The sequence below is a fragment of the Molothrus ater genome, chromosome 21 (genome assembly GCF_012460135.2).
Source record: "Molothrus ater isolate BHLD 08-10-18 breed brown headed cowbird chromosome 21, BPBGC_Mater_1.1, whole genome shotgun sequence".
Lineage (NCBI taxonomy): Eukaryota > Metazoa > Chordata > Aves > Passeriformes > Icteridae > Molothrus > Molothrus ater.
In genome coordinates, this window is record NC_050498.2 from 6,247,978 (window position 1) to 6,350,322 (window position 102,345).

General features: G+C 48.1%; 2 protein-coding genes, 1 long non-coding RNA gene and 2 other non-coding genes across 9 annotated transcripts; 1 reads left to right on the top strand and 4 right to left on the bottom strand.

Annotated features, from left to right (window-relative positions):
* Positions 1 to 11,500: 11,500 nt before the first annotated feature.
* On the top strand, positions 11,501 to 69,109 carry LRRC75A (leucine rich repeat containing 75A). The gene is made up of 4 exons (XM_036395276.2): positions 11,501 to 12,220; positions 35,642 to 35,770; positions 49,658 to 49,770; positions 67,027 to 69,109. Exons 1-4 carry the CDS (start codon positions 11,957 to 11,959, stop codon positions 67,610 to 67,612), a joined length of 1,092 nt encoding a protein of 363 aa, XP_036251169.1. The 5' UTR covers positions 11,501 to 11,956; the 3' UTR covers positions 67,613 to 69,109.
* LOC118694161 (uncharacterized) lies at positions 62,506 to 80,186 on the bottom strand. 5 transcript variants are annotated; one of them, XR_008508755.1, is made up of 9 exons: positions 79,807 to 80,077; positions 79,247 to 79,270; positions 78,762 to 78,831; positions 78,503 to 78,619; positions 78,054 to 78,155; positions 75,577 to 75,675; positions 73,744 to 73,867; positions 73,055 to 73,157; positions 62,506 to 62,718 (listed from the first exon to the last, which is right to left on the bottom strand). It is a non-coding gene; the product is annotated as an uncharacterized LOC118694161 (long non-coding RNA). The 5 variants fall into 5 exon arrangements; XR_008508754.1 differs by lacking the exon at positions 73,744 to 73,867 and having other exon boundaries at positions 62,507 to 62,718; positions 79,807 to 80,073; XR_008508756.1 differs by lacking the exons at positions 73,055 to 73,157; positions 73,744 to 73,867 and having other exon boundaries at positions 62,507 to 62,718; positions 79,807 to 80,069.
* On the bottom strand, positions 78,227 to 78,300 carry LOC118694389 (small nucleolar RNA SNORD65). The gene has a single exon (XR_004981416.1). It is a non-coding gene; the product is annotated as a small nucleolar RNA SNORD65 (small nucleolar RNA).
* LOC118694385 (small nucleolar RNA SNORD49) lies at positions 78,940 to 79,013 on the bottom strand. Its single transcript, XR_004981412.1, has one exon. It is a non-coding gene; the product is annotated as a small nucleolar RNA SNORD49 (small nucleolar RNA).
* A 332-nt stretch (positions 80,187 to 80,518) lies between the features above and the next one.
* Positions 80,519 to 97,804, bottom strand: NCBP3 (nuclear cap binding subunit 3). The gene is made up of 13 exons (XM_036395316.2): positions 97,652 to 97,804; positions 96,038 to 96,103; positions 95,218 to 95,323; positions 94,206 to 94,331; positions 92,147 to 92,275; positions 89,871 to 89,944; positions 88,893 to 89,001; positions 88,006 to 88,105; positions 87,602 to 87,708; positions 86,308 to 86,593; positions 85,420 to 85,577; positions 84,093 to 84,257; positions 80,519 to 83,587 (listed from the first exon to the last, which is right to left on the bottom strand). Exons 1-13 carry the CDS (start codon positions 97,802 to 97,804, stop codon positions 83,352 to 83,354), a joined length of 1,815 nt encoding a protein of 604 aa, XP_036251209.1. The 3' UTR covers positions 80,519 to 83,351.
* Positions 97,805 to 102,345: the final 4,541 nt, after the last annotated feature.

The window sequence follows — 102,345 nt, forward strand, 5'->3', positions numbered from 1 at the left end:
GATCCCCCCTCGGAAGCCCAGCCTGGTGAGTACAAAGGTCAAAGCAATCGGACAAAACTTTTCCTGCCATCGATTAAAGCAGGAATTCCAGAGCATTTGCTTTCCTCTGTCCGTGAAGCTCAGCCCCCAGGTCTAGCGCTGGTTCTGGCTGCCAGGCACAGGGTCTGCCTTAATTCAGAATTAATATCAGCAGCAATACTCAGGGTAGGAAAGTGCTGGTTCCACGGTGGCGGCTCAGATCCCTGCCGGCAGCAAGAATTCACCGTTTCCTGACCAGAACCCAGCCCCGATGCCCAACTTTGCCCTGAAGGCAACGGGAATTAATCGTTCTTTGGGAGATTTGAGCTTCCCCACCCCTCGTCCTTTATTTACAGCCACAATCCCCGCGATTCCCGGGCTCCTCTCCTTCCTCCCTTCGCTTTGGGGGAAGCTGCTGCTGTGAGGGAGCTCCTGTAATTATTATGGCGCTCCATCGTGGAGCGTGGATGAAATGGTTTGTAGGAATCCTTGCTGTAGGAATGGTTTTTCAGGAATCCTTGCCGGATGGGGGGAGAGCTCCCAGCAGGGAATGCCGCTGCCAGGGATGCTGTGCCACCAGCAGGCTGCCACCATTCCGTGTGCTGAGGGGATGGAGGTGGGCACAGAGGAAAATCCCTCCCTCAGGCATTGCCGGCAGCGATCTGAGGAGCAAACTGCGGGATGAGGGGAGCCGGCGTCTCCTGCCAGGCCAGGGACCCTGGGGACAATGACAGCGGCCGGGAGGGGCCGCGCTGGGCCTGAGGGGCAGCAGGAAGGAGCCCCCGCAGCCAGGGATTGCTGGGGCTCAGGACAGGCTTTGTGTGCCTGGGGTCGCTGAACCCTGGGATGGCTGCCCTGACACAGGCAGGATCCTTTGGGAAGCAATTCCCCAATGGCTGAGAGCCAGGATCCGGGCAGGATCCTTTGGGAAGCAATTCCCCAGTGGCTGAGGGTGCAGGATCCTTTGGGAAGCAATTCCCCAATGGCTGAGGGTGCAGGATCCTTTGGGAAGCAATTCCCCAATGGCTGACAGCCGGGATTAGGCAGATCTGTGGAGCACCCGAGGGCTGAGGGTGCATCAGGCACAGCCTGGGGTGGATGCTCTGCTGCTGCTGCTGCTGCAGCCTGGAGCCGTTTGTGGCACTGCAGCTGCAGATTGAGCGAAATTGGAGCTCAGCTTTAGGGCTGCCCCAAAAGGAAGCCCAGGCTCGCGTTCCTGGTGGCAGCGCTGTCCCCAGGGGCTGCTCCCTACCCTGCCACCTCCCTGAGCTCTGCCCAGTCCTGCTGGAGCTGTGCAGATCTGGGAATATTTCAATCACCGGATCCGAGCTCCCAGGCGTGGGGAGCTCTGTCCTTTGGGGCTGGCAGGGATGGGCACAGGCTGGGTGAGGCCCTGCTGAGGGGGTGAGCTGCTGCCTTTGAACAGGATCAGGGTTTCAGATCAAAAACTCACCGAAACCAACATTTCTGGCCAGGTTGAATCACTCTCTTTGAGCAGTAGGTGTGTGATGCTCTGAGTGCTCTCCACAGTGTGACCTCAGTGGGGTCAGAAGTTTGTGGCTCTTGAGGACAGCACATCTCTGCTATTTTTGGCTGGATTTTCCTGAGAGCAGCTTGCAGATGTTGCTGTTGGGAGCACAGGGCTTCCAGAGCTGGCTGGGACAGCCCAGGAGAGGCAGCGAGTTCCTGCTGGAGAGATTTCTCTGCTGGGGCTGCTTCCTCTGGGGCTTTGAGAAATGCTGCCCACTCCCACTCCTTCCTCCTCCTCCTCCTTCCTCCTTCTCCTTTTCTCCTTTCTCTCCTCCTCCTCCTGTTCTCCTCTTCCTCTCCCTCCTCCTCCCAGCCTTGCTGGCAATTTTGCCATCGATTGCAAATCCAGATGTGACCTTGCTGCCAAGAGATTTTTGGGAATCCTCCCTCCCTGCTGCTCTCCCTGCATGGGGAGGGTGCTCTGAGCCTCCTTCTGCTCATTTCCCCAAAACCAGCCACTTCCAGCCTCCAGCCTGGGGCGTTTCAGCTGCTTCAGAGAGCTGCCAGGAAAGCTGCAACCTTCGGCATTCCTGGAAATGGGAAACCCTCCTGTGTCCAGCCAGCTCCTCATCCAAAACTCTCTGTGCTCTTAGGAGGGGTTGCTTTTCCTCCTGGCACGTGGAAGGGTTGGGATTTGTGTGGTTGAACCTCCTGGGAGATGCCAAGAACGTGTTAGAAGGGTTCAATTTAATTTTTTGGGCTTCCAGAGGTGCTGGAAGCAGAGGGTGACTCATTAATCCAACCCATCTGGGAATGCTGGGATCTGCATCGTGCCAGGGTGGAGGCCTAGAAGTGGCAGGGGGCATTTTTGAGGCTGTAAAGTGATTTATTTGCAAAGACCAAAAACTCCAAAACTATTTGTAAAAAAGAAAAAAAAAAGTTTATTTGATTTACTTGTATAGAGATGTAAAGGGAAGGCAAAGTGATTTATTTGCTTCCAAAGCCACAACAGAGAAGAACCCTCTCAGCAGAGCCAAAAAAGATCATTTAAACCAGGAATCTTCTGTCTCTGGATGGATTTGGGGTCTGTTTTGGGTGTTTGGCCTTGCTTATCCAGGGATCTGGTACCAGTGGGGTCATGTCCTGTGGATGGATGGATGGGTGGATGGATGGATGGATGGGTGGGTGGATGGATGGATGGGTGGGTGGGTGGATGGATGGATGGATGGATGGATGGATGGATGGATGGATGGATGGATGGATGGATGGATGGATGGATGGATGGATGGGTGGGTGGGTGGGTGGGTGGGTGGATGGGTGGGTGGGTGGGTGGGTGGGTGGGTGGATGGATGGATGGATGGATGGATGGATGGATGGATGGATGGATGGATGGATGGATGGATGGATGGATGGGTGGGTGCCTGGAAATGTGAACACACCTTGGCAAAATTATTTTGGGTGTTCACAAGCAATTGAAATGACTTTGAGGAGCGTTGGCTCTTCTTTTCCAAGGGGCCATGGGTTACCCCAGGTGAAAAGGAGGCAGAAATTGGGAATATCCAGGGCAATAAATGAACCAGTTGGGTCTTGAGAAGTCTCATCCCTGTCTCAAAATAGCAACATTCCCCCTGCTCTGCACGTTTTAACACCCTCATCTTCTTACTGAGCAAAATAAGCTCTTAGCTGGAGAAGAGAGGGCTTTTATCTAGATTAAGGCTAAGGCCAAGCAGGGAAGAGGCCTCTGGGTTGCTCAGGACTGTCACCATCTGCTGCTTGATGAGCTTTCTCTTCTCTTTGCTGAACCTTTTTGAGGCTTTGGGTTAATTTGTGCTGGGAAAAAAAAAATAATCCCAGAGAGTCTGGTTGTGCCAGGGAGGGGTTCTCAGCTGGCAGAAGAGGCTCAGGGCTGTGGGAAAGCTGTGAAATCATCATTGTGGCGATGAGAGGGACCCTAAAAATGCTGCTCTGAAAAGGGTTTGGAGCCTCTGCATAGCCAAAGATCTGAGCCATGGCTGGGTGGCCACTGAGCTTTTAATGCCAATTTTGCTGAGTGCTGGTGGTTGGTGCTTTTAATTCCTGAAAACTGAAGTGCAGGGACTGCCTTGCAGAATGTGGTGCTTCCAGTTCTGGGATATTTTCGTGTCCTGAGTACCCCTGGGATGCTGAGCAATGCCACAAAGGGGAAAGGGGAGGTAGATCCACATTTCTCAGCACTGCTTTTGTATTTTCCTTACATTTTAGGTCTAAATTTTGGGTTGTGGCTCACCTGCATAATTCACCTTTTCTTTCTGAGTTTTGAATGCTTCAAAGTCCATTTGGATTCCCCCCACCTGCATCCTTTCCCTCCTAATCCCATTATTCTTCTTCCTTAAGATGCTTTTTTTTTTTTTTTCCAAATCCACCCCAAACACTTCTCCAACCTCATCTTTTCCCAAATCCAGGTGCTCTCCCCTTCTCTCCCCGAAGATTTTCCAATGCAAAATATTCCCAGCCAAACTCAAGCCCTTAACCCTGAGCAAAACCAAAACTCCCTGGGGCTGCAGGAAGTGATCCATCCTCCCTCTGGGGACAGCTCCAGCTCTTTTCCCACTCCAAGCCTGGATCCCATGTTTATAAAACCCAAAGTCTGTTTACACACTGGCCAAAAGTTGTTTAGCACGAGCTTAAAGCTGCCAGGAATTTTTCTGGAGTCATCTGGAAACGCCACCCTTTGCTTCCCTTCCGGCAGGATTGGGAATTCCTTGGGGGATTTTCTTTGGGGTGCAGGGAGCAGCATTGCCCAGAGAGGCTTTGGCAGGGAAATAGGGCAGGGAGCTTTGGGGAGCTGTGCAGAGAGGATTTGGGATGGGGAACTGTGCATTTGGGAGCTGGCACTTTGGGAAGCGTGTCCTTGGACTTTTCCTGGAGTTTTGTGCATCCCCTGCCAGGCCCCAGCCCCAGATCCAGGCTGGGACGTGAGCAGGGGATCCCTGGGAGAGGGCACCCCCCAGGACCAGCCCTGCTCCCGGGCACTGCTTGGGCAGGATTCCTCTGGCAAGATCCCTTTCCAAGATCCCTTCTCCATGATCCTTCTGCCAGGATCCCTTTCCAGGATCAGTTTTTCAGGATCCCTTTCTGAAGATTACTTTGCCAGAATCCCTTTTTCAGGATTTCTTTTCTAGGATCTCTTTTCTAGGGTCACTTTGCCAGGATCCCTTTCCCAGGATCCCTTTCCCACGTTCCCTTTTCCCTGATCCCTTTTCCATGATCCCTTTCCCACGTTCCCTTTCCCATGATCCCTTTCCAGGATCCCTTTTCTCTGATCCCTTTTTCTAAGATCCCTTTTCTGTGATCCCTTTTCCACGTTCCCTTTCCAGGATCCTTTTTCCATGATCCTTTTCCAGGATCCCTTTTCCATGATCCTTTTCCAGGATCCCTTTTGATGATCCTTTTCCAGGATCCCTTTTCCATGATCCCTTTTCCACATTCCCTTTCCCATGATCCCTTTCCAGGATCCCTTTCCCATGATCTTTTTCCATGATCCCTTTTTCCAAGATCCATTTTCCCATGATCCCTTTTCCAAGATCCCTTTTCCCTGATCCCTTTTCCCTGATCCCTTTTCCACATTCCCTTTCCCATGATCCCTTTCCAGGATCCCTTTCCCATTATCTTTTTCCATGATCCCTTTTTCCAAGATCCCTTTTCCAAGATCCCTTTCCCATGATCCTTTTTCCACGTTCCCTGTCCCATGATCCCTTTAGGATCCCTTTTCCAGGACCCCTCCACAGCCCATCCCTTTGGAGTGAGGGAACACTTCTGGAATCTAACAAACATTTTTCTGCTCTTCTGATTGGATTAAACGAATAAACACCCATTAGTGGCAAACAAACCTCCAAACAAATGAACAACCACCACTCCAAAACCTAAACCAAGAAATTCCCCCATTAATTCTCTGAGAAATCAGTAAAACCTTTGCTGGAATTTCAATTTTTTAGAGTTAAAAACTTCATGAAGGAGCATTGGAGGGACCCTGCCTGCTGAGGGCAGTGGAGGAGGAGCAGGAGCTGCTGTTGGGGTTGGGGGAACATTTTAGGAATTAAATTGGTTTGGCCATGAAAAATCCCAATTTCCATCTGTGGCAGCCGAATTGCTCGGAAGGGGACTTGGGTTTGTTTTGAATAGGAATTATTTTCTTCTAAAAATGCTTGTACAGGTCCAGTGGTTTCAGTGCCATGAAAGGGATGAGGTGCAGCAAATTAATAATTAAGAAGGAAATTTTCCTCGTGGTGCTTTGGGGATTTTGGCAGCTCTGTCCCCTCTGTGGTCACTTTTGCTCCCACATGAGGAGCCGTTTATTTTCCTCCTCCCTGGCCCCTCTGTGACCCTGGGCCGTGCTGAAATCAGATGCCAGAGCTCAGGGCAGATTTCAGGACTCTACTGCAGCAATTTTTCTCTGCCTGCTCAGGTTCCCCCTTGCTTTGGGGATATTTTTTCAATTCTTCTCCCTTTTGCAGCCGAGGCCAAAGGCAGGGAATTGATTCAAAGGTGAACACAGGAAGATTTCATCCACTGCCAGGAGGAAACATGAATGCCTCTACCTGAGATTCCTTCATTTCTCCTCCAAAACACCTCTCACGTGATGGTTCTCATCATTTTATTGGCCCCTTTCATCTGGAGTTTTGTTCATCTGCAATTTATCTCACAGCATTTCCACCCTGTCTGCTGTCAGAGCCCAATTGAATCAAGCTTGGGATGAGGATGGCTTTCTGTCCTTTTAAAATCACATTTTTCAATTTGGCCTCCTTCCCCAGGGATTGCTGAGACTCACTGCTCTCCTCTTGCTGCATATGCTGGGCTCTTACAGTAAGGTTGATTTTTTAAAATTTCTTTTTGGAGGAAGAGATAAAAATCACATTAACTCTGGGATTCCTTTAAATGCCATACTGACAGTAATATTTCCCTTAGTCTTTGTCACACAGCGAGCAGCAGCAGCAGCCTGGCTCTGATACTGACATTTAAAATTAATCCCAATTATTCCATCCCAATCAACAAAAATTGGGAATTCCTGGGCTGCCCTTCAGAGGAGGGTGGTTTGGTGAGAAGCAGAGCTTGGTCCCAGCTCAATCTCTGGTTTGAATGAGCTGCCAGAAACTTCCCCCAAAACCTGTCAGGTGAGGAAGGACCCCTGAATTCCAAGGGGTTTTGTGTTTGGGTGTCTCAGGTGGTCTGTGAGAGCTCCCAAACCCAGCAGTGATTGTGGGAACTCATAAAATTCCCACTCAGAGAGGGCTCCAAGGGCAGATCCTCTTTGGAATGTCCCATGTTGGATCATACTCATCTAACGTGGAACTTCCAGCTCAGGATGGGAGCACTGGGCAACGCCTGGGATCAGGAAGGGGTTTTCCATCTTAGGAAAAGGAGATTCATTCTCCTGTGAGAATCTGGGTGAGCTGCAGGATTTGGCAGCCCAGGTAGGCTGGCAAGAGACTGGGACCTTCCAGCAAAACCAGTCAGTCCTTCCTGGAAGTGGGAATGAGTTTGATCTGCAAAAAATCTGTAATATTTATAACAGGTGTGCCAAGAGGTTTGGTGGGTACCCCCACCTGGGACTGAGGACAAACCTCTCTGATTTCAGGGATCTGCTGTCAGAATTCCATCAGGTTATTAGGGATGCTCTCTGGCTCAATGCACTGAAAACTTCAATTTCTTTTTGATGTGGAAGTGAGGACTTTGATTCTTAAATCTGAATTTTGCAGCAGAGGAGGAGCTGTTGGGTTTTGTGATCTCACGAGCTGAAGTTGTTTCCCTTCAAGGACTTTTCTAACTCAATATCAGATATCATAAAAAGGAGTGAATAAAAAAGAAGAAACCCCCTTAGACAAACAGCCCTTGATGTGCAGTTTGCCCTGGGCTGTGGCTCTGGGGATGAGTTTAGCAGAATCATTTCAGTGCCAGAGCTGCTGGCACAGCCCTGGCTGCCAGCACAGCAGCATTTCCCAGCATGGCACAGCTTGGTTTGGTTTGGATGTGCTGAGCACACCTGGAAATCCTGAGTGTGCAGGGGGGGTTTGGGTCTGTGCCTCGGGAGACCCTTGGAAGGTGCAGGAGGGAATGAGGCTCTGGGATGGAGCTCCTGAGGAATCTGCACATCTTCCACCAGCCTGGGGCTCGTCCCCTGCTGCCCTGGCTGCTCCTGGTGCCTTTGCATCCCTCAGGGACAGAAATCCAGCTCCTCCTGGGGCTGTTTGCTCTGCACTGCTAACAGGCTCAAACCCCACACCCCTGCCTCTTTTTTTTCTTTTTTTTTTCTTTTTTTTTTTTTTTCATTTTTCCCCCCTGGCTTTGTCCTGTGTGCCACAAACAACCAGGAGCAGGGGCTGAACTCCCTGCCCTGCTGGCAGGAGTGTCAGGAGGGCAAAGGTTGGGCTTTGTTTGTTGACTCAGGGCTGTGGTTGCTGTGCAGAACCCCCTCCTTGGCCAGCCCTGCCCCTCCTTTGTGCCTCCAGGTGCCCCATTCCACTGGGATCCCGAGGGAATGGGGATGGGGGTGCCCCACAATGGCTGGATGGGCCTGGAGAGGTTCCTGGTGCCTTCCTGCAGCCTGTGCTGACAAAGCTGCTGCGTGAACAGCCAGTTTGGAACTGGTTGAAAATGCACAAAATGCCTTTTTTGAAGTGGTGGAAAGTCAGGGATGGGCTGGACTTGGTTCTCCATGTGCCTCAGGACCTTTAGGGCAGTGCTCCCTCCATCCTGCGTGGGCTGCTCTGTTTTTGTGGCCGTGTCACTCTGGGGGAGAGTGACACTTTGTTGGGAGAGGTGAGCTGACCTTGCTGGCTTCTTGCTGTACCTCAGACTTAGAGATGAGAGGAAAGAACAGGCTCTGGGATCAGCCTTGGGCCAGGCAGAGGGGTTTGGGCTGGGAGGGAGGCTGTGTGTACCAGCAGGACTGAGGCTGTGGCTGCACACGGATTTTGGGGGGGCTCCAGGTGTGAAATGAAGCTCCATTGTCACAGACATCTCTTAATGAAAAATCCTTTCCTTAGGATTTTTCCTCCTGAGAAGCTGAGAGGCCTCAGGAACAACATGTAACCATTGATTATCTGCTGCTGTGGAATGCAGCAGGTGCATCTGGGATTGGTCTCATGTGGTTGTTTCTAATTAATGGCCAATCACAGCCCAGCTGGCTCAGACTCTCTGTCCAAGACACAAACCTTTGTTATCATTCTTCCCTTTCTATTCTTAGCTTAGCCAGCCTTCTGATGAAATCCTTTTTTCTATTCTTTTAGTATAGTTTTAATATAATATATATCATAAAATAATCAATCAAGCCTTCTGAAACATGGAGTCAGATCCTCATCTCTACCCTCATCCTGACAGCCCTGTGAACACCACCACACTCCATCAGTGGGGTTTTTGGGCACAGAGCCTTGCAGGGTCCCTTTTTTTGCCATCCTGGCTCAGATCCCTGCTGCCAGCAGAGAGGAGAGCTCCTTCCCAAGGGAGGGGCTGCTGGAGGTGATGCTGGAGGTGCCACCACCCCTTCCACTGCCTCCTGTTGACTTTGGCTGCCTCTGCTGCCTCCCCGGGGACATTCAGTGCCAGGGGAGGCTCTGCTGAGCACACACTGTGGTTTCTGCAAACCTGTGATGCCTCGAGAAGGCTGGGCTAGAGCAGAGGATGGACAGAGCTAAAGAAATAAAGCAGGGATTTATTAAAATCCATCTCCCCCATGGATCCACCTTGGGCAGCACAAGAGCCCAGCCAGGGCTGCACCCAAGATGAACCAAAATGGGCACAAAATGCACAATCAGTCATGAGGCCTCTCACTGTTATAAATTCTGCTCCATTTGCATGTTGGAGTTAATTGTCCAATTACAGCTTTAGGTTATGCAGTCCCATCCTTCTTGTTTTTCTCTCTTCAATTCACTGTTTGTTGGAATGCATGAAATAAAAGCCTGAGTCCCTCAGAGAGAGAAAAGAATGCAGGGTTTGAATTAGAACCTCTAGAGAAGCTGAAATACATTATGCAGCCACACAGACATGAAGTAGAAGTGTAAGTTTTAGTTTTAAATAAATAGAAATAGATCTTAAGGGCCTTAGGAGACTGTGTTAGCCAGTAAAAGGCCCTAAAGCCTGGTTGAACTTAGCTCCAGACATAACAAAAACATAGCGGGACATTGCCTGGGTTTCCAGATGGAATAGATAGAACTATTTGTGTAAATAGATAAAATTATATATGCAGATTTTAGGTAAGACCACAGATTGTACCATTTACATAAATACATAAAATTACATACGTAAGGTTTTGTGTAAGAACTGACATTACTTTTGTACGTTAGAATTAAGTTCAGATTGGTGTAAAAAGAATGTTTTAGAATCGTGTTTTTAGCTGATTGGATGATGTATGCATAAAAAGCCCCTCTAATAGGGTGCAGATGATGATGATGAAGAGCAAGAGATAGTGTCTGCTGCTTTTGCTGCTTCTGCTCAAAACATCAGGGCTCTATGCCAGAAAGCTTTTAGCACGGACTTTAATAATTACTCTGAACTCCTTGCATTCATGCAAAAAACAACTTTACTGCAACCAACAACTGCTCTTCTCTCTTTGAGGACCCAAGGCCCGCAATGACAACTGTTGTTTGTAGTTTTTGGGCCTGCAGCTTGTCCTTGGTCAAGCTGGAGAAGATTGTTTTGTCTGCCTACCCTGTGAAGGGAACTTGCTAACACCTAATATGAAGCTCAGAGCTACACCTAGAGCAGCACAGAATCTGAAAAATATAGAAGTTAAAACCTGAGGCATCACCTGTTTTCTTCATCTGACTTGACTCACTATGGCTGAAGTATGAAATGGAGTTTTTGGCCCCCGAGCTGTGTTTTTGGGGGAAGACACTCAGCTTTTGGCTCGTGCGCAGCACAGCCCTGCAGAGCAGAGCCAAACCCTGCTGAAGTCACTGGGGCTGTGTTGTTCTCGTGGTCTGTGGATCAGAATGAGTCAAGTTTGAGAAACAATTGCAGGGGCCTCCAGCCCTTTGGTGGTGGGGGAGAGCTGCCTTTTATCCACCACAGTAACGTGGAATTTGGGAATTTGTGTGTTCAGGGATGTGCCATTGTACGGGATGCAGAGAGGCAAAAACTTCTCATGTGGGATTCTTTTTTAAAACACTTGCAGAGCGTTTCTGTGTTGGAAAACATCCCCTCATTGCTTTGGGATTCTTTTTAAAACAGTTGCAAAGCGTTTCTGTGTCGGAAACCATCCCCCCACATCAGGAGAGGGTCTGAGGCCACAGCTGGGGCCTCATCACCCCAAAGCTGATCCCTCCCAGGCCCTTCTGGAGCAACCTGTGTCCTGCAGCAGGTGAGCAGAGCCCGGCTGGAGGAGCTGCTCACCGTGAGCTTTATCAGGGAGCCTCATTCCATGTCCTGAGCCCGGCCAGGGGAGTGCCCGAGATATAAGGAGTGATGGGATATCATGAGTGATGGACACCAGGAGTGATGGGATATCAGGAGTGATGGACACCAGGAGTGATGGGATATGGGCTGGGGAGCGGCTGGAAGGAGCAGCACCCGCAAGGGAGGGGTGGAAGCGCTGGATGGGGATGGAGATGGGGCACAGGTGGTGATGCCCAGCTGGGCAGCAGGGCTGAGGGTGAGGGAGGGCAGCAGCTGCAGGATCAGCCAGGACAGAGTGCCAGCATCACCCGCAGGGGACAGGCGGGGGGACATCCCCGAGGGACCGAACGCCACCAAATCCCCCGGGTGCCGAGGCTCCGGCGGGAATCCCTCCCCGGGGATGCCCGCGGCCGCCTCGGGGGTGCCGCCCAGCCCGGCCCGGCCCCATCCGCGCTGCCCCCGCCCGGAGCATCCCCCGCGGGGCGAGCGGAGCCCCCGGCCCGCGGGGAAGGAAGGACGATCCAGCCCCGTCCGGCTGCGGCTTCCTCCGCAAGCCCTGCCTCGGTGCACGGTGCCCGCCCCCGGCCCTCCCCCGGCTCTCCCCGCTCCGAGCGCCCCGAGCCGGCCGGGCCGAGCCGCGCCGCCGCCGGGGGAGCCCCCTGAGCGCAACAGTTCCCCCCAAGCTGCAGCCGCCGCCCCCCGCGCCCGGGGGAGCCCCGGGGGACCCCTCGGCACCGGGAGGAGGCTGCGCGGAGGAGCCGCCGCCGCTGGGCTGAGGCAGCGCCCGGAGCTGCCCGGAGCTGCCCGGATCCGGCGGTTCTGCCTCTGCCGGCGATGGAGCGGAGCGGAGGGGCCGAGCCGCGGCTCCTCCCGGCCGGGCGCAGCCGCCCCATCCTCCGCCTGCGGGAGCGGAGCCGCCCCGCCGCCGGGCAGCGACCCCTCCGCTGAGCCCCCCCCCGCCCCGGGCATCCTCGGAACCTCCCGACCCTTTGTGCAGCCCCCAGACCCCTTTGTGCAGCCCCCAGCCCGTTGTGCTGTGCCCCCACCCCAGGCTCGCCGCCCCCGTGCATGCGGCCCCGGGCTGCGGGAGCCGCTGGCCATGGGCACCAAGCAGACCAAGGGCTGCCAGCCCGGCAGCGCCGGGGAGAGCCCCCCGGGCCACCACCGCAAGAAGGCGGCCCCCAGGGAAAGGGGCGATTTCCTGGCTTCCCTCGTGGCCAAGTCGGGCGAGAAGTTCGGCAAGGGCGCCGGCCCCAGCTTGCCCCCGTACCACCGGAGGATCTGCATGATCCAGGACATGCTGCTGCTGGTCAAGCAGGGCAGGCAGGAGGAGGCCACCGAGCTGCTGAAGAACCTGCGGCAGGTGAGTGAGGACGGGCGGCTTTCTGCGGGGGAAGGGGCTGAGCTGGGGAAAAGAGAGCCGGAGAATAACTCGTGCTTTGCTTTCGGTGGCAAACAGCGGCCACGCTCCGCTCCTGCGGCTCCGACCCGCGTGGAGTAATTTTGGGGAAGTGGCCGGGGAGCTGCAGGGTGCTCAGGGTGTCACAGAGGGGGAAATACCCCCAGAGAGGGGCTCGGCGGTGTCTGCAGCCAGCGAACGCTGCCGGGTGTGTTTTACCCCCTTCCCTTCCTTGTGGCTCTGGGGTTTGCAGCCTACTCCGAGTGGTTCCCACTCAACTTTCCAAAAGTTTGGTGTTTCAAGCAGCTCCGGAAAAGCGCCGAGGCAATTGGAGCTGGCAGCTTTTGAGAATCAGCTCTTTTCTTGCTGGCTCAGAAATACCCAGAGCTGGCAGCGTTGCTTTTTTATCTTTTTGGCGCACAATCGCCTGGTGGAGTTTTGCTGGTGTTGACTGGAGCTGGGAGAAACGAGAAGCTCTGGGGGAGTGGAGAATTAATTGTAGCGAGCCCGAGACCTTTTGCCTTGAAAAATCTGTTTGAGCTGGGCATTAGCTGGGAAGCAACAGGACGGAAAGTTGCTGTGAGCAAACAGAAAAGCAAATTAGCATTTAATCTTTTCCTGCTGATAGGTGCTGATAAAAACACCCGAGTGCTCTGGGCGTTTTCAAGGCTCTGGGGTGCGCAGGGCTTTGAGGAGCAGCGAGTTTTCCATGCAAACCTAAAGCAGATCCATCTCCCTGCTCGGGTTTTCTCCCTCGGCTGCTCGGTGTAACCAGTTCTGCCAGCCGGGGAAAAGTTGTTCAGATCTCAGCTGGGCACGGGGAGCTGCTTTCTTGCCCCATAGTCTGTCCATGGGACTGCTCCACTCTGGTTTTCTTTGGGGATTTTGTGTTTGGGGTTTGCTGCTAGTGTTTTTTTGCTGATAGCATTTCCTCCTCCCCATTTTCTGGTCCAGGTAACTTTTCAGTGAGTGGATGTGTTGTTTGGGGCATGTCCCCATTTAATCCATTTCCACTTCTCCCTCTGGCCTGCAGGTTTAGGATTATCTTCAGAGCAGCCCAGCTGAGAAATCCGAACTGTGTCATATGATTTTTCTTTTGGTATGGAAAACTCTCCCCACTTTCAATTTTGGGATAAAATACTTTTCCTGAGAGGAGTGTGCTGCCTCTCTGGGATTTGGGGGTGGAATTCCTTGGGACAGTGACCTCTCCATCTGGGATCTATGGGAGCGTGGGGGTTGAGTTGGGCAGCAGATCAGAGCCCAAATGTTGCACCCTCTCAGCCACGCCAAATCTTTATCGTTGTCGCAGCCCATTGGAGCTGGCAGAAGGGCAGGTGCTAATTTTAGAGGGTGTTTATCTCAAACACCTCCCCAAAAAATAAATCTTGGGGCCTGCAAAGTGCCAGGAATCATTCTCACGTTCTCCCTGGCTCCAGACTGGTTTTTCTCAGCGATGCTCAGGTCTGTCCTCACTCTCTGTGCAGAGTGAGGGAGCTGGCATGTGTCACCATGGATGCCCTAATGACAAACCTGACCACAGGAGAACCCTCTCATCTCGCTGGAGATTGGGAAGAAAAAGCTAAAAATTAATCTTAAACTGCTGGGGGAAGCAAGGAACCTGTTACAGTCAGGTGCATCTCTGGCAGTGAGTGTCTCTGAAGAGCTTGCTCTGATAAAATATATCTTAGAATGTCAAAACAGAGAACTCTCTGTCCTAGATACCATAATAGACTCCAAGCAGGTTTTTAATGAGGTGATATTAATCCCTGCCTGCAGGGAGGGAATGTGGGATGCCCCACTGAACAAATCCTGGCTGCTCTGGAGTTTCCCAGCAGCTGGATTTTGGGAGGGGATGTTTTAGGAGGGCATTGCTGGCTCCAAGGCACCACTGGGGTTGTTCCAGTTCCAGCAGGAGCCTTCCAGAGCTGAGCCCTTGGAGTGTCCCAGCCTGAAAGTGAGGATTTGGGGAGAAGGATGAGCTTCCTCCTGTGGAAAGGGCTGGATGGATGAGCCTGCTGGGGCAGAGACTTTTCCCTGAGCCATTTTTAGGGTGTCTGTGCTCCATGTAGGTGCTGCTGTAAAACTGGGCGTTTTCCAGCAAAACTGGGGTGTTCCCAGCAAACCCAGTGACCTGGTGCCCAGCTCTCAGCAGAGATTTTTTTAAATCCCAGGCATTTAGGTCGCTGGGAGCCTTTCCACTGACTTCAGCCCAGGGTGCTGCTGAGGCGTGGGTGACAGCATTCCTGCCTTTGGAGAGGCTCCACAGTTGTTTTTGGAGCAGGATGAGCACATGGCCAGAGCTGAAAATCTTTGGTTTTCAGGTCTCTGTGCCATAACACCCTGCCCTCCCCACCCACTGCAAGACAAGGGCTGGGGGGCTTTTTTTGCTCCCACAAAAGGTGTGTTTGATAATCAGGGCAGGGCTGCAATGCTGTATTTTAAACCTGCTGGAGCAGGTCCTGCCCTTCCAGTCCCACCACTGGCACCAATGTCCACTATGGCCTTTGCATTCCACCCATTTATTTAGAATTTATTTAGAGTTTATCCATCCTTCTCCCTCCCCTGAGGTGGCAGCTATGCTGTTTTCCTTACAGGCTCCTGTAAGGATTAATTTGTGTTTCTGGGAATGCCTGGAGGTTGCAAACAACTATAAAATACTGAGATACAAAGTGATTTTTCTGTTTTGGTTTTTTTGGGGTTTTTTTTTGTTGTTGTTGTTGTTTAAAAATATAGAAAGCATGAAGAGCAGACAGACTTGCTTCCTCAGAGAGGTCAGTAGTGGTCTCTGCTGTGGAGGCAATTTGATCCCACTGCCTGCCCCCAAAATAACACTCCTGTTATTCCTGCTGCCAGCAGCCATTCCAAAGGGTTTGTGCTCCTCTGGCACAGCCAGGCTCATTTAACATCCAGCTCCTGAGACACAGAATACTCATTTCTTTTTCCTTCTTTCTGCTCTGGAGCCCAAACACAACACTGCAAAATTCAAACTCCCCAAATCCCAACAAGTGCCTGCTGCTCTCCTTGGCCCAGGTGTTTTTCCCTCAGGTGCTGCAGGGAGGATGCCTCTGGCATAAATGCAGTGGGAAGACACTGAAATAATTAACATTTGATTTAGGCTGGTGTTGGGAGTTGCCAGAGGTTTGCTGGTCACCTGGAGGGAGCTGCTGGAAGTAATTCCTGCACGGAATAACTTGGAATTTATCCGCCATGAAGTGACTTCCCAGGTTCACCTGGCAGCATCTTCTCCGCTTTCCAACAAGGAGATGCTGCAGGGAGAGGCCAAAAAATGAATTTATTCAGGGTGTCCAGCACCTGGGACATGGGAAGCCACTCTCAGACCCCTCACTCCATCCAGGTGGGAGAATTCCAGCTCCACTATTCCCAGTGCCACCAGCTGCAGAGCAGGATAGGTTTGAACATCACAGAGCGTGGCACTTTTTATTTTTACTCTTTTTATTTTCTCGCCCGTACTGTTGAGTGTCAGTGGTTAAGGCAGCCAAACGCTGTCAGTATATTAAATTCTGGGAGTGTCTCTCCTGCTGGGGAGAGGATTTGTAAAACAAAGCATGTTTTCCTCCTCCCTGCTGCCAGAGGATCGCTTTTCCCAGGCGAGATGGGGAAGCGCTTCCCAGCACATTACGTTGCACTCAAGGAATTTGCCATTGGTTACGTGGAGCTTTTGCTGCTCTTCTGGGGCTGGGGGAGAGGGGAGGAGGAAGAGGAGGAGGAGGAGGAGGAGGAATCCAGCAGACCTGAGCATCATCTGCACAGGGCAGGTGAGCAGCAGTTCCAGGAATTCAGTGGGGAAAGGGGGGAAAAGCAAAGCGTGGCAGTAAATGCCAGGGTGTGGCCAAAGCCAAATGCCAGGGTCCAAGGTGTGGCACGGCTGGCAAGGTGGATTCTGTGCCCTGCCAGCCTGGGGTGGGCAGTGCTGGGGTGGGGAGGGCCCCAAATGGGTAAAAACACCACCAAAAATCCCATTTGCAGGGAAGGGCTGGGAACAAACGTGCTCTGTGCCCAGCAAACATTGCAGCCCCTCCTGGCTGGGGCCCTGCCTGGGATCCCTGGGGTTTATCCCACAAAACCTTGAGCTTTATCCCACAAACAGCCCCTGCTGTGGGTGCAGCTGGGCCCCTGCCCCATCCCAGGGGCATTTTCCAGAGCCAGAGGTTGTGGGGAACAAGACATGACCTGAGCAGCCTGGGAACTGTGTGGCACAGGGATGCTTAATTAATGAATTAATGATGAATATCTTCATTGTAAGAGGGGCTTGACGGGTGGGATAGTAAAACACCAAAAAAAAATTTAAAATACTGCTGGAGACAGCTCACTTTGGGCTCCTGTGACTTCCTCCTTGAGACACAAGAGCAGAGAAGAAATTAAAATATTTGTGGCTGGGCTCAGTGCTTGCCCCTGGCCCTGTGCACCCCAGCCATGGGGCAGCATTCCCATGGAAGCCATCCCAGGAACGCTGGAGGAGCTCAGCACTGCTGAGTTTCCCCAAAAATGAGCACCTGGTCCCTCCTCCTGCGTGCTCAGAGCACCAGAGGTGACCCAGCCTGGGGTCCCTGGGCTGCTCCCAGCCTGTGGCTGCCAGCAGAGGACAGGGATGAGGAATTTTGCAGGATTTGGGGCTGTTTTTCCTCAGCTGGGAGCTGCTGGGGCTGAGGGAGGGCCCTGCCCTGGCTGCAGCAGGGCCCCACAGGGTGGAAGTTGGGTAACCCTGCTCTGAGAGGGGTGGCTTTGGGATGAACCCTCATTTCCTCTGCCTCAAGCTGCCTATGAAACCCCACCAGGGCTCCCCACGGTGCTTTTTAACCCTCAGGCTGCTGGAGGCACTGACAACAAATATCTGTGGTATTTGGGGTGTTCCCTGCCCCAAAAAGAGTCTGGTGCAAGATGTTCCCTCAGTTTGCCTCTTCCCATCCTTCTGCTCCTTTTCCATGCCCTGTGGGATTTGCAGGTGGCTGTGCAGGCACAGGGTTGGGTTTAATGATTTCATGAACCCCCTGGAAGGTGGGTGCTGCTGCTGCTCCTGGGGGAAATGTGGTTTTGGAGGGGGAGAGGAAGGCTGGGAGAGCTGGGATGTGATATAAAGTGAGGGCTGGCCTGGGTTAGGCTGGCCTGGGCTAGGCTGGCCTGGGTTAGGCTGGCCTGGCCTGTGTGTAGCTGGAACAGAGCATCAGGTCCTGCCTGTGCCCTCACTGCAGAGATCTCCAAGCTGGCAGAAGTTGATGGTTGTTGTTCCACCCCAGCTCCTGTTCAGCACTTTCTCTGCTTATATAATAGCAGGAATGTGTCTTTTTTTCTCCCCCCCAGGCTCTGCTTTTTTCACACCTGATGTGAAATGCAGCAGCTGGGGGCTGCAGACAGCCTGGCACACAGCTTTTTTCCCCCCTCTATTTTCCTTTTTATCTTGTTTCAGACTGTGAAAGCCCCGAGTGTGAGGCTGGCTGCTCTCCCTGGCAGCGTGGGTGTGTGGGCACAGCCTCCTGCACATCCCTGGGCTGTGCTGGGGGGCAGGAATGGGGCTGGTGCACCTGAAATTCAGTGTATTGGAGCTTCAGTGCTTGGTGTGTTGGGGGATTTGTGGCTGTGGCCTTCTCTTAGCTAAGGGAGGTGGTTATATATTAATATTCATTTCATTCTCCTACAAGCAGTGTGGAATTTTTTAGTATTCAACATCTTCAGGTCCTGGCCAAATGCCTGATATGATTTAATGCCTGATTCCATTTCTCTTTCTCTGTGTGTGTGTGTGTCTCAGCCTCCTTCTCCTTCAAATTTTGGAGAAAAGATCACTGCATGGTAAATTTAATCTTGCCTGTAAAAGGAAAAGCAAATTGTCCATTCCATTCCTCTCCAGGCCGAAGGTTTTAGCTCCAATTACTCCTGGCTCTGACCTTGCTGCTTGGAGAGCAGGAGCTGCTTGGAGCTTTCCAGCATTCTCAGATCTTTTCAAGACTCTTTATCTTTCAGGCTTGGTGTCTTTCAAAGTCAGAGGCTCTTCCTTTGTGCGAGGCTTTGAGCTCTGGAGAGAGCCTGGACAGGCAGCAGAGCCCAGGGGAGGGAGCTGCCTTTCCCTCATGCCTTGGGGTATCCCAGTGGATATTTCACTCCTCAGGGCCTCCTTATATCCCAGTAATCTCCCCAGAGCCCTGCCTGTCCTGCTTTGCAGAGCAGGACTCGGGTTTGATGTTGGTGGGGGAATTTCTTTACAGGATGTTTCTGCCTTTTCCAGTGGTCCCAAAGTCCTTGTTGGAAAACCATGGAGGTTTTCCTTGAGGTCTGCTCCTGCCCAGCCCTGGGTCCTGCTGCTGGCTGTTGATTTCAGTCCCTGGATGTCCCCTTTGTCCCCAATCCCCTTTGTGGGATTGCTTTCTGAGCAGCTTCCCAGTCCAGCTCCTGCTCCCACTGCTGCTGCCCATTCCCAGAGGTGCTCAGGGGTTGCATTTGGGGGAGATTTCAGCAAGGCAGCAATGTTAGTTCCAGTTCTAGCAGCAGTTGTGTGGAAATGAAGGTTGGTTCATTAAAGGAGAGGCTGAGCGGCCAGCCTGGAGCAGGAGCAGGGATTTTTTTGGAGGATGGGGATTTGTGTGCTGGGTTTTTCAGCTCCTTGCTTTCTGTTTAGGCACAGAAAGTGAGGAAATGGGTGTTAGGGACAGGACCTGCAGCTCTGTGGGAGCTGCAGCTCTGATTTCTACCCTCAGCATGCAGAACACACCGAGGTGAGCGAGCTCTGTCTGTCCCTGCCTCCCACTCCAAGGACGAGCTTGGAAAGCACGAGACTAAAACCTCCTTGAGCAGCTCCTGTGCCTTCACCTCTCCTTGTGCAGAGATCCCCTGGCTGTCAGAGCACAGGGCTTTGTGCCAGGAGCCCCAGTTTCCATGGCTGGGAAATTCCCAGAGCTGCCTCCTTTCCTGTCCCAGGGATGAGCCCGCTCTGGGGCTGGGAGCAGATAATTCCTGCCCAAGGCCAGGATCTTGGCACAGCACTGAAACCCCAGAAGGGGAAAGCAAAGGCAGCTGAGGAAGGAGAGCAGACTGGGGTGGGAAATGGTTGTTTTGGCCGGGGATGTGCTGAGGGTTTTTCCTGGGACACCCCTGTCCCTGTTCCCACCCTGCTGCAGAGCTGCTGGTGGAGCACAGGGCTCCTGCTGGGGCTGCTTTGGGATTTGGGGCATCCCCAGCCCCTGTGGGAAGTGGGATACAGGGGTTGGGGGGTTTGGACCTCAATAAAAAAATCCCAATTCCCTGCACAAGGATGAACTGAAGCTGCTGCAGCCTCTGCCCCAGGTTTGGTTGGTGTTGAACAAACCCCAGCTCCAGGTTCAGCCTGAGCTCCCCAAAATCAGGGCAGAGAAGCCCAAATCTCTGCAAAAATAGCACTCAAACCTCACCAAACAGTCCCAAAGCCTTGGTTCATCCCAGAACCCCTCCGTTTATTTCCATTTGGATACAGCTCTCCCCTCTCCAGAAAGGATTTGGGGGAAATCTTGCTCCCAAATATCTCAGTGAGATTCCTGGCCTTGCAGAGAAACAATTTGGGAGGAGAGTGTGAATGATCTACACTCATGATTTACATCCAGCCAAAATCATGCAGGATTGGATTAAATCTTGATTTAAGGAACCCTTTTTTTTGTGTGTGTGTGTGTGGTTAGGATTTTTTTGGGGGTTATTCTATTAGAAAGAGGATGTTTTCCTGTTTGCTTGTAAAAAGCTGCTCCTGCTTGGTGTAATTGGATACTTCCTTTTTCTGAGGAGGGAGCCTGGTGTATCTGGGGACATTTATTTAGGCAGCTGTGTGGCTGGGTGAGGAATTTGGTGTGGTTTTATTCTGGTGGGAAATGGTGAATTTGGGGTTTGCAGGGTTGATTGATCCTTTTGTATTTCTGACTCGAGTTACAGGGAAGTGAAAGCAAGTTTAAAGAGCAGAAAAGTGGTTTTTAATGTTTTTTGATCAGTTAATACACTCAAAATATGCTGGATAGGAAAGCAGACAAAGTAAATGTCTCAAAACAGATTTTGCATTTAAAACTGGTTGATTCATTAAGTGGAGTATTCATTGTGCATCATGAATTACACTTCTGGTCACCATAATTACAGATCTTGGTCTCTCAGGTTGAAGTTTTACTTGCAGATTGGAAAACGTGCATTTCTCCTTTGTACTTCTGATTTTTTCATTGACTTGCTGAAATTCAGCATTAAACTGGACTAAGTGAATGAACATCCTTGAAATTGGAACAGAACCTTAGGATTGTGGAGTGAAACATTTGAATTAACTGAAATTAAGATGTTTTCTTTGTCCTTGTGAGAGAACCACACTCTCCCCAAAGCTGTGTTTGCACTTTTTTCTGCTTGTTTTTATCACTGACTTCCCTGAAATCATTGGCAGCCATGTCCTGCCTACCTGAGCTAAAAGAGTTGTTTAAAATGAAATAATTTTTTACATTTTAAAAATTAAAGCCTGACCAGAGGTCGGCATCAAATTGCTGGTTTGAAATCTGGGTGGTTTAAAGTATTCAATGTTTAAAGCTACTTTATACAGCAGCATTAATTGAATTTTAATATCACTGAATTGAATTCTTGGGCAGCTCAGTCATTAATTCTTCCTTAGCAAGTTTGGGCATTTCCTGGTGACTTTGATGAGCTCAAATCCTTTATTTTTGGGTTTCTCTGGAGAGACTGAGCCAGCTGGGAGGAGCCCACCTGCAGTTTGGAGGCACATGCCAAGGTGGATCCTCAAAGGAGCATCCAAATTCCCTGGTGCCAGACAGGGAGGCAAGGTGCTGTGAAAGCCTTCAAGAAAGATTTTACCTTCCAACCTTCTTCAAATATCAAATAGCAAATCCCAGCCCTGCTCTACCTGATGCTTCAAAATCTGATGCTGCAAAGAAAACCACGCAAGCATGGCAGAAAACATGGGGAAAGCTTCATTTCTTCCCTTCATCCCCCAAACTGACTTTGATACAAGTCAGGGCTGAGGTTCCCAGCTCCCTGTGGTGTGGGCACAGCCCTGACTGAGTCTCAGGATGGGAAATGGGAGACTTTTGAGCGAAAAAATGAGGGTAATTTGCCCGTGCTGATGGTCTCATCCATTCCCTTGCCCATTTTTCTGTGGCTGTTTGGAGAGGAAAGCCTCCTCTCAGCAGCTCCAAAATCGATGTTTTATTGTGTGTGTGCCATTGCCAGGCTGTTTAATGGGGTCACAGAGTGCCTGGCCAGCACAGCTGGGCTGGGTGTGCTGGATTTGGGGGGGAATTCAGAGCATCCAGCAGGTGTGGAGCTGTTCCTGCTGGGTTTGGGACTCAGCCTTTCATCCCCTCTCTGGATTAGAGCTGGAACTCCTCACCAGGTACCCCAAAACCACAGAGTGTCACCAGTGTGGGGGGTCAGAGGGGCTGCCAGGGCTCCAGGCTGGCAGAGGGGAGGTGTGGATGGGATGTTGGGCAGGAATTGTTCCCTGGGAGGGTGGGCAGGCCCTGGCACAGGTGCCCAGAGCAGCTCTGCCTGTTCCATCCCTGGAGGTGCCCAAGGCCAGGCTGGAGCTCCCTGCTCTGTGGAAGGTGCCCCTGCCCATGGCAGAGGAGTGGGAATGAGATTAACTTTGAGGTCCCTTCCAACCCAAACCAGTCTTTGCACAGATTTGTGGATTTGGGAAGGGGAAATGTGTCTCAGCAGGGCGTGCACAACATCTGCTCTCCAACATCTCCTTTCTCAGCATAAAAATCCAGTCCTTTCCATGGCATTCTTCTCTCTTGCCTTGCTGCTTTAGAACAAAGGTGGCAGCAGCCCCAGGAGCTGCCAGGACTCCAGGTTTTCCTGGATTTTAGGATGTGTGCATCCCTGTAAAGGCCCTGGGGGCCTGGTAAACAACAGGGGTGTGGGTGTGCAGCATCCAGCACAGCTCTGCTCCCACGTGGGGAGCAGCTGCTGGAGCTGTACCACTTCCAGGCAGGAATTCCTGGCATTTCTTGGCAGGAGAAAACGTCCCAAAGCTGACTTTCCAGTCCATGGCACTGGCCATTCAGTGGAAAGGCTGAACTGTAGAACAGGAGCAGCTTTGGTGCTGCTCCTGAGCTCTCCACGCACAGCTTGGTTTTCCCTCTGGTTTCCTTCCCACCTCATTGGTGTTCAGAGGAGGAGGATGGAGACTCTGGCATGGTGCAAGTGACAGGGAAAGTTTTGGCTGTGATAAACTTCTCCATCCATTTTTAGATGTAAAGCAGTTCTCAGATGGGATGAATTCCTGAAATGTGGTGAGGAATCTTTGCTTGGGGTGCTTTCATCTCTTGCCCATCAGCTGCTGTTCTCCCCAGCACAAAGAAAATAAATCAGCCAAACTCCTCTCCTGAAAGAAAATAAATCAGCCAAACTCTTCTCCTGAAACATTTTTTTTTTTAAAAAAGACCTTTTAGTTTTGCCTCATCACATAAATCAACTTTATTTTCCACGAGGACTCGTGTTTGCTTGTGTGCCCTCCCTTTGGAAGAGAGCAAAAATACAGGAGCCTGGAAGATTCCCAAAGGCAGGGATAGAGTGCCATTCCCACAGGCTGAGATCATCCCATTGATGCCAGGAGGGTGGGAATGACATTGTGCAAAATCCTGCAGGGACCCAGCACTGCCCGAGCTCCCCTGGGATGTTCCAGCTCTGCCTGACCCATCCCAGAGCCAGCAGGGAAATGCTGGAATCCCCATCCCTGGAGGGGTTCATGGCATGTGGGGACATGGTTTAGGGGTGGGTCAGTGGTCAGACTTGAGCTTTCCCACCCTAAATAATTCCAGGGTTCTTTATCAGGGAAAAGCTTCTCTACTCCTCATTTTTTCAGAGGGAATGGAGGAGCAGAGGGGCTGAGCATCCCTCTGGCAAAGGGAATTCCCAAGAACAGGAGTGAAGTGCACAGAAGTGGCAGGGACCACGAGTAGGGCTGGGAGCAGCTGCTCCTTATCTCTTCCAGAGCAGGCACATCAGAGAAGATAAAGTAAAAAGGGAAAAGATAACACAGATTGAGTCAGCCTGGCTCTCAGAGGGAGCTTTTTCCAACCTGTTTACTTGTCACTGATGATTTTAGCCCAGCCTCTGGGTCTTCAGAGAAAACCAAGGGTTTTTTTCCTCCTGTTTCATGCCTTGCAAAAGGGAATCTTTCTTCCAGCCGTGAATTTGTGGCATTTCTTGGCACGGGGAGAAGGCCCCAAGGCAGGTTTAGTGTCACTGGGTGCTAAATGCCACCCCACATCTCGTGTGTGTGAGGCTGGAGGTGTCTGGTTCACCACCCACCAGTGGCTCCTCTACTCTAAAAGCAGCTCAGGGTCTGTGTTAGTCATGTTTTAATGATATTGGAGTCAGCTGCTCGTGGCTGTTTGAGGAATTCCAGCCCAGGGCTGTGGATGTCCCAGGGAAGGGAGCAGGGAAGGGGAGGCTCAGCACAATGAGCTCATCCTGCCTTTCCTCTTGCTCAGCTCATCATCCTGCATCAGGTTTCAGGGATTATTCAGTGGTTGTAGCTGGGAAACGAGATTAAGGATTTGGTGCTGTGTCCTGAAAGTTTCTGGGGCTCTTCTTCCTCTGCTGTGAACTTCAGGAGGAGCTGCTGGTGTAAAAAATATCAGCTCTGGCTGCTTTGGAGTTGGAAAATCAATGTTCTGCGCTTGCAATGGCAGAACTGGGAGCAGGAGCTGCAAGGCACAGGCTTTGTTGTGGCACTGTGGGAATATCCTGTGGCCACAGGGTTCCATGGGACCCAGCTGAGTGCTCCAGGAGGGCTCAGGGAAGCAGGAGGGATTAGCAGGGTGCTCTGTTACCCTTGGCATCCCAGGCTTCTCCCTGGGGACACTTCCTGGGCTGGTGACACATTGTAGGGAATGAAGGGAATATCCCAGGGCATGGAGACAGGGATGCTTTGCTGACATTGCTGCTCTGGAGCTGCTCCCTGCCTTGTTCCTGGGGGTGTTTTGGTGCTCACCCCCACAGCCAGGGCTGGGGAGAAGCCCCAGATGGGAGGAAACTCCTGATCCTGAGCTCTGCACAGCAGCTGTGACTCAGCAGTGGGAGCAGCAGCTTTGCCATGGATCCTCTCCTGCAAAAGGAGCTCCAGGCGTGGATTTCATCAAACAGGTCTGGCTCCTTCTCCTCCTGGGGCCACAGATCCCTCACAGGCTCCATTTCCAGGGCCACAGATCCCTCACAGGCTCCATTTCCAGGGCCACAGATCCCTCAGAGTTTCCATTTCCAGGCCCACAGATCCCTCACAGTTTCCATTTCCAGGGCCACAGATCCCTCAGAGTTTCCATTTCCAGAGCCACAGATCCCTCACAGGCTCCATTTCCAGGGCCACAGATCCCTCACAGTTTCCATTTCCAGGGCCACAGATCTCTCACAGGCTCCATTTCCAGGGCCATAGATCCCTCACAGGCTCCATTTCCAGGGCCACAGATCCCTCACAGTTTCCATTTCCAGAGCCATAGATCCTCACAGGCTCCATTTCCAGGGCCACAGATCCCTCACAGGCTCCATTTCCAGGGCCCACAGATCCCTCACAGTTTCCATTTCCAGGCCCCACAGATCCCTCACAGGCTCCATTTCCAGAGCCACAGATCCCTCACAGGCTCCATTTCCAGGGCCACAGATCCCTCACAGTTTCCATTTCCAGGGCCACAGATCCCTCACAGGCTCCATTTCCAGGGCCATAGATCCCTCACAGGCTCCATTTCCAGGGCCACAGATCCCTCACAGTTTCCATTTCCAGGGCCACAGATCCCTCACAGGCTCCATTTCCAGGGCCACAGATCCTCACAGGCTCCATTTCCAGAGCCCAAGATCCCTCCCAGCCTCCATTTCCAGGGCCACAGATCCCTCACAGTTTCCATTTCCAGGGCCCATAGATCCCTCACAGGCTCCATTTCCAGGCCCACAGATCCCTCACAGGCTCCATTTCCCTGGCAGAAGCTCCCTGGTCCAAGGTGTGTTTTGTGTCTGATCCTCACGAGCTGCTCTGACATCTCCACTGGGAAATGGAATATCAACAACGGCAATTTAATGGCCCTGGCTGTCAAACAAAGCAGAAATATTTGGATTTTAGAGGGCTGTTGGCACCTTTTATTGCTGGAAACAGGATGTGGTAGTGCCTGTCCCATGTTCCTGCTTCTCCTTGCCTGCCCTGTGGGTTTGGGGTGCAGAGAGCAGCCCTTTCCCCTGTAGGGGACCCAGACCCCACAAACAGCAAAGCAGAAAAGCAGAAAAGCTGTTTATTACCTGTGTCTGTGCAGCAGCCCCAGTGAAACCTGGGGTGGATTTCCCTTCTCAGCCAAGCACAGAGGCTCTCAGGCCATTTTGGGGTTAATCTGTCACAACTCTGGGGCTCAGGACCAGCAGCCACCACCCTCTGGCCTTTCTGGAGCCTGGTGTGTGGTGAAATAAAGAGAATTTTAATGGCATTTACTGAAAATGTTTGCTGGCTCTGGAGGGCAGAGCACTCTCCATCAGCCCAGCCTGTGTCCCCTGGGATCTCATTCCCTGATTTTGTGCAAAATGCTTCTTCCACTGCTCACTTGAGCTCATCTCACTCTGGGGTCTCCCACTCCTTCCCTGGGAAGGGAACTGGGTGGAGGAAAGAAGTTTTGCTTAACAAAAGCCTTCATGAAGCACTCTGCTAATCCAACCCCCTTGGCTCCAGAGGGATTTAAACATGTGCTTGTAGTTAATCAGGTATTTAAGTGGTTTTCTGACTTGGCAAGCCCTGAGAGGAGCTATCCCAGAGGAGGAGGAGGAGAGCAGAGCTGTGGCCTCCCAGCTGGAAGGGTTTGGAAATGGGGGTGTTGAGGGCAGCAGTGCCACTTTGGGGGCCTGGCTTTGGCTTTCTGTGACTCAGTTTCTCCTTTTGTTCAAAGGCACCCCAAAAGGCAGTGGTTTGGTGAAACAGGAGCTGGGGACAGTGTTTGTCAGTAAATTCATCTGAGCTGGCAGTGGGGGCACAGGAAAGGTCCTGCCAGGGGCTGCTGAATTCAGAACTGGCACATCCCGGACAGGAGACACCCAGGGTGAGGAAGGATTTTAAGGGAAATCATCCCCCCCTCACTCTTGGAAAAGCTGCTTGGAAAGCTACTCCAGAGTGTGGGGCAGCTCAGGAGAGGCTTCATGGAGTGTGAGGGAGATTTTTTCCCTTGGCTCATGGATTTCACCCCTGTGGGGCAGCTCAGGAGAGGTTCCATGGAGTGTGAGGGAGATTTTTTCCCTTGGCTCATGGATTTCACCCCTGAGCAGGGAGGTTTTCCCAGCTCAGTTTCTGATTTTCTTGCTGGGTATTTCTGCTGGGATTGCTCTGGAATTTGTCTCCACTTAACCACCCAGCATCACAGCACTGATGTTATTATGCAAAGTGTAGATTATTTAACCACACAAGGTTTTTTTTTTTTAATTTATTGATTTGACGTTGCTTTGAATCCCATTACAGGAATCTGCTTTATTAATGGACTTTGTCCATGCTTGAGATTAACTGAGGATGCTGGATTTGCAAATGAAAGAATTGGAATTCATGTTGTCCATATTAATTACTTGGGTGATGCTGGCTTCCTTGGGGAAACCTTTATTTTTATTCCACTCCTGTTGCTTTGTCTTAATTCAGAAAATGAGTTTGGTGCTGTGGGATTGGGTTGGTTTTTCTCCTTTGCTGGAATTCCCTTTTAACACTTAGGAAGATACTAAATGATTTCATGGAATAGGCTGCTCCTGAGGATAAATTTTAATACAAAAAAGGGACAGGGAGCTTTTACTTCAATGTTTTGTTCAACCCCACTTCCTCCTCTTTTGCTTTCAGCTAAAATCTCTCTGTATCTTGCTCCTGCTAAATCTTTAGCTTGCAAAATCTCCTAATTCCTGCAGTGACACTCAGCCAGATTCTTGTGCTGAGTAATTCCACTCTCTTTGCTGGTTAAAATCCAGGGATATGCCTGGATTTTGGTATGTCCAGGTATTGCTATTGATCCAAACCCATTTTTTCCTTGTGCTCCTCCCACCCAGGCTCCTGCAATGGTGTAAATGGCCCAAAAAAAAGGAAAAAAAGAAAAGAAAAGAAAAAAAAAGTTTGGCATGATTTTATGGGCGTCAGCTGCAATTTGTTCACTTAAATTGTCTTTTTGTCATGCTTGCATTATTCCACAGCAGCCAGTTTGGAGAGTTAATTGAATATTTGTGTCTCTCAAAGATGCCTTCAATTACTTCCATTGAATAACTCTGGGAGAGAGCTGTGATGAGGAATCACTGATGCTTATTTTCTGTATCAGAAATATCTGAGCCTTTATTCCAGCACCTATTAAAGGATGCCAAAACATTCCTGGAGTCTCCCACCCCGAAATTCCATCCTTTTGAAGCAGAGTTTAGCATCCATTGAGCATTAACAATGCATCCCTCCATGGCTAATGCAATAATAATCAGCTCAGGGCTTGGAGGTGGGAGCAGCTTTCAGAGAGCAGTTCTTGGGTTGCAGCCTCTCATTGTGTGTGCAGGAGTGGATTGATTTCTGCTGGGTCCAGGAGGCTTCCAGGTGAGGCAGGAACATCATTATTGATGCTGCAGGTTCTGGGGGAGGGTGTGGGAGTGTTTCCCAGGGCTGGGCATCAAAACAAAACCCCTGGATAGCCGTGGGCAATCCCCCACCTCAGGATTTTTGGCTGCATTGATCAATCCCCCAATATTTTCAACTTTTTTTTTTTTCCCCATTGTTGGCCTTGCAACAGCTCTGCTGGCTGAGGAGGGCAAGGGGAGCCATCAAAAGCAACATTTTTGGAGTGGATAAAAAAGCAAATGTGTTGTTTCAAGTGAGATTTGCAATTCCTTCTGTCTGTGCCTGCTCCTGGAACAGCAGGTCAGGATGGGCTCAGAGAGGGCTTTTAACCTGCTGTACATCAGGAGACCCACGCTGGCCTCCTCCTGAAGCCTCTCCTGGTGACAGCTGCTGGGCCAGGACCATAAATCCTGATTCCTGCCTAAGCAGAGCCTGGCTTAGAATTAATGGCAGAGCCTGGCAGCTCGTGCAGGGTTGTGTTAATTGTGAAGGGAGGGCAATTTGGAGAAGGTGCCTGGATTAGAGGAGTGGGAGGGGAGGACTCCCAGTGTCTCATTTGCTCTGTTAGACCAGGGCTGAGCTTTCCTGCATCCTCCATCCCATCAGCCAAAGCTCAGCTCCAGCAGGATCCAGGGTCCTGTCCCAGGCACAATCCCTGACAGCAGCTGGGGACCATCTGGCCCAGCTGCAGAGCATCTGTTCTGCCATGCTGGGCTCTCCACAGCCCAGTCCTGCTCCTTCCCTTGCTGGGATCTGGTCCTTCTTCCCTCCCAATTCCCCTGAACTCAGAGGACCTTCATCACCTGTGAGACCCCTGCCCCTTCCCCATTTTATAAGCTACAAGAATCTAAAATTTGGTGGATGATTGGTTGACAATTTATGATCCTGATTTATATTTTTGTTTGGTTTTTTTGGGGGGGTTAGTTCTGGGGTTAGTTTCATGTTTGTTTTGGGGTGATTATGGAATGATGATGACAGTTGGTTATTGTTTTTGATACTAGGAAATATAGAGGAAGGTTAAGTGGAAGTGTATTGGTGATAAGTGATTCGGATAATGTAGGGATATAGGTTTAACAGGAGTGGTGACACCAGAGTCACGTGGGGAGGGACAGGGGGTGGCAGGATGGACAGGCAGCACCAGCCTTGGTGCCTGTTTGAGTCATCCCTGAGGCTGGGCCATCCGGGTGAGGCTTTTTGGACTCTTTTCCCAGCAGAGATGTTTGCAGGGCTGTGCAGAGCTGGGGTGTCTGGCTCACAGAATGCTGGACATGGGGGTGAGGAGCAGACTGCACCAAGGGCTCAGTGTTGATCCAACAGCTCCCATCAGCTGGAGGGGGTGTGGGGAGCCTGGTGTGTGGTTCCCAGCAGGGAATTGTGTGATTGGAATGCTGCTCTTGTGCCAGGAGCTGTTCACTTGCTGCAAGCCCAGACACCGGGGCGGTCTCACACGGGCAGTGGAAACCATGAGGGCGAGTGATTGCTCCCCATCTGACAGTGCCATCCTCTACTTGTGAACCTCTTCCCCTTTCCTGCAAGGATCCCAGTTCTGCTTTTCTCTTTTGTTCCTGTAAATACTTATTTTAGGGTTGTTAGTGGATTTACTGCTTGTGAGGGCGGGGCAGGAGAGCTGCACACACACATAAAAATCTTCAGTGGCCGTCAGGCATCTCCTGTCACCTCCCAAGGACAAGAGTTGTCTGAGCCTTGGGTTACCTCTAAAAAAAACCATGGGGTGCTGAAGCAAGTCATAAAAATCTAACTAATATGGATGGGTGATCAGCTGCAGAACAGATGGGGCTGGTTTGGGCTGGGAGAGGGGGCAGGAAAACCAGGCAGAGCTCGGTGCTCACTGTGCTGGGAAACAAAGGTGAGAGCAACACGAGGGGGATTTTCCTGCTCCAGCTGCCTCAACATTGAATGTCTAGGATCAGCTAATTAGAGGGGCTTTTCTTGGCAGGTAAATGAGAGAGACAAGCTCATCCAGGGACTGAGTCAGCCCAGCTGTCTCCGAGCAGGATGAATCACCGTCCTCATATGAATTGACAGCACACTGAGCTTAGGTGGCAGCTCTGGCTCCTTCCCTGACAGGAGATAATAGGCAGCCTCTCCTCCAAGTCCATTTTCCAGCAGGGATCTAGAAGGCTTTTGCAAGTGGAAATAAGTAGTTTTTTTGCAGCTGGGATCTGGCAGCACAGTGTGGTTGAGGCTGGGGCTGATCCTGGGAATCAGCCCTATGCTGGGGCAGGAGTTCCTCTGCAGCCCTGAGAGCTGCTGGTCACAGGGCCAAAGGGATGAGAAATTGAAAAATTGATGAAGATGATGAGAATTGATGAATTCTGCTCCTGACCTGTGGTTTGGATACTCCAGGCAGCACCTGGGATGCTCCAGGAAGCTCTTTGGGCAGACACACGAGGATGGAAATGGCAGATTTGATTAAATTGGTTCTATTTTCATTTAATGCTTCACTGCAGAGCTGTGAAGGGGGGTCCCAGCAGCCAGACTGGAGTTAACAGGGTGGATGTGGTGCAGGGTTGATGCATGAACCTTTTCCTTTGGGTTTTAGCCAGGAATCTGTGGGGCTCTGGGTGGAGCTGAGGGGTGGGAGAGTGACCCCTCAGCTGTGCTCTGCTCAAATCCTCCTTGACCTGCAGCTTTTTCTGCCTCTTCCCTTTGCAGGAGGAGAACTTTGTGTCATCACAGTCCTTGGGAGGGTCCTAAAGAGTCCCTTGTGCCTCTGGCAGGCTGGGCTGTCACCCATCCATCTGGGAGCAGCAGGAATAAGTGACAAGTGCCACCAGGAGCCATCTGGTGCAGCCTCTGCGTGGCCAGCAGGGTCCTGGCTTGGGGCTGCAGCCCCAGCTGGAGCCCCAGCCCCAGGCTTGGATGGAAAAGCAGGATTTGGGCAGCTCCTGCTGCTTTAGGAGGGATGAGTGGATGAGATTTGGTGAGCTCAAGGCAGAGTTGATTAAAGGCAGTGGTGGATGGGAATTGTTGGGGTTGTTCAAAGCAAATCCTGGAGTCACCTTACCCAAAAAGAACTTCCAGGCTTTTCCTGGGATCCCAGTGGCTCTGTAAACCAGCAGAGCTGAGGCCATCCTCATTAAACATCCTCAGGCACTGTCCTGAAGAAATGTTAACTGTGATCTGGCCAAATTCCAGTTGGAGTCATTGCCTTTGCCTGGCAGTATGAAATAAAAGAGCATTTTTCTGCAAGTCTCCTATTCTCAGTTGTTTATTATCTGGCTGGCAGCATCACATCTCTGCCCATTAATCCATCTCTCCAAGTTCCTCCAATTCCAGCCTCCTGGAGGGGGTTCAAGCTGCCACCATTTATTATTTGAGTCAGTCTGCCAGGGAAATATTTGCTGCTTCCCTGAAGCATTGACTCCCTTCTCTCTCTGCACCCTCAGTGCTTGAATGAGCCATTTGTGGCTCCCAAACTGATATTAACTCTGTGAAACAGAAAATACCCCGCATATTTAATGCTGATTTTACTCCAGGCTGCTGAGTTTGACATGAAATCTGCAGAAGCAGTTGCTGGTTTGTGTGGAGGTTCCCAGGGTGGCTTTTGGGATGCCCCATCCAGGTGTGCTGAGCTCCCAAATGCTGCCTGCCCTCCTCAAAAGTGCAAATTTGATCATCCCTGTGTGCCTGAGGGCTGGCTTTTGGTCCCAAAATGTGTTGTGACATCATTACTTTGGGGTGCTTTACTCTTCTCTCAACCAGAAATCAATTCCTGCCTTAAAAATCTTTTTGGGGAAAGGTGGGAGGAAGTGGTTGGATGTTCCTCACAGGACACAGGTTGTGTCCAAAATCCAGAAAAACACAGGGCTGAGTCCCATCCCAGCCCTCCCTCTGAGCTGACCTCCCTCCCCACACTAATCCCACCTGCTGGAATCATTTTTCCCAGATAACTTGGAGCAGATGATGGATGGAAAACTGAATTAATCCTTCCTTCCTTCAGTGCCTGACTCTTGTTTACAGCACCAACCTCCCTGCTTGGAAATTCAGGATGCTGCCCTGAATTTCGTGGAGATAAAGGAGTTTTGGAAGAGGTGCTGGCCAAACCAGCAGCTCTTGGGATATTTGTGAGCATCTGTGATGAGGCTTTTTTTGCACAGCAACCTCATTTGGGCAGCAATAACTCGGTGTTAGTGAAAACAACAACAGCAGAAGCTGCTTTCTCAATGACTCCTCACAGGGACCTGCTGCATTTCCCCCTAATTACAATTCAATTTGCAGTGATAAATAGTTTAATAAGCAAAAAATGGGCTTGGCTGTGGTTGGTTATGGCTCTGTGTGGCTTGGGGGATGCTGGAACTCGGGGAAACACAATTTGGAGCTTCCAAAGGCTCCAAAAAAAAAAAAAAAAAAAAGCTGCAGTTTGGACAGCAGAAAGGAATAAGAAGTTGTTTTACATGAGGGAAAGAAAAGTTGGGGCTGCAGCTCCCAGATGTTTTCCTTGGGTGATGTTGGCCTGCAGAGTGATGGGTGAGCTCTGAGTTTTGGGGGAAAAGAGCTGTTTCTGTGGGTTTTGCTGCAAATAACAGGTTGGGCACAGCATCCCTGTGCCTCTCACTGGGCTTGGGGTTTTCTTTTCAAAAATAATTGGGGTTTTTTTATACCTTTCATGGCTGTGACTGGGGAATTTCTATTGCTGGCTGCTGGAGGAACATGTTACATTTATTTTCTGCTGGATTTTTGGATATAAATTTCAAATTCACCCCTCAAAGTGGGGTAGGTGGTGGGGTGTTTTGTTTTGTTTTGGGTTTTTTGTGGTAGTTGTTTTGTTTTGGGGTTTTTTTTTGGGGGGGGGGGTTTGGTTTTTTTGTGGGGTTTTGTTTTTTGGGGGTTTTTGGTGGTTTTTTGTTTTGTTTTTTTTTTTTTTGTTTTGTTTTGGTTTGGTTTTTTGGGGCTTTTTTTTTTAATATATTTTTTTGGTTTTTTTGTTTGTTGGTTTGGATTTTTGGTTTTTTGCCCCTTTTTTTTTTTTTAACTGATAGCTTTACACTGCTGGATTTCCAGAAGTCTCCCATGGAGGCTCAGCTGGTTGGTGGCAGGAAGTTTTCCTTCCAGTGGATAAGGATGGATCAATGGTTTGGCTCTCAGCTTCCTAAAGCTGGAAACAAATGGGATAAACTGCAGAGAAGTCACGGGTGATTTGTGTTTGAAAATTCCCCTTTTTCCTGCAGAGATGTTCCCATTTTCCTGCCACACCTGGACAAAGCACCCCAGCAGAGTTCAGGGGTTTGGATCCACTCCTGAACACCCCTCAAATCTGCCCTGAGGAAGCCATGCCTGGCTCATAAACCCCAACACTTTAAAACCTTATTTATTTAAAATCTGCACTTGCCATCCAGGTAAAATCCCCTGGGAAGAAGGAATGTGCTGAAAAAAAGTGACTGGAGCCAGATGCTGGGCGTTTTCTGCAAAGGCAGTGATGGGTGATTTGCTGCTGACAGCGTGAACTGGTGTTAAGTTATTAAATTGCAGATGAGCTCATCACTTGTCCTCGAACAAGTTTCAGCCTTCAGAGGCTTTAAAATATTGTGTGTGGTGGAAAAGAGATAATGCTGGTGTGGCAGAGAGGTTTGGGGAGCAGCTGAGAAAGACATCTGTGCCTAAAATACCAGGAGGGAGCAGGGAACGCTCCACGTGGAAAATGTAAAGTTCTCCCAGGAGAGAGGAGGAGAAATTCTCTGATTTATGAGCTGGACGTTCTCATTTTAGCTGAGGAGAAAATGGTGAAGGGTTTTGAGATGCTTGAAAGGGCAAGATGCTGAGCCTGGTTTGATTCTGAAGGTCCCAGTGAGTTGTCCCGAGTCCCCAGATTGGCCCTCTGGTAGTGCCTGGTGTTTGCCACAGATCAGGGACCAAATCCAGCTCTTATCTGATGTTTGCTTGATCCTAATGCTGAGCTTTACCATACTGGGAAGGTGACATCCACGCTAGAAAAGTGGGAGTTTCCTTTGAACACCTCCCTCCACAATTTCTATTTCTTCTTCTTCTTGCAAAGGAGCCCAAGCTCTCTCCACAATGAGATTTTTTTTGAAGTACAAAAATAATAATTTGTATAAATTTGTAAATACTAATTATTATAATATATATAATTTGTATACTATAATATAATTTGTAAATAGTAATTTGGCAGAAGCCGTGGGACAGACTAGAAATCAGTTTGGCCACTTGATTTCCCAGCTGGGCAGCCTCACACGTGTGTGGTTTTTAACTGCCTCGGCTCTTTCTTTACTAAATAACCTCTTTGCAGTCAAGGAGTTGGTGTTAACTCAGGCAGTGCTGCGGGGCTGATCCTAAAAATACCAAGGAAACCAGTGGGATAAACACTTGTCACCTCGTTTGTGGCCTGAGCTGTAATTGCTGGAATGTGAGATCCCTCGGGCTGTTGTGTCTGAAGGCTCAATGGATTTTTTTTTAAAGTGTAGATGTTTATTTTCAACCTGTCTGAAATCACAGAGCATCCACACCTACAAGCAATGTGCCTTTCTCACGGGCTTTTTGGGGCTGGAGCATCTCTGAGCTCAGGACAAGCTTTAATTTATTGCACGGTGCCAAAGTGTTACCGGCTTGTGTTTGTCAAAAGGAAATTCTTTGTGCCAGGTGCCACCAGCTCCATGAGAAGTCAAAGAAGTTCAAAAAGGAATAAAAAGAGTATTTGGGTATTATACACAGGAATATATTTGAGGTGAAAGGAGCACACTGTGTATAACGCTTCCCCTTCCCATCCCTGTGCACTGATGTGTTCCATACGGGGAGATCTCTGCTAAAACTCCTCAAATTATTCAGCCTAAGAATCACAAACCATAGAAATCAGCCTTGGAGGGGACCTCAGGAGGTCTGGCCCATGCCTGGGGCAGGATCAGCTCCACCTGAGCTGCTCCTGACACCACCTTGCCCAGTCTCCACTGGCACAGCTTCCACTCCCTCCCAGTCAGCCTAAGCCAGCACTTGGCTCTTCCCTGTCTCAAATCCATCCTCCAGTTTGCAGTGCTGCAGTTTTGGGCTCCTTCCTCCCTCCCTGTGCACGGCAGCCCCAGAGCTCCTCCAGTGTGGGGGTGTTCACAGGGGTCCCAGGACGAGGGAAGAGATGAGAACCTTGACTCCATGTTTCAGAAGGCTGATTTATTACTTTATGATATATATTAAAAGAAAATTATGTATTAAAACTATTCTAAAAGAATAGAAGAAAGGATTTCATCAGATGGCTAGCTAAGAATAGAAAAAGAATGGAATGATAATAGAATCTTGTGACTGACCAGAGAGTCTGAGACAGCTGGGCTGTGATTGGCCATTAATTAGAAACAACCACATGAGCCCAATCCCAGATGCACCTGTTGCATTCCACAGCAGCAGATAACCATTGGTTACATTTTGTTTCTGAGGCCTCTCAGCTTCTTAGAAGAAAAAATCCTAACGAAAGGAATTTTCATAAAATGTATCTGTGACACTCCAGTGCTGCATTTATTCTCCAGTTGCAGCTCTGTGTGATGATCTCCAGGGTCATCTTGGATTTTATCCTGATTTTATCCAAGGGTGTCATTGACTCAGTGGGTTTATGAGGCTGATTCTGCAGCCCTAAAGCCTCTTTGCAGAGCAGGTGAAGGCCAGGAGTGCAGCTTCCCTCAAGGTGGCACAAAGTGTCCCATCCTTCTCTTTGTCACCAAAACTGCAGGGAAAACAAAAACCCTCCAACAACATTTTCAGTGGGAGCTGCTGGGGATCGTTTCCTCCTCCAGTCAGGGCTGACTTCAAGAACCTCTGGCTTTTCTGTCCCACCTAACCTTGCTCCTTTGCCCTGTTTCCTGCAGGATTTAGGGATGGAGTCCACCTCTCTGGATGATGTCCTCTATCGTTACGCCAGCTTCCGAAACCTGGTGGATCCCATCACCCACGACCTCATCATCAGCCTGGCAAGATACATCCACTGCCCCAAACCAGTAAGTGCCATGGTCTCCTCTCATTTCGTGCCTTGGCAAACTGGGAATGTGGAAAATCCTCCCAGTTCTGGGTGGGTCTGGGCCAAGAGGTTCAGGTTTTCCAGCTGAACGAGTGATATTTGGCTAATGTTGGTACTCCTTTTGGCTTGTGTGTGGCAAGGCATCACCCATGGGTGGATGGATCTGCAGGCATCACTCTGCTGTATTTCCTGCTAATAACAGGTCTTTCATTTCCTGTGAGAGCGTCTGAAGGGATGGAGTCATTCTCTGCTGCTTCTTGTGGATGTTTTGCTCAGTTATAGCCTCCACCAGTGTTTGAAAAGGAGGGAAATTGCTTTTTTTTTTTTTTTTTTAGGAATTTACAGATTTCTTTCATGTTGTGAGGCAAAGCCACAAAGGTGCTGTTTGGGCTGTGGTGTGAGTCTGACTCTGAAGGGCTTCATAAAACTCTCTGCACTCAGTAAAAGGCGCTGGGAAGGGTGGAGGGGACACCAGGGACCCAAATCTCCACCTCCAGAGACAAGGATGGCTCTCCATGTCCTACAGCATGAGATCGAGATGGAGCCACACCCCTGTGCTGTGCAGGGACACCCATGGATCCCTTTTCCTGTGGAGAATAAATCCTTTCCTTCCTCCTCCCCCATGAGCTGGGAAAGTGGAGAAAGCTGCTCTCGTGCCGGGCACGCTTCCAGGCGGAGAGGCCCCGTTCCCCTGCTGAGCTTGGCCTTTTCCAGAGCCCTGTGCCTGAGCTGGTTTCTCCTCCTGAGGGTGAGCCATGGGAGGAGAGCTCTGGATTCCCCATCAAAACACCCTGAGGCCACTCCTGGGCCTGGAGCTGCTCCAGTGCAGAGCTCCTGCTCTCCCCTGTCCCCCTGCAGGTTTCTTTTGGCACCAAAGGCAGTGCCAGGGTCAGTGGGGAGATGCAGAGTCCTCATTCCTCTGCTCAGCCCTGAGAGGCACATCTGGACAGCTGTGTCCAGTTCTGGGCTCCTCAGGGCAAGAAGAGCTCCTGGAATGGGGCCAGAGCAGGGGGACAATGAGGAGAAGGGACTGGAGCATCTCTGACAAGGAAAGGCTGAGGGAGCTGGGGCTGCTCAGCCTGGAGAGGAGATGCTGAGAGGGGTCCTCATCCCTGGCTGTCCCTGTGTGCAGGGACCCAGCAGTGGGACAGGAGGAATGGGCAGGAACTGATGCCCAGGAAGCTCCACCTGAGAATGAGGAAGAATTTCTTCCCAATGCAGGTGAGAGCTGGAGCAGATTGTCCAGGGGGGGATGTGGAGTGTGGAGCCTCCCTTCACTGAAGAGATCCCAGAGCTGTCTGGACACAATCCTGGGCCATGTGCTGGGAAATTTGGGCCTTCCAGCCTGATAATTCTGGGATTCTGTGCTGGCAAAACCCCAAATGATCAGCCTGTGCAGCACTGAGGCTCTTACTCTGCAGGAGATGCTTTTTGGATGCCCTTGGTGCTCTCCACATCCTTTGCACAGCTCAAAGCACCACACCAGGCATGGATGGTGGATGGATGGATGGATGGATGGATGGATGGATGGATGGATGGATGGATGGATGGATGGATGGATGGATGGATGGGTGGATGGATGGATGGATGGATGGATGGATGGATGGATGGATGGATGGGTGGATGATGGGTGGGTGGGTGGATGGATGGGTGGATGGATGGATGGATGGATGGATGGATGGATGGATGGTGGATGGATGGTGGATGGATGGATGGATGGATGGATGGATGGATGGATGGATGGATGGATGGATGGATGGATGGATGGATGGATGGATGGATGGGTGGATGATGGGTGGATGATGGATGGATGGGTGGGTGGGTGGATGGTGGATGGGTGGATGGATGGGTGGATGGATGGATGGATGGATGGATGGGTGTTGCCTTGGAGAGGGAAGCAGGGGTTGTGCAGGTGGCAGAGAGCAACTCCAGCAGCAGCAGGGCTGTGCTGCAGCTCCTCATTGGTGGCTTTGCCTTGCTCAGCTTTGGGTGCCACTGGCTGTGCTTTAAACCTTTTTTTTTTTTTTTGGCAGCTGAGTGAAAAGTAACTTCATCCCAGTCTTTCTTGGTGGTTTCCTGAGATACTGATGTTCTCTAAGTCCCCAGAAAGTTGCCTGCTTTAGTCACCAGGGTTATTTTCCAGCTCCCAGCCCTCTCTTCCCCCAGACTTTCTTCACTTTGACAGAGCCTTGGCACGATGTGTGAGAGCAGGAGAGCACTCAGGGCCAGGAGTGCTGCACAAGTTTTGGCTTTTGCTCTGAGTCCTGTGGCACAAATATACATAAATATATATGTTCAGGCAGCTGGGAGCTTGTCCTTATCCATGCAGAGGTGGATGGACCCTGGGCTCTGTTAACCTTCTCTTTTAAATATGTCCCTGCTCAGGGTTATGGGGTCCTGCTTCCCTCCTCCCTCCTGGAGAGGCTCTCCTGACTCTGTACATTGCTTTTTTCACTCAGCTTCTATTTATACCACCCTTAGCTTAAAGGTGACCCCTTGGTCTCTCCTCTGAGCTAAAATAAAAGTTGAATCATTTTTCCAAGCCCTGGGTAAACACAGCCTGAGTCTGTATGGCCAGGAAAAATTGGCCTGGGCTCCCCAGCGTGGCTCTGGAGCTCAGGGGATGCTGATTCCAGCCAGCAAACCCAAACCAAAAGCTGTAACTTGTGCTGGAGGAGGCTGGAGTGCTGTGAAGGAGCAATTTGAGAGGTGGAAATGTTTGGGTGAGTTTTGTGTGGGTGTCCAGGCAGTGGTGCAGGGCTGGATTGCTGCTCCCAGGCTCTGCTGAGGTCCCAGCCTGGCCTGTGGGTTGGGGTGTGAAAGGAGCCAAGGAAAATCTCCTTCCCAGACCCTTTGGAAGTCAGGGCTTGGATTTGGTCCCATTCCAGATGTGTTTAATGCTGTTCAAGGAAACCCAGGTCCTGGAGTGCAGCTCTTGTCACCTTTGGGGTTCCTGAGGCCTCAGAAGGGGCAGACTTGCTGTTCAGGAAACTCAGATTGTGCAGGAAGTTTTCCAGCAAGGAAAGGGGGATCAAAGACATCTGAGCAAGTGTTTTCTCTCCCATGGCCAGTCTTTTGTCTCCCTGCCTCTCTCCTCGTGGAAAAGGTTCCTTGGAGAGCAGCTCAGCTCCAAAGCCACTTCCCAAATCCCAGTGCCAGGAATCAGTGGGTGCTGCCCTCAGGGTGATGTCTGTCTGTCTGTCTGTCCCCATGGCCAGGAAAAGGGGACAAAACACCCCAGCAAAGCCATGTGCTGTGGGATTGCAGCAAACCTCCTGCAGCTGCTCTGGTTTGCAGAGAGAAGGAGCTGAAAACACAAACTTTGAGTGAGGAGTGAAAGGGCCCCCATGAAAAATTCACAGCTCTCTCTGCCAGCAGGGATATCTGGCCCTGGACTATTGGAAAATTAAAGCAATTCCTTTTTTTCCACACACCAAAGCCACGTGTGTGGATGACTGATGGCTCTGATAGGAGTGAGTCAGGCTTCCCTCCAGCTTGAGGACTTGTTGGATTTGGGATAAGCACTGGAGAAAGGCAAAGTGGAGCCTCGGGCAAGGCTGGTTTGGGGCTTGTGCCCTTGTACTGCAACCCCTGGGATGTACCTGGGAGCTCCTCCAAGACCTGAAGGTTGCCCAGAGTGAGATTTTGGCTTTGCTGATTCCCATCCTGCTGCTTTCTGGCAGGGCAAGGCTGGCAGAGCAGCTCAGCAGAGCCCCATCCCAAAATCCAGCTTTGCCTGCCATTCTCCTGCAGCTCCTGGGCAGCAGCTTTTTTTTTGTTCAAAAATGAAACAAACCATCCCAAAATTCAGCCTTTGCCTGGCCATTCTCCTGCAGCTCCTGGGCAGCAGCTTTTTTTTTTGTTCAAAAATGAAACAAACCATCCCAAAATCCAGCTTTACTTGGCCATTCTCCTGCCCCTCCTGGGCAGCAGCTCCTCCAGGTCTCTGGTGGAAGATGTGACCCTGTTCAAACACAGGGGAGCGGATTTGGGCAAGTATCTCAATTTGGGATTGAGATAATTCCCTGTTGTGTGCAACAGGGAACATCATCCTCATCTTCCCCACTGAAATTCAAGATAAATGGGGACAGGGGGAGTTTTTAAAGCTCTTCTAAGCAGCTGGAGAGTGGAAGCAAAGTGGATTTTGCCCTGGGTGGATGGAAGCTCTGTTTTCCTGTCATTTGAACAATTTCTGTGTGGCTCCTTCCAGAGGGGAGGCACCCTCTATTAGGGAAAAGAAAATAAAGAAATAAAAGCAAAGCGTTTTTGTAAATAGGGAAGGTGCCGGGAGGCTTCCAGTGATGGCTCTTCCTCGATGGCAGGGACTGGGATTCCTGGCCGAAGTCCAGCGAGTGATTATCTCCCGGTTTGGGCTATTTGGGGATTTCTAAGAGCTTTATCCCACCCTTCCCATCTTCAAAGAGCTGTTGGGTAATTTGCTAAATCCTCCTGATTTCTCTGTCACTTTCCTTTTCCCCCTTGCCATCCATCCTGCCAGGACAGCCCCAGCACAGCTCCTGGGTCTGTATCCGTGTTTTCACATCTGCTTGGAGCACTTGGAAGTGAAATTTCCCTGCTGGTGCTGGGAGAGCTTGGATACCCTCGACTGCTCCTTCCTCACCTCTTTTTCCCTTAAAAAAACCCGCTAAATCCCCAGTTGTGCTGTGCCCTGCAGAGCAGAGGTGGGGAATGAGCTGGAGCTGAGCCTTGTGCCCTTTCCCTGGGATTCACATTTGCAGGGAACAGCAGGGACTGGATGGGAGGGGGTCCCGCCACCCCTCCCAGGGCTGAGAACCCCCAGGGAATGACAGAAATGTCCCAGAAATATCCCAGGACACTCCTGCAGCCATGGGGGGCTGGCCTGGGCTCTGCTTCCCGTGGGATCCCAGCTGATCCAGGCTGGGAAAGGCTCGCTGGGATGTGCTGAATTTGGGACATAAATAACTCGAAAATTCACATCTGCTTTCATCCTGGGAGCAGAGAAGGGACAGAGGAGGGTGAGGGGTGCCTGCTAGGATGAGACCTGCGGTTCCAAGGGGGATTTTCCCTGAGAAATGCCAATTTTCCTCTGAATTTCATCTTCCCTGTGCGTGCTGAGGGGGAAGGCAGTGCCATCTTTCAGGAAAGGGAATGAAATCTTGAAATCAGAGGACAGAGTGGAATAAACACTCTGGAAAGGAGATATGATCAAATAGAAATGAAATTGAAAAAAACCACAGAAAATTTGAAATGGAGTGACTACAACCAAGTACACTGAGGGGAAATGAGGTGCAGTGAAAAGGACCAAAAATTATTCCCATTGAATTCCCTAAAATCAGGGTATAAAAGTAAACAAAGAGACAAAAGAGAAACAGAAGAAATGAAATTTCAAAAATAAAACAAACCTGATACACAGTGAAACAAGAAAAGCAAATGGGATGACATGAAGTGCATAGCAATGCCCAATTGATCCTCATTTAAATCAAGATTTCATTCCCTTTCCTGAGAGTGCCATCATCCCCTGAGCACTCTGATTCCAGTGGGTGTTTTTCTCTTTTTCTGTTGTGCACCAGCTGCAAGGATTAACCTGTTGTTTGCTGAGATGTTTCCAGAGTAATGAGTAAATCCAGAGTAATCTCTCCTGGATTTTTAGCTGCTCCCTTTGTTTCATGGCAGCTCTATCAGTAGCATACAGATGGATTCAGCATTAAAATTTTGCTGCTCCAGTGACCTTTCCAGTGGCACCTAAGTGATCTTCCCATCCCAGCACTCAAGTGGGTCCAATTTAGAAATGAGGATGCTCCAAGGCCTCCTCCCCACACCTCAGGCAGTTTTTAGGGCCAGGAAATGCAGCACACGCCTCCCTGCCATTCCCCACCCTGCTCCCATTCCTCCTTTGCTGTGGAAGCTGAGCTGGGTACCCTCCAGCAGCTCTCAGGGAAGATTTTGATTTTTTTTTTTTTTTTTTTTTGCAATTTTATCTTCCATGTCCCCCTCAGGGCCATCTATCACCTCGGATTTTATTGCCTTCTCTAATTGCTTCTCTGAAGTCCAAGTGCAATATTACTGCAGATCCTGTGGAACAACTTCCTGAGCTGCTGCAATCCCCTCCATCTCCTGCTCCTGCCTCTCTTGATAAGCCCTACTGTACATTGCTTTTCATTTTGGTGTGTCAACACCGAGGCTGAGGCTCTGCACTTCGGCCTTTCAGCAAAGCAGATTGGGGGAAAATGTGCAAAATTGGGTTCCACTCCTTCCCTTTGTTTCTACAGATTTTGCCTTTCAGTCTTTCTGCCACTGCTGCAGCTCCATCACCTCCTAATTTGGGCTAATTCAGGGTTTAATTGCTGGGTCCTTGGTGCTCTGTGGTTGTCCTAAGTGAGCACTCGATGCTGCTGGGATGCCCAGGGGTTTGTGGTGGCAGAACTGGAATTTTAGGAGCTGCAAAGGAGCAAATCCTCTCCTGAGAGCTCAAGAATGAACCTGGCTGGTGCTGGGGGGCGGTGACCACCCCGCCCCATCTCTGCGGCCAGGACGTGACGGGGAGCTGTGACAATCCCAATCACTTTGGGGTTTCCAGATTTGCTAGATTTGCCTGGAATCAGAGGATTTGGGGCTTTGCTCAATCACGAAATTAAAACAGTTGCCATGCTCAGTGTTGGGTTAATTTGATGAAATCCAAGGGTTAATTGGACCTTCTGGAGATGGGCCAGGCAGGTCCCCTCAGGTGACAGCCTGGCTGTCCCTGCAGGCCCCTCCTGCCCACAAGTGCAGCTCGATCCCATTTTGCACCAGTTGCTGCCTTTCCCCCTCATTGAGTTTTATGCTGCTGTCAAGCAGGACTCCACAAAATGTTAATTTTGCCCTGGCACGGAGCCCCTGCCATCTGCTCCAGGACACCTTCAGCTGCCAGAGTGTCAGGCTGCTCCACAAAGGTGGTGAAGGGCCAGAAGTGCTGCTCAGGGTCTGTATTCTTCTGTATTCTCACCCTGCTCTGCAGCTAATTACAGCCACAACCTTTAATTATTCCTACCTTTTTCAGTTTGTTGTGGAGTCCTTACCTGCAGAACCAGCCGGGGTTTGGAATTTCACTGGATGGTTTTGTAGATGGCTTTGGGTGATGGATGGGGTGAGTTTTCTGATCAGCATCTCCAAAATTCTCCTTCCTGTGAAGGTTGCTGCTGGATGGGAAATTTAGTGATAAAACCTTCTAATAAGGTTTTATGAAAGTCTAATTTTTGCTTGATACAAGATTGGTTCTTCTCCTCTTTAAAAAAAAAGCCCTTTTTCTTTGGCTTTTATTTATGCTGCTTCAGATTTTACCTCTTTTTCCTCTTTTACCTTCTTCTTTCATTTTTTACCTTCCCAAGAGGGAAATTTTGGTTAGATTTTACCTCTTTTTCCTCTTTTACCTTCTTTAAGAGGGAACTTTTGGTGGTAAAACCTCTATCCAAGCAAACCAGAAGGAAGGGAGTGAGGTTTCTGCTGTGAACAGCATTCCCTATCCAAACAGCATCTGGAGCTGTTTGCTGGGTTTGCATTGTTTCTGTGCAGCTTTTATGTCTTTTATTTCTGTTTCTGTGCATCTTTTAACATTCTCTCAGTAGAATTTCCCACAAACTACCAGGATTTCCTGATATTTGGGGTAGTTTGAGACAAAAACTCCCCTGAAATAGGTGATGTAGGATCTGATTTGATGCTGGGCTCTGACTGTGTCTAAGTCCTGTGGCTCCACAGTGATCATTTCAAAATATGACCAAAAAAACACCCTCATTCTTATTAAAATGGCCTTTATTAAATTGCTTAAGTTCCTCCTCTAATTTGAATTAAACCAGACATGATTTATTTTCAAAAGCTTTCCTGCTCTGAGCTACGGGGTGGTCAAATTGATCAGCCCTAAAGCCACGTTGTCACTTTATTTGGAATTTACTTTTGGGATCTATCACTCCACTGTGCCAGCATCTGCTTCCCTTTGGGCATCAGCCACATCATCCCTCATCCTCCACACACCAAATCCTCTTCCCAGAGGAGCCTGAAATGGGGGAAAGGGAATTGCAACACTCTCGTGGTGATATTTTAAGGACACCTGGAGAGCTCTTCCAGGGGGATTTTTCATGCCCTGCCCAAGGAACTCAGCCATGAAAAGAGGAGAGATTTGGGATTTGGGATTTGGGATTTTGGGTGGATCCTCCCCTGCACACCTGGATGGGGTTGTAGGTAGGAACAGTCACCAATCCCTGCGTTCCCCTCCTGGTTTTTGGGATGTTTTGGGGAAATGGTGGATTTAAATCTTTTCCCACCTCCTGATCTCACAGGATTTGCTGGAGAAAACCCCATTAGGACTTGCAAAGGGAAATGTGGGACTGGCTGCAGCACAGATGTCTGCAAGCAACAATAGGCTGAGCTCTGAAAGCAGAGGGGGGAGGGACAAAAAGAAGAAGAAAGGGAAGGGAAAAAGGCAAAGCAGAAAATCATGAGATGACTTCAGCCCCTTGTGACAACATCAAAAGGGAAGAGTCGTAAATTCGGATCCCATTAAAGCCGAGGGGAGCGGGAAAAGCCATTTTGGGGCTGCAGCTGCAGGTTTGGGGTGGGCAGAGCTCTGTCCTGGGGTTCATCCTCTGTGCCCTGGAGGTGCTGGACACGGCTTTCCCTCCCTCATTCCCTGAGACCACGGGGTCCCTGCAGGGTTTGGGGTCTCCATTCCCACTTTGGGCATCTCACAGGGTGTGAATCCCTCACACGTGGGGCCATTTCCACGTTTCCTCTGTGTTTTGCTCTCAGCCTTTCCAAACCCCAACTCCAGTCCCTGGGGATTTGCTCTCTTTGCCTTCTGCTAATTTGGGATAACTGATTGGATACACATTAAAGCCATTGAGGATTTTTTCCCCTGGGGCTTCCCAGGGCATGTCTCACTGTTTTATGCCTTTGTTTAACTGGATAATAATTCCATTTATCATTGTGAACACTTTCTTTTGTCTTTCAACCACTCGAAAAAAAAGAGGTTTTTGCTTAATAATCCAAACTATTATTCTATTGTCCTAGCTGATCATCCAAGACAAAACAAAACCCTAAGGAAGAGGATTTGGAAGGAAATCTCTCATTCTCTTTATTTTTAAGGTGTGAAATAGGTCATGTTTTAAGGTTCATTGTCTGCTGAACTGCATGAAAAGCAAAAATCTTGGCTGAGGGATCCCCACACCAAATATTTCCTGGGCAGGGAAGGGGGTTCCCAGGATAAGTGTGGTTTGTGCCTCAGTTTTGCTCGTGCCTCACAACTGCAAATCCTGCAGCATCCAGAAAGGGATGTTGCAAGTATGAAAATTCTTTTAAAGGATCCACAAAAGGAGAGGGGGGGAAAAACCCCCAATTTTTAAAGGATTCAGGAAGGCCAGGGAGTTTTCATTTTTAAGATATGCAGGACAGCACGTTTTTATTTAAGATTGATTGTGAGTGACAGAAATGTGGGAACTGTGTAATAACGCTGGGAAAAAAATATCATAAAATCCTGTTGCTTCCTCGCAGCCCCCAGACAATGGCTAATTGTTCTAATTTGGGTCACTCCCCTGCTGTGCTGCAGCAGGAATCCTTCACCAGGGCTCTTTAATCATTAACGTTGGCCTCTTTTCCACAGTGCTTGGCCCCGGTGCAGCCCCCAGGGCTCTGCCCATCCCCAGGGATTCTGCTCCTGGAGGAGGAACAGGGATTAATTTTTTAATGAAAACAAATTGATTTGCTGTAACATCTTTATCACCTCCTTTGCGTCCTCCTCTGAGCTCTCTCCCCTTTTGGAGCAGCCCTGAAATCCAGTCTGGGGACCCAAATCTTGCCCATGAGGTGATGCAGGGAGGGCAGGCAGTGACTCCAGGGTTATTTGCCCACAGTGGAACCACAGCCCTGCTCATTTCAGCGTTGTTTTTCCCTGGTGAAATCCCTCTGCCCTGCAGGAAAGCCAGGAAGGTGCTCAGGGGTGGTGAAAGGTGCTGTGCAGGTGCTGGGTGATGCCTCAGCCATGGGGTCAGGGCTCCCTGCAGCTTTGGCAGGACACAAATGCCAATCCACAAATGCAGATGTGTGGCTGATGGATCTGTAGGAGCTCAGCTGGGGGCTCCTCACAGCATTTATCAGCTGGTTGGAGCTCAGTGCTCGGGAAAAGGGCACATCCCAGCTTTTTTCCTGCCAGCAGCATCAGCTGGGAAGGCTGGACTCTGTGTGTGTGTGGTCTGTCCCATCTCCCCAGCCCTACCATGCAGTTTTCCTCCCAGAGTTTCAAAACCAGATAAAAAAATGCACATTCCCACCCCCTGTGTGATGTTAGAGGGGCCACATCTTGTGTGATGCTTTTCCTGTGTATTATTTCAGGAGAGTTTGCTGCTGGGATTGGGCTCTGGTGGTGAGAAAATGCAATTTTTGTGTTGGTTGTTGTCCTTTCCATGGAAAGGGCACTCGGGGTTTCCCAAAACCCAGCCCTGTGGGATTCAGGCTCTGCAGGTTGAGGTTTCCCTGCCCTCTGCCCACAAAAAATCAGCTTTGTATTGACCTTCCATGAGTGATGTGATGCAGACTGATGGAGATGTGGCAGAAGGAGCTTTTGGCCTCGATTTTGATGTTGTGGGAAGTGTTTCACCCCTGGAAGCAGCAGCATCTGCCCAGAGGGGTTTGTGGCTTTTTTTCCATCATTCCTGAGGGTGCTGATGGTGCAGGGCAGAGATGTTATCCCAAGGCAGAGGGAGCATCCCACAGGAATTCTTGGCATCATCACTCCCCTCATCCCAGGGGTCTCCCCATTCCCCAAGAGGTTCAAACCTTGCCAGCACGAGCTGGGCTGGTTTTTAAGTTGATTTTAAAGCTGATTTTTACGCTGATTCCCTTTCCAAACAAGCTCTTGGGCTTAGTCCCACCAGGGTGTGTGTGTCAACTCCAATTATTTCCTGATAGACTTGGATCAGGAACAGGGAAAAGCTTTTGTTTGGAGCCCTTGGCACGGCACCAGCAAAGTCCCTTCTCCTGCACACAAGTTTTGGGGCTGCAGAGGTTTGGGTAAAAAACCTAAAAAATGGAGGTTTCTGAAGCACAGAGTTTGTGGGAATGAGATGTGCAGAAGGAAGGAGCCCAGCCTGTGCCTTAGTAGGGCTCTGAAATGGGAATTTTATTTATTATTATATTTATTTTTTTTATCTACAGAGTTGATGTGTGCAGGAATCATGTGCTCTAAATCATTTCTTAAATCCCCCAAAACAGAAATATCCCAGGATCTACAGGGCATGGGAGTTGAGCTGGTGAAGAAAAAGGGCTGAAAGGGTTGGGGTGGCCACAGAAGGATGAGCTGGATGTGGAGAAAGGGTTAAAATATTCCTTGTCCTGCTCCTGTACCAGCATGGACGGGCTGGGTTTGCTTTGCTTTTGCAATTATTCAGGAATTGGTTTGATGGGAAGTTCAGGCCTGAGCTTCCCTTGGCCATCTGGAGGTCTTGAGGGGAAAAAAAAACCTCATCAAAAACCTCAAAAAGCCTCATTGGAGAGGCAAGATGGCCATGACACACCTGAACCAGCAAAAATTTGTGGGTTTTTTTCTTTTTATTCTTTCTCAGCTTCTCCACGTTCCTCTTGTGAATCATTTCACTTCCCCAACACTTCAGCTGGGATAAGGCTGGAGACAGCTTGAATTGTCTCTTGCAGGGTTATTTTGGAGGAAATTTGCAGCACAAAATGCCAGCAATGTCCTTCCCCCTCAGGATTTTAGCACTTTGTTTCCTTTTCAACACCAGTTCTTCCAGAGAGGCCTCGGAGCTGGAAACCCCCACTCCTCCCTCAGGGTGGATCTGCTATTTCAGGGGCTGCTGCAATGCTTCAAAATAAAAATAATAATTAAAAAAAAAAAAAAAAGAAAAAAGGCAGATTAAATGAAAGCAGCTGGCACCTGGCAGGTAAAAAAAAATAACTATATAGGGAGGTGTCAAAATCTGTGGTGTTTTCTTCTCATGTTGGGGCGGGCGCTTCCACAGCCAGGAAGGTGTTGCTGGCAGTGTTGCCTTCCCAAAATGTTTTGAGGCTCTAAGTAAAGAATTGCCTGCTTTTCCAGGCTTTCCTGTGGGAAACATGAGGTAAAATGTTGCATTTCTTAATTTTCTCGTTGTTCATTCCACTGGTTGAGCCTCTCAGGGTTCATCCAGGCCCAGGGCTGGTTTTTGCCGCAGGGCCTGCAGTGGGAGAGGAGCTGTGGGAACGCCTGAGGGATGAAATTTGTGGGATGAAAACCCAGATTTTGGGTTCAGCATGGTGGTGAACAAGGTGTTGAAAAGCAGGGGTTTAAATGTGCTCCTGTAAACCCAATTTCCTGCGAATCAGAGGCTCAGCTCACTGGTTCCCAGGGTTTTCCATGGCCTGTGTCCTGCTGGGATCCCTGGATCTGCAATTTCCACCTGAAATCCCCTGGCACTGCTGCCCTCAGTGCAGTGGAGCTGGGCAAGCACCACCCTGGAATTATCAGGGAAAAATCAGCTGGAAAATCAGCTTGTGGTTCATGGGAAGCACCATGATATATCTGGGAAGAAACCCTCCCCAATTTCTATTAAGTCTTCATTCTTAGAGTGGAGTCAAACCCTACAAATCCTGGCTGATATTTCTGCTCCAGCCACCTGCAGAGATGTCCTGGGTTTGTGGTTGTTGTGGTTTTGTTTGGTTTTTTTTTTACCCTGAGAAAACGTGCTGTAATTGTTTCCCCTTACACCCCCAAGTGATTTGTCAAAATCCCAATTGCTCCCAGGTAATTCAATATTTATGATGTCTTTATAAGGCCAGTCCCGCTCCACTGATGCAGAGGTGAGGGGGGGAATAAATTACATAAATTTCATAAATTAGGGTGCAAAAGCTGAGCTCTCAGGGAGGATGTGAAGGCAGCAATAATTGGCTGTCCAGGCAGAGGAGATACAGCACCTTCCTCAGGATCTTCCCAGAAAATCCTGAGCCATCCCTGTGGCCGAGCAGCCCAGGCTGACTGTTTATTGTAGGGTTTCCTCTTTAATTCCTGTGTCTTCCCTAACGATGTAACATTTTGATAAAACCAGGCAGACAGCACAAATTGTCTCATTTTGGATCTTTTTTTATCATTATTGATCTTTCAGTCAGGCTCATCTCTGCCTGTGACCTTTCAGAGAGCAAGAGAGGCACTGCAGGATGGGTGGTTGGAATTACTGGAATGCAGATCATCTGTATGAAAATCCTGGGCTTTATTTTATAAAAATGAATGTATTTTATTTTATTTTTAGGACCCAACATTTCTAGACCCAAATCCTTAGAAACTTTCAGAGTTCAAGTTTTCCAAGCCCAGTATTCCTTGGGATGAAAAGTTGATCCAAAATCAAGAAGAGGCCACGTTTCTTCATGGTTTTATTTTTCCTAACAGTTCCATGTTGTGAGATTTTCTCTTCCCAAGATTCCGTCAGCTCACAAATCCTCTGGGAAGCAATTTTTGGTGGTAATGAATGGGTGATTTAACCAAGTTTAATCAATCTCTGCCAAATTTTAGCGCTGGAAGCTGTTGTGTGGCATCAGATGGTAACGGTGGGATAAAAACATTATTATTATTATTATTATTATTATTATTATTATTATTATTATTATTATTATTATTATTATTATTATTATTATTATTATTATTATTATTATTATTATTGCTGCTGCTGCTGCTGCTGCTGCTGCTGCTGCTGCTGCTGCTGCAGAATCTTAGCAATCAGAGAAGTTCTTTCCCCCTTTCTAGACAGTTTTAAGGGTGATCCCTTAAGGCTTCCCAGCTCCCAGCTGGAGCCACTCTGGGCTCGGGGCAGCCCCTGGGTGTGATGGCAATGCTGCAGAGCCCTGAGCCCGTGTCCTTTCCATGTTTTTGCAGGAAGGGGACTCCCTGGGAGCCATGGAGAAGCTCTGCAGGCAGCTCACCTACCACCTGAGCCCCCACTCGCAGTGGAGACGCCAGGGCATCATGAAGAGGAAGCCGCAGTCCTGGTGAGTCCCTGCTGGGTCCCTGTCCCCAGGCTGGCCTTGCCAGCCCTCAGGGGCTGGGGACACTGGGGACGAGGGTTTTCCACGATGGTTTTGCCAAATGTGGGAGCTGCCTGTTGCTCCCTGCAGCCACAGGAGGAGCAAATCCACCCTGCTCGGAGCTGGGGTGTCCCAACCTCCAGAATCCACCTTCCTCTCCAATCTCACCAGAATTTCCCCCATTTATGGCTCCTTCATGCTCCCCCCAGAGGTGTTTCCCTCTATTTCCATCTTCCTTTCCCTGTTGCAAAGGAGAGCAGCACTTCAGTGCCTGGGGAGGAGGAATGGTCTGGAAAACCTGAGCCATCCATCCTCCAAACATCCCTTGTCTCCCAGACTGCTCCAAGAGCTCCTAATTAGCTGGTAATTAATGTACAGGCACGTGTCACCATGCACACCGTGGCTTGCAGTTTACACAGAAGGAATTTTGTTGTTAAAAATGGGGAAAAAACAACCCAAATCCCCTCCTCATCCAGCTCCTTAGCAAAGCATTCCCATCTGGTGTCATCCTGGATCCACAGAGCTGAGAAACCTGTGGATGAGGCTGATGAGAATAGAAAGGGCTGCTTGTTTTCCTTATGTTGGGCATTATATATTTATTATTTTTGCTTAAGGAAGCGAGAAATAGAAACAAAGCTGCAATCTGGGAGAGTCAGGATTTGTATCCAGGTGCTGGCTCGTGGTCCCAGGAGAGTTTTGGTTGTAATGGAGCTGTAGTGGGAATTAATCCAATGAAAAAAAAACTGGGATAGGTAAAGAGAGGGGAGGAACATGGTCACAGGAGGAAAAAAAGACACAAGGAAATAAAGGATTGAGTGGCCAAATAGGATTAGGAGCACATCTCTTAGGGATCTGGCTTGTCATCCTCACAAAGTGCTGTCCTGAGAGACCAAAACGTGGAGAAATGCATTTCACTAGCAGCGTTACCCACGTTTTTGGTGGGTTTTAAGGTGCATTGATGGCTAAAATCTGCAGTTTCCAATAAAGCAGCAGAAACTGGGGGGGTTTGGAGCTCCCAGGCTGTGTCCCGCGGGCACACGGAGCTCTAATGACCCAGCAGCTCATTGCCCTCCGGGGTTTCCTCTTAATTAGAGTAGGAAATGCTCACCCCTTATCCCCCTGTCAGGGCATTGTTCAGGTCACGCTGCTGCTGCATCGCCGAGCTCTTTACAGCCCCCAAACCGCCCGAAATCCTTGGAAATGACAAAACCTCGAGCCCTGCTTTGTGCCCCTCTGTCTTTAATTACCAATCCCTGTCCTTAATCCCCAGCCCGGGATCAGCACGGTGTGAGCACAGCCTCGTGCCCGAGATTTGCAAGGCTTTATCTGCAGCTTTTCCTTGCAGCAGCCGGGAAATAGCTGAGGTTTCCCGGGGCTTTAGGGGCAGGCATGAGGTTTTGGGATGAGGTTTTGGGATGAGGTTTTGGCTGCCAGAGAGCCCTGAAGTGACCCAGTGCCAGCGTGGGCTGCTGGTTCTGCCCCAGCCACGCTTTGGAGGGTGGGATTTTCCTGCATTTCTGGCTTAGATGCTCTTTTAGGAGGTGGCTGTGAGTTGAACCCTTTGCTGGAAGGTGAAGTCAGTCTTGTGTTAAGGTCTAAATGCCATAAAACAGGGATTTTATAGAGAGCATCCTGCTCTGGGCTGGGGTTTCCAAGTGCCCAGTGCTGCTCCCAAGGGAATCGTGAGCTCCCATTCCCAGGTGTTGGCATTGCCCTGACTCAGCCCTGCTGCCAGGTGTTGCAGGAAACCCCAGTGTCACAGATCCACCCTTTTTCACGTGTGTGTTGCAGGGAAAATAGCTGTCCTTCATCCACACCCACATATCCATTGCAGGTGGGAATGGGAAGCAGAGCAGCAGCAGCAGGAGGAGGAGGATGGGCACAGAGGATGGAGCTGATTTTTTTGGCCAGGCAGAAGGGGAGGCTCTGCTTCCTAATCCCAGCTCCTCCCAGGCTGGGTGTGCTCCCTAAATCCAGGCAGACATTCCCAGCCCTGGCACAGCAGCACCCAAACCTCTGCCAAATGACCTTATTTTGTTGGCACGTTGTAAATCTGTCTGGCTCTCCCTCGCTGTCTCCACGCCTCCCTCGGAATACATTAAACACCCAGGGCTGAAACTCGGGGAAAGCCAGCAGCAGCAGGATGGAGGCAGCCTGCTGAAATCATTTCCCTGTGCCTGGCTCTGCCTGGGGACACCATTCCAGCCCTGGAATCTCCCTGCTCCTGGGATCTCCCTGCTCCTGCTGCTGCCAAGTGCTCAAACCGGGAATCAAAGCTCCCTAGGGCTGGGAGCAGGAGGTGTTTCCCAGGGGAAACCATCCCTGGGGATATCCCGGTCCTTTGTGGTAGGAACGAGCCAGGAATGCAGCAGAGAGGATGGAGCAGTGGGCACCAGCTGAAGGAATATCAGATATTCACGTTGTAACTCCAAATTTACATCAGAGAAACCCTTTATTTTTTACTTTTACACACAGTTCTTGTTAATGCCCCTGCACGAAGCAGGGGAAGAATTTAGGGTGAAGCAGCTCAGTTTAAATGGAATTCAGTGGGGTCAACCTGGCACTAAATGTGTGGATTTTTTTGACCCTGCTGCTGCTCAGAGAAACCCCCAAATGCCCACACCAGGCTGAGCCAACATGGCATTTTCTGCACTTTCTAACCCCATTTTTTGTTTCACAGCTCCCAGCCCTCACTTGTGCAAATCCCCCAGTGCTGGCACCTGGAAAGAGCCAGGAGCTGATTCTTTTCTCACTTCCCCTGGCTTTTCCAGGTGGTTTTCCTGAGCTCCAGCCCATTCTTTGCTTTGCCACTTGTCCTTTCTAGTGACACCGGGGACCCAGCCTGAACTCCTTTCACCCTCTGATGTGAAATCACCTTGAAAATAGCAGGAAAAATTATTTGGGACAGCTTTTGGGAATGTGGAGGCTCTGTGAGGCTGTGGCAGATTTAACCCCTGGTTACCTGAGGCTTGGATGTTCTCCATGGCATCTGGGATCCAGGAGCTGTTAGAACAGAAGGTGTTTGGATTTAGTGATGAATTCACAGAGGTTGAGCAGCCTCATTTTGGTGGCAGGAAAGAACTTTTACCATCCCACTCCTGATTTCAGCAGGGGCACAAAAAACGTTTCTGTCCTGCAGGAATGCTGGGTGCTGGGTTTTCATGTTGGCACTGCCTGCTTGCATTGCTTTACAAAGGAAGAAAATCATTTAAAATTCGTTTTCATGGTGGGAGAAGCCCTTTGGAGAGCAGAAAGGGAATGTTTGTGGTGGAAATCCTCCTCTGCTGTGGCAGCTGGTGGGCGAGCCAGAGAAGCTGGAGCTCCCTCAACAAAAGGTCCCTTCAGAGCACCCAGCACAAACCCAGGTGTGGGAGGAGGCTGGAGCAGGGGCTCCTGGTCATTAAAATCCCATTTCTGTGTGTGTGTGTGTGTGCTGGAGCTGCTGCAGAGAGCAGGGAATGTGGGAGCTGGAGCCTCTGGGGTGTGTGTGTGGGTGATCCCTTCTCCCTGTGCCCATGGGATGCCATTCCATGGACATTCCAGGGCTGTCCCAGGGAGCTGAGGGGACAGAGGATGCTCCAGATGCTCAGAACTCAGTGGTTTGGGGTGGTGGTGAAGTTTTCCACCTTTTGCAGTGGAAAACAGGCGATTCCCAAACCTCTCTGCTCTGTGCAGCGTGGCCTGAGGCTCTGGGGATGGAGAAAAGCAAAGTTCTGGTTCCTGGTGGCTTTTCAGGTTGGGATGCTCAGCCCAGGCTCAGAGGCACTCTCTAATAAATGTCTGAATGTGATGGGGAGGCCTGGAGTGACACAGAAATGAGCTAAGATTTTTGGGACAGAGACTGGAAACCCTTTGGGAGACACCTTTGGTTTGGTGGAGTTCACACAGGGCTCAGCCAGCTTCATAAATTTGGAATATTTTCTGTGCTTTGGCAGAAATGTTTGGGAATTTGTGGTGCTGAAGAGCAGGAGGGGGCTGGTCCCAGCAGGGCTGTGGGATTTGGCAAATGAGGAGCTTTGATGGGGTTCAGGGCACACAAAGAGGTAAAAAAAGGAACTTTTTGAGGTACCAATAAGGAGTTGGGAGAAAAAGTTGGGTGTAATTTTATCCCAGGAATGCCCTTTTCATCACCCCTGTCCTCCTCACCTCGCTCTCCTCCATGGCCATGGGGCATTTCCTCCATCTGCCCACTTTGGATTTTTATAGCCACTCAAGATGTGACTTTTCTCTTTCTCTTATGTGCCCTGTCAGTTCTGTCCCCTCCTCACCAGGCTGCTCTGGGCTGCTGCCCCTTGAGTTTATTCCCTTTGGCACATGCCTGGCTGCAGGCACAGTCCCTGCTGTGGCTGTGCTCTCCCATGGGCTGGGAATGTCCAAGCTGCTCCTTTGCTTTGTGGAAAATCCATTTCCCAAGATACCTGAATGGGAGCAGCATTTGGGGCTGCTCCTTTGGATGTGCCCAGCTGGCATTTGGGATTTTTTGTGGATTTGAGTGGGGTGGGCAGGTTAAACCTGGGGTTAAATGTGCCCAAGCTGCTTCCCAGAAATAAAGGAAAAAATCCCAACCCACTGAAGCTGGGATGCAGCTCCCTGGAGCTCCTTGTTATGTAGAAATTCCAGTTAATCTTCTCCAAAAATGCTGCTTACTGTGCAGACAGCTCCTCTGGCAACCCCAGGGTTGTGTGACCATGCACAAACCCTGGTGAAATGTTTTGTCCTGGTTGGAATGGGGTGTGATGTTGGAGGGGAGAGGAGGAACAGGCCAACACAGGCTGAGTAGGAAGAAGGGAAGGATTCCATCCAGCTGGAGATGGATTTCTTGAATGAGAGAGGAATCAAGAAAAAGAAAAAAAAAGAAAGCTGTGTCATTTAAAAGTCGATATTGTACAGCACTAAGAGGCTTTGGTGTTAAAGAATTCTCTTTTCAGGCTAGTGGGGTATAAATTCAGAGTGTCCCTGGTTTGCACTTTATCCCTGGACTGGGGAGGGGGTGTCAGGCAGGGAGGGATGGGCCTGACAGTGCACAGGGATGTCCTGAGCCAATGCTACAGCAAAATAGAGGCTGCAAACCACCCAAGGAATTCCTTTTCCACCCAGTTCTCCCTGCTGGATGATGCTGAAGGGCCCAAAAGCACAGAGGATTCAGGACAGGCCATTAAACCCCACAGCTCAGGCTCCAGAGGCTTGGAAGGAAAATGCTGTGATGCTTCTGGTTGAGTTTTAGGAGTCAGAGACTTTTTGGCAGGATGAAAGCAGGGCTAAGCTGTGAACAGATGAAATGCCTGGTGTGGGGGAAAGGTGGAATGCTGCACATCTGGGGGAGTAAAGATCTGTGAGGGCTGTGGTTGAGAAATAATTCTGCAACATGTGGCTTGTGGCAGTTAAAGGAGCTGCCACCATTGTGGGATCATCAAGGCTGGAAAAACCTTCTGAGATCAAGTCCACCACTACGCCAAGAACACATCTCCACATCTTTTAAATGCCTCCTTTAAAAGTCATTTAAATCTTTTAAATGACTTTAAAGGATAAAGGGAATTATTGTTGATGATGTTCTGGGAAAATCTGATTTTTCCTGCACCTTTTGCAGTGGGAGCTGTAAGATCTATCTCCTGCTTCCTGGAAAAACTGAGCAAACCACACCAAGCAGGTGCTGCAATCACTCCTTGCCACTATTTGGCCACCAGACCAGCAGGTTTGGGGTGGAATTGGGTTCTTTTCCCAGCTGAGTTTGGCTGGGGGAGAGGCTGCAGCTCCTGGCACACCTTGCCCAGCCAGGAGCCGGCATTGACCAAGACCTGCATTTGAAGCTGAGCTGTGAATAATTCATGGCCACTGAAATGCCACCCGGGTTGGTGGCACAGGGCTGGCACATCCAAGGGATTTCAGGTTTCCCACTGGCTCAGTGTGTAAAATGAGCCCTTCCCCTGCTCCTTGTCTGGGTTGCCCCAGAATTGAAAACAATTGACCCAAACTGCAAACGCCATTCCCCCCACTCTGATGAACACTGACCCTGACAAAGGTTTAGGATTGATTTTGCTGCTCCTGTCAGCCAGAAATGCTGGAAAATAAAGCAGAAACAACCAGAGGCTGGGCTGGGGTGATTGAGAGCAGCAGGACACCCTTCCCCACTGGCTTTTCCCTCACACTTTTGCTGCAGCCTTATAAACTTTCAGGTTTTTAAAACCTCGATTTCTAGGCACCCTCATCCTCCTCTTTCCTCTCTCCTCCTGCAGCTGAATCAAGGAATAATGGTGGCTTTCCTCCCCTCCCACCTCCTTGCACTTGGGTTCTTGTGCCTCCTTAAATGTGTTTCTTAGTCTGGTGCTTAATTAGAAAAGGCCTTTGATGGTGAAAAGTGTGGGGTTTTAATTTTTTTTTTTTTGGTAATAATTACTCCTCTGCTTCTGGGCAGAGTGGAAATGAGATTTTCCATGGACACATGGAGGGGATTATTTAAATCCATCCCCACCACTTGGACTGGTAGAAATTGTTATTAAATGAGGGAATCAGCTGGGGAAATAACTCATCCCCCCTGCTTGGAAGTGGTCCAGACACTCTGTGATGATTTGTTTTGTCTCAAAACAGACACTGACTCCTTTTTTTGGGTGCTGAGGGGCAGTTCGGGGCCTGGATGCTGCTCCATGGGGGAAAGGCATCACTCCCAGCAGCCGAGCCCCTTTAATCCCCAGCCAGGCCAGCCTGGCTGTCACCCCGGGCTATGTTTCCCAATTAAGACCATCGAGCTCGAGGATGAAGCTTTGATAGGCGCTTTTTACATTTATTTTATTTCCCCAGCCCTTTCAGGCTGTGAATGAAGGTGTTTAGTGAGCTCATCCATCACTTTAACTCGGTGAATTCCCACCTCCCACTGCTGCCGCTGCTCTCTTTGAATGGAAATAATTTAAAATAACGCTGCTGCAAATGGGGACGGGGGGGGCTGTGTCATCTCCAGGGGGTTCTGTCTGTCCCCTGAGGGTCCCCACGGCTGACACAAACTGGGCTCACCCCCTTTCCACCCCAACCCTTCATCCTCACACTCCCCTTGGCTCCTGAGAGATGGGGTGGAGGAAAAAAAACCCACAACCTTCTGGAGCATCTGAAGCACAGAAGGTTCTTTTGCATCTCAAAAGGAGATTTTGGCACCTCCAGGAAAAAGTCCAAAGCTTCTGGACACATTGAAGTTTTTGCAGGCCTTGCCAGGCCGTGTTTTGACACATCCCAGGGTCAGAGGAGCCCCGAGGCTGATCCCTTTTGTCCAGCCCAGGGTGCAATATGTTCCTGCAGGTGTTTTCCTCTCTCCTTATCCAGGATTAGCGCCAGCCCGGGGAGCTGGGGGGTTTGGGATGAATCCACCCTGGTGTGCTGCAGGTCACTCCTCTGGTGCCCTGGGGAGTGAGGATTATCCTGGGCAGCTCCTGGCCTGGCAGAAATGCCCATCTGGAGCCAGTCCTCTCCTGCATTCCCTCCCTGCTTTCATCAGCTGCTGGCCCCTCCAGTGGGGCTCCTTATCCCAAAGATGATGAGCTGGAGATTTGGGGGGGAAAAAAAGAAAAAAAGAAAAAAAAACCCCATCTGTTAACATAATAATATGGACACAATATGGACAAATCACTGGAGAGGATTTGTTGTTGTGCTGATCTTTGCAGCAGCGTTCCTTAAACAGTGACACAAACCCTGTCACTGGTGGGTGCAGAGAACAAAGAAAAAAGCAAAATATTTGCATTTGGAGGGCCTGTGTTGGAGCAGGGAAGCCAAACAGGCAGCCAGGGAAAATCCAGGGAAGGTTTTTTGTGGTTTTCCTGCTTGTCCAGCAGAATTTGCAGTGCCTGGGGATGGGGGAACCGGGCAGTGTTGGGCTGCTCAGAGCACAGGATCACATCCCTGCTCTGCTCCCTGCTCTGTTTGCATCCTTGGGGGCAGCTGGAGGCTGAAATGCCCCCATCAGCAGGGAAATAACCTGCCAAAAGCAATGGAGTGCTGGGGGAAGAGGGAGCTTGCTTTGGGCAGCTCAAGCTGTTCTCGTTGTTGCCTGGATTTTTCCCTTTGTTTGGCTTTGCAGGAATGGCTGCAGCCGCTTTCTGCTGCCCCTGGGCTCAGGAAAGGGGATTTAAAATGAAACAACTGCACCAAAAACTGTGCCCAGCAGGAAAAGCAACCCACAGGGTGCCAGAAATTCAATTTCAACCTCTGCTGCAGTGACAGAAGAGAGAGAGATGCAACAAAATTCTCTCATTGGAACAGAAGATGAAAAAGCCACCCAAAAAATCCCTTTTTCTTTAGAGGGCAGCAGCAGTGGGTCAGGTTGTGTCCTGTTATTCCTCACTGGAGGGCAGCTGAGGGGACAGTGGTGGCTCTGTTCTGCTGAGCCCCAGTGTTTGGTGTTAAGGAGAAGCAGATGCACCCCAGGGTTGGAATTCCCAAACCAGGGCTCCTTATCCTGGGGCTGCCAAATCCCAGGGACCCCATCCCAGCCCCTGGAGGTTGGGAGGCAGAGAGGGCCACAGGAACAGAGTTTGCTTGGCCAACTGAACACCTGGGTGCTGAAAAGCAGGTGAAACAAAGCTTTTTTGGCTCGATAGAGATGCAAATTCTGATTAAAAACTGGCCCAGCATCAGGTGAGAGGTTCTTGGCTGCCTCACTGTGTCCATCTCCTCCTCCTTTGGCCCTGCAGCTCCGCCAGCACGAATCCCTGGATGTTCCTCGGGATGTTCTGTGCTCTGGGGGGTTTTCCTGACCCCCTGGATGGGGTTGGAGGCCACCAGCCCCACATGGGACATCACAGCCCCACCCCATGGGTCCCTGTCCCCCCAAGGGCCGTGCCAGGGTCAGGAGTTTCCCTTTGATCCATCCCTGAGCGTGGCAGGAGCTGTTTGCCTTTACCTTGGGCACCAGAGCTGCTGGGGATTTTGGTGTGAAGGGCAGGATTTAAGGTCCTGCCAAGGATTTGGGGGAGAAAGGGGAAAAAGAGGGGGTGATGGCAGCTCCTGGCTCTGGGAAAAATCCCTTCCCAAGGAGGGAGGGGGACAGGCAGGACCCTGGGAGCCGGGCTGGCCTCTCGTGCTCTGGCTCTCAGCAGAGCCAGGGGGACCTCAGCCTGCCTAAGCTCTTCCAAATGTGATCTGTGCTCCAATAAAATAAACATTTTAGGGAAAGCCAAGCCCCAGGCACACATTTTGGCAGCTGATCACTCCCTAATTGCAGGAAGAGCAGTTGGGAGAGGTTTTTTTTTTTGTTTTATTTTTTTAGTTTCTGATGAGAAAACTGGGCTGGAGGATCAGAGTTGAAATTTCTCTCCCCACATCTCCCCACCCCTAAAAATCCTGGGGTTTTCCCTTTTGTATGAATGGAATTCACTTATTTCAAGGAACAGGAAACACAAAGAGCCTCTGCTAAGTGTGAACCTCAAACCCTCAGCGAGGGCCTGGGTACAGGGAGTTCTCCACGATTTTTTTCCTGGATTTTTTGTTGTTTGACAACACCAGGGGCAGATTTGAGGGCTGGGAGAGGATTTTGGTGAATTGGAGCCATTTCCTCTCAAGTCTGGCTGTTCCTGGGTGTTTCCCCCATCCCAAAACTCCTGGGGCTGTGGAAGGGGATGGAGATAATAATTAACACCAGCCCCAATTTCCATCAACGTGGCAAAACTCAGTTTGTGGTGAGGGGGCAGAGCAGGAGCAGCCACACTCTGCCCTCACTTTTGGGGTCACATCCAGCCTGTTAATGAGGCCACTCCTTCCAAAAATCAAACAAAGCACCAACAAAGCCAAAGGGAGAGGCTGGAATTACGGATTTTAGGGAAATCTCCATCCTGCTTTTCCAGAAAAGTGCAGGCCAGCACTGCTGTTCTCCATCACATCCCTCTCCCTTTTCTTTTTCCTCCTCCTCTTTCACTTTTTTACACATGTTGGCAGCCAGTTGGGTGTTTTTATGAGCAAATTATTAGGAATTTCTTTTCCTGTGGCCTCTTCCCCTTGGATACTGAGGGCTGCAAATGGATTTAAAGGTCCTTTTCCCAACCAGCCCTGCTTCCTCTTTTCTTAGTGGGGAGTTGCTCATGTAAATCCAACATGATTTGGGTACTTTTGTATCTACCCAATCATAAAAGTCCCTTTCCAAGAGCCTTTCCTGCCTGTTTTCTCCCTCCTGTGCTAGACTCTGAAGAAAATGCTGTTTGTTTTATGGCAAACTCTCATTTATTGTAACACAAATCCTTTTTTCGGGCCAATTCTCTTCCAGGGAGTCATTTCCAGAAGCAAGGAGCCCAACATGTTTTCCTTTGAATTGCTGATTGCTTTTCTCTGGGCATTTGTGCAAATTGCCTCTCTTGCAAAACCCAGGTTCTATCAGCTGCAGCTCCTTATTCCACTGGAGGAGAGTTTGCTGGGAAAATTCCAGTAATTTCTGTATAAAACCAGAGGTTTGGGAGCAAATTGTATCCTTGGGAGGGTGATATAAATACATTTTATTTTGGGGAGGATGGGATAGGAAAATGGAGCTCTCCAACAGCAGGAGATTTACTTTTTTTTTTTTTTCCCACTAAATTAAATAGAGTTATAATTATAGCAAAGCATTTTGATTGCTCCCAAGGGGTTATTTTTAGCATTTTGTTTAGCAGGAAATAAAAACAAATTTGGGGGGGGGGGAAATGATGGTTCTGAAACAGAGGAAGGAGCTTTCCCTTCCCTCCCCATCCCAACCTATATGCAAATGAGCTGCATGCAAATGAGCTGCTAATTGTCCCTGCTGGAGATATCGATAGGTGGGGATAACAAATCCAATTTCTGAGCTTTTATGGGCTCCCTTTGCTGAGGGACACGGAGGGGCTGTGGCACAGGGGGACAAGGGAGGGTGGCATTTCCATGGGACCATCCTGGGAAAGCCTTCCCGGGTCAGGGAGTCCAGCACGAGCCCAGACCCTGCTCCTGGGTGACACTGTGAGGTGACCCTGCTCTGTGGGGTGACATTATGAGGTGACCCTGCTCTGTGGGGTGACCCTGCTCTATGGGGTGACACTGGAGGGTGTCCCTGCTCTGTGGGGTGACATTTTTGGGTGACCCTGCTCTGTGAGGTGACCCTGCTCTGTGGGGTGACATTATGAGGTGACCCTGCTCTGTGGGGTGACACTGGAGGGTGTCCCTGCTCTGTGGGGTGACATTTTTGGGTGACCCTGCTCTGTGAGGTGACCCTGCTCTGTGGGGTGACATTATGAGGTGACCCTGCTCTGTGGGGTGACCCTGCTCTATGGGGTGACACTGGAGGGTGTCCCTGCTCTGTGGGGTGACATTTTTGGGTGACACTGCTCTGTGGGGTGACCCTGCTCTGTGAGGTGTCACTGTGGGGTATCCCTGCTCTATGGGGTGACACTGTGGGGTATCCCTGGTCTATGGGGTGACACCGTGGGATGTCCCTGCTCTATGGGGTGACACCGTGGGGTTGTCCCCTCTCTGTCCCTGCTCTCCAGTGTCCCTTTGTCCCACAGGCCTAGGTGAAGGCCTTCTTGCTGCTGGGAGTGGCCAACCCTCACCCAGGATAAAATTCCCTCTCCTTGCTGTTTGTAGCTGGAGTTTTGGGCTCTACTCCGTGTCTGCCCCCATGCAGGGGCTGCTTTGGGGTCCCTGTGGGTCCCTTCCAGACCGAACCATGCCATGGATCCATGGATTCAGTACAGAGCTCTCAGCCACAGCTGCTCACTCTGACCCTTCTGCTGCCCAGCATTTCTGGATGGAGACCTCCCAGGAGCCCTGGAGCCCAGAATTCCATTTTGCCATCAAATACCCCTGGCATGGAGCTTGGTGTGGAGCCAAGGGAAAAACAGGGATTTGGGGATTTGGAGATTTGGGAATCCAAATCTGTGAGAGCACAGGAGGTCACTGTGGGGATTCTGCTGCCATAGGAACAATTTTAGCTTTCCCTCCAGGTTTGCTTTTAAGATGCTTCAAAATTCCTGTGCTGAATCCAAGGAGCAGCCCAAATGTGTGGGGATTTTTTAAGGAGATGCTGTTTAGGGCTGTGATTTGATTCCCACAGGCACTCCCAGCAGGCACAACAGTTTTATAAACACATTAAAGTTAATTTTGATGTCACATTTCAGGGCCAGGCTGAGCAACCTGTCCTTCCTACCCTCCAAAACCCAGCACTGAGCAGGAGGAGCAGGCTGGAATTTGGGCAGCACAGGGATGATGTTGCAACAGGGATGTGTGGTGTTTATGACATGAAAAGTGCAAACCTTGGCAAAACTGGGAAGGCTCTTGGAACAAGAAGAGAGCACAATAATTAATCCCCACTGGTGCTTTCTTAACAGCAAAGACTTAGGAATTTTTAATGAATTTGTTGGTAAGCTCAAAAGGAGCTTTAAAGTTCCATATTTTGAAATTTATGTATTTTAAAAATCCTCTTTACCCTGAGAGTCTCTGAGGAGGGAAGTCTTCCCAAGCTGTGGGGAACAGAGGCTTTGAATTGTGCTGTTTATAAACCCTTCTTTATAAACCTTTGTGACCACAGAGCTGGGGCAGCTCAGGAACAATCCCAGCAGTGCCCACACTGGGGCTGTGTGAAATTCAGTAAAAAAAAAAAAAAAAAAGAAAAGAGGATGATCCCAAAGGAGGAGTTTTCTGGTTCTAAATTTTGGAGAGTTTGGCAACTCCAATTCTCGTCACTCCATTTGGGTGAATTGCAGAACTTTGATTGCTCCTCGGTCTCAGTCAGTCCACAGCCAATTTTTTATTTATTTATTTGTTTATTTTTAAATCCTACCATGACTTTGGATGTTCTCAGCCACAGCAGTGCCCTGTCCACTTGGGACCTCCCACAAAGTCCTTGATCTCAGGGATATCCCATGGCTGGAGGATGATTTGAGCTCCTTTTGTCCCCTAAGAATTCAGTCTTTCAGCAGCAGGAGGTGTCCTCAGATCCTGCATTAAGAGGGGTGAAAAAAGAGCATTTCATTCTCATTTCTGTTTTATTCATCCTCATTATATGGATATATTTTATATATATTAAAAATATAAAATAATACAGGATATTCAATATACAATATGTTATTATCTAAGTCACATTCCCTCTTTCAGCTAAATAATTGTATTTATTTGTCTTGATTCCTCCTCTGAGGGTGAGGATTCTCAACCCTTTACTCAAAATTATCACTGAATTTGCAGCATTTGTTTGTATTCCTTCCTTTCCCAAATCTCTACTCCAGTGTTTGACTGCCATCATTTGGAGCAGGGATTTTGAAAAAAGACTTTAATGCTGATCCTTGCTACCACCATTATTTCAGGACAAATCTTTTATCTCAGGATTTTACCCTTTTTTTGTTGTGTTGGATTTTTTTGGGTGACTCATTACATCCAATAATGTTTCACTGACATTTTCATGAATACTTTTCTCACCAGGTGTCTCTACAAATTCCTTGCTGTAATTCCTCACTCTCTGGGGCTGCCTCTTCATTTTCCCTGAGCTGTTCCTTTGCAAGGAATTGGGCTGAACATCCCAATTTTCCTTCAGAACACGACACAAGTCACGATTTGTGCAGTGCTTGAGAGCAGTGCCATGAATTTAAAGCAGGAGGAAACCCCTTTCTTTTCATTCCCTTTGATCTAAACATCAATATTCCTGTTTATGACAACATTTTCTGATCTGATTCCACGGCACAGAGCTTGCAGCTCAGCGTGAGCGTGGATAAATCAGCATCCTGCCAGTGTGGGAGCTTAGTGAAGGGCTCTATTCCCAATCCTGGTGTTATATTGGGCAAAACCCCAGCTGGGGGGAAAAAAAATCAGTGTTTTCCCTATGGAACAGCCTTGTAAAATGTGAGGATGAAACCAAGTGGGTGTAACTGATCCCCCACTGAAGCTCAGAGGGATTTGTTTAATGGTTAAGATTTTCCTCCTGAGGTTTGGGGCCGACTTCTCTGGCAGGGCTGGGAGCTTTTCCAGCTGTTTGTTGACATAAATTTCCCTCCTCTTTCCATGTTCTGGCTCAGAACAGCCACGGGACTGGTTGGATGCAATCCTGTTTGGGGTTTGTTTGCTTGGTTCCCCAGGGACAGGAGGGCAAAGCCTCCCCCAGGAGCAGCCCAGGCCACTCTGACCTGGGGATTCAGGAGCTCTTGGTGCTCAGCAGCAGGGTGGGAAGGCAGCTTGTACAGGAGAATCAATCTGTTCCACTGGGCATCTGCTAAATCCCTCTCAGGGGGGAAAGGATGGAACCCCAGGGAGAAATCCCCTTTTCCTGCCTGGCAGAAATCCCATACATGCTCTGAGGGAAAGAACAAACGTGCAGCAATACTGGAAGCAGATGAAAATAGGAAAAGAAATAAAAAGAGCTGTCCTGAAGTGTCCCCATTCCCCCTTTGTTATCTCCTTAACTTTGCTTATTTAAAGGCACACCAGACATCCCACAGGAAAAAATGGATAAAAGCAGGATCAAGCCCTGGTTGTCATGCTGATAAATGGTTATCACTGATTCACAGGGCTACTCTGTGCTGCTTTGGTGTTGTATTGCACTAAATTGGGCTGCAAGACAAGAGGAATTTGGGTTTTTTTTTTCTGAATAAAACTTGTAACTGAGGCATCACCTTGGTCCCACATGGGGCTGCTCCCAAAATGTGATGTGGCTGTAGATATCCAAGAGAAGCAGCTGCCAGCACCAGGTTACAGCTCTGCATGTGGAGTAGCTCTGGATTTAACTGGCACACAATTGATGGGCATGGGTTTTTGGGGTAAAGCTCCCATTTCCCCCCTTCTTTGGAATCTCTGGGCAGTCATCCCTCATGGGCAGCTTGGAAAAAACTCTCCCAGAGGAGCCAGGGCAGCAGCATCACAGAATTCTCCACAGCATCACATTCCTTGGGCAGCTCAGGAGACACCAGAGGCCACCAAGCTGACACAGCAGGCACAGAGCTCCTTCCACCTCCTCAGGCATCCAGGACAATGCATGAACTAAACATCCTCAGCACCTGGTTTGGCAGCAGGGCTTTGCTGGAGATAAACTGGCCTGTGAAACTCCAGCCTGGCTCTGAGATTGTGAGAATTAATGCATTTATCTGAGGGTTAATGTATTTATCTGAGGGTTAATGTATTTATCTGAGGGTTTCTTGTAGGGTTCATCTCCTCTAGAAAGGGGAGAACAGGTCTCAGTGGCCATGAGATCAAACCACCCTGCAGGTGTCTGGGCTTCCTTTGCTGAGCTTGGGGTCTCAGTTTCCCACCTGTGCTGCTGAGAGGACCAAAAATGTGTCCTCCTGCTCAAAGAGCTTCCTGGTGGGAAATGTCACCCAGCAATTCCTGCCTGTCTCGGCAGGGGCATCCTCACCCTTGTAAAAGCAGCAGGAAAGGCTCTGAAAAGCCAGGATAACCTCTTTGTCCCAGGGCTGGTAACAATGGGCTTGGCACTGCTGAAGGATGGGGTTTGGATGTGGGCTGCTCATGGAACAGCCCAGGAATGTCTCTGTGAGCCCCAGCAGCACAGGCACCCTGGAGAGGAGCTGCTGGATGGGACAGTGCCCATTTCTGACCCACAGAGGGGCAGCTGAGAGGTGTTTTAAAAACTGTGATTCCATTTTCAGTCTCATGAGAAGGGTGAGACAATACAGGTGTTCTAGTTCACACCATCACAATCAGAAGCCAACTATTTTTAATTACAATACATTATAAGCATTTCTTGGCCTATCAGCTTTTTGCTGTGCCATTCTTTAAAGCCAGCAATCTAAAATTACCCCTCTGTGGGTCCCACTCCAATGCATCTTTCATAGTTTATTTCTCCAAAGTATCTGGTCTGATTTGCAAGGCCATCTTTTGAAACTTGTTTCTGGTTCCATTTCTCTCTCAACAATGTCTGTCCTATTCCATGGCATTTCTAAGTCAGCATTTCTTATCTCAAGGTTTGCACACTGCGTGGGCCTTGTGTCAGCCCTGAGAACTCTCCACAACCCCATTTCCCACAGTTCTCCATCCATCCCAGCTGAAATCCTCCACAAAACCTCTCCAAAACTCCTTTTGGACAATACCCTTTGCCTGCCCCAGAGATGGGGCAACTGAGAGGCATTTTGAAATCTTTTATTCTATTTTTGGTTTCATGTGAAGGGTGAGACAACACAGATGTTGGAATTCATACTATCACAATTGGAAGCCAACTATTTCCTAATTACAATATAATTATAAATTATAATACATTACATAACTTTATACAAATCCATTTCCCACAACTCCTGTCCTTGTCTGTGAGTTCTCTGTATTTATTTTCTACCTCTGTCAAGGTTGGGATTGAAGGCACTTGAGGTGGTATTTCATATTTGGACTCAGGTGTTTATTATTTCTTATCAGTGAAACAGCTTCACAACCATGAGTTCTTTCATTAGCAAGGCACAAAATGGCAAACTGTCTCTTGTTATGAGGTCTTTTAAGACTAAACTATCCAATTAAGAAATGACACCAAGATTATTTTCCCTTTTAACCCAATAACTGATCCCTCAAAGCCCACAATGTGGACTTTTCTGTCTAATTACAAAACCCTACCCAAACCCATGAAGAGGAAGGTAAAGAAGAACAACTTGTGTCTGCTCTGAAACTTCTATCTTGCTTCATATTTATTTCTAAATTCTAAAACCCCAAACTCTTAAGTTTTCCACCCTGTGGTATTACAGGGATGAAACATGTAATAACCAACTCCACACCTGTGATCCCAGTGCTGTTCATCAATTTTGGAAGCCTTTGCACACCTCAGGTCAGTGCAGCGTTCCCTTGTGGTTCTCCTGACATTCCCTTGTGGGTCTGTGCCTTTCAGCACACAAAGTTTCAAATTCTCACATCCAGGGTCCCACCCTTGCCCTCTCAGCAGTGCTGCCCCCAGGCAGAGCCACCCCCACATTAACCCCATCCTCACTTGTCTCTGCTCTAAAACTTCTACCTTGCTTCATATTTATTTATATTGTAAAACCCCAAACTCTTAAGTTTTCCACCCTGTGATCTTACATGGTGGAAATAACCAATTCCACACCTGCAATCCCAGTGCTGTTAAATCAATTTTAGAAGCTTTCTCCACACCTCAGGTCAAGTGCAGTGTTCTCTGGTGAGTCTGTGCCTTTCAGCACACAAAGTTCCAAATTCTCACAGCACAGAAAGTTCCAAGTTCTCACACCCAGGATCCCACACTCCCTGTCAGCAGCGCTGCCCCCAAGCAGAGCCACCCCACATTAACCCCATCCTCGCCTCCCCCGTCTGCAGCTTGAAGGCCGTGCTGATGGGGAAGCCCCAGGACAACACCGTGGACTTGTCGGGGATCCCCCTGACCCTGAAGGACCTGGAGAGGGTCACGTCGTACCTGGAGCACAGCTCGGAGCACATCGACACGGTGGAGCTGTGCTTCACCGAGCTGACGGACGAGATGCTGCTGCAGCTGCTGCCCGCCCTCTGCGGGCTGCCCCGCCTCACCACGCTGGCCCTCAACGGCAACCGCCTGACCAAGGCCATCCTCAGGGACCTCACCGAGACCCTCAAGGACCCCAAGAAGTTCCCCAGCGTCACTTGGATCGATCTGGGCAATAACGTGGATATTTTCTCGCTGCCCCAACCCTTCCTGGTCAGCCTGAAGAGGCGCTGCCCCAAGCAGGGGAATTTGCCGACCATCCTGGAGTTTGGGGAGGGTCAGGTCAGCGATCTGGAGGGGCAGGAGGGGCTGGGGGACAGCCAGGAGGAGCTGAGGGCTGGGCCAGGCCAGGCTGGCGGCACAGACTGGGAGCAGATGGACAGAACAGCCCAGGCCGGGGAGCTCCCTGGCCCAGAGCAGGGTGCTGCCACAGCACAGACATGATGTCCAGCCCTTGGGTGGGCACCTTGAGCAAGGATGACTTCAAACCTCAGAGCTGCAGGGGTTCTGTTCCCACTCCTGGATGCTCCAGGAGTCCCAGTGCTGCCTTCCCCCTGTGCCACGAACGTCAGTGATTTTCTTCTGGAAGAACACATAAAAGTGATCACGTAGAGTGTTTGTATTTTCTAACAGCTGGCCAGGTGTTTTGAAGCATTAGTGGTGTGCTGTGCTTTTGGCTCTCTCAGAAATGCATCTCCAAGGGGCTGCAAAACCTCAGAAGGGCAAGAAAAGGGAGCGGGGAGGTTCCCTTCAGTGCTGGATCTCAGCTGCTCCCCACGTGTCATGGACAGACAGCAGCCACCCCAAAGGGACCTGCCTGGGATAAACCTTCAATCCTTCCCACTCCTGACTTCAGGAATCACTGGTGAGAGGCCTGGCTCCTGAGACACAACAAAAACCTGCTCACACACCAACCAGGGGTGCTCCTCTCAGTATTGTGAGCCCAGCCCAGAGGGAGAGCTTTGTTTTCCTGGGGCAGGGTTAAATCCCAGCCTGCAGCGTGCCTGGACACCACCCTCACCTCCAGCCTTAGCAAAACCAGGCTGGCACCTGTGCCTGCCCAGGATTTTTCCAGTAAAACCCAATTTCCCACCAGCTCTAAAAGTTCCTGAGCTTTTAATGGGAGCATCTGATCCATTCTGGGAGGGACACACAAATCTTGGAGTCAGGGCTCAGGAGCGTCACTGACAAAAAGAGACCACGGTACTGAAGGGTTAAAAAAGGTAAAACAAGCCTGGGGTTCATCCCCTCTGTCACTGCCACACAGCCAGCTGGGATTTAAAGCCCCAGAAAGCCTTGGGGTCCCTTGGCCATGGCTCTTGCCCCCTGGACCAGAAGTGCTTTGTTCCTAAAAGGTTCCAGTTTTTTCTAAGCCAGGGCTTTGGGTTTATTTTCAGTGGGAAATGGATCAGCCCAGAGCAGCAGGGCTGGAATGTGCACTTTGGCTTCTTGGAACCAGAATTTCATTGGATCCCAAAGCTGGGGGAGGGCAGGAAAGTGGGGAAATTCCTCTGTGTGTTGCAGGAGCAGAGCTGACTCCCTTTGCAGGGGGAGCCTCTTTGCCCCAAGCCCTTCCCTGGGCAGCTCCCAGCAGTGACTCCAGCTTGGCTTTTTTTGGGTGCAGACAGACTTTTGGTCCCATTGGCTCTGTCCATTTTTCCAGGCTGCCAGTGGTTGTTTGTCCTCCATTTGCAAGAAGGTAATTTAGAACAAACTCTGCTACTTTTAATACATTTGGCATCAGTCAGTATGATTTGCATGTATCCAAGCCTTTTTTCCTTATTGTTTTTGTTTTTTGTTTTTTTTTTTTAATTCTAACTCTTTCCAACAGGCATGAAAAAAAAAAAAAAACCAAAACAACTTTCCAGTGAATATGGAATATTTCTGTTTGAAATAAAGGAGCTATCCATAAACAAAATAAATGATAATGTTTAATAAAGACCCAGTGTTGAATTTTCCCTTTGTCCAGGTTGAATGCCCAGGAAAAAGCAGAGGACAGGCAGTGCTGAGAGCTGCTGGTCTGGTTTCTTCAGGGGGCTGGAGAAATAAAGAGCTCAGTTTATTGCCTGGATTTACCAGGGTGGGCACAAGCTGGACACAGAAGCCTCATAAAAGAATCTTTTAAATATTAAATATTGTCAGTGTGTAAAATAATGTGGGAGAAAGGAAGGCTGAGAGTGGGGTAGTGCTCCACAGGGTGTTCATGTCCTGAAGGCAGAAATGCTCTTTATTGCACCATGGGCTCTGTCCCAGCAACAAACCATGGGGGCCAAGGAGCTGGGGGAGCACAGGGGGATTTAATTAAGAACAAGATTTCTCCTTGCAGAAAAAAAGAAAAAGAAACTGCAGCAATTTCTTCTTTCTACCCAGGTACCTCAGTACTGGGCTCTGCTCCTCATGCACAGCTCAAACCCCTCTTTCTGTTTAAATTATTTCAATCACAAGCTCCTTGCTGCAAGGTTTTTATTCCCTGCTAAGTATTTGCACAGGACCTGGGGCCTGAGGGGCTGCCTGGACCCCCCAGTTCTCAAATTCCCAAACCAGAGGCATTTTGCATTTAGAGGGAGGTCTGCATCCTTTATTCCTGCTTTGCTCCATTCCCTCACGGACAAAAACCACCCAGGAGCTGCTCCTGCCACATTTCCCCTCCAGCTCAGCTTCCTCCTGCTGGGAAACACATCAGCCATGGAGAAATGATTTCAGTATCTCCAAAGGGAGATCCCACAGCCTTTGCCCTGTGCAGGTGTTGCAGTGCTCGAGCCACCTCTGCTGCACTGGCACTGACAATATCCCTGTGCCCAGAGGGGATTTAGCCCTCCTGAGACAGAGAAAGAGCTGGAAAGGGATTTCTGTCAATAGATCCGTGCATGCTGGAGGATGCACCAAATTACTGCCATGGAAAAAGGGGGAAAGAAAAGCTGAGCTGTTGTAGAGGGTTGGTTATAAAAGCTTTGGCTCATCAGTGCCTCCCTCACAGTGTGGATTAGCTCAATTATCCACTTAGTGCACTTCAGGATAATGATGATCCTGTGGGCTCAGCACTGAGTGGGTTTGGTTGGGTTTTTTTTTTAAGAAAGCAGAGTGAGAAGCTTCCCTTCCCAGCTCATCAACATCAGAACAAGCTCAGGGCTCACTCCACATATAATCAATGTTCCCTGGGCTGCTGCTTTGGGTCAGAAGCTTTTAACTGGCCTTACATGAAGGATTCAAGGACTGAAAATCACTGCTGTTAGAATATTAAAACACAATGAGGTCATTTCTTGTCCAGGAGAGGAGGAAAGGGCCACCATAAAATAAATAAAGCATAAAAAGCCTCAGCCTGGCTTGGTTTGTTCTCTCCCCAGCAGCACCACAGCTCTGCCTGGGCATCAAACAAACCAGTCTGGGGAGGAGATTTATGGGCTCAGCAACAAAAATGTAATTGGAAATCATTCTGTGCAGATTGAGGAGCCCACAGACAGTGAGGGGAATGGAAACAGCAGGCAGGGAATGAGAGAGGGGTGGGAGAGCCATGAAGGGCTGGTGCCACGTTCCAGAGAGCTCCTGCCAGCTGGGGGATGTGGGAAGGGTTTGCACCAAGGCTGGCTATGTTTTAAAGGTGGTTTTTCATTTAGAATGAGGGTTCCTTTGCCAGAGGATGGGTGGGAGCAGGAAAGAGGGCTGGGAAAAGTCACCCCTGAGCAGGGAGTGTGTGGGAGAGCACAGGGAGACACAAAAATGCTGCTGGGGTGTCCAGAAGCACAAAACACTTAGGCCAAAAGCATTGCTGCTGCTCAGGGGCAAAGTCAGCAAATGTCAACCCAAAACTGCCCAAACACCAACCTTTGCCAGAGGAAGAGCCAAAAAGTGACCCAAAGGATCAAGGGGATGCCATGGGAGGCAGCAGTGGCTGAGGCTGCCCCAGGCAGTGCCACCACTCTGGGTTATCCCAGTACAGCTGGAGAGGGGCAAAGCCCCTCCAGGGCCCCCCGTGGTCCATGCCCCTGCCCCAGCATCAGGAGCTTTGCGAGCTCACACTCAGGGCCTGCAAACACAAAGAGTCCCTGCTCCATCAGCTGGGATCTGCCATTGCCACGGAAACAACTTGACCTCATTAGCAGAATTCACACGGCAAAGCTCAGGGAAAAGGGGTAAAAACAACTGACCCAACCTCTGCAGTGAAACGTTCCCTGGTGAGCAACAGCTGAAACCTCCTCCCAACCTCTGTGGGACAAGGATGTCAGCCTTGATCCCACTTTTCCTCCACGCCAAGGGCAGGGGGTTTTCTGTGCCTGGGGATGATTTCCACCAGCAGCTGTAAGAGCAGAGGAGCTTTCCAGCTCTGTGAAATGTCTTTAACAGGAAATTCTGAAAGGCAGAGCCACCCCTCCCAGTGCTCTGACTGCCTCCAGCCTCACTTCCTAGGGAGGGCCCAGCTCCAGGCACATTAATATTAACAATAATTAATTATCATGAATAAATGAAGGGATATCCCCAGGCTGGACAGGACTTGGAACAACCTGGATTAGTGGGAGGTGTCCCTGCCCACAGCAGAATGTTGGAGTGAAATGGGCTTTAATTCCCCTCCAACCCAAACCATTCTGGGACCTGTTTCTACAAAATGTTAGCACAGGGTTTGTTCTCAAGGAGGAGCACAAGAGCTTTGCTCACTGCAGGAATCCTGGATCCCAAGCTGGCACTGCAGGAAAGGTATTTAGGAATAAAGTGTCATTTCTGATGTGCCAGCTCCACCAGCCATGGCTCAGTTACCCCTGAAGGATGGGAATTGGAGGTGCTTTGTTTGCAGTCCCTTCTGGCAGTTCTGGCCATGCATTTTTTATTCCCCCCTTTTTTATCCCCCTATTTTTTATCCCTTTTTATCCCCCCTCTGTAAATACACAGAGACACAGCTGGTTTTACCTTCAGCTCAGCTGATGGCTTTACATAAAACTGAAGAGCTGATTTAATAGAGTCAGAAAAGATGCAACCTGTTCACCACAGCCTTTAATTATGTGTGCAGTTTGCTGAGTTTTCTTGGCTCCTAATAGCTTATTGATCCTCTGGCTTCTGGGCCATCCTTTTTCTTTGCTTTTTATTAACTCAGTCTGAGGAGAAAATAAACCTGTGGGCTGGTTTGCATCCAGCACTCCAGTGAGTGCACGTGGCAGCTCTCAGGGAGCTGTAATTGGAAGGACAAATAGACTGGAGGTTTACAAAAGAGGAGAGAAATATGAATATTTAATTCACTGCAGGTTTGGTCTGGGCATTTATCACTGGATTTTCAAGGTGTGTGATGTAAAACCACTTCATTGCTGACTCTCCCTGTCAGCTCTGTCCTTCTCCAGGGAAAACCAGGGTTCCTCTGGCTCTGGGAAAGGGTTTGGGGAGGTGCTTTGTGATCAGGATTTTGCAAGTAGCACTCACAGCCATCCTAAACACAATCTACATAAAGAAAACCTCAAAGCATCTTCCTACAGGCCCAGATTTATGGAACAGACATGCAGAGACTCAGGGATGGATGGAAAACCATGGGATATTGGGCTGCAACAGATGGGGACACCCAGCAGCATCACCCAGGAATGAGCTTCCCTTGGGCAGCTGCTCCTTGCCTGGTCACTCAGGTAAAGCTGCAACTCCAGCTCTTCCAGGAATGAAGAACAAAGCACTGAAGACTCAATCCCACTCTGGGAGCTGCTGCCCCAGGGCTCTGACTCCTGATCCCACAGGATTCCACTGCTGGGGAGTTCTGCATGTGGAGAAACAGGCAGAAAATCCCAGGAGTGGTCAGGCCTCAAACACACAGGACAAAAGGCCTCTGCTTGGGGCTGTGTGCATTTCCACACCCCTTTCCAAGAGGAGAACTTCACCATTCCCTTTTTGTTGTTGCTTCATCTTCACTGGACCCACCTGCTTATGATCAATTCCAAGGCTCAGCATTTTCCCAAGCTGTGCTTTCCTGCAGGCTCAGAGCTCCCCTCCACCACAGGCACAGAAACAGCAGAGCTGGGGGCTGAAATGCAAACATTGTCCTTTTAATGTGCCAACCCCCAAAATGGGCTGAACTTCCAGGGCAGGGGCAGCCACCAGCCCAGAGCTGTCCCCTCACCCCTCATTCTTCAAACCATTTTGGTGTTGGTGGTTTTTCAGCCCTGTTCTCCTCCCTTCTTTTGTCTCAGCTCCAGCCTCTGACCTGTTGCCAGGTGACACCACGTTGTTGCTGTCATCTGCAAAGCCCTTTCTGAAGCATAAAAGCAGCACCTTTGAAATCCCTGCCCTTGATGCAGCTCCTGTTTTGCATTTCCAAACAGCCTGGCCCTGACACTGAAGCTTTATTTCACCTCCTGCAAGCACAGAGCACCTTCCCCCAAAGCACAGCAGCAAACAGGCTGGTGGGGAGGTGCCTGGAATGATTCAATTAATTAAATTCAAAGTGCAGCTACCTTGGTGCAGGGCTTCCCATCACTGTGCATTTCAAAGCTCCCACCTCACCCCCAGCTCTGAAACAATTCCCATCATCTCCCCAGCAGGTATCCCCTGGATTTCACTCAGCACAAAGAGTTTCTTATTTACTGCCATGGATGAAAGGAATAAAATACCTGATTTGACACAGTCCAGGAGAATTGCTTTATCCAGTGAGTGACCAAACCCTCTGCCTGCTCCCAGCAGGGCTCCAGCTCCAGTTCCTTATCTGCCTGAGGTGATGTGGAGCACTGCAGACTGCTGCAGGATCATCAGATGGAGGCACAGATGTGAAACATTTCTATTGGGTATTTCAGCTGCTGCTGCATTCAACAGCTCACAGATCACCTCAGCACCAGCACTGCACTTGCTGTCTGATAAGGGCTGATAACCAAATTACCATTGGTGCCACTATTACCTTGACTCAGGTGTTTATTAATAAAGTTTCAGCTATCCAGGAAAATTTGTTATTTTTTATTATGGCTGATAACCTCAGGCTTAGCTGGAAGTTTGTCTTTAATGTGCTGTTAAACCTCAAGCCTATTCCACTGCTCAGGGACAGCAGCACCCAACAAACCCAAAGCCAACACTAACAAACCTTTAGGTGCAGTTTGCAAGTGCACAAAATGCACAAAAAACCAAGAAAATCAAACCTAGAGTGACTATGTGACAGGATCTGGGAAAGCACAAGCAAGAAAGCAATCAAACAAACTGGGAAGTAAATCAAAATGACAAAGAAAACCAAGGAGAGCCCAGCAAAAAGCCATAGGCAGCTTCAGAAACATCAATGATTATTTGTTTAGAGTTTGTGTTGCAGCTGGGCTGTGCAATGATTTTACCACAAACCATTACAAACCAAAAAAAAAAAACCTGTTTTGGAAAAAAATCCAAGTATTGACTTGCAAAAACTAACAGGAGCCTAACAAACAAAAATCTTAATTATTGGAGATTAAACTTTTAACATCTCTATTTGATTAAAACAGCAGGGATTTGAAGTCAGCCTGCACTGAGTGATTTGCTCATTTGCATTTTGTTCAGGTTTCAGTTGCACACAGGTGCTGGGCTGGGGGTGTTTATTGCCTCAAAATCCACCTGGAGCAGGCACAGCCTGGCAGCTCCTGAGCTGCATGGGAGGGAAGGGTAATGAAGGGCAAATCACTCTTTATTTTTGTCAAATAAAAATAAGTTTTAACTCTTTGGCTTCTCATCACACTCAGAGCAGGAGCACACTGGGGTAGGCCCATGAGCTGCAAGTTTGCACAGCATCAAAAGCTCATCAAATGAGCCTTTGCTGGTCCAACAGTAAGACACATTAATTAACAGCTAATTAAAGAGTGACATTATCACTGTGTGTGGGATTCTCTACACAGTAATGAAAGTTGCAAATCTTATTAGAAACAGGGAAGGAACCAGCAATAAAACCGAGTTTCCCCCAAAGAAGCATCTTCAAGGCTGCCAAAATCTTTTCTTTCAAATGCTCTGAGCTTGGTCACTGCCCCACCTTGTGGGCTCCAGTGTCAGGAGGTGAAGCAGGACAGATGTTACAGCACAGGAGCAGAAAATGCTCAATGCTCTTTCAATTCTCTCCTTCCATGCCCTAAATCAAACCCCACCTGGTCAACCCTCCCCACGTTCAGCAGGCTTGGGATCAGTTCATGACAGCTGGGCAGATTTCAGGTGTAAAATGAAGGCACTAAATGACATGAAGTGACAAAGAAGGGGAATGTTTGTCCTGGCAGAGCATTCAATGATGCATTAACCTTGTCCTTCCTCACAGGAACACGTGAAATATGCTCCAGCTCTGGCAGCACAAGGTCAGGGGGGTGCCAGGAACACCCTGAGCCTGAAAAAGGCCAAAGTCCCCCTGGTTATTTTGAGTTTTTGCTCTGAGAAGCTCAGGAGTTGCTGCCTGTGATATCTCAGAATTTTTAACAAAGCATTTGACATCCTTTAGCTGGGAGAAAACAAACCTGTGACACTTTTCTTGCACGACACCAACAGCAGCTCCTTTGTGCCTCACATCTCTGAGATGAAGGAGAGTTGAAAAATTAACAGCTCCTCCTCCTGCTCTGAGGGGAAAAGGAGTGAAATGTCAATATTTAGGATTTCTTGCACTCTGAAAAGCTCAGGCACACAGGATATCCCTTCTTCCCTCCTATTTAAGTAGCTACAGCTCCAACTGCCTCAGCTGGAACAGCAGCCACCAAGGCAAGAGAGAGCTGCTCTTTGCATTGCCATTAATAGCTGGCATGCATTAATTACAGTAATTTATGGCTTTGCATCAGTGATTATTCTCATGCTGCTGCAGATATGATTGCTTTACAATACTAATCAAGAAATGAGGATGGTAACCAGCATTTATGTGAAATGTGGAGCTTGTGATTTACAGCGAGGCAGTTCTGCCCCTGTGGATCCTCCCCTCCTCAATCCCAGCCCCTCAGCACAGATTTTGGGGATAATCTCCATGTTTTCTCTCAAACAGTGATTTGAGACAAGGCACTGCCATCTCTCTTATTGCTAAAAGCTGGCACTCAGCCATTCTTTGCTTTGTTGCATATTTTTTCTTTCTGCTTTAATCTTTTCATCTATTTTAGATTTATCCAGGATTGTTGGCTGATGTTGAGTGCCAAAGGGATTCCTGCCAACTGTTCTTTTTAAACCTTCAGAAAATCCAAAATAATTGTGTTTTAAAACCAGATTTTTGTCTGCTGTTTATTCCCCAACACGAAGTTTTAAGTGCTCCAAATGTAATCAAAACAGAATGGTTTTATTTCCCTTCCCCTCAAGCACCACGAAATTATCTGTGCTCCCCTGGAAAATCACAGTAAAATGTTGAGGGCATTTGTTATGTTTGAAAGGCACCATTTTCTAACAGAAATAACACTTTTCCATTCATTAATCTCAGCAAAAACCCAGCCTGTGAGAGGATCCCTGCTGAGGAACTTGGGTTTTGATTAGAACAATAAAGAAGTGATGCTAAAATGAAACTCATGAATATTTATCTCCAAAACTGCACCCTCAATAAACCCAGGTAAACTCAATATTCAAGTTTTCCCAGATCAACTTTGCTCTGTTTTAATGAGAGAGTTCTAACACTAGAAAGCAAGAACTTTAAAACAAGTTGCAGCAAACCTTCCTGGAGCAAATTCAACAGCTCATTAAACAATTTGCTGATTATTTCTGTTTGCTGGGGGCATGTGGCTGCTTTTACCTCCATGGTCTGCAGATTCACATTTAAAAAAGGTGGATCCTTGTGCTTTTTCAGAGCTTTAAACCCATTTCTATTCCCAGTGCGTGCTATAAGAAATACAAACATGTTCTAATACACAAGCTCTTAAAATCAGGGAAAAATAAGCTTTGGTTCTTTAAACACTGGGAACAGAATGTAATCTTAATTGAGCAGAGGAGTAACTTGTTCTCCATAGTGCTCAAATCCTTTCAGATTAAGAGCAACTAATTAATTCCAAATGTTTTACCTACTCCATTGCCCAGGCTGAATGTTTTTATTAAGCCCTGGATATACTACAGGAACAATTCTAGGAAAATCCAGATTAATTTACCTGCATGTTGTAGAACCAGGAGGTTTCTCTGAAAAACACTGAGCCTGCTTTTCTGAACACTAACTTTAAGAGAAATTCCTGAAATTCTGCATTTCATGCAGTTTATACCTCAGGCAGCACAGCAACCTGTGCTTTTGGAGGGACAGGGACACTGCTCACAGCACCTTCCAGTCAGAAAATCCAAATTAAAAGCAATTCAGATCTTCACCTGAACTCCACAGGGAAGGCAAAACCAATCCCAGGCTCTGCCACTTGGAGCTGTGAACACTGATTCCCCCTTGGCAGTGACCACAGGCTCAGGAGGAATTAGTTTAATTAATAAATTTTGCAAAAAAGCCTTTGCAAAAAGCACACCCTAAAATCCTCACTGCTGACACCAGGTGGGCAGAAGGCTCAGCACCAGCAGTTTGGATGTTTGGAGCACCCAAGTGCTGAACCTGCCAGTTCTGCTGACATAATTACTCTAATTGGGAGGTTTGGCCTCAATCACTGGGCTTTAACTCTTTTAAGCATCTCCAAGTTGCCAAGATTCCCCCTGACCCTTGAACTCTGCCTCTGCAGCAGATTTTAAATTCAAGTTTGAGATCCAAATGACAAACAGCAAGCCTGCAAACAAGCTACAGCTGCATTTGCTGCCCTGGCTGTCAAGAGTACTGAATCCCTGCAGTAATTTCACTCTTGGTGTCTTCTTTAAACTCTAATTACCACACTAAACCCCACTGGCATCATCTGTGGTGAAAATTTTGCCATCTGGGTGTATCTTCTTCATCTAACAGCACATTGCAGGAGTGCCCAGTTTCCTAAATGCAGTGAAGTGACAAAACAGTGGTTTTTTTTCTTTTTAAAATTATTTTAATGCACATGTAATAAAACATTTTAACTGTTACCACTTTGTAATAGGCAGAAAAATGTTCTGTCTACACAAAATCCTCAAGCCCAGGTGTTTTGTTGGAGTCCTTCTGCCTCAGAGATGTTTCCAGCAGCACCACCTGGAACACAGGAGCAGGGTCAGGTAACCAGCCTTAATTATCATTAATGCATTTGTTAATGTGTCAGATATCATCAGAAAACCTTTTGCTCACCACCAGTCAATCTGCCGGTAATTCCAGCAAGTTTGGGTTAGTTTCATCATGTGATATCAGAAATTGACACTTTTATCTGTCTACAGTGCAGTAACAGCTGCTCTCACACATTTACTGCCTCTGCTTTTGCCTAGAGCTCCATTAATTATACATTTAGAACAGAAACTCTGCTCTAAATGTATCATTGTGTCTTTCTGAGCCTGCAGCCAAAAGCCACCACGTTCAGCTAGGAGCACAATGAATATTGAACTCACCCAGCAGATTTTCCTGCTCTGCTGTCTCAGTGCCTGCACAGGACTTGGGAAGAGCTGTCCCATCAGTGGGGGGACATCAGCCACCAGCACGTGGCAGCACAGCCCTGCAGGCTCTACCTAAACACATCAGAAAATAAAGATCAGTCTTAAAATTCTAAGGAACACAGACTCAAGCTCCTTATAGCCTATAAACCCCATTCTAAATTGACATTTCACCTGGCACAGAACTCTATAAAATGCACTGGGAGCCATCACTCACCTTCCCGTCAGGGCCACCTCCCCAGCTGCTCCTGGTCCTGCAGTGTCACAGGCAGGTGGGAAGCGCAGCTCTGCAGAGGAGTGGGACAGAAGGAAGGTGAGATGTGTTCATGGACAGCAAGCTGCCTGCTGGCCCTACAGGATCAGTCTGGAGGTTTGAGCTCCTGTGTGCAGCTGCATTTCAGACCAGAACCAGGGTATCGTCAGTTCTCGCATCTGACGGCACTTCCTATTCCGGGTTATCATCATCAACAGCCGTTAATTAACTCCTCTAATTAATGACTCAAAACACCAGCTTTCATCTCAAACAGTTGTACAATCTCCCCTCTGTGGATGAAGCATTAACTCTTGTGTGTACACAAACAGTTTTATTTAGTTTTTACTTAACTTAAAATGTAATTTTTACAGATTTTTGACTTATAAAGGCCTGGAACCCCTTTTAACAACTTTGCACACCTTAATGTAAAAAGAAAAAAATTAACTTACTCTTTACTTCAAGTCATCTTTCTGCTGTGGGAATAAAAGCAAGAAAAGTGTTATTAGAATACTTTTAAACAGTATAAAGTAGGTTTGTGTAAGGAAAAACAAGAACAAAACCAGACCCTCATGACCAACTCTGCTTATGCTTCCACCCATGTTGAAGTTAATATGAATCACTGAAATATTTATATCAGACAGCTATTAGTACTCAGCAATCCTCTTTAAATAATTCCAAATGAGGAGGTTTAAACTATGTATACTTAAAGTAATATAAGAATGCAGCTCGCAGGGTAACATTTACCAACAAGGCAATTTTCAAACTGAAATCGCAAACACTCCAATGCTGTGAGTGTAATTTTTAATTACACAGAAAGGGTCTAGCACATCGAAAAATTAAAAAAAGGACCCAATTACTGATGTTTTATGGCTGCAAGGCCACAAAAATCCATGGACAGCGCTGGATGCCGAGCACTGCCCCTCACGGAGCCCCGGGCAGGGCCGCGCCAGCAGCGCTCCCCACACACACAGCACCAGCCCAGCCGAGCTCCGAGCCCTTCCCGACTTACCGGGGCGGGGTTTCCGAGGTCTCGGCGGGGTCCGGGCGCTGCCGGCGGAGTCGCGGTGCCGCTGCCGCCTCCATGGTGGCCTGATGGACAAGGGCCATGAGGGTCGTGAGCCGCCACGCGCCGCGAGGCCGCGGCCCCCCCCTGCCCCTCCAATGGTGCGGCCCGGCCCGCGCGGCCCAGGCAGGCCCGGTGGCCGCTACCACTGCCGAGCTGGGGGAGCGAGCGCTTCAACTCGCTCAGCGGTACGAGCGCTTCGCTCGGTACGCCGGCCTGCGCCTCCACGCTGCCCGCCCTGCAGGCCCCGAACCCGGCCCTGAGCCCTGTCCCGGCTCCTCTCACCTGAGCGGCTCCAAGGGCACGGGACGAAAGGGCGCGATTTTCCTCGGCGGCCATTTATAAAGCCTTGGGCCGTACCACCCCGAGCGGGGGCGGGCTGTGCCACTGCTCCACAGGCGGGGGGGAGCCGAGGCTCCCGTTTCCTCCCGTGTGGGCCGTGAGGGCACGGGGCGGGCGGAGCCGCGGGGATCGTCCAAACCCCGGCCCCCCCAAAAAAACAAAACAACACCAAAAAAACCCTAAACCAGGTTTAGTCACCTCCTCAGGGCACGGACAGGTGACAGCCTCGGGCAGAGACCCTCATGTGGCCGGGCACAGCCCAGGGAGCACGACCCTGCCCCGGGTTCTGCCTTTCCCAGGAACGCTGGAGAGGTCGGAGCGATTTCAGGTCACTTTTATTTAGAACTGAACAGCTGGTTTTAAATAAAAGTTCCATTCTTTTCTCATTGTGTCATCTTGAACTGAAAATAGGGGTGTTTTGGTGTCCTTTTCCCTCTGTTAAGTGCATCAGCCATCGTTTTAAAAACAAAGCCACCTCTGCTTTAAAATTTCACCCTCAAGACCACATGTTCAGTCAGCCTGAGGAGCTATTTATCAAAAATCCACATTTTATAAACAGCAAAAACTTCCCTATAAGAAGGACTAGTGTGGTGCTGTAACAAATCACCTAAAATTCAGATCCTTTAGCAAGAGCCAAAGCCAACGTTCTCCTTTTTTGCCATTTTCAACATAAACACATTTTAATGAAATACACAGGTCCCATCTCCCTATTAAACATCAATTTCTGCATCAAATTCTTGTAGGTGATGATAGCTGGGAGGTGAGTGAAAAATCACATTAGCTAAGGATTGAACAGCTGAATACAAAGAGAAAGGAACAAAATTCTCTTTGCAATCTCTTGATCAAATAGATAGAAGTTAAAACATTGAGGAAAAAGCATCGACTTTTAAATTTTAGAGTTCATTTTTAATTACCAAATCCCTGGCTCAGGTAATTAAGGAAGCCCTAAAGCTGGAAAGAATTCCTGATACCAGCACTCTCCGAGGCTTCTCTGTGCATTGTAAAAAAGCAAAACCAGGAACACTCAATTACAAAACCCCCTCTAAACAATAAACCTCATTTTTTTTCCAGCAACTAAGCTCCTGTGGGCTCAGTATCACACATAAACCCCCCCAAAACCATAAAACCACAGTCCTGACCAGGATGGGGGAATTTTTAAGGCGTATTTCTGACAACCTGGAAGGCAGAAGCAGAGTTAAGGGTGCTTGATTCACAAATCTTTCAGATCAGCTGAAGAGATCCTCTATTCCCATCAATTTATCCTTCACCAGGTTTAAATCAGGAATATTGACATGGGAACACCACATAAGGGCTCCCAATGATCCAGCTTTGGTGCATGAGGTGTTGATTCCTTTCAGGTAAAAGAAAGGTCCCAAAGGATTCAAAGTAGTGACACAACACAAAGGTTTGCTGGCAAAAAGACACCAGTGAAATAAATTTTATCAGGATCTGGAGAGATGAGAGTGATTCTCTGGGAAAGCTTGGGGAGAGGGTATCAGTGAAAGCACACATTTAAAATGAGTTATTACAGTGATCAGACATTGCAGGCGTTTCTCTCAACAGTACTTTTATGAGACATTTATATATTCAATAATTAAATATAAATTCAAGGATGAGTGTCACAAAACAAGGAAAGAGTAAGGCTTGAAGCCTGGTCAGCCCCCAGATTGCCCCTGCAGTCACTGTGCCTGTCATTTGACCTTTCATTTGACATGCTGCTATCCTCACACATCATAAAGCATAAGAAAAGTTAATTTTGCAGATTCCTTGCTGAAATCTCAAACCTACTTCAACTTAGTACAAAAACAGGAGGAGCAAAAAAAAAAAAAAAAAGTGAAAAAGTTGCTTGTTAAAAAGCAGAAATGGGAAGAGAAGTTCACAGATATTTTGGACTGACAGAACCAAGGAACAAGGACAATGCAAACAGATTTCAGACTATTAAAATGGTTTTGCTACCTGTTTACCTGAATGTGATGTGCTGCATTATTCCTCACTCAGAATCACTGGCAACATGAGAAAAAAAAAACCCAAAAACCAGCAGCTGCACACTGATCAAACCCTTGTCCTACCCAGGGAGGGGTGAAAATGTGCAGGTAAAAAAGCTGATTGGAACAAGTCACCCATGTCCACATCCACGTGTAATATACAGGAAGAACATCCAAAATATTGACAGGAGACAGTGATCCTAAAGTTTTCCTTTTCTCTTTCACTTCTACACAGATAGAACAGCACAGAGGAGAACACCACTAGAGCTTTCACTGTGGCCAATGGGAGGATTCTCATAAATACAAAAATGCTTTCCAGCTGTTGGATAGATTGCTTCAGGACATAATCCAGGTGGAATGACAGGAATATAATCTCTCCTCGTGGAACAACAGCAAAAAAAAAAAAAAAAAAAACAACCCCCAAACCCTCAGGGGTTTACACAATTGTCAAACATCCAACTTTGCAGTCCTGAACATCTTAATCCCTGCTACAGCAGAATGTGGCATCACCAAAATAAATGAGCAGGATTCCTTGGATTCTGGTGGTGCCACTGGGATACCTACAGGGAATTTAACTGTGATAAAATGTGTAACTTGGATTTACATTCAGTGTGTTGGAGGAAGGGAGTGTGATAATCAATCCCTTCATGCTTTATCCTTGCTGGCTGCCCACCCAGGAAGCTTCATTGTTATTACTTCAGGAGGAAAGGAAAGGTGCTGGTAAGAGCCAGAAGGGCAAGGCAATGATCTGGATCATGAAATGAATGCCCTGTTCTTTGAATGAGGTGTGTAAAACATTTTGTTAAAAGCCTCCATGATGAAAACATCAAGAACAGAAAAGGTCTCCTTAAAAACACAGAGCATTTCTGCCTCATCTTTTAAGTTCAAAGCTCAGGGGAGAAAATGTTTTGCTACAATTCACTACAGGTTTGCTGTCATAACCAGAGATGACAATGCCCTACAGAGCACAGGGCCAGCCACAGACTCCAGACAAATGTCTTTGCTTTAGGTTTCAAGTGGTTTATGCCTCTCTTGTTGTAGAAAAGGATCAAAAACACTTCTGGAACCTTCACTGCAGAGTCTTTGCCAGTGTCCAGCTTTTGGGCAAAGGGGATCCTGCCAGGCTGCAGAGGCAGCACCTGCAGGGTCAGGCTGTGAACCCAGTCATGATTCAGAGTCTGAGCCAGAGCTGCTTTCCCGGCTGATCTCGATTTGTAGGGAGGGTAAATGATCCAAGCGGCTCTTTTTTTGCCTGGACTGTTCTTTTTCCTTAATGAGAGCACCCCAAACCCTCTGCAGCTCAGAGTCATCTTCCTCTGGAGATGCCACAGAGTTTTCAGCTTTCTCTGGAGTCTTTTCCTGTGTCTTTGGAGCAGACCCCAATCTGGTCCATAAATTACCTAAGCAGATGAAAAACAAACATTAAAAAAAAACCCAAAACAGACAGAACTGAGAGGAAAAAGTAAAGGAACCAATTCTTAAACTCACTGCAACTCTTCAAACCCTTCCTACTCCTCCCACCTCAATATTTGGCATGGAACTGATTATGTTTTGAAGAGTAATTGAAATTAAGCTGCAGGAGGCTCAGGGCAGCCTTGTTTAATGTTCCCCATTTGCAGAGGATGTTTAATTCACACCTCCAGTGCCCCTGCATTCCTGACACTTGTTTTGGTGCCCACAGTTTGAAAGCAGTCCTTGATCTTCAGCCTACCTCCATAAAATTCCTGCTCAATCCAAGCCCCCCAGCTCCTCCCTACATGATTTCGATTTCAAAGCTCTGAACAAACATTTGCTAATTTACCCTGAATTTCATTCAACTTCAGCCCTCATGGCTTTCTGCTGGGATTTCTCTTGGGCTCCAAAACCAAAGGAAGTGCAGCAGAACATTTTCTGCACACAACTAACCTGGTTTCTTCTCTCTGGTGTCAGAGTAGAGGCCTTTCACATCTTGTTTGGGGATTCCCAGCCTGCTGTGCACATCTGAGATTGGCTCTCGACGAGGAGCACAGGCGCTGCTTGGAGCTTTGATTTCTGGTGAGTGTGGCCTTTTCCCCAGTCTCTGCCTCACATCTGGGGATATTTTCAGTGATTAAAATAACAAAAACAACAAAAAAATTAAAAATCCTGTGGCATTTACTCTGCCAGCTCAGTTTATGCTCATCCACTACTGAAACTAGACAGATTCTCTGGTTTTAATCTTTTCTTTAGCCTGTTCATTTAAGTATTTCATACTCAGACTTCCTGGAAATTTCTGCAATACAATTCAGCCAGATTTCATTTCAGTTTTGGCAATAAATTTGACATTTCATGTTTTCAAGCTGTGCTCTGTCCAAAAGATGAAAACCTAAGTTATCCCATGGCCCCTGCTGCTTTCCTGGTGTAGCAGCAGAGTGTGTAAATACCCAGCAGGAGGGAAAATTCCATGAAAACTGGTCTGCCTTCAACAAAATTCTTTTCAGGTAACAGATACCTTGATTGAGAATTCTACCACTGCTTGGTATTTGGCACAATAAAATAAAAAGAAAACTAAAGATATTGATCCTTAACCCTTGATGTGAATTTTGTATTCTGAAGTTTGCCTGGCTTAGCTGGATGTTCCCAATCTTACAGGGGAGGTCCAGACAAAAATATGAAGGCAAAGGGAATTTTGGGACCATGTGTCAATTTGTCAGAGGCCCTAAATGGGCAAGAAGGGTAAAATATACAAACATTATTTTGACATTTCATTAATAGAAAAAGGTATTTTTCACTTATCAGTCAGATTATATTACATACGTCAGAAGCAGATGAAATTATACACGTTTCAGTGTAAGAAATAAGTTATTTAAGATCAAGATAAATCCTGCCAAATGCAAAATCACCATATAATACACATTTTTAACATGTATTTATGTGCATTTTTAAGTGTAGTCAGTGTTTCACATTTGATTTTGTGCATGACCTTCCCTGTGTGCTGTTTCTCAGCTGCAGAGAATCTCTGCCTCAAGGAAGGAGCAAATTCAAAGAGACAAAGTGGAGGGAGATTGGCACAGGCAAAGAAAATGGATGGAAATCAACATCACTAAAAAAGCTTTCACTAAAGTGTACTTGATTCTTTCCCCAGAGCAATTCCCACCTCAATCTCTGAGTGAGGACAAACTGTGTGGATGCAGAGTTTATCTGCAGTGGAGCACAGGTGTGAAATAAATCTATTTTAGTGACAATTCTGCCCAGCAATGAGAGATAAAATCACCTGATTTGACAGTGCTGTTTGGCTGCCGTGGCCCAGAGTTATTCTGACGTTTCTCTTCCAACAGGAGCCTCACATCTGCAACTTTCTCCAAGGATCCTTTGCTGCCAATCCTGTTTTTGATGTTGCTGGTGGCTATGCTATCTGCTCGCATGGAATTCCTAAAAAAAATCGTAGATTTGATGTCCTCTAAATAAAAATTCCATCTAGAATAGTTCTTAAGTCTTCTTATGTGGAAAGTTACATCACAAAATTAATAGTATCAGGATTTCTCTGCTGAGAAAAAGTAGTAAAAGCAATGCTTAGAAGCTGTTCAAGCCAGAATCCTAAATATAACAATAATTCCATGAATACCTCAGTACCCATTTCAAGGCAGCCTCAAAATTGTTGACATTATAATAACCACCCTACTGAAAGGGTGGTTATATTTATTTGGATTTATATGGATGTTATTTTATTCATCTACAATATATACAACTTTGGTTAGTAAGCCCATAATGAACATAAATTCCTTTTTGTCACCAACAACTGAAGGTTATTTTTTTTTCTCAAATAGAGAGCAAGGGGCAAAGAGAAAAGAGAAAGAGGAGTTATTAATTATGGTTGTTTGCATGAATTTCTCTTGATTCTACTTCAAGCAATAAGCAAGAATAGAGAGATCTGCAGAAAAAGATATATTAAAAATGTTAATTCTATTAAAAGCCTAGTTCTGTATTTCTTGTTAGAAAATCTATAGAAAATAATATATAAAATAATAAACTAATATATTTTAATAAATATATTTTATCATTTTATATAATATCATTTTGCTACCTCAATCTTCGGCAGCTCTGTCGCTAAAACCAGGAAATCCCTCTTCACTGCTGCTTTGAAAGACTAAGAAACTTTTACCTGATATTTTTCAGCTGTGACTCCACCTCATCTGCATACATGGTCATCTTCATGCTTTTTTTGGGCGAGGGGGTGGAGATCATTTTCAGCTCCAGGTCATAATCCATCTCGTCCGAGTCGGAGGCGCTGGCGCTGGATCTCCTGGCGGCGCCGCGCTCCCGCGCCTGGCGGAAAGCCTGCAGCTCATCCCGGTACTCCACCACCACCCTGTCATCTTCATCCATGTCCTGATCCTCCTCCTCCTCCTCCTCCTCCTCTATGGGCTCTTCAGGAACATTCACCAAGCCTGCAGTGAAAACAAAGTCGTTCTGATTGAGTGAATTTTAGAAAAGCGAACCTAAAGGAAAATCACCTGACTGTAATTAATGATCTCCTGTAGATGAGTCTGAAGTTCTTTTAGTTCTCTCTTCTTAGAGAGAGAGAATATTTTGCAGAATATTTTAACTGGAATCAATAAGTGGCATAAAACTGCTACAGGACAAAATGTCCCTGGTAAAGTTGTGCTTTAATTACTCTGGGACCAGAGTCTTGTAGACTCTGCCTCTTGTAGAAGGTGCAGCTCTTCCTTCCTGAGCTAAGCACAATTCCCAGGATCTTACAGGGATTAACATGCCAGCTGCTGGCTCTGCAAAAATCCCTTCGAGTCCTGCAAGCAGCAGTGCCAAAAAGAACACAGGTGCCATTATTATGAATTCATCACAGACACTGATTTAAATAGAAACAATTTCAGTTTAGTCATCACCAGCACTCAGACATCTCTTCAGACAGCACTACATGACCAACATGGATAATCTTCCACGAGATTTGTCACATCCCTGGCTGTATTTTTAACAGGCCAATCACACTGCACTTGTCTCATGTCACATTTTTATACCCATTACTTTTCTACCTTAGGTAGCAGATGAAAGTATACCAGCCTAATTAATAGAATTTTCTCATCTCTATTGTTCTACATTTAGAGATTGGGAGAATTGACTTTGCAAGTGTGACAAATTGCCAAGAAGGCTGAAGATGTCATTCATCCCTTCTTTTGGCCTTTGATGCCATGGTCCCCATGCCCTAAATTTTATAAAAGAAAAATGTCACATAAAAAGCAGCAGCTATTTTGAGAAGCAATGAGCAGCATGAAGTTTCCACCTCAGGAATTTCCTGTAAACTCTTAGAATAGGATTCAAATTTATTTTTTTAAGAAGACTTCCACAGATGCCATGGGATTGCTGAGGCACTGCTCCAGATGCTGCCCAGCCCTCCGTGTCCCAGTGTCCCCCCAGGGCTGTCCCAGTGGCACCAGTACCTGAGTGCCGATGTTTGTAGGGGGGAGTCAAGCCCACATCGTCCCCAATCAGGGTCCTCTTCTTGATCACATCGCGGTGGATCCTCCGGGAATGGTACCTCCTCTTCCTGAAAGCAGAGAGAGGCTGAGGGCCTGCCACAGGAATTATGGCTCATTCACGACCCCTAAGTCCTGCAATTATCACCCACTTCAACAGCAGACACGTGTTGATGTCACAGATGGTCTGAAGAGAATCTTTATTTTCATGAGAAAATCCTCTCCTTATAATTCACACTCACATTGCAAAAACATTATTTACACTGAAGCATCTACATGAACTCAATAGAAAATCCACAGATTAAAACAGTTTTAGATTAGTTTGTCCAAATACCTGCAATGTTCCAATTCCTCTGTCCAACACTCACCAAGAATTGCTAAGAATTCCTTTCATGCCTCCATAATTTGGATTGCCATATTTCATATAATACTGGCTTCTCCTTGCAGCTCCCAGCTCCTTTTTGTCATCTGCAAAAAACATAAATTATAGGAATTTTTCCCTCTTACAGTATAACTTACAGCACAGCATAAAAATAAATAACCATCCAAAGACAGAGAGTGAGACTGAGTGTGCCTTAAAATAAGAATTACTTCACCCTCCTCCATGAAGGATTCAATTTTGCTTACACCTCTGGAATTTCTCCTACCACCACAGCCTTATTTGTGTCTGGAAACTGAATTCCAGGGAGGCTGGGTTTCTAGAGATCAGCTTCACAGGGCATTACATCCCCCTGTCACTGCTGCAGTTTCCACTCACCTTCCTCATCACCTTTCTTTTCTTGATCAATGTGCCACATCCTGCATGGTCCAGAAATTATATGGATTTTCATTTTCTTCATAAATAAAATGAATATTTAGCAATAATTTTTACTAATCCCTCACTGGCATCTCAAGTTGTATCCATATTTATAAAATGTGGAATTTACTTCTGGTAAAAGGCATCATTCCTATTCCATGAGTTTGGGAAGAATGCCCTGTGCCCAAAATACAATTTCCAGGTACAATAATTTTCATACAACTTGAATGGATATAATTGACACAAGAAATGTAGATTTATGGCAAAAACCTTAACACCTAACAATTAGCAAAAAATAAAAAAAATCACACTTTCATAAGAAGCATCATTTCTTAGGTGTTTATAAGAAATGTTATTTTGTAAGAAGTGTTATAAATAAGAAGCAGGCACTTTGAGTCATTAATTAGCCAACAAATAAAAGTCCAACAAGCAGTGAGTTCAGGGTGCTTGGTCATTTACCTTTAGTAGCAAATCTCATGAACAGCTTGTTTCCTTTAGCCAGTTTATTGGCAGGGCGAAGGTCATTACGCAGGAGGGAATCCTCTTCTACCTGGGAGAGGGCATCCAACTTTGGGGGCAAAAAAGGTATTTTGGACTCAAAAATCAAATTTTTGTTCAACAAAAATGGGTTGCTTACAGAGAAGCAATCGAGTGATAATGAAGAAAGTCACTTTTCAAATGATGTTCCTATGAGCTCAGCTTTATTTTCTTGACAAGCTGATGTTAATTTTTAATGTAAATTGCCCTGAAAATTTAAAATATTTCCTTCTCTTGTTCCATAACATTAACTCAGGTTATTAAATCCAGTAATTGTCAAATGACTCTATATTACTGACTGAAACAAAGAAAATAGCAAAACTTGGGCACTGAAAAGAATGATTTTTTTTCCCCTGTTTTATATCTAAATTATTTTATTAACAGGTTCTCATGCCCTCACCCAATGACTAAAAACCTTTCTTTTTCATTTATAGCTGCTTTATAGAAACTCAATTCAGACATCCATGATGTAGGAGCGCTCACTGAGCCGCTGCTACAGGAAATTCTAATCACACCCATTATACACTCAGGCAGTGAGGATTAAATTGCTGCCAGGCCATCACTGTGTGTGCTGATTCCCACAGATCCATGGGCAGCCTAAATCCCATTGGGCTCTAAGCACTTTCCCTGCTGAAAGGTCATTGCCTTCCATTATTGTTCTCTCATTGCCTCCTCTCAGCAGAAAAGAGAAGCCAGGCTCACTCTTAAACTCTCCAAAATCTATTTTCACAAAGCACTTTCCATTGGGATCATCACCACCTGTACTCCCTCTCACTCCCCACCGAATTCATTTTGATAATTAAATTGTGAATTGCAAATAGAAACCTAAAATGTTGTGAAAACTTCACACCAGCCAGAGCAGAACTTCCAGAGCAGTTTCCACTTCCCCTCTGTACTGACCTCCACATCACTGGGATTGTCATCCTCAACCTCTCCTTCTTCTGTCTCATCATCAGAGCTTTCCTCCTGTTTTTCTAAGGAAAATAATTGGGGAAAAAAAAAACAAAACAAAACCAAGCTCCATTTTAGTGTGTCAGCCTCATTTGATTTATGATCACCTACATTGTCTGAAATCAGCCTGAAGGTGTTTTCCTTCCTCCTGAGCAGCCTAGGGAACAATCAAAGCAGTGAATGCCTATGGAAAAGTGGAGCACAGTGAAATTCTGAGCTCTGTGCCTGCAGCAGCACATGTGCATCATTAATTTAATTCTTTGAAAGCAAATGAAACTGCACTGCCTGTCAGGATTTAGTGTGTTCAAAATCAGAGATCAGCAAGGCCAAGGCACTAAAGGCACATAAAAGCCTTTCCTTCTATCTCCTTTTCAAATGCCTGCAAATATCCAATAGTAACAATTAATCAAAAGCTTAAGACCAACCTTAGAGACTTAATTCTGCTGTGAATTAACTAAAAAAATAAGAGCATGCTTCCAGAACTGCTAAAATTGTGAGCTGCTTTGATTTCTTAGTTCTTTTTAGCTCAGTGTAAGACAATTCATGCTGGTTTTTTTTTTCCAAAGCCCCCAAGAAATAAAATACTGTAAAAAAGTAATGACTATGGAGAGCTATGAAGTGTGATATGCCAATATCATTTGCAAAGATCTCAAAGTACTTCATAAGCCTAAGATTTAAAAAATCTTCTCTTTTATATTTCAGAGTTCCTTATCTTAAATCTCTTTGAATGGACTTAAAATCTTAAAAGAGAAAGTGGCAGCTGTCCAAAAGATCCTGAAAATATTCCTGAGTGAGAACAATGAAGCACAATTAACCAAACTGAAACCAAAGATAGAATTTAAGTAAACAAATTACCCAAACTCAAACCAGAATGATTAAGTTCTAGCAGGGAGAGGACTCAGGCATTTTTTCTCCCTCACAAATTAGAAGTTTCTCATAGCACAGACCAATCTTTTGCTTCCCTAAATGTCTAAACAGCCCTGAAATTCCTATCTAAAAAAAGGAATGTAACCAAGCCAGATGACTGCAGGGTATCTGTATGGATCTCACACCTTAAGATGCAATTGAACAGTGTGTACTTTCTCTAATATCCCACTTTTCCAGAGGAACAGGAGTAATTCACATCACAGTTCTTATTTTCAGATGGGGTGCAATGATAATATAATATGCAATTCATAGCAAGCAGGATTAAATAGATATGATTATGCTCCATTTAAGCAATGTCTCTAATCTCCAAAAATTTCCTAACAAGTCTTACTTGAAGCTCTACCAACATTTGGCCAAAATTAAAGTCATGTGGATGGCTGAGGAGCCACTGCTTTGTGGAGAAAAGGAGCAGGAAAAGTGGGTGAATTCAAAGAATCCCTAAATTTAACAAAGCCTTAAACACCAAATTTCCCAGAAAGGCTTTTGGAAGAACTACAGATACCTAACAGAGAGATTGGCTACTTGCATTTAGGTCATATACAACACTTTTAAGCAAAATCTATGGAAAAGTTAATAAATATAACATTTTTTGCTCTGTATCTTGTGATAGAGCACCTCCAACCACAGCGCTCACAGCAGCCTAAGAGCAAAAACTGTCCTCAGGTAGCAAAATTCTGATTTTAAACTTCCCCACATAAAAGGAAAATAAATTTACAACCAAGGCAGTGAGGTACCAGACTGATCACGACACTGGCATGTACTTTTGCTGCTCTGCTCTTTTCTAACCAACCTTTTAATAAGTTCTTTCTTAGAAGGATACCAGGCAAATTTCGAGCTGGCACACACCCTGCTGAAGTGATGCACTGTCACGCTGCTGGGAGGGATACACTTGAAGGATGGTGGTGCATCAAAAAGGGAATTAGCTGTGGCATTTCAAAAATAGGCCATTTTCTCCCACCTGCTTTTTGCCCACTTTGCCTGCCTTTGTAGCACATCACCCAGAGCTATTTCTGTGCCCAGGGCCCACTGTAAATACCAGCTCTCAGTGGCAGCCTCATCTAACACGTTTAGCATCGACTCAATTACTGCTTTTGGTCTAGCTCCAACCCACCTTTTAAGAAGCAGCTTCTTCAAAAGGTTTCCAAGATGAAAGCCTTTTTTAAAGTGGCAGAATACATTTACCTGCAACTATATGATAGAAGCTCCTTCAGTAATTTAGGTTATGCAATACCCCAGCACAAGTTTAAAGTTTCATTGATTTAATGAGATGATGGCTGTATTTGCATATCTCAATCTACCTTTCTTGGTTTTTTCAGCTGTCTTCTCCTTGTTGTTTTCTCTGCTCTTTGTTTTCTCCTGATCAGGCAGGGAACTCATATTTATTAGAGCCCGTGTTGCTGTCACTTCATCAAGCCAGACCACATTACCTGGGACAAACAGAAACACAAAACACAAATGCAGTTGGTGTCATCAAGCAGTCACATCTCCCCTGCCTTGCTGGAACAAAATCAATGACAAAACCTCAGAAATGACAGAAAAAGCCATCAGAGCTCTTGCAGGGAAGGTCATATTCTTTAACACATCTGATAAGCTGAAGGACACACAATTTTCAGCTTATTACAAATCACTGAAATGCACAACCATAGATTTGAGAGGCTTCCTGAAAACAGCAAGTCAGGGCACTGGATGGGGGTCAGTGGATCCATGTGTTCCCACACAAATGTGATTATGGGAACAGCAGGGGGCAGGAATGAAGCCTGGATCTTTTTCCCCTTTGGCAATTGACAGAACCTTGGACTTTACTGCAGAATTCTGTTAATCTTTTCTAAAAAGCAGGAAAATAGGGAGAAATAGGAGACTGCTCCAGCACTTTGCACAGATTATAAAGTACACAGGTTCACAAGATCATTCAGGATGTGCCTTAAGCATCACCAGATGGTACTAAAATATAACTTCTTAGGCCAGTTAAAAGCATTTCATAGATGTTGAAATTGAAAGAGCTAAAACTGCTTAGAAACAGGATTTGAACAAAAGCTTTCTGCACTTGGTACAAATACAGCAACAAATGTCTCTGTTCTGCTGTTGAGCAGAGTGGATTCAGATATTAAGAAGACTGTACAGTGACCCAAAATAAGATAATCTCTCTCAGATTACTCAAACAGGTAAGAACTACAAGGTGAAGAACATCCAGGTATTAATTTCAATGATTGGTTAATAAATCTACTTTTTTTCTCAGTCTGCCTCATCTTCCCATCTCCAAATTTCCAAAACCTTCATCATTTCAGATTCATCAGTTTGAAACACAGGACACTAAATCCACCTTTGCACTGCACCTCAAGATGTAATTCAGTTGGGAACACTGAAGTTTTTGCCATGATGCAAATCTATGCTGAAAAGAAAAAGCTTTTTCTTGATATTTTCACCAAGTGTAGCTGACATGGTAACTCAGACACAGCATGAAAATTCACCATTAAAAAAGATGTGTAATAACCATAACTGGGTATTGTTACAACCCTGAAGCCTTAAATTTCACATGAGTTTGCTCAGGTAGCATTTAAGAAAACAGGCAACCTTAGATTCTCTCAGATAGAGTTAAGCTGTGCATTTCCAAGCTCGTGCATCAGCACAGGTCCATCCAGCAGCTCTGTACTGTAATTGTCCACCCAGGCCTCATTGGGTTTCATATTTTCTATCAGCTTGTGCCAGTACTTCAAGCTGTCATGTACAGTGACTCCAAGGTCACCATCTATTTTGTCTTGCACTGGAGCAGAATTTCTTCAGGGTCACTCCAGAGAATGGAGGTATTGATTCTCAGCTTTTAGCCATGCTTGTCAGTAAGTTTCCAGCTATCTGGAAAACCTGCACTGGCTCCTATTTCTTTTTCTATTATTTCAGGCACAAGGTTTGTAGCATGACAATTTCAGAGTATTCCAGTTCCATTTTCTGTAGCAAAAAAAAATCTCTTCTACAGGCTTCAGTGTCAGTGAGGAAAGCACAACTCTCCACCACCTTTGATCTCACTCCCCCAAACAGCCCTCACCATGTGTACCCACATTCCTTTTCCAATTTATAGAAATCACACCCAGCTGCCACCTCCTTCCACCCACCCACTTCTCCTGGAGCATGCACTACACAAATATGGCAACAAATCTCCTCCTCCTCCTCCCAAAACCATCCCAACCTGCCCAGCTGCACAGTTCAATCACCCTCTCTCAGATATATTACTGATGTCAAGATGGAGATAATAATTTTAGACATTTTTCATAATTTTAGACATTTTTCTTTTTCCCCTTAGAGATACAGCTGTGACCAGGTTTAAATAAAAGAGTAAGAATTACAAATCCTCTGTTTGCTTACATGAGGTGTCATCCAGCCACTCAATATGAGCAGGAGGATACTCTTTGAAATAGGCAAAGATGTCCTGGGTGCTCATCTCATCCACTCCACAGATGTAAATGGTGTCCAGTCTTACTTTAGGAATTGCTACAAAGAGGAAAAGAAACTGGTATTATTGCAAGCTTTCAGATAGATTAGTGCCATATGAGTTTATAAACCAAATACTTTAAATAAACTAAAGAGGAACTAATTGAAGTGAAGCATGACATAGCCATAACTCAGTTTATTCTTCCACAATGCAAAACTTTCAATAAATTAAGAATTAAAAGAGGTTACAAGGACTGGTGGATAGAGATTGCACAGCAACCAACCAGCCTGAAAAACATTTTTTCCCTCTTTGAACACTGCCAAAGTGCTATCATTAAGTACTAAAGAGCCAGAACAAAACAAGGCCCTGCACAAAGCACTTCCACTTGTATCACCTGATGGGGAGCTGTTCCAGGCCACAGCTTAGCAGGTCCAAGCTGCCAGCTGGAAAAAAAAAAAGCCTTGAGAACCAACTGGGTGCCAAAAGCACCAATCTGTTGTGCACACATCTCCTGGCTTCTGTTCCAGCTTGCCATCAGTGCAGCTTCAGCGTGTGTACAGCAGAGTCTGATCTCCCTGTGCACAGGACACTGAGTCCTCCACGTGTACCCACACACTGCTCCAGGCTTTGTACAAAGCATTTAAAGATTCTTAAAGCAGCACTGATCCCCAAGGTGAATCTTGGGCTTTTAGCAGTAGTAAATAAGGTACACAAAAAAAAAAAGTTATCTTTGTGCTGGGGCTGGTAAAACAAGGAGTGAAGAGGCAAGTGTCAAATAGGCTAAAAAATAATGGCGTGCGAAGGAGGAGGTGGAAAAACCCCAAAGTGATTCCTTTCAGCAGTAATGGGGCAAAATCTCTGGGAATGTAGGAAATATTGCAGGATAAATCAAGTCAAGACACTGTGAGGGAGTAACTGAAGGGATCTTTTCTCCTGAACTCGTACCTTTCTTCATCATGTCCCGGTCCAGGGCCACGTTCCTCTGGGCCAGATTCACCTCAGCCCGAAAATGGAAGCGTTTGGCTCTTTGCTCCTTCTTCTCAATTGCTTCCTGCAAAATGCAAAACAATGCACTCAAACAGGAGTCAGGAGCACGCTCAAGAAACTGCACTGAGGATGCCTAAAATCCACCAGACAGCAACAATTTATATTAATAGTTCTGTTAATTCTGGAGAGACCTGTAGGTTTCAGAATGTAGAAGTAATTCACAAAAATATTTCTGTGTCACAGAACAGTTTTTGTGTAGGTCCAGCTATGGGAATCAGGATGCAGGGGAAACAAGGTGGCTTGGACAACACAGACTCCATCATGGAACAGGAATATTATCTAGTCCTTACTAACAAATATTAAATACACTCCCTCTTCTAAAAGAAGCCTTTCTACCTCAGGCAAAATTAATATTTGAAGATGATATAATTTTCCCCCTTCTTTTTTTAATATACACAAAAGTGTGAATTTGTTTCTCTGAGCATGAATTTAACACTGGAGAGCAGGCTCCAGAGAACTTTTCAGACTGGCAACTCAGGCTCCTCTTATGTAGCTCATGAGCAACAGCCTGCCTGGAACTTGTGCAATTTTGGGAACTGGCTGAGAAGCTCCTTGTTCTCCAGATTTTATTAGGAAACATTATAGGTTTTTGCATCTTTGGAGCACACACTGTGATTCATCCCAGCTGCATCACCTGAACACCAGGCTAAATGAAATAGTTCCACCTCTCCAGTGGCAAAAATGACAAAATGTTGAAGAGCCATAGCACAAAAATTACCTTGGAGGTTACATCTATGCCAGTGATGAAACTTCCAGCTTTGTTTTCATATCTCCTGCTGGTGTCCTGAAACAAAGCAAAATGGTGATGAAATCTCAATGTGCACTGAAAGCAACACACTTGTTACACTGAAAAAACCACCTGATCATTCTTACAAGAAAACAGATCCTCTTCTCACTTTCACCCCATCTCACGTCGGTAAAAGCGAAAGCACATGAACTGAACCAAACTTCCCTCACTGTAAGGATTCTTTCCTTTGATAGAATTTAGTTTCTATGTCAGCTGCTGCCAAGCTTTTACTCTCTCAGTAATACAGGAAAAGTCATCAAACATCTTTCCCAAATAAGACTTCTACAATTTTGGGTTTGGGTAAAATTTCCTTGTAAAACGTGAGCAGATTTTACAGTGATACCTGACTACTCAAAAGTCAGTTTGCAGCTTTTAATTTCAGAAAGTGAGAACACCAAGCCACATCCACAATGAAAAAAGTAACTTTTTATTCCTATCATCATTTCAACCCCAAATTCCAAAGCCCAAGGTGAAACACTTCTGTTTTGATACTGAGAGGGTAAAAATGGAGAATCAGAAGGGAAAAAATTACAAGTTTCCTCTCTATCAGTCAGGACTGCTGAATTCAGAGAGGGACTAAACCCCAGAGCCCCTGGACCAATGACCCAATTCTGTGCCCATTCTGTAAAATGGCACCTCTTCATTGTGACACTCTCAACTGGCAGAAGTTTGGAGCTGGAAGAACGCCTCTTGCTTTCCTTAGGAGTAAACGTGTTCTTTACACTTGTGCTGCAATAACTACTTTGGCTAAAGGACCCTTTCTAGAAGTAGGTTAGGCTCAGTTTAGAAAGACCGAAGAACACACACAATCCAACCGCTTTTCTTAGTAACAGCACCAAAGTTCCTCTAATGCTGCCAAATGGCCAGAGTTACTAGAAAAGGAAAAGCAAAATAAACATGGTTTTTAAAGCTGAAAGCCCACAGTGTCTGAGGTTGACTCACAGAGCACAAGGAAGTACAGCACGATGCTGTCTCTCAGGCCACATGTTGTGCAAAAGCACAAGCACACGTTGGTAGACCAGCTAATTAAAGATTAGCTTCCAAAACAATTTTCACCCATGTTTTGAGAGCAAAAGATTACTTAGGATTTTAGAACTCTGACCCATTTTTTAGTTGGTAAACCTAATCCTACTAAAACTTGTACAGAAACAATCAGCGAGTGAAAAAAAGGGCAGAAAAACATGGGGAAGGAAGGTCTCAAAGCCTGCTCGTCAGAGCCCACAGTCCCGGCTCTGCTATCCCGCGGTCAGCCCCTGTTCCCTGCTCCAGGAATTTATTCCCGGCATCAAAGACTCCCTGTACACCCTCCCTCCCACCCACACCCCAGCGCTGCACCCCAAATCCTCATCTCCGCCGCTTCCTTTATTCCACTCCTCCCCAAGCACATCCCGCCCGCTTCCTTAGCGCTCGCCCCCGAGTCCCCTCACACCCCCGCTCCCACATCCCCGCTTTTCCCAATAATCCCCCCAAAAGCCCCCACAGAGCGCTCAGACACCCCCAACCGCCGGACCGAGCCCCTCCTCGCCCACCGCTCCCGGCCCTCACCGGGATGAGCTCCCGCAGCGAGCGCCTCACAGGGATGGTCTCCAGCTCTCCCTCTTCCACCTCCATGGGCTCGGGCTCGGCGCCGCGCGGCTCCGCCGTGGTCGTGCTCGCCTCCGCCTTCACCGAGATCCGCAGGCCCCGCACGGCCGCCATGGCTCCGCCAGGCCCGCCCAGCGCGGCCAGCGAGACGAGCGCGGGGCGGCACAGAGCGGCGGGGCGGCTCCGAGCGCCGAGAGCGGCCGGGAGCGCCGGGCGGGCGGAGCGCGGCGGCCCCGAGCGCCGCCCGCAGCACGGCCCGGCCCGCCCGGGGCACCCCCCGAGACCGGGCGGACCCTGCGAGCCGACGGAACCCCTGAGCCCGGTGCGCCCCGAGTCCAACGCACCCCCGAGACCCAGCGGATCCCGAGCCCGGTGCATCCCCTAAGCCCGACGCACCCTGAGACCCAGCGCGCCCCGAGTCCAACGCACCCCGAGCCCCAGCGGACCTCCCGAGCCCGGTGCCCCCCTAAGCCCAACGCACCCGGAGCCCGACGCGAAACCAACGCACCCTGAGACCCGGCGCGCCCCGAGTCCAACGCACCCCGAGACCCAGCGGACCCCCCGAGCCCGGTGCACCCCCGGAGCCGAACACCCCCAGCCCGGCCCAGGGCCCAGGGTGGAACGGCCACAGAGAGCACGGCCCCGCAGTGTCCCTGGCGCCGGAGAGCGGAAAAACACAGAACTTAAGTCTTTTCCCCCAAAAAAGGGGTTTTTTAAACTATCTGAACTCTAATGTTCAATTTTCCCATCCATGCTAGCAGAATGTTACACCTGTGAAAAAATCCAACTAATTCTCAGCTTGCAGTTGCGTCCCATTGTTCTGAGGCTCAGTTATTCTCTTTGTCCCCTTGTCCCAAGGTGTTCAGGTTGTTCCAGGAGAGCAGCCTTGCCTCTTCTTGGCCTAAATAAACCACATGCTTTCACCAGTCCCCGTGAGACAAGTTCTTCATTCCCCTAATGACACTAATCAGCTCCATTCCCTCACACACAGCAGACCAGAGCCCTGTTCTAGCTGAGGAGTTGCTCCTGCCTTGGCATCATTATTTCACACAACTGCCAGGATACAGCCACATCCCATTGTCATTTGTGTGTTATCACCACACCACTAAGAATTCCTGTTACCTCTCCAGCTGCAGGACCCTCCCTTCCAGCTCAGGTTGCTCCACGCCTCATTTCTGCAGGTTACAAATAAACCCCTCCAGTCCATTCCCTGTGACATGTCACTTTCCCTCTGAACTGATGGTACCTCCCAGGAAAGTTCAGATTTAGACTCTGTCACGAAGACATTTCCCAGCTGGCAGCATAAAGGCTGCTCCCCTTACACAAAATCCAGCAGGATCAAGAGATCCTTCCACCCATCACTCACTCCAAGATTATTTATTCTCAAGGCTTCAGGCAGAGCTTGTTACACAATGGCTCGTGTCACTGTTCACCAAAAGTGCTGCATTTGGGGCTGACATCTCACAGCAGCACCTGGCAGGAACTGCTGGCACAGGTGACATTTCCAAGCCAGGTGTGAAGCCAGCTCCAGGCCACAGGAGGTGAAGAAAAGGAATAAACAGGACACAGGCACCTCCTGTGAGCAGCTGAGCCTGAACAAGAGGAAACACTTCTGTGGGATAAATGCTGTTCCTTCAGGTCACAGGGAAACCAAGAGATGGAACTTCTCCTCCTTTAGTTTTAGTTTTCTAAGTAGGACACAGTATTGCCATGTGATCTAGACCAGCTTGACAAAGCCAAATCCTTCAAGGAGCAGCTGGGACAGGGTTATGTGACACCAGGTCACCTTGCACTGCTGTCAGCAGAGTGCAGATGAACCTTGGGCTGACCCAGGTGTTTCCTGATTTTGTTTCTACATCCCTTGGATGTCACCCCAGGCAGAACATTGCTGTACTCCAGCCCTCCATACTTGGCACCTTTTCAAGATTCACTCATTGCACTCAGCAAGAAACTTTCAGCTGATTGACTGTGGCTTCGGACACATTGCCAAAATTTTAGAGCTCCTTAGGAAAAAACAATCACTGGCCAACTGGTAGGGACAATAAAATCAGGAGAGGGAAACTAAACCTGAGTACCAGCGGGGCTTTTACTGCTAGGTGAGTGAATAGAATGTCTTCATAATACTTTGTAATTCCTTTCAGGATCTTGTAATTAACAGTGAATTCTTCAGCATTTCAAGCTGATTTAGTTTTATTCTTCTGAGACTGTGTCCCAGAGCTTTGTTTTTCTTTCACATTCCTGCAAGCCCTCTGCCTGTGAAAGATCACCTGAATTCTTAAAATTCATGTTAATTGTTTTCAATTTTGTAGGAAGCAGAGGGGCTCTGCCTTGTTGTAGCCTTTATGCAGGGATGAGGCAAGGGTAATAAACTCCTGAGGGATGCAGTGTTTAAATAGGGGAGGAAAAAGAAATTTGGGAAAGGCTGCCAGTCATTATCAGAAATTCTAAGTAAGAAAAGGCTTTTACAAATAATGAAGGTGAGAAAGTGACTGTAGCAGAGAAGCTGTGGTAACCTGGAAGTGATCAAGGGCAGGTTGGATGGAGCTCTGCCCTAATGGAGGTGTCCCTGTCCGTGGCTCGGGGTCGGACCTGGATGATCTGCGAGGTCCCTTCTAACCCAAACTATTCCAAGATCCTATGAAATCATTCCAGCCTAAAAACACCCACGGGAGCGATTTAGGGCAGGAGCGTCATTGGTTTCCCGGCTTTGACCACCAGAGAGAGCTCATACAATAGAATTCCCAACGTGAGTGAAAACCAAAACCAAAACCTGATGGAAAACACCAATTCCCGCAGTTTTGGGATCGGCTGAAAACGGGAGATGGGGACCGGAGAGGGAGGGGAAAAAAACAACAGTCTGCAAAAAAAAATAGACTTTTTTGCAGTGGTCTGGTAGGAGTCAGAAAAATGGTGAATTTTGCCCTAATAAAGTATTGGTTGATTTGTTTGTTTGTGGTCTGTGAACACTGAGCAGAAAGGACACGTGTTCCTGAGGATATGATTTAACTCTCCTGCCGTCCTGGGCTCTCAGCAATGATCTACAGCATTTCAAACCTGTGAAAAACCCATGGAAGTGTGTGTGCTATCCCTGCAGCTGGCCAGCACACCCCACACATCACCAGGGAAACTGGGACTGCCTTCCAAATGGATCAGGGCTCCTCCTAGCTCCAGTCCATCTGGAGAGAGAACAGCATCAGCAGAGGAAGGATGTTTATTTGTGAGGCTGAAATCAAGCACCTGGTGTTTTCTTATGGATTTGATGAACCACAGGCTCCCCACCTGTAAGACAGAATATTTTCTCACTGGGATATTGTGGAGGTTAGTACAGCCCTGGTAACCTGACACAATGCCAGAGTCCCATCCAGGACACAGCTACAGGGCCCTAAAAGAAGCAGGGTTTTGGATGCAGGGAGGAGCACAGCACCCTCACAGTCAGGGACAGTTGTGCTCTAACATTGTTTATGCAAGTGCTGCCAAATGGAGACCACACAGTTGAAAAAACACATTCCTTTCTGGAAAAAAGCTCACAGAACTGAGCAGAGCTGGAGCAGGATTCTACACACATTGACAGATATTACTCTGGCATTTAAGAGATCTTGGAGAACAGTCTAAAAGTGGTAAATATTGCTTTGTTTTCACAAATATAACTCTTAATTTGTGCATGCCCACACACACATGGTTCCTCTGTGACACCAGTGGAACTTAAGCTCTTTGCTGTTGCAGACCTTTGTGGTACTGCAGTCAGTGAACTACAAAACTTTTTCTTTCACAGGGCTATTTTTAACCCAGAACAGCTCGTTGGCCCAATTCAGTGTGCACTCCCATGAAAGCAGCTGTGCTGGCACAGCCATGGGGTGGGAATATGTGGCTGGCAGGATGAGGAGAGAAGCTGCCGGCACAGCCCTGAAGGAAAACACAGTGAGCTGCAGCCTTCAATGTCTAGATGAAAATATACACAATATACTGAGCTAGAGGGACCCACAAGGATCATCTATTCCAACTCCTGGCCCTGCACAAACATCCCAACAATCCCAGAGCATCCCTGGCAGTGTTGTCCAAACATTCCTGGAGCTCTGGCAGCCTTGGGGCCGGGACCATTTCCTGGGGAGCCTGGGCAGTGCCCAGCAACCTCTGGGGAAGAACTTTTTCCTAAAATCCAACCTGCCCTGGCACAGCTCCTGCTGTTCCCTCAGGTCCTGTCCCTGGTCCCAGAGCAGAGGTTGGTGCTGTCCCTCAGAAGGATGTTGAAGACCACAGTGAGGTCTGACCTCAGTCTCCTCTTCTCCCTGCTGAACAAACCAAGTGTCCCCAGTCCATTCTTGTGAGGCTTTCTCTCCAGACTCTTCCCCATCTTTGTAGGCAAGGAACGGTGTGGCAGCAGGGCCAGGGAAGAGATTGTCCCCCTGTGCTGGGCATTTGTAAGGCCACATTTGAGAACTGTGTCCCCTCAGTTCAGGAAGGACAATGAGGGGCTGGAGCGTGACCAGGGAAGGGAACAGAGCTGGAGCACCAGGAGAGGCTGAGTGAGCCAGGAGAGCTGAGCCTAGAGAAAAGGAGGAGGAACCTTCTGGCTCTCCACAGCTGCTGGAAGGGAGGCTGGAGCCAGGTGGGGGTCGGGCTCTGCTCCCAAGGAACAAGGGACAGGACGAGGGGAA

Bases quoted from the DNA above. Each gene is read 5' to 3' on its own strand.
- LRRC75A (XM_036395276.2), top strand. From the start codon at position 11,957: ATGGGCACCAAGCAGACCAAGGGCTGCCAGCCCGGCAGCGCCGGGGAG. The intron at 12,221-35,641 runs GTGAGTGAGGAC...TGTTTCCTGCAG, and splicing joins TGCTGAAGAACCTGCGGCAG to GATTTAGGGATGGAGTCCAC. The intron at 49,771-67,026 runs GTGAGTCCCTGC...CCCCGTCTGCAG, and splicing joins AAGAGGAAGCCGCAGTCCTG to CTTGAAGGCCGTGCTGATGG.
- NCBP3 (XM_036395316.2), bottom strand. From the start codon at position 97,804: ATGGCGGCCGTGCGGGGCCTGCGGATCTCGGTGAAGGCGGAGGCGAGC. The intron at 95,324-96,037 runs GTAATTTTTGTG...TGCATTTTGCAG, and splicing joins GCATAGATGTAACCTCCAAG to GAAGCAATTGAGAAGAAGGA. The intron at 83,588-84,092 runs GTTAGTTGTGTG...TCATCTGCTTAG, and splicing joins CACCAGAGAGAAGAAACCAG to GTAATTTATGGACCAGATTG.